Below are 121,896 nucleotides of genomic sequence, written 5' to 3'. Positions count from 1 at the left end.
TACCTGCCGGCATACCTCAGCGTACACAGACAACCAGCAGTGCCCAGGCATGATGTACGAGCTCCCGGTTCCGCAGGCGCTCCAGTGCCATGGCGACCTCCGCGAAAACTGGCGGCGATTCCGGCAAATGTTCGAATTGTTCCTGGTGGCAGCTGAACTCAAAGACCTGGATGATAGGGAAAAAATTGAATTTCTCCTCACCATCGCCGGTGCAAGGGCAAGAGAAATATTCACAAGGTTCAGGTTCTTCAGGAGGCAGCAAAGGTACGATTACCAGGCAGTCCTGGGCAAATTCTCCAAGTACTGTGAAGAAAACGCAATCCAATCGGCAAGTAAAGGTAAGAAAAGCTGCAGTACTCACCTCGTGGCTGGGATCCCGGAGCCCGAATTCCCAGAGGCCGAAATCCCGGGCCTGAGAGAAGGCTGGGTCGAGGTCGGCGGCCATCTTGCTAAAGGTATAACGCTAGCACAGTTGCGCGAGCAGTGCGCAGAACCGGAAGTTTCGTTTGCGCATGCGCGAGATGCTGCGCATGCGCAGTCAAGAAAACGGCCATCGGTAAAGGAACAGCGATCTGAGCATGCGCAGTCGCTTCCTACGTGCTACATACCGAGCGTCAGGATGTCAGAGGCCCCAGACTGCACCAATTTAAAAGGGAAATGTCCCAAATCCAATTTAAAAGGGAAACGTCCCAAATCAAAAAAACAAAAATCTGTTAAAGCTGTAAAACAACCTTCCCTCACCTGGAATGACAGCACAGTGCCGCAAATTGACCCAGGAGATGAATTTGACCTCCGAAGAACCCTCCGACAAGCAGTTACCTACGCACAAGCCGATGATTCCGACCTTGAATACTTCGATGACGATTTTTACAGTGTTTCCGGACCTCGCGAGCCCAATGATAGCTCCGTGGTCCTATATGACTATGACTCGGACGAACCTTTCGTGTTGCACATTGGCGGCCCCCACATTGAATCCGACGCAGATGCGGATTCATTTTTCGGATTTGAGGATCTTCAATCCAGCAGACATGACGTTCCAACTTATCAGTACCGGATGATGCTGCAGCCTGACATTAACAGACAGGGAGCGGTGCAAGCACACGGAGAGTGCCCTGCTGCCACACAGAGCGTGGTCCACGTCCCGCTCAACGTTCCCGACTCTATGAAAGAAGACATGCAAGACTCCAGAGTGCAGTCCTCGCATGAACCAGAAGTGACTCCAGTGTCACAAGCTTCCACAGCAAGCTCGTGGACAGACTCCACAATTGCAGAAATGCAAGACTCCAGAGCGCAGTCCTTGCACGGACAAGAAGTGACTCCAGTGTCACAAGCCTCCACAGAGAGCTCGTGGACAGCCTCCACGATAGAAGCAACGCAAGACTCCAGAGCGCAGTCCTTGCACGAACAAGAAGTGACTCCAGTGTCACAAGCCTCCACAGAGAGCTCGTGGACAGCCTCCACGATAGAAGCAACGCAAGACTCCAGAGCGCAGTCCTTGCACGAACAAGAAGTGACTCCAGTGTCACAAGCCTCCACAGAGAGCTCGTGGACGGACTCCACGATGGAAGGAACGCAAGACTCCAGAGCGCAGTCCTTGCAGGAACAAGACCATGAGGGTCTAGCAACCTCTCCTGACCAACCAGCGGCAGACGATGCAAGTCTGCCATGCTCACGTGAACAGCAAGAAGGCTATAACAGCCTACCATGCTCCACTACACAGCAGCATGACCATGACGGTCTTTCATGCTACAATGAAGGGCACAGCGCTGAAGACTGTTCAAGCCCAACTGAAGACAAGCCAAAGGAATCGCCTCGTCCAAGCCCGAAGAAAAAAGGTTTATGCGCTGACCTTCAGGATCATTGTAGCCGAACAGAGATTAATAATGCTGCACGGCCACAGAAGGATGCTGAGGATTTGCTAACGAAATTAATTGAATGTTTAACTTGCAAGGAGCAGACTGAGAATTGCCAGTGTTTTAGTACGGATCGAAAAAATGGACAAGACATTGATCCTCAGGTAATGGAAATAACACAACCTGAATCATATCTACAGCAGGGACAAATGTCTCCCTTCAACACAATGCCGCAAAATCCCAACTTCGGAGACCAGCAGTTAGTCAGTAATGACTCTTCAAACCTTGAGGGGAACATTAATTGCATTGAACCTATACACACTCCACTGATTATTGAGCAGAACATTGGAGCAAGAATCCTGAGGACACCGACATCGAGTAGCCAGATAACGAATTTAAAACCCACAGCAGTTTCAAGTGAACCAAGTGTGCTTTCCACTAATGGTGAAGATGCAGATAAGGTCGACCCGATTATCCATTGTACCACACTAACCCCAGTGATTAAGCAGTTATGTATGGGGAGTATAATGTGGGCAATTGAGAACAGTAAAAGAGAGACTGTGACAATGCCAGTCCCAGCAAAATCAGACCCAGAGACCATGAAGGCATGTACATTAAACAAAGTTACATATGAGGTACCTGAGAAGAAAAGTGAAACGGAATGTTCTTTGGAAAATGGTACAATGTCGATAGAAACATTGGATCCTATATTCGAGACCATACATATGGGAGAATTTGGGGGTAATAAACAAGGTTCTGCAATGTCTGGGGGAAGATTTAAAGTTCCAAAGAAGAAAAGCCCAAATGAAGGACAACGGCAAGACAATGACAGTCCACCGACATGGTGTGCACCACCAGATGAAAACTCTGACAATTTACCCAACCCTAGTGAACAGCAAGCTGCTAATGACGATCTATCCACGGGATGTGAGACGAGTGACGACAGCATCCCACTTCCCATGCAAAAGGTGCAAGGTGACAGACCTCGCCTAGTGCGTACCGAGGCACTCGACGATCACGGTGGGACCACTGACGACTGCGGTGGCGGCGCACCGCTTCCACCCTCGATGGCTCGAGCCTCTCCACTGGTTGGTGCATTCCTGCATGTTCCGACTCCAGAAGTGCAGCTTCAGGGAATCTCGGCTGCCTCCAGTGAACCTGTTGGGACTCCGGACGGGGGGCATCGACGGAAGGCAGACCGGACTCCAGATGGGGAGCAGCCAAGCGCCGACTCTGATTTGCGCACGCCAGACCTTGCTCCGGACGGGCGGTGTCGCGGCCTCGGTGATGGCACGCTCAGGGTGACGGCAGATGCCACGGCGACAGGGAATGGATCGCGTGGCAGTCCCACTGGGTCGGCAGTGGCAACCAGCACCGGCGGTCCAAGATGGACACACCAATTCGCGCCATCGCCAGACGTTGATGCGAGCAACAATTCTCTCTCCAAGGCGACATGCTTCGACGTTTCTCTGCGGAGTCGCCCTTCCGGCACAGCAGGTGGCCGGAACCAGCGTACACGGTCTCGGCCAACTTCCACATCTGGCACAGTCATCGCCTTGCATGATATTAGTGATGGTGCTACTTCGATGGCAACGACCCATCGGCTACAAGATGCCGTCCACCACAAACATAAAAAGAAAACAGACTCCACCTTGTTCCTGGCATGCAGGGCGGATGGATTGGTGCGTAGGCGCAATCAGCGGGCTTTGTGCCGCCTTCCACGCTCGCAACTGAACCGTACGCACACGCCGGATCCTCCACTGGTTCCCAAGGATGACTTCGTGGAGATGCCACGGATCATGCCCCTTCCATCGCCACCAGAACCAAACCACAGCCAGGGCACCACTAACAAAGATGTTGAATGTTATATTTGCACGAATGAAAAAACCAAGCACTGCACGAAGTACAACAAATGGTAAAGCAGAGACTTCGGCAACAGCATCACCTCCAACAGTCCAAGGTGAACCAGTGTGACCCCAAATCTCCACAGCTGAACCGGCTTGAGGACCAGCCCATTCTTGAGGCGGTCACCCATTAGACTGGACTTATAACGCTGTTAATACGTTCAAAAAGTCAAACACTTCTGTATTATAACCTGTTGTTGTTTATTGTTCCAGATATCGTCTGACCAGACCAATGTTCAAGTTTTTTTTTTCTCTCGCATCCAAGTTTTGTTATGGTACAACCTTGTTAGTGTGACGCACCCGACATCGCCCCATGTAAATAGTTACGTCATATACACACGCTGTACATAACACACACACACACTCTTCGATGCACTCACGACACAATTATATTTATAACCACGTAGGCACATATCTTTGTAAAAAGGGGGGATGTCATGATATTCAAACACACACATCATGATAGACACACCAACAGACAAATCAGAACACACAACACCACAACCAATGACAGAAAGATATAAAAGCACAGACACGACCCCCGGTGGTCAGTATTAGCTGCAGAGGAGAACCAGGACACATCTATTGCCAAACACACTCAGGGAGACAGCACGTGCAGAGTATCCAGAACGAACTGTATTATAAGAGTTATAATAAAATAGAGTTGTACCACATACAACTGTGTTGGCTCATCTGTGCACCAGAGCACCCAACACCACACCCGCCACCAACTTAGCCAGCACTTTCACGTCTGTATTTAACAATGATATGGACCTATACGACCCACATTCCAACGGGTCCTTCCCCTTTTTTGGTATTAATGTGATTGGTGCCTGTGTTATAGTGCGGCAGCACCCCGTTCTCCAACGCCTCATTAAACCCCCCCCCGCCCCCCCAAAAGATGTGGTGCCAGGTCCATCGCAAGCTCCTTATAAAATTCCGCCGGGTAGTCATCGGGCCCCGGGGCCTTCCCCGACTTCATACCCCTTATACTGTCCATAACTCCCTCAGCCCCAGAGGCTCCTCTAGCACCTGCCTCTTCTCTTCCTCCAACTGTAGAAACTCCAGTCCGTCTAACGCTCTTTGTAATAATCCCTAAATGCCTTGTTATTCTTCCCCGGCTACGACACCACATCCCTTGTCCCAGTCCGTATCTTCAATATTTCCCTAGACGTTGTCTGCCTCCACAGCTGATGCACCAGCATGCGGCTCTCAGTATTCGTACTGCATCCCTCGTGCCCTACGGAGCTGTCCTACCTCCTTCTCCATTGTCAGCCTATCAAATTGCCCCTGTAAATTTTTTCCTCCTCGCCAATCCCTTCGTGGTGCGCACCCTCGAGTGCTCCCTATTAATCTCCAATTTCTCATTCATTAGCCGTTCATATTCCTCCCTCCTTTTCCTATCCAAAAGAGCCTTGAACAAGATAATCTCCCCTTGAACCACCGCTTTTAGCCCTTCCCAAAAAGTGGCCGCCGACACCATCCCGTTTTGGTTCAATTCTGCATAATCATTAATCACAGCCCGCACTTTGTTACAAAACCCTCTATCTGTTAGCAACCCCAAATCGAACCTCCACCCCGGCCTCTGCTCCCATCCTGATCTAAACCGAATATCCAGCCAATGGGGCACGTGGTCCGAGATTACTATCCCCGCGTACTCTGCCCCCTCCACCCCGACTAAAATCTCATAGGCTCACCACAAAAAAGTTGAGTCTGGAATTTACCCTGTACACATGCGAATAAAGAAATACTCCCTTCCACCAGGTTCTTGAAGCACCACGGGTCCACCATACCCATCTTTTCCCAGCTCCTTTGCCATTCATATCCTACCCACTGACCTGGGGCTCGATCTATCTACCCTCGGCTCTAGGACACAATTAAAATCTCCTCCCATACCTGGTTCACTGTCCGTGTGGAGTTTGCACATTCTCTCCCATGTCTGCGTGGGTTTCACCCCCACAACCCAAAGATGTGCAGGTTAGGTGGATTGGCCACGTTAAATTGCCCCTTAATTGGAAAAAAATTAATAATTAAGTACTCTAAATTTATTTTAAAAAAAGATCTCCTCCCATAATCAACCGGTGCGTGGCCAAGTCCGGGATTGCTGCCAGAAATCCCCTCAAAACCGACATCATCCCACTTCGGTGCATACACATTCACCAACACCACCAGCGTCCCTTCCAATACCCCGCTCGCAATCACATATCTCCCACCCGGGTCCCTCACTTCCTTCATACTCACGAACCCCGTTTACTTGCTCATCAAAATTGCCACTCTCTGCGACTTTGAATCAAACCCCGAGTGGAAAACCTGACCCACCCACCCCTTCCTTAGCGTAACCCGGTCCTTCACGCGGAGGTGTGTCTCTAAATTTGGAGAAAGACCACCTCCATCACCACAAAACATCACACCCCTAGTCTTAATTTGATCTGTTTTTAAAATATACATTACGAAAATATATTTAAGTCTTTAAAGCAAACAATCAAGCCAAATATAAATTAGTCTTCACATCGGTTAGTTGGAAGAAAGTTATTTTTGTTACTATTATTAAACTAATCTAGGTAGCAGAGGCCAGGTGACTATCCGGTACTTGTGGAAATAACACTAAAGTATTAAAAACACGGATACAAAAGCAGCAAGCATTGTCAGCAAGGAAATGCTGCCGTTATAACATTAATTGCTGAGTGGTCTTTAAATTAGCAATAAGCAGCATTGCTCAGTAACAATTAACAACAGAATTGTTAGAATTTTGTTGAAATCAGGACTTGTAATATCAGTTTAATCAGTTAAACACATTTGCAATCGCTGTTATTCCAATAAGATATGGATCACATTTCTTTAAATAGTAATTTTCTTGATCATTTCCATTAGGAGTCTTTGGACAGTTATTGGCACTATTCCCTTGGCACTTTGTATGTCAACCACAAGCCGAAGGATATTAATATGATCAATAGTACTCCTGGGGTCACAAAATGTGGCACACATCTTCCACCTGTGAAAATATAACAAACAACCAGTTACTCAAACTACTGAAAAAATACATCTCCAAAATCCTTCCTGTTACAAACAATGGGAATTTTCCATTGAGCGTTTAGTGTGCAATATTCAGCTCCTTTTTTGAAGTTGTGTTGTCCAGCTCCGCTCATGCTGCAGCCTATTCTCGACTGCCACAGCACAGTCAGCTCATTCCCAACCCATTCCCAACTGCCATTGTGCACAGTCAGCCCATTCCCAACTGCCATTGTTCACAGTCAGCCCATTCCCAACTGTCATTGTGCACAGTCAGCCCATTCCCAACTGTCATGGTGTACAGTCAGCCCATTCCCAACTGTCATGGTGCACAGTCAGCCCATTCCCAACTGTCATTGTGCACAGTCAGCCCATTCCCAACTGTCATTGTGCACAGTCAGCCCATTCCCAACTGTCATTGTGCACAGTCAGCCCATTCCCAACTGTCATGGTGTACAGTCAGCCCATTCCCAACTGTCATGGTGCACAGTCAGCCCATTCCCAACTGTCATTGTGCACAGTCAGCCCATTCCCAACTGTCATTGTGCACAGTCAGCCCATTCCCAACTGTCATTGTGCACAGTCAGCCCATTCCCAACTCTCATGGTGCACAGTCAGCCCATTCCCAACTCTCATGGTGCACAGTCAGCCCATTCCCAACTGTCATTGTGCACAGTCAGCCCATTCCCAACTGTCATGGTGTACAGTCAGCCCATTCCCAACTGTCATTGTGCACAGTCAGCCCATTCCCAACTGTCATTGTGCACAGTCAGCCCATTCCCAACTGTCATTGTGCACAGTCAGCCCATTCCCAACTGTCATGGTGTACAGTCAGCCCATTCCCAACTGTCATTGTGCACAGTCAGCCCATTCCCAACTGTCATTGTGCACAGTCAGCCCATTCCCAACTCTCATGGTGCACAGTCAGCCCATTCCCAACTGTCATGGTGCACAGTCAGCCCATTCCCAACTGTCATTGTGCACAGTCAGCCCATTCCCAACTGTCATTGTGCACAGTCAGCCCATTCCCAACTGTCATGGTGTACAGTCAGCCCATTCCCAACTGTCATTGTGCACAGTCAGCCCATTCCCAACTGTCATTGTGCACAGTCAGCCCATTCCCAACTGTCATTGTGCACAGTCAGCCCATTCCCAACTGTCATGGTGCACAGTCAGCCCATTCCGAAATATGCAATTTTCGGGAACCTTGGATAACGAGAGATATTGTAGGCCTCGTCAAAAAGAAAAAGGAGGCATTTGTCAGGGCTAAAAGGCTGGGAACAGACGAAGCCTGTGTGGAATATAAGGAAAGTAGGAAGGAACTTAAGCAAGGAGTCAGGAGGGCTAGAAGGGGGTCACGAAATGTCATTGGCAAATAGGGTTAAGGAAAATCCCAAGGCTTTTTACACGTACATAAAAAGCAAGATGGTAGCCAGGGAAATGGTTGGCCCACTGAAGGATAGGCAAAGGAATCTATGTGTGGAGCCAGAGGAAATGGGCGAGGTACTAAATGAATACTTTGCATCAGTATTCTCCAAAGAGAAGGAATTGGTGGATGTTGAATCTGGAGAAGGGTGTGTAGATAGCCTGGGTCACATTGAGATCCAAAAAGACGAGGTGTTGGGCGTCTGGAAAAATATTACGGTAGATAAGTCCCCAGGACCTGATGGGATCTACCCCAGAATACTGAAGGAGGCTAGAGAGGAAATTGCTGAGGCCTTGACAGAAATCTTTGGATCCTCACTGTCTTCAGGTGATGTCCCGGAGGACTGGAGAATAGCCAATGTTGTTCCTCTGTTTAAGAAGGGTAGCAAGGATAATCCAGGGAACTACAGGCCGGTGAGCCTTACGTCAGTGGTCAGGAAATTACTGGGAAGAATTCTTCGAGACAGGATCTACTCCCATTTGGAAGCAAATGGACGTATTAGTGAGAGGCAGCATGGTTTTGTGAAGGGGAGGTCGTGTCTCACTAACTTGATAGTGTTTCGAGGAGGTCACTAAGATGATTGATGCAGGTAGGGCAGAAGATGTTGTCTATATGGACTTCAGTAGGGCCTTTGACAAGGTCCCTCATGGTAGACTAGTACAAAAGGTGAAGTCACACGGGATCAGGGGTGAACTGGCAAGGTGGATACAGAACTGGCTAGGCCATAGAAGGCAGAGGGTAGCAATGGAGGGATGCTTTTCTAATTGGAGGGCTGTGACCAGTGGTGTTCCGCAGGGATCAGTGCTGGGACCTTTGCTGTTTGTAGTATATATAAATGATTTGGAGGAAAATGTAACTGGTCTGATTAGTAAGTTTGCAGATACCAGCCTCCCGAAACAGGTGCTAGAATGTGGCGACTAGGGGCTTTTCACAGTAACTGCATTGAAACCTACTTGTGACAATAAGCGATTTTCATTTTTTTTTTCATTTTTCTAGATGGGTAGATGAATAGGGAGGAAATAGATGGATACGGACCGAGTAAGGGCAGAAAGTTTTTTTTAGTTAGGGCATCATGATTGGCACAGGCTTGGAGGGCCGAAGGGCCTGTTCCTGTGCTGTACATTTCTTTGTTCTTTGTTCCATTCCCAACTGTCATGGTGAACTGTCAGCCCATTCATTTTAAAAATATATATATTTTATTCCATACTTAAACAAATAAGATAACATAGAACATCTTCAAATACACAAGTTATACATAGTTTTGAAAATCTTTCCCCTTCTAAACCCCTATCCCCCTCCCCATCTCTCCACTGGTGTCAAACAGGTTATTGAACATGGATAGGAACGGACACCATAAAATATAAAACCCATCTTCTGACCCTCTTAGGGCAAACTTGATCTTTTCCAGTCTCAGAAATACGTGCAGGTCCCCCACTCACATGCAAGCCCAGCAGCGTAGCAGGCTGCCAGTTCAGGAAAATCCTTCACCAAGTTATCAGGGAGGCAAAGACCTTCCCCTCCTGTAGCCCCAGCAGCTCCGATTCTCCAAAAGTGCCACCAGGGGGCAGGAAGTTACCTCCCCACTATCCCCGACAGAGCCTTGAACAACACTTCCCAAAAACCCTCCAGCTTCACGCCACCCCCACCCCCCCCCCGCCCCCCCCAGAACATATGGGCATGGTTTGCTGGCCCACGCCCACGCCTCTCTCAAAGATCTTCCACCCCAAGGAAAAATCCCTCATCCAGGTCCATGTCCATGTGTTACGTTCTGGTGCTTGGCTGGTTGGAATAAATGCACTAAAGAATGTCTTGTTCTAGACTAGTTAAAGTTTTATTGTTGAACAAATGCGCGAGTAAGATAACAATGAGAATATTATTAAAAATGACTAACTATAATAAATTAACTACGAGCTACTACAAATTGTGACTATTCACTACGAAGACCCTCTACCAACTCCCTGAGGTAAGAGTCACGTGGTTGTTCTCCACTGAAAATGAAATGTAAATCACTTATTGTCACAAGTAGGCTTCAAATGAAGTTACTGTGAAAAGTCACCTTCCAGCACCTGTTCGGGGAGGCTGGTACAGGAAATGAACCGTGCTGCTGGCCTGCTTTAAAAGCCAGCAATTTAGCCCAGTGTGCTAAACTGCCACCTGCTGGTTGGCGATCTTGTCTATCACTACATACATGACTGCTTATGCATATCATCACAATGTGTAACCTGTGCACGACTTTAAACTGAATGAGGCTCATCCTCGCACACGAGGAAGGCAAGTTCTCCCGACGCAGTACTTCACTCCATATCCTCCACCCTAATTCGGTTCCCAACTCTTCCTCTCACCTGCCCTTAATCCTTTCCGCTAACACTGTCTCTTTCTTTCCCAACCATCCATAGATGTCTCTGATATTCACTTCTCCCCATTGTCTGGAGCTCACTGCTTTTCCAGTAATGTATACTCCGGTCATTGGGGGAAAGAAGGCAGCTCCTTCTGTACATAGTCCCGCATCTGTAGGTACCTGAACCCAGTCCACTTTGGTAACTCGTATTTCTCCTGAAATTCCCCTAACTCTGCAAACTGTTCTTCTAGAAAAAGATCCCTCACTCGCTCTACCCCTGCCCTCTGCCACCTTCCATACATCACGTCCATCCGTCCAGGCATAAACCTATGCTTCCTACATAGCGGGGCCAGTACTGACGCCAACCCAAACTTAAATTGCTTCCTCAGCTGATTCAAAATCTTTATCGATTACACCACCACAGGGCTATTAGTGTATTTCCCCGGGGTAAACGGGAGCGAGGCCATTACCAAAGACTGGGCTGACTGTGCACAATGACAGTTGGGAATGGGCTGACTGTGCACAATGACAGTTGGGACTGGGCTGACTGTGCACAATGACAGTTGGGAATGGGCTGACTGTGCACAATGACAGTTGGGACTGGGCTGACTGTGCACAATGACAGTTGGGAATGGGCTGACTGTACACCATGACAGTTGGGAATGGGCTGACTGTACACCATGATCGTTGGGAATGGGCTGACTGTGCACAATGACAGTTGGGAATGGGCTGACTGTGCACAATGACAGTTGGGACTGGGCTGCCTGTGCACCATGAAAGTTGGGAATGGGCTGACTGTGCACAATGACAGTTGGGAATGGGCTGACTGTGCACAATGACAGTTGGGAATGGGCTGACTGTGCACAATGACAGTTGGGAATGGGCTGACTGTGCACAATGACAGTTGGGAATGGGCTGACTGTGCACAACGACAGTTGGGGATGGGCTGACTGTGCATAATGAGACTTGGGAAAGGGCTGACTGTGCACCATGGCAGTTGGGAATGGGCTGACTGTGCACCATGACAGTTGAGAATGGGCTGCCTGTACACCATGACAGTTGGGAATGGGCTGACTGTGCACAATGACAGTTGGGAATGGGCTGACTGTGCACAATGACAGTTGGGAATGGGCTGACTGTGCACAATGACAGTTGGGAATGGGCTGACTGTGCACAATGACAGTTGGGAATGTGCACCATGACAGTTGGGAATGGGCTGTCTGTGCACCATGACAGTTGGGAATGGGCTGTCTGTGCACAATGACAGTTGGGAATGGGCCGACTGTGCACAGTAACAGTTGGGAATGGGCTGGCTGTGCACCATGACAGTTGGGAATGGGCTGACTGTGCACAATGACAGTTGGGAATGGGCTGACAGTGCACCATGACAGTTGGGAATGGGCTGACAGTGCACCATGACAGTTGGGAATGGGCTGACTGTGCACCATGACAGTTGGGAATGGGCTGCCTGTGCACAATGACAGTTGGGAATGGGCTGACTACACCATGACAGTTGGGAATGGGCTGACTGTGCACATTGACAGTTGGGAATGGGCTGACTGTGCACAATAACAGTTGGGAATGGGCTGACTGTGCACAATGACAGATCCGAATGGGCTGACTGTGCACAATGACAGTTGGGAATGGGCTGACTGTGCACCATGACAGCTGGGATTGGGCTGACTGTGCCCAATGACAGTTGGGAATGGGCTGACTGTGAACCATGACGGTTGGTAATGGGCTGCCTGTGCACCATGACGGTTGGGAATGGGCTGAATGTGCACAATGACGGTTGGGAATGGGCTGACTGTGCACAATGACAGTTGGGAATGGGCTGACTGTGCAGCATGACGGTTGGGAATGGGCTTACTGTGCACGATGACAGTTGGGAATGGGCTGACTGTGCCCAATGACAGTTGGGAATGGGCTGACTGTGCACAATGACAGTTGGGAATGGGCTGACTGTGCACAATGACAGTTGGGAATGGGCTGACTGTGCACAATGACAGTTGGGAATGTGCACCATGACAGTTGGGAATGGGCTGACTGTGCACAATGACAGTTGGGAATGGGCTGACTGTGCACAATGACAATTGGGAAAGGGCTGACTGTGCACCATGACAGTTGGGAATGGGGTGACTGTGCACCATGACAGTTGAGAATGGGCTGACTGTATACCATGACAGTTGGGAATGAGCTGACTGTGCACAATGACAGTTGGGAATGGGCTGACTGTGCACAATGACAGTTGGGAATGGTCTGACTGTGCACCATGACAGCTGGGATTGGGCTGACTATGCACAATGACAGTTGGGAATGGGCAGACTGTGCACCATGACAGTTGGGAATGGGCTGCCTGTGCACCATGAAAGTTGGGAATGGGCTGGGAGTGCACCATGGCAGTTGGGAATGGGCTGACTGTGCACAATGACAGTTGGGAATGGGCTGACTGTGCACCATTACAGTTGGGAATGGGCTGACTGTCAACAATGACAGTTGGGAATGGGCTGAATGTGAACAATGACAGTTGGAAATGGGCTGACTGTGCACCATGACAGTTGGGAATGGGCTTACTGTGCACAATGACAGTTGGGAATGGGCTGACTGTGCACCATGACAGTTGGGAATGGGCTGACTGTGCACCATGACAGTTGGGAATTGGCTGACTGTGCACCATAACAGTTGGGAATGGGCTGACTGTGCACAATGACTGTTGGGAATGGGCTGACTGGGCACAGTGACAGTTGGGAATGGGCTGACTGTACACCATGACAGTTGGGAATGGGCTGACTGTGCACAACGACAGTTGGGGATGGGCTGACTGTGCATAATGAGACTTGGGAAAGGGCTGACTGTGCATCATGGCAGTTGGGAATGGGCTGACTGTGCACCATGACAGTTGAGAATGGGCTGCCTGTACACCATGACAGTTGGGAATGGGCTGACTGTGCACAATGACAGTTGGAAAGGGCTGACTGTGCACAATTACAGTTGGGAATGGGCTGACTGCACAATGACAGTTGGGAATGGGCTGACTGTGCACAATGACAGTTGGGAATGTGCACCATGACAGTTGGGAATGGGTTGACTGTGCACAATGACAGTTGGGAATGGGCCGACTGTGCACAGTAACAGTTGGAAATGGGCTGGCTGTGCACCATGACAGTTGGGAATGGGCTGACTGTGCACAATGACAGTTGGGAATGGACTGACAGTGCACCATGACAGTTGGGAATGGGCTGACTGTGCACCATGACAGTTGGGAATGGGCTGACTGTGCACAATGACAGTTGGGAATGGGCTGCCTGTGCACAATGACAGTTGGGAATGGGCTGACTGTGCACCATGACAGTTGGGAATGGGCTGCCTGTGCACCATGAAAGTTGGGAATGGGCTGACTGTGCACAATGACAGTTGGGAATGGGCTGACTGTGCACAATGACAGTTAGGAATGGGCTGACTGCACAATGACAGTTGGGAATGGGCTGACTGTGCACAATGACAGTTGGGAATGGGCTGACTGTGCACCATGACAGTTGAGAATGTGCACCATGACAGTTGGGAATGGGCTGACTGTGCACAATGACAGTTGGGAATGGGCTGACTGTGCACAATGACAATTGGGAAAGGGCTGACTGTGCACCATGACAGTTGGGAATGGGGTGACTGTGCACCATGACAGTTGAGAATGGGCTGACTGTACACCATGACAGTTGGGAATGGGCTGACTGTGCACAATGACAGTTGGGAATGGGCTGACTGTGCACAATGACAGTTGGGAATGGTCTGACTGTGCACCATGACAGCTGGGATTGGGCTGACTATGCACAATGACAGTTGGGAATGGGCAGACTGTGCACCATGACAGTTGGGAATGGGCTGCCTGTGCACCATGAAAGTTGGGAATGCACCATGGCAGTTGGGAATGGGCTGACTGTGCACAATGACAGTTGGGAATGGGCTGACTGTGCACCATTACAGTTGGGAATGGGCTGACTGTCAACATTGACAGTTGGGAATGGGCTGAATGTGAACAATGACAGTTGGAAATGGGCTGACTGTGCACCATGACAGTTGGGAATGGGCTTACTGTGCACAATGACAGTTATGAATGGGCTGACTGTGCACCATGACAGTTGAGAATGGGCTGACTGTGCACCATGACAGTTGGGAATGGGCTGACTGTGCACCATAACAGTTGGGAATGGGCTGACTGTGCACAATGACTGTTGGCAATGGGCTGACTGGGCACAGTGACAGTTGGGAATGGGCTGACTGTACACCATGACAGTTGGGAATGGGCTGACTGTGCACAATGACAGTTGGGAATGGGCTGACTGTGCACAATGACAGTTGGGAATGGGCTGACTGTGCACAATGACAGTTGGGAATGTGCACCATGACAGTTGGGAATGGGCTGACTGTGCACAATGACAGTTGGGAATGGGCTGACTGTGCACAATGACAATTGGGAATGGTCTGACTGTGCACCATGACAGCTGGGATTGGGCTGACTATGCACAATGACAGTTGGGAATGGGCAGACTGTGCACCATGACAGTTGGGAATGGGCTGCCTGTGCACCATGAAAGTTGGGAATGGGCTGGGAGTGCACCATGGCAGTTGGGAATGGGCTGACTGTGCACAATGACAGTTGGGAATGGGCTGACTGTGCACCATTACAGTTGGGATGGGCTGACTGTCAACAATGACAGTTGGGAATGGGCTGAATGTGAACAATGACAGTTGGAAATGGGCTGACTGTGCACCATGACAGTTGGGAATGGGCTTACTGTGCACAATGACAGTTGGGAATGGGCTGACTGTGCACCATGACAGTTGGGAATGGGCTGACTGTGCACCATGACAGTTGGGAATGGGCTGACTGTGCGCCATGACATTTGGGAATGGGCTGACTGTGCACAATGACAGTTGGGAATGGGCTGACAGTGCACCATGACAGTTGGGAATGGGCTGACTGTGCACAATGACAGTTGGGAATGGGCTGACTGTACACCATGACAGTTGGGAATGGGCTGACTGTGCACATTGACAGTTGGGAATGGGCTGACTGTGCACAATAACAGTTGGGAATGGGCTGACTGGTGGACAATGACAGTTGGGAATGGGCTGACTGTGCACAATGACAATTGGGAAAGGGCTGACTGTGCTCAATGACAGTTGGGAATGGGCTGACTGTGCACAATGACAGTTGGGAATGGGCTGACTGTGCACAATGACAGTTGGGAATGGGCTGACTGTACACCCTGACAGTTGGGAATGGGCTGACTGTGCACAATGACAGTTGGGAATGGGCTGACTGTGCACAATGACAGTTGGGAATGGGCTGTCTGTGAACAATGACAGTTAGGAATGGGCTGACTGTGAACAATGACAGTTGGGAATGGGCTGACTGCGCACAATGACAGTTAGGAATGGGCTGACTGTGCACAATGACAGTTGGGAATGGGTTGACTGTGCACTATGACAGTTGGGAATGGGCTGACTGTGCACAATGACAGTTGGGAATGGGCTGACTGTGCACAATGACAGTTGGGAATGGGCTGACTGTGCACAATGACAGTTGGGAATGGGCTGACTGTACACCATGACAGTTGGGAATGGGCTGACTGTGCACAATGACAGTTGGGAATGGGCCGACTGTGCACCACGACAGTTGGGAATGGGCCGACTGTGCACAATGACAGTTGGGAATGGGCCGACTGTGCACAGTGAAAGTTGGGAATGGGCTGACTGTGCGCCATGACAGTTGGGAATGGGCTGACAGTGCACCATGACAGTTGGGAATGGGCTGACTGTGCACAATGACAGTTGGGAATGGGCTGACTGTACACCATGACAGTTGGGAATGGGCTGACTGTGCACATTGACAGTTGGGAATGGGCTGACTGTGCACAATAACAGTTGGGAATGGGCTGACTGTGCACCATGACAGTTGGGAATGGGCTGACTGTGAGCAATGACAGTTCGGAATGGGGTGAGTGTGCACCATGATAGCTGGGAATGGGCTGACTGCACAATGACAGTTGGGAATGGGCTGACTGTGCACCATGACAGTTGGGAATGGGCTGACTATGCACAATGACAGTTGGGAATGGGCTGACTGTGCACAATGACAGTTGGGAATGGGCTGACTGTGCACAATGGCAGTTGGGAATGGGCTGACTGTGAACAATAACAGTTGGGAATGGGCTGAATGTGCACATTGACAGTTGGGAATGGGCTGACTGTGCACAATAACAGTTGGGAATGGGCTGACTGTGCACCATGACAGTTGGGAATGGGCTGACTGTGAGCAATGACAGTTCGGAATGGGGTGAGTGTGCACCATGATAGCTGGGAATGGGCTGACTGCACAATGACAGTTGGGAATGGGCTGACTGTGCACCATGACAGTTGGGAATGGGCTGACTATGCACAATGACAGTTGGGAATGGGCTGACTGTGCACAATGACAGTTGGGAATGGGCTGACTGTGCACAATGGCAGTTGGGAATGGGCTGACTGTGAACAATAACAGTTGGGAATGGGCTGAATGTGCACAATGACAGTTGGGAATGGGCTGACTGTGCACAATGACAGTTGGGAATGGGCTGACTGTGCGCAATGACAGTTGCGAATGGGCTGACTGTGCACCATGACAGTTGGGAATGGGCTGACTGTGCACATTGACAGTTGGGAATGGGCTGACTGTGCACATTGACAGTTGGGAATGGGCTGACTGTGCCCCATAACAGTTGGGAATGGGCTGACTGTGCACAATGACAGTTGGGAATGGGCTGGCTGTACACCGTGACAGTTGGGAATGGGCTGACTGTGCACAATGACAGTTGGGAATGGGCTGACTGTGCACAATGACAGTTGGGAATGGGCTGACTGTGAACAATGACAGTTGGGAATGGGCTGACTGTGCACAATGACAGTTAGGAATGGGCTGACTGTGCACAATGACAGTTGGGAATGGGCTGACTGTGCACTATGACAGTTGGGAATGGGCTGACTGTGCACAATGACAGTTGGGAATGGGCTGACTGTGCACAATGACAGTTGGGAATGGGCTGACTGTGCACAATGACAGTTGGGAATGGGCTGACTGTACACCATGACAGTTGGGAATGGGCTGACTGTGCACAATGACAGTTGGGAATGGGCCGACTGTGCACCACGACAGTTGGGAATGGGCCGACTGTGCACAATGACAGTTGGGAATGGGCCGACTGTGCACAGTGAAAGTTGGGAATGGGCTGCCTGTGCGCCATGACATTTGGGAATGGGCTGACTGTGCACAATGACAGTTGGGAATGGGCTGACAGTGCACCATGACAGTTGGGAATGGGCTGACTGTGCACAATGTCAGTTGGGAATGGGCTGACTGTACACCATGACAGTTGGGAATGGGCTGACTGTGCACATTGACAGTTGGGAATGGGCTGACTGTGCACAATAACAGTTGGGAATGGGCTGACTGGTGGACAATGACAGTTGGGAATGGGCTGACTGTGCACAATGACAATTGGGAAAGGGCTGACTGTGCTCAATGACAGTTGGGAATGGGCTGACTGTGCACAATGACAGTTGGGAATGGGCTGACTGTACACCGTGACAGTTGGGAATGGGCTGACTGTGCACAATGACAGTTGGGAATGGGCTGACTGTGAACAATGACAGTTGGGAATGGGCTGACTGTGAACAATGACAGTTGGGAATGGGCTGACTGTGCACCATGACAGTTGGGAATGGGCTGACTGTGCACCATGTGAGTTGGGAATGGGCTGACTGTGCACAATGGCAGTTGGGAATGGGCTGACTGAAAAATGACAGTTGGGAATGGGCTGACTGTGCCCAATGACAGTTGGGAATGGGCTGACTGTGCACAATGACAGTTGGGAATGGGCTGACTGTGCACAATAACACTTGGGAATGGGCTGACTGTGCACCACGACAGTTGGGAATGGTCTGACTGTGCACAATGACAGTTGGGAATGGGCTGACTGCACCATGACAGTTGGGAATGGGCTGACTGTGCACAATGACAGTTGGGAATGGGCTGACTGTGCACCATGACATTTGGGAATGGGCTGACTGTACACAATGACAGTTCGGAATGCACCGACTGTGCACAGTGACAGTTGGGAATGGGCTGACTGTGCACCATGACAGTTGGGAATGGGCTGACTAGTGCACAATGACAGTTGGGAATAGGCTGACTGTGCACAATGACAATTGGGAAAGGGCTGCATGTGCACAATGACAGTTGGGAATGGGCTGACTGTGCACAATGACAGTTGGGAATGGGCTGACTGTACACCGTGACCGTTGGGAATGGGCTGACTGTGCACAATGACAGTTGGGAATGGGCTGACTGTGCACAATGACAGTTGGGAATGGGCTGACTGTACACAATGACAGTTCGGAATGTGCCGACTGTGCACAGTGACAGTTCGGAATGGGTTGACTGTGCACCATGACAGTTGGGAATGGGCTGACTGGTGCACAATGACAGTTGGGAATGGGCTGACTGTGCACAATGACAATTGGGAAAGGGCTGCATGTGCACAATGACAGTTGGGAATGGGCTGACTGTGCACAATGACAGTTGGGAATGGGCTGACTGTACACCGTGACAGTTGGGAATGGGCTGACTGTGCACATTGACAGTTGGGAATGGGCTGACTGTGCACAATGACAGTTGGGAATGGGCTGACTGTGAACAATGACAGTTGGGAATGGGCTGACTGTGAACAATGACAGTTGGGAATGGGCTGACTGTGCACCATGACAGTTGGGAATGGGCTGTCTATGCACCATGACAGTTGGGAATGGGCTGACTGTGCACCATGAGAGTTGGGAATGGGCTGACTGTGCACAATGGCAGTTGGGAATGGGCTGACTGTGAAAAATGACAGTTGGGAATGGGCTGACTGTGCACAATGACAGTTGGGAATGGACTGACTGTGCACAATGACAGTTAGGAATGGGCTGACTGTGCACAATGACAGTTGGGAATGGGCTGACTGGGCACCATGACAGTTGGGAATGTGCTGACTGTGCACATTGACAGTTGGGAATGGGCTGACTGTGAACAATGACAGTTGGGAATGGGCTGACTGTGAACAATGACAGTTGGGAATGGGCTGACTGTGCACCATGACAGTTGGGAATGGGCTGTCTATGCACCATGACAGTTGGGAATGGGCTGACTGTGCACCATGAGAGTTGGGAATGGGCTGACTGTGCACAATGGCAGTTGGGAATGGGCTGACTGTGAAAAATGACAGTTGGGAATGGGCTGACTGTGCACAATGACAGTTGGGAATGGACTGACTGTGCACAATGACAGTTAGGAATGGGCTGACTGTGCACAATGACAGTTGGGAATGGGCTGACTGGGCACCATGACAGTTGGGAATGTGCTGACTGTGCACATTGACAGTTGGGAATGGGCTGACTGTGCCCAATAACAGTTGGGAATGGGCTGACTGTGCACCATGACAGCTGGGATTGGGCTGACTGTGCACAATGACAGTTGGGAATGGGCTGACTGTGCACAATGACAGTTGGGAACGGGCTGACTGTGCACAATGACAGCTGGGATTGTGCTGACTACTCTATTATAGTTGGGAATGGTCTGACTGTCTTTCATTACAGTTGGTGTTATGTGAGTGTCCCTTTAAGAAAGGTTTAGTCTCTTATCATGTGACTTGTAGCACATTGAGCTGTGGCTGTCAGGTGAGGGGGGATTTCAGTTTCAGTTTAACTGATTTGGACCGCAGAAGGTGGAAGACGTGTTTTCCCCCATGTTTTTCTCTGATTTCATTTTAAAAGCTGTTCCAGTAAAAAGCGTGTGGCTAACCGCCTCGTTAACTTTAAATATATAGTTGCTTTCCGGAAGGAATTTGAATCTGCTGATTGGCACTGGATCAGAATTCCAGGGAAAGGACTAGTCCCATTCAAGTGAGAATACAGTGTGCTGGGCCACGCCTTTGAAAAAGGGTATTGGTTTAATTGGACTTTGTTATTGAATTGGAACAGCTAAGGGGGTTTCATTAAGTGTTATACATAGATTACTGTCGCTGTGTGGTGCCTTTATATTTGTAATTGTAAAAAATCTTGCTGTGTTTATATGTTACCTTCTTCTGATTAAAGTGTCCAGGACGTCTGATGAATCACACTTGCCGTGAAGGCTTTTGTGCTTATCCTAGCCAAATGCAACATAAATATTGTAGGTTACATGAACTTCATAATACACTTTGGCGTTTCTAAGCCCTGGCCCATAACAAAATTCGGGGCTCGTCGGGAATAAAGTCTTACGTTTGTGATTGGGTTTGCTTAGTGAACTTATAGATAGTGAGGGGTGAGCATATTTACAAACTGACCTGTGACCCTGATGTCCACTTCCTTCTCTTCAATTCCATATCGATTGGTTGCTCTACATTGATAAATTCCTTGATGTCCTGATGTTGCGTGGGAAATACGGAGGACTCCAGGGGAACCAATCTCAACATTGCTGCTGTTACTGGGATCTTCCCACTTTAATGTAGGTGTGGGATTTCCATTGGAATTGCAGATCATTGTAACCTCATCACCTTTCCTGACGGTTACTGGAAACCCTGACACAGTTTTGTTATTTACTGATATGGTTGTGTCTCCTGGTTTATCTGGAAAAGAAATGTGAAACAATATGAAAATGGGAAGGTGTTTGGAGAATCAGCACAGCAGGGGTGGGACACAAGTTCAGCCCCATTGCCAGTGAGTTCCCAATTCCAGCCGTGTCAGTGTGGGACACATTCCACACTTTGTACAGAAACCAAAGCCGGGAAACTCAATGGTGCTAAACGGCACCTCAGATGCAATATGGTGCTGGGAGTGCACAGCCCATCATATTGGATCGAGCTGCTCCTTCGGCATCCAGAACAGCGACTGGAGCTATTTAAAACAATACATTTAATATTCTAAATAGGATTTTATTGTCTCTGTATAAACCTTTTGTGACATTGCAGTGTCCCAGTGTTGGAGTGATAAACTCACGCAGCAACTCCTGGTGCTACCAGGCAGCACTGGGCTTTTCACCAGCACTATTTAAAGGGCTTATCCAGTACTTACAGGTTAGATGCTAGTTGGTCATTGAAGCTGATGATTAACATGTGAACATTCTGCAGCTCTTTTTCTGTCTGTGGAAACTATATTCTGATTGCTGAGAAGGAGATTTTGGTGCTGGTGTTGCACCAACTTTGATTGTTTCCAAACTGTTAAAACCATAACACATTGTGACTGGCCCTGGTCTGGCCTCCTCACTATTAGAATTGAAGCAGCATGTAGTGGCAGATAGCTAATGCTGTGGCTAGAATGGAGATGTGGCACCAAAAACGGCAGGGGTGAGCATCAGATATTCCTGGATGCTCGGTGTTCTGGAAAGGTAGGGCAGGAGGGATGAATAGACCAAATATTTGATGGTACAAAGTGCAAGGAAGTGATGATAGGACAATTAAAGAATAAAGATGTGTCTAGAGCAGGATTTCCAAACATTTTTGGCCAGGGAAGCCTTTTGTCCTCCCAAGATATAACATATAATAATATTCGCTTATTGTCACAAGTAGCCTTCAATGAAGTTACTGTGAAAAGCCGCTGGTCGCCACATTCCGGCGCCTGTTCGGGGAGGCTGGTACAGGAATTGAACCCGCGCTGCTGCTTTGTTCTGCATTACAAGCTAGCTCTTTAGCCCAGTGTGCTAAACCAGCCCCAGGGATTGCTCAATCCCTAAGATACATTAGTATGTTGAACGACAAAAACATTGATTCCGTTTGCTCAATAGGTACAAACTTATAACTGTGGGGAGCCGAGGAGGTGATTAGGTATCTTTGCTCACAGGCAAAGAGCACGGAGGCACTGGACTTGCCACACCAGTGCTCGGTGGTGGGTGGCGGAGACAGCCCTAGCTGGTGTGGGCCGCCATGAGAGGGGGCAGTGAAGATGCTGAGGGAGCAACCGGGGGGCAAACGCTCGTGGCACCACCATGCCAAGCCCTGAATTGTGCTTATTCATACCAGGGGCAATCCTTGTTCCTGCCCATCTGGTCCACCGACCACCCATAACCTGCACCGACTGCCGAGCCCTCTGGCCATGTGAGTGAAGGCTATCGCTAATAGAAATTGGTAATCATGCTGAGGAACACCACAGGATAGGCGGCTGTCTCTGGGGGGATAAGAGGTATCCTCTGAGGACCTGGCTAAAGATGCCAGTACGGAGGCTGGAGACCGAAGGGGAGACCGAATTCAACGAGGCCCATGCACCTGGGCATTCATTGAACGGTGCATCGGACTCCTCAAGATGCGGTTCCGATGCCTCGACCACTCTGGTGGTGTCCACCAGTATAACGCCCGGTAGGCCGTCCGCTTTGTGGTGGTCTTCTGGGCCCTCCACAAACTCGCACAGCAACGGAGCGACGTGTTGGAGGTTGGTGATGAGGAACACGTGGCCATCAGTGACTTTTAATCTCACAGGGCAGCACGATAGCATAGTGGTTAGCACAATTGTTTCACAGCTCCAGGGTCCCAGGTTTGAATCCCGGCTTGGGTCACTGTCTGTGCGGAGTCTGCACGTTCTCCCCGTGTCTGCGTGGGTTTCCTCCGGGTGCTCTGGTTTCCCCCCCATAGCCTAAAGGTGTGCAGTTTAGGTGGATTGGCCATGATAAATTGCCCTTAGTGTCCAAAAAAGGGTAGATAGAGTTACGGGGATAGGGTGGAGGAGTGGGCTTAGGTAGAGTGCCCTTTCCAAGGGCTGGTGCAGACTCGATGGGCCGAATGGCATCCTTCAGCACTGTAAATTCTACGATTCTATGATCTCCGAGGAGGAGGATGAGGACGATGAGGTGGCGCTGGACCAGCAGGGGCTGGGGGACGAGGCCAGGGAGGAAACTGAGGACCAGCCAGAGGCTGCAGGGCAGGCAGCAGCATTGAGGGTCCGGCCAGGGAGGCCCACCTACTCATCCAATTCACTTCAGACGTGGCCTTGTCCATCACCCCTCACTCCATTTCCCATCCTCCCAGGGTATGTGTCAAATCACTCCAGTTTGCTGGGAATTTGTCGTCACCGTCAGCGGGTCACTGGTGATGATAACCTGCAAAAAGCTAAGTGCCAGTGCTCCTCAATCTGTGCCATAGTTTGACCCCTGCCCGTCTGCTGAGTGCTTACTCACACCCATCACCTGCCTGGGGAGGGGTGGGGGTGGTGGATGCCTGGAGAGATGGGCCAAGGGTTCAGAGGTTGGGTCGCATTGCGGATGAAAGTGACAGAGGCGTCATACTGGTTGTACACTAGAGTATTTATTGTGTTTTACAATTCCCCGCTCTCCCCAAGTGTGCTGCCAACCCCCCCTCCCCCCCCCACTCCTCTCCCCATCTCCCGCTCACCCCTACCTACACTCGGGTGGAGAGCAATTTGTTAGGTGTGTCCAGGAGGACTTTTTGATGCTGTACGTTGACAATCCAATCAGGGAGGGGGCCATAACCGACTTGGGGAATGAGCCAGGCCGGGTGATTGATGTTTCAGTGGGGGAGATGTTGGCCTTCGTCACCATAATTCCATAAGACTTTGGATAAACGTGGATAAAGACAAGAGTGGCCCGCAGGTGAGGGTGTTTAATTGAGTGAGCGACAATTACATCCAAATTAGACAGGAACTGGGGAATGTGGATTGGGAGCAGTTATTTGAGGGAAAATCCACGTCTGACATGTAGGAGGGTTATAAAGGCCAGTTTATTGAAGTGCAGGAAAGGCATGTCCCCGCAAAAAAGGATAGAAATGGCAGGATTCGGGAACCATGGATGACAAGGGAAATTGTAAACTTAGTCAAAAGGAAAAAGGAAGCATACGGTAAGTCGAGGCATCTAAAAACTGACAAAGCCCTTGAGGAGTACAGTGAAAGAAAGAAGGAACTTAAACAAAAAATAATACAGCACAGGAACAGGCCCTTCGGCCCTCCAAACCTGTACCGGTCTTGATACCACCCTTGGCCAAAACCCTCAGCACTTCCTAGTGCCGTATCCCTCTATATCCATCCTATCCATGTGTTTGTCAAGATGCCTTTTGAACGCCATTAATGTATCTGCTTCCACATCCTCCCATGGCAATGCGTTCCAGGCACTCACCACCCTCTGTGTAAAATAACCTGCCTCGCACATCTCCTCTAAAACTTTGCCCCATGGACCTTAAATCTATGCCCCCTGGTGACTGACCTCTCCACCCTGGGAAAGAGTGCCTGCCCATCCACTCTATCCATGCCCTCATAATCTTGTAGACCTCTATCAGATCGCCCCTCAACCTCCGTCATTCTAATGAAAACAGTCCGAGTCTATTCAGCCTCTCCGCATAGCTAACACCTTCCAGACCAGGCAACATCCTGGTCAACCTCCTCTGCACCCTCTCCAAAGCCTCCATATCCTTCTGGTAGTATGGGGACCAGAATTGTGCGCAATATTCCAAGTGCAGCCTTACCACCAAGGTTCTATACAACTGTAGCTTGATTTGCCAGTTTTTATACTCGATGCCCCATCCAATGAAATGAAATGAAAATCGCGTATTGTCACAAGTAGGCTTCAATGAAGTTACTGTGAAAAGCCCCTAGTCGCCACATTCCGGCGCCTGTTCGGGGAGGCTGTTACGGGAATTGAACCGTGCTGCTGGCCTGCCTTGGTCTGCTTTCAAAGCCAGCGATTTAGCCCTGTGCTAAATGAAGGCAAGCATTCCATATGCTTTCTTGGCTACCTTGTCCACTTGTGTTGCCACCTTCAAATGGGTATAAATCCTGTCCCTGAGAATTATCTCCAATAATTTACCGACTACCGACATGAGGCTCACTGGCCTATAGTTTCTTGGATTATCCGTGCTACCTTTCTTAAACAGCGGTACCACATTAGCTATTTTCCAGTCCTCTGGGATCTCACCTGTAGCCAATGAGGTTATAAAGGTATCAGTCAAGGCCCCAGCAATTTCCTCCCTTGCTCCAAATGTAGTGTTCTGGGGGAATCCCATCGGCCCAGGAGACTTATCTATCTTAATATCTTATAAAACACCCAATACCTCCTTCTTTTTGATGTCAACATGACCCAGACTATACATGCACCCTACCCAAGAATCATCTTCCACAAATTCCTTTTCTTTGGTGAACACTGATGCAAAGTACTAATTTAGTACCTCGCCCATTTCCTCTGCCTCAACACATAGATTCCCCCTACTGTCCTTAAGTGGTCAATCCTTTCGCTGGCCACCCTCTTGCTTTTTACATATGAATAAAAAGCTTTGGGATTCACCATAATCCTACTTGCCAAGAACTTTTCATGACCCCTCCTAGCCTTCCTAATTTCCCGATAAAGTACCTTCCTACTTTCTTTATATTTCTCAAGCATTTTGACTGTTCCCACCCTTCTAGACCTTACAAAAGCCTTCTTTTTCTTTTTGACGAGGTTCACAATATCCCTCGTTATCCAAGGCTTCTTAAACTTCCCAGACTTATCCTTCATTCTCTCAGATACGTGACTTTCCTGAATCCTAATCAACTGTCGCTTGAACGACTCCCACATGTTCGATGTTGATTTACCATCCAACAGCCGCACCCGATCCAAATTCTTCAATTCCTGCATGGAATTAGGAGGGCTAAAAGGGGCCATGAAATGTCTACAGCGAACATGGTGAAGGAGAATCCTAACATTTTTTATGCATATATTGGGAGCAAGAGGGTAGCAAGAGAAAGAGTAGGCCCACTCAAGGATAATCGAAGGAAGTTATGCGTGGAACCACAGGAAGTGGTTCCTTAATGGGTACTTTGTATCGGCATTCTCCAATGAGAAGGACATAGAACATAGAACATTACAGCGCAGTACAGGCCCTTCGGCCCTCGATGTTGCGCCGACCTGTGAAACCACTCTAAAGCCCATCTACACTATTCCCTTATCGTCCATATGTCTATCCAATGACCATTTGAATACCCTTAGTGTTGGCGAGTCCACTACTGTTGCAGGCAGGGCATTCCACACCCTTACTACTCTCTGAGTAAAGAACCTACCTCTGACATCTGTCTTATATCTATCTCCCCTCAATTTAAAGCTATGTCTCCTCGTGCTAGACATCACCATCCAAGGAAAAAGGCTCTCACTGTCCACGCTATCCAATCCTCTGATCATCTTGTATGCCTCAATTAAGTCACCTCTTAACCTTCTTCTCTCTAACGAAAACAGCCTCAAGTCCCTCAGCCTTTCCTCATAAGACCTTCCCTCCATACCAGGCAACATTCTGGTAAATCTCCTCTGCATCCTTTCCAATGCTTCCACATCCTTCCTATAATGCGGCGACCAGAATTGCACGCAATACTCCAAATGCGGCTGCACCAGAGTTTTGTACAGCTGCAACATGACCTCATGGCTCCGAAACTCAATCCCTCTACCAATAAAAGCTAACACACCGTACGCCTTCTTAACAACCCTCTCAACCTGAGTGGCAACTTTCAGGGATCTATGTACATGGACACCGAGATCTCTCTGCTCATCCACACTGCCAAGAATCTTACCATTAGCCCAGTATTCTGTCTTCCTGTTATTCCTTCCAAAATGAATCACTTCACACTTTTCTGCATTAAACTCCATTTGCCACCTCTCAGCCCAGCGCTGCAGCTTATCTATGTCCCTCTGTAACTTGTAACATCCTTCCGCACTGTCCACACACCGACTTTAGTGTCATCTGCAAATTTACTCACCCATCCTTCTACGCCCTCCTCCAGGTCATTTATAAAAATGACAAACAGCAGTGGTCCCAAAACAAATCCCTGTGGTACACCACAAGTAACTGGACTCCAGTCTGAACACTTCCCATCAACCACCACCCTTTGTCTTCTTCCAGCTAGCCAATTTCTGATCCAAACTGCTAAATCACCCTGAATCCCATGCCTCCGTATTTTCTGTAGTAGCCTACCGTGGGGAACCTTATCAAACGCTTTACTGAAATCCATATACACCACATCAACTGCTTTACCCTCATCCACCTGTTTGGTCACCTTCTCAAAGAACTCAATAAGGTTTGTGAGGCACGACCTACCCTTCACAAAACCGTGTTGACTATCTCTAATCAAATTATTCCTTTCCAGATGATTATACATCCTATCTCTTATAAACCTTTCCAAGATTTTGCCCACAACAGAAGTAAGGCTCACTGGTCTATAGTTACCGGGGTTGTTTCTACTCCCCTTCTTGAACAAGGGGACATTTGCTATCCTCCAGTCTTCTGGCACTATTCCTGTCGACAAAGATGACTTAAAGATCAAAGCCAAAGGCTCAGCAATCTCCTCTCTAGCTTCCCAGAGAATCCTAGGATAAATCCCATCCAGCCCAGGGGACTTATCCATTTTCACACTTTCCAGAATTGCTAACACCGCCCCCTTATGAACCTCAAGCCCTTCTAGTCTAGTCGCCTGAATCTCAGTATTCTCCTCGACAACATTGTCTTTTTCATGTGTGAATACTGGTGAAAAATATTCATTTAACACCTCTCCTATCTCCTCGGACTCCAAGCACAACTTCCCACTACTGTCCTTGACTGGCCCGACTCTTACCCTAGTCATTCTTTTCTTCCTGGCATATCTATAGAAAGCTTTAGGGTTATCCTTGATCCTACCTGCCAAAGACTTCTCATGTCCCCTCCTGGCTCTTCTTAGCTCTCTCTTTCGGTCCTTCCTAGCTAACTTGTAACTCTCGAGCGCCCTTACTGAACCTTCATGTCTCATCTTTACATAAGCAACATGATGGATGTTGAGGTCAGGGATAGGCGTGAGACCACTCTTGAGAACGTCAATGTGTCAAAGGAGGAAGTGTTGAGTATCCTAAATTGCATTAAGATAAACAAGTTCCCGGGGCCGGATGGGATCTATCCCAGGCTGCTGAGGAGGCAAGGGGAGAAATAGCTGGGGCCTTAACAGATATCTTCACATCCTCTTTGACCACAGGCAAGGTTCCAGAGGACTGGAGAATAGAGAATGGTATTCTTTTGTTTAAGAAAGGGAACAGGAATCATCCAGCAAATTTAGAGTGGTAAGCCTGACACGGTGGTGGGAAAACCTTTGGAAACGATACTGAGGGACAGGATATATGCACATTTGGAGGAAAATGGATTAATTAGTGACAGGCAGCATGGTTTTGTACGGGGAAAGTCATGTCTCACCAACTTGATTGAGTTTTTTTGAAGAGGTGACAAAGAAAATTGATGAGGGAAGGACTGTAGATGTACTTTATATGGACTTTGGTAAGGCATTTGACAAGGTTCCACATGGCAGACTGGTACAAAAACTAAAATCACATGGGATTCGGGGCGGGCTGGCTAGATGGATACAGAACTGGCTTGGTTACAGAAGGCTAGAGAAGTGGTGGAAGGGTGCGCGGGATTCTCTGATCCTGAGGCTAAGTGTTGACGCCATCGTCAATGCCGTCGTGTTTCTCAACAGTGTCAAAATGGCCTCAGGAACAGTGATTCTGACCCCTACAGAGGGCCAGCACGGCACTGGGACGACCCACTCCGCCCCAGGGTCGATCCCCGGTGCCAGGTGGGTGTCGTGAGTCTGCACATGTGCAGTGGGACCGGTGCGATTGCTGCGCATGTGCAGTGGCTCCCTTCTCCGCGCCGGCACGGACGCAACATAGCGTAGGGCCGGAGCGGAACAAAAGAGGCCCCCAGCCCGAGAGGCTGGTTCACTGATCACCAGACCACAGCGGAGGCCCCCCTCAGGGTTGGACCCCCCCCCCCCCCCCCCCCCCCCACCACCAGACCGCCTCCGGATTGATCCACGCTGAGGTCCCGCCGAGTAAGTTTGGACTTGGCTTTTTTTGCGTGGCCGCTTGGCCCATCCCGGGCGGAGAATCGGCGGGGGCCCCATAGAGTGGCCCCCGACCGGCGCCAATGGCGCCGATTCTCCGCTCTCTGGAGAACCGGTGGGCTGGAGTCGGGGCGGCGTCCCGCGATTCACGCCCGTCCCAGCGAATCTCTGGTCCGGCCTTGGGGTGAGAGAATCCCGCCCGGTGTTTTTCAGAAAGGAGATCTGTAACTAGTGGTGTTCCACAGAGACCAATGCTGGGACCTCTGTTGTTTGTAGTATATTTAAATGATCTGGAGGAAAATGTGGGGGGGTCTGATTAATAAGTTTGAGGATGACACAAAGATTGGCTGAGTTGCTGATAGTGCCAAGGATTGTCAGAGGATACAGCAGAATATAGATAGAATAGAGACATGGGCATAGAAATGGCAGATGGAGTTTAATCCAGACAAATGCGAGGTGATGCATTTTGGAGAATCAAATCTCGGTACGAATTATACTGTAAATGACAAACCCGTCGACGAACGCAATTTAGGTGTCGGGGAGCAGAGATACCCACTCACTGTCTCAGGAATGGAGAATTCCACCACACAATCCTGAAACGTTAACTCTCTACACAGCTACCCTGCTTAGCGTTTACAGAATTCTCTGTTTTTATTTCAGATTTCCAATATTATCAGGATTTTGCTTTTGCTTTCAATATGTGTGCTTCCTGCAGGCCAGCATTTCCCCTGTGGTCCAGTGCCCAGCACAATGCCCAGGAGGCTTTTACTACTTTTTACAAGCTGCCTCGCTAGTTCCTCGGAGTGGTGCACGGTGCCTTCAGCTCCCCAACCTGTGACGACATTGGACTGTCCATCATTGCACTTTGTTCTGATGTTTTATGGAGTTTGGCAATATCGGGATCTTCCGGTTTGCCGGCAGCGTATTCACGCCCCCGGATTTCCCGACAGCATGGGGGTGCCCACAATGGAAAACCTCATTGGCCGGCTGTCAGGACTGAGGTTCCCACTGCCGGCAGGGGCGCGCTGCACCAGAAAACGGGTGTGGTGGGACGGAGAATCCCACACCCAGTCTTTGTTTCCCTCACTCAGGTTCTAGAATTTGCATTCTTCTAATTAAAACATATCTCTCACTTGGTGGTTCAATCGCCCAGTTTATCGACCTCCCTGACCAGAACAAACGCAGACCTCGAGCGTGTTCTGATTTCTTTATCTACAAATGTGAACATTTCGCTCATTCTCAGACAGAGAAAACAAACAAATTAGTACACACTCGAGAGGAACTTACAGTGAGCTCGCAGAGTCACAGAGCAGTTTGCGATTGGTTTTGTGCTGTTAGAGCCCAGGTCCACTTCTGCCAAGCAGGTGTACTCCTGTCCGTCATCTGACACACTGGCAGTGAAACTGAAGACATTCCTCAATCTTATATCTTCATCCGGGAAACCTTGTTCTCCTGTGGAATTAATCTGAAGAGTCTGATTCCCTCTCAGCCATGTGAGGATGAGTTTATTGTTTGGATAGACCCTCGGACCAATGCACTCCAGACTATACGTTCTGTTAACTTCCAGCACTTCCGGAGGTGAAGTAATGTTTATCTCTCGATCTGTTAAAGGAGAATGATTAAAATAAAAGATGGAATTCTACCCATTGGTGAAATTTACTGTTCCGGCCAAATTCAATGCAGTTTTGAACGGCTCGTCCCATTTTACAGCCCCGCAGTTACTGCCATTTGTCTGTAAAACTCTGCCCACAGAATCAGTCACATCTGCCTTCCCTTTCTCAAGTAATACATTCCCATCCATTCTGCACCTATCAAATATCAAACCAAGCTAGAGTCACAGACAGACTCTCGGCGGTTGTGGTAAGGACTAAACAACATAACGGGCTACAAAGCGAAGCCGAACAGTATCTCTGGCAGCAGCGCACCCCTCCCCGATGAACTCAATGCATTCTATGCTCAGTTCGAGCAGGTAACCAACAATCTGCTGTCGAGTGCCCCAGCAGCCCATAACTCACCCATCCCCACCACCACAGCTTCCGAAGTCAGATAGGCCTTCCTGAAAGTGAACCCTCGGAAGGCGACGGGCCCGGACAGGATCCCTGGTCATGCACTCAGGGCCTGCGCGGACCAGCTGGCAGAGGTGTTCACGGACATCTTTAACCTGTCCCTACTCCATTCAGAGGTCCCCACCTGCTTTAAGAAAACCACCATTATACCGGTGCCAAAGAAGAACCAGGCAACGTGCCTCAATGACTACCGTCCGGTGGCCCTGGGTTCAGTGGTAATGAAGTGCTTCGGGAGGTTGATCATGAAGCGCATCACCTCCATACTCCCAGCACGCCTTGATCCTCTGCAATTCGCATACCGCTGCAACCGGTCCACATCAGACGCTATTTCCCAGGCCCTACACTCATCCCTAGAGCATCTCGAAAACAAGGACTCCTACATTAGACTCCTATTTATTAATTACAGCTCCGCCTTCACAACCATAATCCCAGCAAAGCTCATATCAAAACTCCAAAACCTAGGACTTGGCTCCCCACTCTGCAACTGGATCCTCGATTTTCTGACCCACAGGCCACAATCAGTAAGAATGAACAACAACACCTCCTCCACAATAGTCCTCAACACCGGCGCCCCGCAAGGCTGCGTACTTAGCCCCCTACTCTACTCCCTGTACACACACGACTGCGTGGCAAAATTTGATTCCAACTCCATCTACAAGTTTGCTGACGATACGACCATAGTGGGCCTGATCTCGAATAACGATGAGTCCGAATACAGGAGGGAGATAGAGAACCTAGTGGAGCGGTGCAGCGACAACAATCTCTCCCTCAATGCCAGCAAAACTAAGAAAATACTGTACACACCCCTGTCAGCATCAACAGGGCCGAGGTGGAGATGGTTAGCAGTTTCAAATTCCTAGGGGTGCACATCTCCAAAAATCTGTCCTGGTCCACCCACGTCGACGCTACCACCAAGAAAGCACAACAGCGCCTATACTTCCTCAGGAAACTAAGGAAATTCAGCATGTCCACATGAACCCTGACCAACTTTTACAGATGCACCATAGAAAGCATCCTATCGGGCAGCATCACAGCCTGGGTATGGCAACTGCTCAGCCCAGGACCGCAAGAAACTTCAGAGAGTCGTGAACACCGCCCAGTCCATCCACGAACCTGCCTCCCATCCATTTTGACTCCATCTACACCTCCCGCTGCCTGGGGAAAGCGGGCAGCATAATCAAAGACCCCTCCCACCCGGCTTACTCACTCTTCCAACTTCTTCCATCGGGTAGGAGTTACAGAAGTTTGAGAACATGCATAAACAGACTCAAAAACAGCTTCTTCCCCGCTGTCACCAGACTCCTAAATGACCCTCTTGTGGACTGACCTCATTAACACTACACCCTGTCTGCTACATCCGATGCCAGTACTTATGTAGTTACATTGTATATGTTGTGTTGACCTATTATGTATTTTCTTTTATTCCCATTTCTTCCCATGTACTTAATGATCTGTTGAGCTGCTCGCAGAAAAATACTTTTCACTGTACCTCGGTATTGTGGTGATACACCACTGTACTTCCCTAGCATTGTACATAGTTATATAATAGTTGTGTGTAACGTGGCCCTGTAATCCTGTGTATTGTACTGTGTATTGTACTGTAGCTCTGTAGAGGTTCGGTCACCTGTATGTAACCTGACCTGGCCACGGAGAGCTCCGCCTTGGCCACTCCCCCGGGAGTTAGGTATAAGACCCCGCTTCTGAGACCTGACCCATTTTGTCTGGGGTCGTCTGTGTCGGGTAAGCTTCCTGTGTAGTGTATTAAAGCCTTGGTTAAAGTCTCACATGTCTTTGTGGTTCTTGACGCTTAGTGCATCAATTTAATACACTACAGTTATAATGGAGGCTGCTCTGAAACCCGACAAGCTCTCGCTCGACCCCCACGGTCCACGCGCGAATCACCTTTTCAACTGCTGGCTCCGGTGTTTCGAGGCCTACCTGGAAGCATCCTCTGCCTTCGCCAAAACGGACGCTGACCGACTCAACTTCCTGTGCTCACGGCTCGACTACGGGCTTTTCGACCTCATCACGGGAACTACGACCTACGCCGATGCCATCGTGAAGCTCAAAAGCCGGTATGCACGAACTGTTAATTCTATTTACGCCCGCCACCACCTCGCCTCCCGGCACCAGCAGCCGGGTGAACCCCTATCCGTGTTCGTTCGGGACCTCCGTGCCCTCGTGCTCACCTGCAACGCGCCAGCAGTCTCCGCTGAGCAGAACACTGAGGCCCTGGCGCTCGATGCCTTTGTAGCCGGCATCGCTTCCACCCCAATTCGCCAACTCCTACTGGTACAAACTACCCTGACTCTGGACACGGCAGTCACTATGGCAGAGGCCCAACAGGCAGCCTATGACAATAATGCGTCCTACACGCCTGCCCAAACTTCCTATGCACCTGCCCACGTTCCCTACGTGGCCGCTACCTCCCTGCCGCCCACCCAGCAACAACCCCTGCAAGTCACGGCCCACCCAGCCACACCAGCAGTAAAAATAATGCCTGGGCCCCAGTGTTACTTTTGTGGCCAGGCAAAACACCCCAGGAAACGCTGCCCTGCTAGAGATGCTACCTGTTCAGCCTGTGGCAAGAAAGGCCATTTTGCAAACGTCTGCCGCTCCACCGCTGCCTCGGGGTCCAACACTGCTACTCCTGGGTGCCGCCATCCTCCGTTCCCGGCTCGCTATTCGACACGTGCGACGCATGGGCGCCGCCATCTTTGATTATCCCCGGCCTGGCTTCCTTCACTTCCGGTCCGCCGCCATTCGTCGCTTCCGGGTCCGCCCCGCCGCCGATCGTCACTTCCGGGTCTGCCCCGCCGCCGATCGTCACTTTCGGACCTGCGCACTCGACCGAAATGCTGCAAACAACTGTGATGCAGCCAACGACAGCAACCTGGCCTCCAACAGCAGCCTGGGCGCCGCCACCTTGGGCAGCACGGTAGCATTGTGGATAGCACAATTGCTTCACAGCTCCAGGGTCCCAGGTTCGATTCCCGGCTTGGGTCACTGTCTGTGCGGAGTCTGCATGTTCTCCCCGTGTGTGCGTGGGTTTCCTCCGGGTGCTCCGGTTTCCTCCCACAGTCCAAAGATGTGCAGGTTAGGTGGATTGGCCATGATATATTGCCCTTAGTGTCCAAAATTGCCCTTAGTGTTGGGTGGGGTTACTGGGTTATGGGGATAGGGTGGAGGTGTTGACCTTGGGTAGGGTGCTCTTTCCAGGAGCCGGTGCAGACTCGATGGTCCGAATGGCCTCCTCCTGCACTGTAAATTCTATGATAATCACTTTCTTCCGCAGGCCGCTCCCTGGATCCGGCTCCCTTCTCCAACAGCTCCACCATCGCATCCATCGTCCTCGACCAGGACCGACCGCATCAGCTCGCCAGATCCACCATGGAGGTTCAGGTAAATTGTTTCACTGTTACCTGCCTCTTCGACAGCGGCAGCACGGAGAGCTTCCTCCACCCGGACACCATGCGCCGCTGCTCCCTCAAAGGTACTACCCACGCGCAGGCATATTTCCATGGCCTCCAACTCCCAGTCGGCCGAGGTTTCGGGCTACTGCGTCGTCACCCTCTCAGTGAACGGCGCGGTGTTCCAGGATTTCAAATTCATGGTCCTCCCTCACCTCTGCGCCGCCGCGATCCTCGGCCTGGACTTCAAATGCCACCTGCGCAGCCTCACCTTGCATTTTAACGGCCCCCTCCCCCCGCTCACGGTCTCCAACCCAAAGTTCTTCCCTGATCCCCCCGGGGTCCCACCTGTAGTCTCTCCACGCTCAGGATCCCCCCCCCCCTTCACTGTTTGCTAATCTCACCCCCGACTGCAAGCCCGTGGCTACTAAAAGACGGCGTTACAGTTTCGGGGACCGCCAATTAATTCGAGCGGAGATTAAGCGCCTTCTCTCGGAAAAGATCATTGCTCACAGCACCAGCCCCTGGCGAGCCCAAGTGGTGGTAGTCAAGTCTAGCGAGAAACACCGCATGGTCATTGACTACAGTCAGACCATCAACCGGTACACGCTGCTTGATGCGTATCCCCTCCCCCGCATATCTGACATGGTCACCCGGATTGCACAGTACCGGGTGTTCTCCACCATAGACTTGAAATCCGCCTACCACCAGCTCCCTGTCCGCCTGGAGGACCGTAACTTCACGGCCTTCGAGGCGGACGGCCGCCTCTACCACTTTCTTAGGGTACCCTTTGGCGTCACCAATGGAATCTCGGTCTTCCAACGGGAGATGGACCGAATGGTGGACCAGAACAGACTGCGGGCTGCCTTCCCGTATCTGGACAACGTCACCATCTGCGGCCACAACCAGCAGGACCATGACATCAACCTCACGAAATTCCTCCAAACTGCCAAACGCCTCAATTTGACGTACAACGAGGCAAAATGTGTTTTCGGCACCACCCGCCTCGCCATACTCGGCTACGTGGTGGAGAACGGTGTCCTCGGCCCCGATCCCGACCGTCTCCGCCCCCTTCTCGAACTCCCCATTCCCACCTGCCCCAAAGAACTGAGGCGATGCCTCGGGTTCTTTGCCTACTATGCCCAGTGGGTGCCCGAGTACGCTGACAAGGCCCGGCCCCTCCTCCGTTCCCCCTCATTCCCCCTCCCGCCCGAGGCCTGCCAGGCCTTCCACCTCCTAAAAACCGCTATCGCCAAAGACGCCATGCATGCGGTAGACGGGTCTGCACCATTCCAAGTCGAGAGCGATGCCTCCGACTTTGCCCTGGGTGCCACCCTCAACCAGGCGGGCAGGCCCATCGCCTTCTTTTCCCGCACACTCCAAGGCCCCGAGATCAGCCACTCCTCTGTTGAGAAGGAGGCACAAGCCATAGTGGAAGCCGTCCGGCACTGGAGGCACTACCTGGCCGGAAAACCATTTACCCTCGTTACTGACCAACGACCAGTTGCGTTCATGTTCGACAACAAACAACGAGGTCAAATCAAAAATGATAAGATATTACGGGGGAGGATCGAACTCTCCACCTACAATTATAGTATCTTATACCGGCCAGGTAAGCTCAATGATCCTCCTGATGTCCTGTCCCGTAGTACTTGTGCCAACGCACAGGATGACCGACTGCGGGCACTAAATAATGACCTCTGTCACCCGGGCGTCAGGCGGCTCTACCACTACACCAAGGGCCACAACCTACCCTTCTCAGTCGAGGAGGTCAAGGCCATGACTAGGGACTGCCAAGTCTGTGCGGAGTGCAAGCCGCAATTCTACAAGCCAGACAAGGCGCACTTAATCAAGGCTACCCGCCCCTTTGAACGTCTCAGCATTGACTTCAAAGGGCCCCTCCCCACCCACAACCGCAACACGTACTTCCTCAATGTCATCGACGAGTACCCGCGGTTCCCCTTCGCCATTCCCTGCCCCGACACGACCTCCGCCACCGTCATCAAAGCGTTGCACGACCTCTTCATGCTGTTCGGTTATCCCAATTACATTCACAGTAACCGGGGCACCTCCTTCATGAGCGAGGAGCTGCGTCGGTACCTGCTCGCCAGGGGCGTGGCCTTGAGCAGGACGACCAGTTACAACCCCCGGGGGAACGGACAGGTGGAGAGGGAGAACGCGACAGTTTGGAAGGCCGTGCTGCTAGCCCTCAAGTCCAAAGGCCTACCAGTCTCCCGTTGGCAGGAGGCCCTCCCTGCCGCACTCCACTCCATCCGGTCCCTTTTGTGTACTGCAACGAATGCTACCCCTCATGAGCGGATGTTTCTCTTCTCCAGGAGATCGGCATCCATGACATCGCTTCCATCCTGGCTCCTGTCCCCGGGAGACGTCCTGCTCCGCAAGCACGTGCGGACCTCTAAGGCGGAGCCCCTGGTGGAGAGAGTCCGTCTCCTCCATGCCAACCCACAGTACGCGTACATAGCGTACCCCGACGGGCGTGAGGAGACCGTCTCCATCAAGGATCTGGCCCCCTCTGGGGCCCCTGCCGCCCCCGCCCCGCAACCTCCACCCCACTCCCTCTCTGCTCCCGTCGATCCCTCGGCCTGTTACTACTCCGTGCCAGCCGCTGCCATCCTGCAGTTTTGCCTCGAGCCAGCCGAAGCGGTGGGGGACGTCATGCCGCCTCGCGACCCAGCACCACCGACCGCACGGATACCGCCGGACACTACCTCAGCGCCGCAGCTCCGACGATCAAAGAGATCGACCAAACCCATCGTTCGTCTCGACCTCCGACGACACGGAACCTCCTGATGGACTCTGTTCGTTACTCCCTGTTTGTTTACTGTGTTTGCTACTCCATATTTTCACCCCGGACTTCCTTCTAAACAAGGGGTGAATGTGGTGATACACCACTGTACTTCCCGAGCATTGTACATAGTTATATAATAGTTGTGTGTAACGTGGCCCTGTAATCCTGTGTATTGTACTGTGTATTGTACTGTAGCTCTGTAGAGGTTCGGTCACCTGTATGTAACCTGACCTGGCCACGGAGAGATCCGCCTTGGCCACTCCCCCGGGAGTTAGGTATAAGACCCAGCTTCTGAGACCGGACCCATTTTGTCTGGGGTCGTCTGTGTCGGGTAAGCTTCCTATGTAGTGTATTAAAGCCTTGGTTAAAGTCTCACATGTCTTTGTGGTTCTTGACGCTTAGTGCATCAGGTATACGTGACAATAAACAAATCCAATCCAATGTTAGAATAAGCGTTCTCACTTACTGTATACTGTGACCACCTTTTTCTGCTCATCTGCGCGATTATTCTGTGATTTACAGATCACATTACATGGTGCTGTAAAATCCCATGCCTGCACACTCGGGAAATAGTCTGTGATCCAATTACTGCCAGTTGTTCTGTTGGGATGTATCCCTGGTTTATATTCCACGTTGATTATTGGGTCTGGACATGTCGTAGTGCAGTTCATCTCTAAAGAAGCTCCAAATTCCACAGCTGGGGGGTTTGTGTTGAGCCTGATCTCAAATCCAGTTACAATTGCTGCCAAGGAAACAAATCACAATAGATGAAGGAAAAGGAAATACATTTAATGACAGCACTCACCAGTTAACTCCCCACAGTAACTACAGTTTCATTTTGAAACCGTGCACTTTTACAGTGGTGCGATTCTCGTTCCTGAGACCTTCGCCGGGGGGGGGCGGCGTAATTCCCGCCCTGCCACCCCGCGTTATTCTCCGGCCCCCCAATAATCCCGTTATTGTGAATCGTGCCACACACCTTGCAGGGGGGGGGGGGGGTTGGGTGGGGGGGAGTGGGGGGAGGGTGCGTGGCGGGGAGGGGGCCAGGGAGGGCGAGTGATGGAGAGGGTACCTGCCGGGGAAGAGAGGAGGGGGTTTGGGGAGGATGCGTGCCGGGGGGGGGGTCCGCCTGGCCATATGCCAGCTGGCAACAGTCACGACCATGCAGCCCATGGCACCTGGCTGCGGTGCCGGGGGGAGGGGGGTATGGGCAATGATGACATGTCGTCTATCTCCCACCCCCATGTATATAGGGCGTCTGTCACTGCCCGGATGCACCAGTGCACCGATGCCTGCGAGATGCCGGACAGGTCCCCACTCGGTGCCTGGAATGACCCCGTGGCATAGAAGATCATGGCCACCGTAACCTTGACGGCAACGAGGAGAGGGTATCCTCCCCCAGTGCCATGCGTGCCATCAGGTGGCAGATATGTGCCACGGTTTCCCGGCTCATCCGGTGTCTCCTCCTGCATGCCTGGTCCGCGAGGTCCTCGTACGACAAGCAGGTCTGGTACACACGGGGCCTCATCGGGCGTCTCCGTCGCCGTTGCACCACCACCACCTCCTCGTCCTGTCCTGCGGGCGGCCCTCCAGCCTGGGCAGCTGCCGCCTGCCTCCCTGCGGCACGCTCCTCTGCGGCAGCCTCCGCCGCCTCCCTGGCTCCTGCTCCCCCAGGGCAACATGTAGAAGTGTGGCTCACACCAAACATAACACCCCCTGGACCGCTCTGGAGGGGCCCTCCAGTACCCGTCAAATAGGGTCGGCCGCATCGTTGTGGTGTGCTGCGTCCTGCACAACATAGCCCAGCAGAGGGGCGATGTGCCGCAGGCAGAGGAGGGGGAAGTGGAGGAGCAGCAAGACGATGCGCAGACCTCCCCAGATGAGGAGGATGGGGGCAATGGTCAGGACAGACGGGCTGGACATGGTCGGGAGGCTGTCCACCGTTACCGGCTGGACCAGTGGGCATGGAACAGGCTGATAGCCGCCTGGTTCATGGACTAGGGGGGCGTAGAAATCGCCGAGTATGGGCACAGACTACACACGTCACCAGCCTACCATCCTCACCCCATCCGCATGCACACCACCCCTTCATTGCACATCCACAACGGGCCTGGCTCACACTGTCGCCGGTGGAAGCATGTCTATTGCAGGCCATGCAGGATGATGACAACCCGCTATAATGAGCTCTGGGCTCCACATCATTGAACAATGTCTGACTCTCAGTACCACCCTCCATTCGGACCGTCCCTGCATGCGGCCATGACACTGCAGCGCATGGTACCGTCGTCAGCCCGGGGGGATTGCGAGGGCGATCCGGGGGAATGGGGGGCACACTCACCTGAGGCCGACGTTCTATCACCCCTCACATACTCACTGGCGCTCACCTCACACCACATCCCTGCGCGCATCGGACAGAACACAAAGACAGCTTCTGCAGGTGTGAAAGTGATTTTAATAACAAAACAGTTCATTCACGTGCCCTAGCCCCAATAACTAATCTGTGCCCTGCACCCGTACCAACTTACTCAGTGTCTAATGTTTTGGTCTGAAGGGCTCTTTGACTATGTCTAGGTGGTTTCCCAGACGGTACAGCAGAACTGGAGGTGGACTCCTGTGATTCCTGCCCTGTGACTAGGGACCCCTTTGGCGGCCGTTTCCTGGGGCGCCACGGCCTAGATGGGCCAGGCTGTGGCTCGGACGACTGGGATGGTGAGCTGCCAGCCTGTTCTGCCCGTTGCCCACCAGATACACCTGGGACGGAAGGGGGGGAGTCCAAGGTGTCGCGGTGTTCCGGCACCTCCCCTACTGGGGGACCCGGAACGGGTCTCAGCACCTCATCCTCCCTCCAGGTGCCCGATGGCCCGCGGGCCTCTACATGGGTCGGGGATGCGAACGGACCGAGCATCCGACGCCCCCCCCCCGACACCTGGCACTACCAGTCCTGCAGGCCCGCCCTGTTATCAACAAGGGTCTGCAAGTTTGCAGCCATGGAGCTGAGGGAGTTGGCCATTCCTGTCTGTGTCTGGGCGACGCCGGTCAGCACCTGGGCAATTGCGCCAATGCCCTCAGCCATGGCCTGCTGACACTGGGTCACGGCCTGCAGAGACTGGACCATGACCTACAGAGACTGGGCCATTGCCTGCTGGGACTGCGCCATGGCCTGCTGGGACTGCGCCATGGCCTGCTGGGATTGCGTCATGGCCTGCTGAGACTGGGCCATGACGTTGAGCGCCTCTGTGATCTGCTGCTGGCTCTGGCTCATGGCTGCCTGTGAGAGGGCAGCCACGTCCTGGGCCACGAATGTCGGCCTCAGGTGAGTGTGCCCCCCACTCCCCCCGGGTCGCCCCAGGCCTTGCATACTGCGACCCATGTCTGACACCGTCGCACCCATTGCCTCCACCGCGGACGCCACCCATGCGGTTTTGTCCTGGGTTCACACATGACCAGCACCACTCACTGCTCCTGCACCCGGGTGGACTCCTTGACCTGCGTCCGCAGCTACCGCAAGCCGGCCGTCACCCCTTTTGGTCGTCCCTTGGTCCGTGACTGCATCGGGTCTATGGGTGGGTGTGGTAACTCCAGGAACCCGGGACCCGTCTGGGCAGCAGATAATTGCTTGCGCTGGGCTGCCCTCCGATCGCCCAGTCTCTCGGCTGCTCCTTCCTCCACCTGCTATACCGGGGCGGCTGTGTCGTGCGCACCAGTTAGTGCCCCAAATGCCTCATCGCTAAAATACCCTACCGAGGTGAGTGTCTCTGCGATGGTGGAGGGTGTAGGAGATAACAGTGGCGTAGTGTTGTGCTTCTCATCCGACCCGAAGTCCAGGGTCCCCTGGAGTGGTGATTCTTGTCCATCCATCCCCTGTGTGTGGGTGTCGTGTGCGTCAGTGTCCTGGGTGTCAGTGTCCTGGGCGTCAGTGTCCTGGGCGTCAATGTCCTGGGCGTCAGTGTCCTGGGCGTCAGTGTCCTGGGCGTCAGTGTCCTGGGCGTCAGTGTCCTGGGCGTCAGTGTCCTGGGCGTCAGTGTCCTGGGCGTCAGTGTCCTGGGTGTCAGTGTCCAGGGCGTCAGTGTCCTGGGCGTCAGTGTCCTGGGCGTCAGTGTCCTGGGTGTCAGTGTCCTGGGCGTCAGTGTCCTGGGCGTCAGTGTCCTGGGCGTCAGTGTCCTGGGGGTCAGTGTCCTGGGCGTCAGTGTCCTGGGTGTCATTGTCCTGGGCCTCAGTGTCCTGGGCGTCAATGTCCTGGGCGTCAGTGTCCTGGGCGTCAGTGTCCTGGGCTTCAGTGTCCTGGGCGTCAGTGTCCTGGGCGTCAGTGTCCTGGGCGTCAGTGTCCTGGGCGTCAGTGTCCAGGGCGTCAGTGTCCTGGGCGTCAGTGTCCTGGGCGTCAGTGTCCTGGGCGTCAGTGTCCTGGGCGTCAGTGTCCTGGGCGTCAGTGTCCTGGGAGTCAGTGTCCTGGGGGTCAGTGTCCTGGGCGTCAGTGTCCTGGGGGTCAGTGTCCTGGGCGTCAGTGTCCTGGGTGTCAGTGTCCTGGGCGTCAGTGTCCTCGGCGTCAGTGTCCTGGGTCTCAGTGTCCTGGGCGTCAGTGTCCTGTGCGTCAGTGTCCTGGGTGTCAGTGTCCTGGGTGTCATTGTCCTGGGCATCAGTGTCCTGGGTGACAGTGTCCTGGGCGTCATTGTCCTGGGCATCAGTGTCCTGGGCGTCAGTGTCCTGGGTGTCATTGTCCTGGGCGTCAGTGTCCTGGGCGTCAGTGTCCTGGGTGTCATTGTCCTGGGCGTCAGTGTCCTGGGCGTCAGTGTCCTGGGCGTCAGTGTCCTGGGCGTCAGTGTCCTGGGGGTCAGTGTCCTGTGCGTCAGTGTCCTGTGCGTCAGTGTCCTGGGCGTCGGTGTCCTGGGCATCAGTGTCCTGTGCGTCATTGTCCTGGGCGTCAGTGTCCTGGGCGTCAATGTCCTGGGCGTCAGTGTCCTGTGCGTCAGTGTCCTGGGCGTCAGTGTCCTGGGCGTCAGTGCCCTGGGCGTAAATGTCCTGGGCGTCAGTGTCCTGGGCGTCAGTGTCCTGGGCGTCAGTGTCCTGGGCGTCAGTGTCCTGGGCATCAGTGTCCTGGGTGTCATTTTCCTGGGTGTCAGTGTCCTGGGCGTCAGTGTCCTGGGCATCAGTGTCCTGGGTGTCATTTTCCTTGGCGTCAGTGTCCTGGGTGTCATTTTCCTGGGCGTCAATGTCCTGTGCGTCGGTGTCCTGTGCGTCAGTGTCCTGGGCGTCAGTGTCCTGGGCGTCAGTGTCCTGTGTGTCAGTGTCCTGTGCATCAGTGTCCTGGGCGTCAGTGTCCTGGGCGTCAGTGTCCTGGGCGTCAGTGTCCTGGGCGTCAGTGTCCTGGGCGTCAGTGTCCTGGGCGTCACTGTGCTGAGCGTCGGTGTCCTGGGCTTCAGTGTCCTGTGCGTCTGTGTCCTGGGCGTCAGTGTCCTGGGTGTCAGTGTCCTGTGCGTCAGTGTCCTGGGCGTCAGTGTCTTGTGCGTCAGTGTCCTGGGCGTCAGTGTCCTGGGCGTCAGTGTCCTGGGCGTCAGTGTCCTGGGCGTCAATGTCCTGTGCGTCTGTGTCCTGTGCGTCAGTGTCCTGGGCGTCAGTGTCCTGGGCGTCAGTGTCCTGGGCGTCAGTGTCCTGGGCGTCAGTGTCCTGGGCGTCAGTGTCCTGTGCGTCAATGTCCTGTGCGTCAGTGTCCTGTGCGTCAGTGTCCTGTGCGTCAGTGTCCTGGGCGTCAGTGTCCTGGGCGTCAGTGTCCTGTGCGTCAGTGTCCTGGGTGTCAGTGTCCTGGGCGTCAGTGTCCTGAGCGTCAGTGTCCTGGGCGTCAATGTCCTGGGCGTCAGTGTCCTGGGCGTCAGTGTCGTGGGCGTCAGTGTCCTGGGCGTCAGTGCCCTGTGCGTCATTGTCCTGGGCGTCAGTGTCCTGGGCGTCAGTGTCCTGAGCGTCAGTGTCCTGGGCGTCAGTGTCCTGAGCGTCAGTGTCCTGGGCGTCAGTGTCCTGGGCGTCAGTGTCCTGAGCGTCAGTGTCCTGAGCGTCAGTGTCCTGGGCGTCAGTGTCCTGGGCGTCAGTGTCCTGGGCGTCAGTGTCCTGAGCGTCAGTGTCCTGGGCGTCAGTGTCCTGGGCGTCAGTGTCCTGGGTGTCAGTGTCCTGGGCGTCAGTGTCCTGCGCGTCAGTGTCCTGGGCGTCAGTGTCCTGAGCGTCAGTGTCCTGGGCGTCAATGTCCTGGGCGTCAGTGTCCTGGGCGTCAGTGTCCTGGGCGTCAGTGTCCTGGGCGTCAATGTCCTGTGCGTCAGTGTCCTGTGCGTCAGTGTCCTGTGCGTCAGTGTCCTGGGCGTCAGTGTCCTGGGCGTCAGTGTCCTGTGCGTCAGTGTCCTGTGCGTCAGTGTCCTGTGCGTCAGTGTCCTGTGCGTCAGTGTCCTGGGTGTCAGTGTCCTGTGCGTCGGGGTCCTGTGAATCAGTGTCCTGTGCGTCAGTGTCCTGGGCGTCAGTGTCCTGGGCGTCACTGTCCTGTGCGTCAGTGTCCTGTGCGTCAATATCCTGGGCATCAATGTCCTGGGCGTCAGTGACCTGGGCGTCAGTGTCGTGGGCGTCAGTGTCCTGGGCGTCAGTGTCCTGGGCGTCGGTGTCCTGGGCGTCGTTGTCCTGGGCGTCAGTGTCCTGGGCGTCAGTGTCCTGGGCGTCAGTGTCCTGGGCGTCCGTGTCCTCGGCGTCAGTGTCCTGGGCGTCAGTGTCCTGGGTGTCATTGTCCTGAGCGTCAGTGTCCTGGGCGTCAGTGTCCAGGGCGTCAGTGTCCTGGGCGTCAGTGTCCTGGGCGTCAGTGTCCTGGGCGTCAGTGTCGTGGGCGTCAGTGTCCTGGGCGTCAGTGTCCTGGGCGTCAGTGTCCTGGGCGTCAGTGTCCTGAGCGTCAGTGTCCTGGGAGTCAGTGTCCTGGGCGTCAATGTCCTGGGCGTCAGTGTCCTGGGCGTCAGTGTCCTGGGCGTCAGTGTCCTGGGCGACAGTGTCCTGGGCGTCAATGTCCTGGGCGTCAGTGTCCTGGGCGTCAGTGTCCTGGGCGTCAGTGTCCTGTGCGTCAGTGTCCTGGGCGTCAGTGTCCTGTGCGTCAGTGTCCCAGGCGTCAGTGTCCCGGGAGGTCAGTGTCCTGGGCGTCAGTGTCCTGGGCGTCAGTGTCCTGGGCGTCAGTGTCCTGGGCGTCAGTGTCCTGGGCGTCAGTGTCCTGGGCGTCAGTGTCCTGTGCGTCAGTGTCCTGGGCGTCAGTGTCCTATGCGTCAGTGTCCTGGGCGTCAGTGTCCTATGCGTCAGTGTCCTGGGCGTCAGTGTCCTGGGCGTCAGTGTCCTGGGCGTCAGTGTCCTGGGCGTCAGTGTCCTGGGCTTCAGTGTCCTGTGCGTCAGTGTCCTGGGCGTCAGTGTCCTATGCGTCAGTGTCCTGGGCGTCAGTGTCCTGTGCGTCAGTGTCCTGGGCGTCAGTGTCCTGGGCGTCGGTGTCCTGGGCGTCGGTGTCCTGGGCGTCAGTGTCCTGGGCGTCAGTGTCCTGGGCGTCAGTGTCCAGGGCGTCAGTGTCCTGGGCGTCAGTGTCCTGGGCGTCAGTGTCCTGGGCGTCATTGTCCTGGGCGTCAGTGTCCTGGGCGTCGGTGTCCTGGGTGTCATTGTCCTGGGCATCAGTGTCCTGGGTGTCAGTGTCCTGGGTGTCAGTGTCCTGTGCGTCAGTGTCCTGGGCGTCAGTGTCCTGGGCGTCAGTGTCCTGTGCATCAGTGTCCTGGGCGTCAGTGTCCTGGGCGTCAGTGTCCTGAGCGTCAGTGTCCTGGGCGTCAGTGTCCTGGGCGTCAGTGTCATGAGCGTCAGTGTCCTGGGCGTCAGTGTCCTGGGCGTCAGTGTCCTGAGCGTCAGTGTCCTGGGCGTCAGTGTCCTGGGCGTCAGTGTCCTGGGCGTCAGTGTCCTGAGCGTCAGTGTCCTGGGCATCAATGTCCTGGGCGTCAGTGACCTGGGCGTCAGTGTCGTGGGCGTCAGTGTCCTGGGCGTCAGTGTCCTGGGCGTCGGTGTCCTGGGCGTCGTTGTCCTGGGCGTCAGTGTCCTGGGCGTCAGTGTCCTGGGCGTCAGTGTCCTGGGCGTCCGTGTCCTCGGCGTCAGTGTCCTGGGCGTCAGTGTCCTGGGTGTCATTGTCCTGAGCGTCAGTGTCCTGGGCGTCAGTGTCCAGGGCGTCAGTGTCCTGGGCGTCAGTGTCCTGGGCGTCAGTGTCCTGGGCGTCATTGTCCTGGGCGTCAGTGTCCTGGGCCTCGGTGTCCTGGGTGTCATTGTCCTGGGCATCAGTGTCCTGGGTGTCAGTGTCCTGGGCGTCAGTGTCCTGGGCGTCAGTGTCCTGGGTGTCATTGTCCTGGGCGTCAGTGTCCTGGGCGTCAGTGTCCTGGGCGTCAGTGTCCTGGGCGTCAGTGTCCTGGGAGTCAGTGTCTTGTGCCTCAGTGTCCTGGGCTTCAGTGTCCTGGACGTCAGTGTCCTGGGCGTCAGCGTCCTGGGGGTCAGTGTCCTGGGCGTCGGTGTCCTGGGCATCAGTGTCCTGTGCGTCATTGGCCTGGGCGTCAGTATCCGGGGCGTCAATGTCCTGGGCGTCAGTTTCCTGGGCGTCAGTGTCCTGTGCGTCAGTGTCCTGGGCGTCAGTGTCCTGGGCATCAGTGTCCTGGGTGTCAGTGTCCTGGGTGTCAGTGTCCTGGGCATCAGTGTCCTGGGCGTCAGTGTCCTGGGTGTCAGTGTCCTGGGTGTCAGTGTCCTGGGCGTCAGTGTCCTGGGGGTCAGTGTCCTGGGTGTCAGTGTCCTGGGTGTCAGTGTCCTGGGCGTCAGTGTCTTGGGTGTCAGTGTCCTGGGTGTCAGTGTCCTGGGCGTCAGTGTCCTGGGCGTCAGTGTCCTGGGCGTCAGCGTCCTGGGCGTCAGTGTCCTGGGCGTCGGTGTCCTGGGCATCAGTGTCCTGTGCGTCATTGTCCTGGGCGTCAGTATCCTGGGCGTCAATGTCCTGGGCGTTACTGTCATGGGCATCAGTGTCCTGGGCGTCAGTGTCCTGGACGTCAGTGTCCTGGGCGTCAGTGTCCTGGGCATCAGTGTCCTGTGTGTCAGTGTCCTGGGCGTCAGTGTCCTGTGTGTCAGTGTCCTGTGCGTCAGTGTCTTGTGCGTCAGTGTCCTGGGCGTCGGTGTCCTGTGCCTCAGTGTCCTGGGCGTCAGTGTACTGTGTGTCAGTGTCCTGTGCATCAGTGTCCTGTGCGTCAGTGTCCTGGGCGTCAGTGTCCTGGGCGTCAGTGTCCTGTGCGTCAGTGTCCTGGGCGTCCGTGTCCTGGGCGCCAGTGTCCTGGGCGTCAGTGTTCTGGGCGTCAGTATCCTGGGCGTCAGTGTCCTGGGCGTCAGTGTACTGGGCGTCAGTGTCCTGGTTGTCAGTGTCCTGGGCGTCAGTGTCCTGGGCGTCAGTGTCCTGGGCATCAGTGTCCTGTGCGTCAGTGTCCTGGGCATCAGTGTCCTGGGTGTCAGTGTCCTGGGCGTCAGTGTCCTGGGCGTCAGTGTCCTGGGCGTCAGTGTCCTGGGCATCAGTGTCCTGGGTGTCAGTGTCCTGGGCGTCAGTGTCCTGGGCATCAGTGTCGTGGGTGTCATTATCCTGGGCGTCAGTGTCCTGGGTGTCATTTTCCTGGGCGTCAATGTCCTGTGCGTCCGTGTCCTGTGCATCAGTGTCCTGGGCGTCAGTGTCCTGTGTGTCAGTGTCCTGTGCATCAGTGTCCTGGGCGTCAGTGTCCTGGGCGTCAGTGTCCTGGGCGTCAGTGTCCTGGGCGTCAATGTCCTGTGCGTCAGTGTCCTGTGCGTCAGTGTCCTGGGCGTCAGTGTCCTGGGCGTCAGTGTCCTGTGCGTCAGTGTCCTGTGCGTCAGTGTCCTGGGTGTCAGTGTCCTGTGCGTCGGTGTCCTGTGCGTCAGTGTCCTGGGCGTCAGTGTCCTGGGCGTCAATGTCCTGTGCGTCAGTGTCCTGTGCGTCAGTGTCCTGTGCGTCAGTGTCCTGGGCGTCAGTGTCCTGGGCGTCAGTGTCCTGTGCGTCAGTGTCCTGTGCGTCAGTGTCCTGTGCGTCAGTGTCCTGTGCGTCAGTGTCCTGGGTGTCAGTGTCCTGTGCGTCGGGGTCCTGTGAATCAGTGTCCTGTGCGTCAGTGTCCTGGGCGTCAGTGTCCTGGGCGTCACTGTCCTGTGCGTCAGTGTCCTGTGCGTCAATATCCTGTGCGTCAGTGTCCTGTGCGTCCGTGTCCTGGGGGTCAGTGTCCTGGGCGTCAGTGTCCTGGGCGTCAGTGTCCTGGGCGTCAGTGTCCTGGGTATCAGTGTCCTGGGCGTCAGTGTCCTGGGGGTCAGTGTCCTGGGCGTCAGTGTCCTGAGCGTCGGTGTCCTGGGCGTCGGTGTCCTGGGCGTCAGTGTCCTGAGCGTCAGTGGCCTAGGCGTCAGTGTCCTGGGGGTCAGTGTCCTGGGCGTCAGTGTCCTGAGCGTCGGTGTCCTGGGCTACGGTGTCCTGGGCGTCAGTGTCCTGAGCGTCAGTGGCCTAGGCGTCAGTGTCCTGTGCCTCAGTGTCCTGGACATCAGTGTCCTGTGCGTCATTGTCCTTGGCGTCAGTATCCCGGGCGTCAATGTCCTGGGCGTCAGTGTCCTGGGCGTCAGTTTCCTGTGCGTCAGTGTCCTGGGCGTCAGTGTCCTGGGTGTCAGTGTCCTGGGCGTCAGTGTCCTGGGCGTCAGTGTCCTGTGCGTCGGTGTCCTGGGCGTCGGTGTCCTGTGCGTCAGTGTCCTGGGCGTCAGTGTCCTGGGCGTCAGTGTCCTGGGCGTCGGTGTCCTGGGCGTCGGTGTCCTGTGCGTCAGTGTCCTGGGCGTCAGTGTCCTGGGCGTCAGTGTCCTGGGCGTCAGTGTCCTGGGCGTCAGTGTCCTGAGCGTCAGTGTCCTGGGCGTCAATGTCCTGGGCGTCAGTGTCCTGGGCGTCAGTGTCCTGGGCGTCAGTGTCCTGGGCGTCAGTGTCCTGGGTGTCAGTGTCCTGGGCGTCAGTGTCCCGGGCGTCAGTGTCCCGGGCGTCAGTGTCCCGGGAGGTCAGTGTCCTGGGCGTCAGTGTCCTGGGCGTCAGTGTCCTGGGCGTCAGTGTCCCGGGCGTCAGTGTCCCGGGAGGTCAGTGTCCTGGGCGTCAGTGTCCTGGGCGTCAGTGTCCCGGGCGTCAGTGTCCTGGGCGTCAGTGTCCTGGGCGTCAGTGTCCTGGGCGTCAGTGTCCTGGGCTTCAGTGTCCTGGGCGTCAGTGTCCTGGGCGTCAGTGTCCTGGGCGTCAGTGTCCTGGGCGTCAGTGTCCTGGGCGTCAGTGTCCTGGGCATCAGTGTCCTGTGCGTCAGTGTCCTGGGCGTCAGTGTCCTATGCGTCAGTGTCCTGGGCGTCAGTGTCCTGGGCGTCAGTGTCCTGGGCGTCAGTGTCCTGTGCGTCAGTGTCCTGGGCGTCGGTGTCCTGGGCGTCGGTGTCCTGGGCGTCGGTGTCCTGGGCTTCGGTGTCCTGGGCGTCGGAGTCCTCGGCATCAGTGTCCTGGGCGTCAGTGTCCTGGGCGTCAGTGTCCTGGGCGTCAGTGTCCTGGGCGTCAGTGTCCTGGACGTCAGTGTCCTGGGCGTCATTGTCCTGGGCGTCAGTGTCCTGGGTGTCATTTTCTTGGGTGTCAGTGTCCTGGGCGTCAGTGTCCTGGGTGTCATTTTCTTGGGTGTCAGTGTCCTGTGCGTCGGTGTCCTGGGCATCAGTGTCCTGGGTGTCATTATCCTGGGCGGCAGTGTCCTGGGTGTCATTTTCCTGGGCGTCAATGTCCTGTGCGTCCGTGTCCTGTGCATCAGTGTCCTGGGCGTCAGTGTCCTGGGCGTCAGTGTCCTGGGCGTCAGTGTCCTGGGCGTAAATGTCCTGTGCGTCAGTGCCCTGTGCGTCAGTGTCCTGGGCGTCAGTGTCCTGGGCGTCAGTGTCCTGTGCGTCAGTGTCCTGTGCGTCAGTGTCCTGGGTGTCAGTGTCCTGTGCATCAGTGTCCTGTGCGTCAGTGTCCTGGGTGTCAGTGTCCTGGGCGTCACTGTCCTGTGCGTCAGTGTCCTGTGCGTCAGTGTCCTGGGTGTCAGTGTCCTGTGCATCAGTGTCGTGGGCGTCAATGTCCTGTGCATCAGTGTCCTGTGCGTCAGTGTCCTGGGGGTCAGTGTCCTGGGCGTCAGTGTCCTGGGCGTCAGTGTCCTGGGCGTCAGTGTCCTGGGCATCAGTGTCCTGGGCGTCACTGTCCTGAGCGTCGGTGTCCTGGGCGTCGGTGTCCTGGGCGTCAGTCTCCTGAGCGTCAGTGGCCTAGGCGTCAGTGTCTTGTGCCTCAGTGTCCTGGACATCAGTGTCCTGGGCGTCAGTGTCCTGGGGGTCAGTGTCCTGTGCGTCATTGTCCTTGGCGTCAGTATCCTAGGCGTCAATGTCCTGTGCGTCAGTGTCCTGGGCGTCAGTGTCCTGGGTGTCAGTGTCCTGGGCGTCAGTGTCCTGGGCGTCAGTGTCCTGGGCGTCGGTGTCCTGGGCGTCGGTTTCCTGTGCGTCAGTGTCCTGGGCGTCAGTGTCCTGGGCGTCAGTGTCCTGGGCGTCAGTGTCCTGGGCGTCAGTGTCCTGAGCGTCAGTGTCCTGGGCGTCAATGTCCTGGGCGTCAGTGTCCTGGGCGTCAGTGTCCTGGGCGTCAGTGTCCTGGGCGTCAGTGTCCTGGGCGTCAGTGTCCTGGGTGTCAGTGTCCTGGGCGTCAGTGTCCTGGGCGTCAGTGTCCTGGGCGTCAGTGTCCCGGGCGTCAGTGTCCCGGGAGGTCAGTGTCCTGGGCGTCAGTGTCCTGGGCGTCAGTGTCCTGGGCTTCAGTGTCCTGGGCGTCAGTGTCCTGGGCGTCAGTGTCCTGGGCGTCAGTGTCCTGTGTGTCAGTGTCCTGGGCGTCAGTGTCCTGGGCGTCAGTGTCCTGGGCGTCAGTGTCCTGTGCGTCAGTGTCCTGGACGTCAGTGTCCTGGGCGTCAGTGTCCTGGGCGTCAGTGTCCTGGGCGTCAGTGTCCTGGGCGTCAGTGTCCTGGGCGTCAGTGTCCTGTGCGTCAGTGTCCTGGGCGTCAGTGTCCTGGGCGTCAGTGTCCTATGCGTCAGTGTCCTGGGCGTCAGTGTCCTGGGCGTCAGTGTCCTGGGCGTCAGTGTCCTGGGCGTCGGTGTCCTGGGCATCAGTGTCCTGGGCGTCGGTGTCCTGGGCGTCGGTGTCCTGGGCGTCGGTGTCCTGGGCGTCGGTGTCCTGGGCGTCGGAGTCCTGGGCGTCAGTGTCCTGGGCGTCAGTGTCCTGGGCGTCAGTGTCCTGGGCGTCAGTGTCCTGGGCGTCAGTGTCCTGGACGTCAGTGTCCTAGGCGTCATTGTCCTGGGCATCAGTGTCCTGGGCGTCAGTGTCCTGGGCGTCAGTGTCCTGGGCGTCAGTGTCCTGTGCGTCAGTGTCCTGGGCGTCAGTGTCCTGGGCGTCAGTGCCCTGGGCGTAAATGTCCTGGGCGTCAGTGTCCTGGGCGTCAGTGTCCTGGGCGTCAGTGTCCTGGGTGTCATTTTCCTGGGCGTCAATGTCCTGTGCGTCGGTGTCCTGTGCGTCAGTGTCCTGGGCGTCAGTGTCCTGTGTGTCAGTGTCCTGTGCATCAGTGTCCTGGGCGTCAGTGTCCTGGGCGTCAGTGTCCTGTGCGTCAGTGTCCTGGGCGTCAGTGTCCTGGGCGTCAGTGTCCTGGGCGTCAGTGTCCTGAGCGTCAGTGTCCTGGGAGTCAGTGTCTTGTGCCTCAGTGTCCTGGACGTCAGTGTCCTGGGCGTCAGTGTCCTGAGGGTCAGTGTCCTGGGCGTCGGTGTCCTGGGCATCAGTGTCCTGTGCGTCATTGTCCTGGGCGTCAGTATCCGGGGCGTCAATGTCCTGGGCGTCAGTTTCCTGGGCGTCAGTGTCCTGTGCGTCAGTGTCCTGGGCGTCAGTGTCCTGGGCATCAGTGTCCTGGGTGTCAGTGTCCTGGGTGTCAGTGTCCTGGGCATCAGTGCTCTGGGCGTCAGTGTCCTGGGTGTCAGTGTCCTGGGTGTCAGTGTCCTGGGCGTCAGTGTCCTGGGGGTCAGTGTCCTGGGCGTCGGTGTCCTGGGCATCAGTGTCCTGTGCGTCATTGTCCTGGGCGTCAGTATCCTGAGCGTCAATGTCCTGGGCGTCACTGTCCTGGGCGTCAGTGTCTTGGGCGTCAGTGTCCTGGGCATCAGTGTCCTGGGTGTCATTTTCCTGGGTGTCAGTGTCCTGGGCGTCAGTGTCCTGGGCATCAGTGTCCTGGGTGTCATTTTCCTGGGCGTCAATGTCCTGTGCGTCGGTGTCCTGTGCGTCAGTGTCCTGGGCGTCAGTGTCCTGTGTGTCAGTGTCCTGTGCATCAGTGTCCTGGGCGTCAGTGTCCTGGGCGTCAGTGTCCTGTGCGTCAGTGTCCTGGGCGTCAGTGTCCTGGGCGTCAGTGTCCTGGGCGTCAGTGTCCTGTGTGTCAGTTTTCGGGGCGTCAGTGTCCTGGGCGTCAGTGTCCTGGGCGTCAGTGTCCTGGGCGTCAGTGTCCTGGGCGTCAGTGTCCTGGGCGTCAGTGTACTGGGCGTCAGTGTCCTGGTCGTCAGTGTCCTGGGCGTCAGTGTCCTGGGCATCAGTGTCCTGGGTGTCAGTGTCCTGGGTGTCATTGTCCTGGGCGTCAGTGTCCTGGGCGTCAGTGTCCTGGGCGTCAGTGTCCTGGGCATCAGTGTCCTGGGTATCATTTTCCTGGGTGTCAGTGTCCTGGGCGTCAGTGTCCTGGGCATCAGTGTCCTGGGTGTCATTATCCTGGGCGTCAGTGTCCTGGGTGTCATTTTCCTGGGCGTCAATGTCCTGTGCGTCGGTGTCCTGTGCGTCAGTGTCCTGGGCGTCAGTGTCCTGTGTGTCAGTGTCCTGTGCATCAGTGTCCTGGGCGTCAGTGTCCTGGGCGTCAGTGTCCTGTGTGTCAGTGTCCTGTGCATCAGTGTCCTGTGCGTCAGTTTCCTGGGCGTCAGTGTCCTGGGCGTCAGTGTCCTGGGCGTCAGTGTCCTGGGCGTCAGTGTCCTGGGCGTCAGTGTCCTGGGCGTCAATGTCCTGTGCGTCAGTGTCCTGGGCGTCAATGTCCTGTGCGTCAGTGTCCTGTGCGTCAGTGTCCTGGGCGTCAGTGTCCAGTGTGTCATTGTCCTGGGCATCAGTGTCCTGGGCGTCAGTGTCCTGGGCATCAGTGTCCTGGGTGTCAGTGTCCTGGGTGTCAGTGTCCTGGGTGTCATTGTCCTGGGCATCAGTGTCCTGGGCGTCAGTGTCCTGGGTGTCATTGTCTTGGGCGTCAGTGTCCTGGGCGTCAGTGTCCTGGGTGTCATTTGTCCTGGGCGTCAGTGTCCTGGGCGTCAGTGTCCTGGGCGTCGGTGTCCTGGGCATCAGTGTCCTGTGCGTCATTGTCCTGGGCGTCAGTATTCTGGGCGTCAATGTCCTGGGCGTCAGTGTCCTGGGCGTCCGTGTCCTGTGCGTCAGTGTCCTGGGCGTCAGTGTCCTGGGCGTCAGTGTCCTGGGCATCAGTGTCCTGGGTGTCAGTGTCCTGGGTGTCATTGTCCTTGGCATCAGTGTCCTGGGCGTCAGTGTCCTGGGTGTCAGTGTCCTGGGTGTCAGTGTCCTGGGCGTCAGTGTCCTGGGCGTCAGTGTCCTGGGCATCAGTGTCCTGGGTGTCAGTGTCCTGGGTGTCATTGTCCTGGGCATCAGTGTCCTTGGCGTCAGTGTCCTGGGTGTCATTGTCCTGGGCGTCAGTGTCCAGGGCGTCCGTGTCCTGGGCATCAGTGTCCTGGGTGTCAGTGTCCTGGGTGTCATTGTCCTGGGCATCAGTGTCCTGGGTGTCATTGTCCTGGGCATCAGTGTCCTGTGCGTCATTGTCCTGGGCGTCAGTGTCCTGGGCGTCAATGTCCTGGGAGTCAGTGTCCTGGGCATCAGTGTCCTGGGCGTCAGTGTCCTGGGCCTCAGTGTCCTGGGCATCAGTGTCCTGGGTGTCATTTTCCTCGGTGTCAGTGTCCTGGGCATCAGTGTCCTCGGTGTCATTTTCCTGGGCGTCAGTGTCCTGGGCATCAGTGTCCTGGGTGTCATTTTCCTGGGCGTCAGTGTCCTGGGTGTCATTTTCCTGGGCGTCAATGTCCTGTGCGTCGGTGTCCTGTGCATCAATGTCCTGGGCGTCAGTGTCCTGGGCGTCAGTGTCCTGGGCGTCAGTGTCCTGTGCATCAATGTCCTGGGCGTCAGTGTCCTGGGCGTCAGTGTCCTGGGCGTCAGTGTCCTGGGCGTCAGTGTCCTGGGCGTCAATGTCCTTTGCGTCAGTGTCCTGGGCGTCAGTGTCCTGAGCGTCAGTGTCCTGGGCGTCAGTGTCCTGGGCGTCAGTGTGCTGGGTGTCAGTGCCCTGTGCGTCAGTGTCCTGGGCGTCAGTGTCCTGGGCGTCAGTGTCCTGAGCGTCAGTGTCCTGGGCGTCAGTGTCCTGGGCGCCAGTGTCTTGAGCGTCAGTGTCCTGGGCATCAGTGTCCTGGGCGTCAGTGTACTGGGCGTCAGTGTCCTGGGCGTCAGTGTCCTGAGCGTCAGTGTCCTGGGCGTCAATGTCCTGGCCGTCAGTATCCTGGGCGCCAGTGTCGTGTGCGTCAGTGTCCTGGGCATCAGTGTCCTGGGCGTCAGTGTCCTGAGCGTCAGTGTCCTGGGCGTCAATGTCCTGGGCGTCAGTGTCCTGGGCGTCAGTGTCCTGGGCGTCAGTGTCCTGTGCGTCAGTGTCCCGGGCGTCAGTGTCCTGGGCGTCAGTGTCCTAGGCGTCAGTGACCTGTGCGTCAGTGTCCTGGGCTTCAGTGTCCTGGGTGTCAGTGTCCTGTGCGTCAGTGCCCTGTGCGTCAGTGTCCTGTGCGTCAATGTCCTGGGCGTCAGTGTCCTGGGCGTCAGTGTCCTGGGCGTCAGTGTCCTGGGCGTCAGTGTCCTGGGCGTCTGTGTCCTGTGCGTCAGTGTCCCGGGCGTCAGTGTCCCGGGCGTCAGTGTCCTGGGCGTCAGTGTCCTGGGCGTCAGTGTCCTGTGCGTCAGTGTCCTGTGCGTCAGTGTCCTGGGCGTCAGTGTCCTGTGGTCAGTGTCCTGGGCGTCAGTGTCCTGGGCGTCAGTGTCCTGGGCGTCGCTGTCCTGGGCGTCGGTGTCCTGGGCGTCGGTGTCCTGTGCGTCAGTGTCCTGGGCGTCAGTGTCCTGGGCGTCAGTGTCCTGGGCGTCAGTGTCCTGTGCGTCAGTGTCCTGGGCGTCAGTGTCCTGGGCGTCAGTGTCCTGGGCATCAGTGTCCTGGGCGTCAGTGTCCTGGGTAGGTGTGTCCTGGGTAGGTGCGACCTGGGTAGATGCGTCCTGGTTTGGTGCGTCCTGGTGTGCTGCGTCCTGGGTAGGTGTGTCCTGGGTAGGTGCATCCTGGGTAGATGCGGCCTAGATAGGTGTGTCCTGGGTAGGTGAGTCCTGGGTAGTTGTGTCCTGGGTAGTGCTGGGTAGGTGCATCCTGGGTAGGTGTGTCCTGGGTAGGTGTGTCCTGGGTAGGTGTGTCCTGGGTAGTCCTGAGTAGGTGTGTCCTGGGTAGGTGCGTCATGGGTAGGTGCAACATGGGTAGGTGTGTCCTGGGAGGTGCGTCCTCGGTAGTCCTGGGTAGGTGTGGCCTGGGTAGGTGCGTCCTGGGTAGGTGCATCCTGGGTAGCTGTGTCCTGGGTTGGTGCGTCCTGGGTAGGTGCATCCTGGGTAGCTGTGTCCTGGGTTGGTGCGTCCTGGGTAGGTGCATCCTGGGTAGCTGTGTCCTGGGTTGGTGCGTCCTGGGTAGGTGCGTCCTGGGTTGGTGCGTCCTGGGTAGGTGCGTCCTGGGTAGTCCTGGGTAGGTGTGTCCTGGGTAGGTGTGGCCTGGGTAGGTGCGTCCTCGGTGGTCCTGGGTAGCTGTGTCCTGGGTAGGTGCGACCTGGGTAGGTGCGTCCTCGGTGGTCCTGGGTAGCTGTGTCCTGGGTAGGTGTGTCCTGGGTAGGTGCGACCTGGGTAGCTGTGTCCTGGGTAGGTGCGACCTGGGTAGGTGCGTCCTGGGTAGTGGTGTCCTGGGTAGGTGCGTCCTGGGTAGGTGCGTCCTGGGTAGGTGCGTCCTGGGTAGGTGCGGCCTGGGTAGGGGTGTCCTGGGTAGGGGTGTCCTGGGTAGGTGCGGCCTGGGTAGGGGTGTCCTGGGTAGGGGTGTCCTGGGTAGGTGCGTCCTGGGTAGGTGCGTCCTGGGTAGGTGCGTCCTGGGTAGGTGCGTCCTGGGTAGGTGCGTCCTGGGTAGGTGCGGCCTGGGTAGGTGCGGCCTGGGTAGGTGCGGCCTGGGCAGGTGCGGCCTGGGCAGGTGCGGCCTGGGTAGGGGTGTCCTGGGTAGGTGTGGCCTGGGTAGGGGTGTCCTGGGTAGGTGCGGCCTGGGTAGGTGCGGCCTGGGTAGGTGCGGCCTGGGTAGGTGCGGCCTGGGCAGGTGCGGCCTGGGTAGGTGCGGCCTGGGTAGGGGTGTCCTGGGTAGGTGCGGCCTGGGTAGGTGCGGCCTGGGTAGGGGTGTCCTGGGTGTGCGTGTCCTGGGTAGGTGCGGCCTGGGTAGGTGCGGCCTGGGTAGGGGTGTCCTGGGTAGGTGCGGCCTGGGTAGGTGCGGCCTGGGTAGGGGTGTCCTGGGTGTGTGTGTCCTGGGTCGGCTGCGACGGGGGCCTGTTCTTGTGGCTGCCCCCTCGTCGCTGGGTCTGGCCCGCCGGCAACGCCGCACTCGCACTCGATGGGGGCGTCGTCTCCCTGGTGCTCCGAGTCTGTCCCTGGCTCCTCGCCGCCCTGGATCGTCCTGGGGGCTTCGTATCCCTGATGGGCCGGGTCTGTCCATGGCTCGTCGCCGCCCTGGATCGTCCTAGGGGCGGTCGCCATCTGCAGGGACGGGTGGGTCGATGTTTGGTCCTGCAATACATAATACAGCATGCATGGTTAGACACGCAGACAGGGATAGGGGGCATGGGGGATATGGGGGAAGGGCATGTGGGGGATATGGGTGAAGGAAGATATGGTTGAAGGGCGATATGGGGAATGGGGGATATGGGGAAGGGGATTATGGGGGAACGTGATACGGGGAAGGGGGTTATGGGAGATATGGGGATTTGGGGGAAGGGGGTTATGGGGAGGGGGATATGGGGGAAGGGGGATATGGGGGAGGGGGATATGGGGGAGGGGGATATGGGGGAAGGGGGATTTGGGGGAAGGGGGATATTTGGGGGAAGAGTGATATGGAGGAAGGGGATATGGGGGAAGGGGGATATGGGTGAAGGGCAATATGGGGGAAGGGGGATATGGGGGAATAGGGATATGGGGGAAGGGGGATATGGGGAGGGGGATGTGGGGGAGGGGGATATGGGGGAAGGGGGATTTGGGGGAAGGGGGATATTTGGGGGAAGAGTGATATGGGGGAAGGGGATTGGGGGAAGGGGATATGGGGGAAGGGCAATATGGGGGAAGGGGGATATGGGGGAATAGGGATATGGGGGAAGGGATATGGGGGAAGGCGATATGGGGGAAGGGGGATGTGGGGGAAGGGGGATATGGGGGAAGGGGATATGGGGGAGGGGGATGTGGGGGAGGGGGATATGGGGGAAGGGGGATTTGGGGGAAGGGGGATATTTGGGGGAAGAGTGATATGGGGGAAGGGGATATGGGGGAAGGGGGATATGGGGGAAGGGCAATATGGGGAAGGGGGATATGGGGGAATAGGGATATGGGGGAAGGGATATGGGGGAAGGCGATATGGGGGAAGGGGGATGTGGGGGAAGGGGGATATGGGGGAAGGGGGATATGGGTGATATGGGGGAAGAGGGATATGGGGGAAGGGGGACATTTGGGAAGGGGGGCAGGCAGTGGGGCGTCCCACTTGGTTGTGCGCCCCCGACCTCTGCATCCGCAACCTCCCGGTCCTCGGGCCCGCCTGCAAGTTCCAGGGCCCTCTCCTCATTGATAGTGAGTGGTCGCAGTTCAGGTGGACCCCATCCGGCCCTCTCATGCTCTGGGTTGTTGTGAGCGCGCTTCTCCTGTGGGGGACGGGAGGGTGGCAGGGATAAAGGGCAGCACGGTAACACAGTGGTTAGCACTGTGGCTACACAGCGCCAGGGTCCCAGGTTCAATTCCCCGCTGGGTCACTGTCTGTGCGGAGTCTGCACGTTCTCCCCGTGTCTGCGTGGGTTTCCTCCGGGTGCTCCGGTTTCCTCCCACAAGTCCAAAGATGTGCAGGTTAGGTGGATTGGCCATGATAAATTGCCCTTAGTGTCCAAAAAGGTTAGGAGGGGTTATTAGGTTACGGGGATAGGGTGTAAGTGAGGGATAAGTGGGTCGGTGCAGACTCGATGGGCCGAATGGCCTCCTTCTGCACTGTGTGTTCTATGTTCATGTTCTAACAGTGTTAGGCAGACATATCCATGTGGACCAGCGGTTGTGTGTATGTTGGCAGAGGTTCACAATCCATCCTGCAACTGCAGCCTGCGTGGGTGGGTGCAGCCATATCGGTTGCACCGAGGGCTGTGCCGCCGATCGGAGCTGGGGGGGATACTCACCCTGGCTGCCCTGACAAGGTCATTGACCTTCTTGTGATACTGGACGCCACAGGCGCCAGCTGAGGCGTGGTGCGACCCTGCGGCCGTGTCCGGGGTACAGGGCCTCCCTCCTCTTTTTTATCATAGCATTTACAGGGCAGAAGAAGGCCATTCGGCCCATCAGGTCTGCACTGGCTCTTGGAAAGAGCACCCTACCCAAGGTCAACACCTCCACCCTATCCCCATAACCCAGTAACCCCACCCAACACTAAGGGCAATTTTGGACACTAAGGGCAATTTAGCATGGCCAATCCACCTAACCTGTACATCTTTGGACTGTGGGAGGAAACCGGAGCACCCGGAGGAAACCCACGCATACACGGGGAGGATGTGCAGACTCCGCACAGACAGTGACCCAGCGGGGAATCGAACCTGGGACCCTGGAGCTGTGAAGCAATTGTGCTAACCACTGTGCTACCGTGCTGCCCTCTGCTCCAATGCGTCCAGGAGCGTCTCTATGTCCCGCTACTGGAACCTCGGCGCTGCGCGGCAAGTGGCCATTTTGACGCGTCTTTTGTGCTGCGACGCGGAGGGGGGCCGTCCTTTGTGCTGCGACGCGGAGGGGGGCCGTCCTTTGTGCTGCGACGCGGAGGGGGGCCGTCCTTTGTGCTGTGACGCGGAGGGGGGCCGTCCTTTGTGCTGCGACGCGGAGGGGGGCCGTCCTTTGTGCTGCGACGCGGAGGGGGGCTGTCCTTTGTGCTGCGACGCCACGCGGCGTCACTGACGGCGCACACATCCGTGACGGGTGACGTCATCGCGAATGGCATCACGCCGCTGCTAACCCATTCCGGGCCGGAAATTCCGCGATGTTTCGGGGGGCCGGACGCCGGAGTGATTTGCCCCGTATTTGGCACCGGGTTCGGGCCATCGCGCCGATTTAGGGATTCATGGGCGGGATTCTCCCATTTTGAGACTGAGTGCTGCTGTGGAAACTGGCGTTTTACGACAGCGACAGCGGCACCGATTTAGCTACTTTAAATGGGCTAGCTGCATCGCCATGTGGAACACAATCAATTCCATGCAAAACAGTGCCGGATTCGCTGGGTCCGTGATTGGCACACATGACGCTCACACACCGCAGCCATACTTCAACGGTCCATCCCCCCCACACGCACCGTCCCAGTCAACAAGGTGGCTGGAAGGAGAGCAACGCCACGGTACAGGGATGCTGAACTGGACACCCTCATGGACGCCGTGGAGGAGAGGCAGGTGACCCAGTGCTCAGGCCCAGGAGGAAAGCTGCAAGGCGCCATCGTTCGCCCTGCCTGGGTGCAGGTGGCAGAGGCGGTCAGTGCGGTGGGCAACATTGCCCGGACTAGCATGCAGTGCCGGAGGATACTGCACAACCTCCTCAAGGTGGCCAGGGTGAGTTGATTGCTCTGCGCCCTGGCATTAACCCTGTCCCCCCCAAACACTCGTAGCCACCCCCCCCCGGGTTGGCCGAACTCCCACCCTACCTCACATGCCAGCCGCCATGGCCACTGAGGCCCCCATCTACCCAACCCCTGGACTGCATGCGTCGGAGACATCTAAAGATCGTCTGTTTGTGTTTGCCCCCTCCTCATGAGAAGGCCGCGACAACCGCCAGGAATGGGAGAAGACGTGAGGGGGACTATCAGAACTGCAGACCCTCATCATGCCCGAGCAGAGGGCACTGGACGTGGTCGGCGGCCCGGAGGAAAGGGAGGTCACCAAGGCAGAGTTCAGCGGCGGACTAGGAAGTGAGACCTTGCTTAGTTGCAGATCCCCGAGACTCGGGATACCCCAGAGCTCGGGTTGCAGGAGGACACGGACTTTCCGTCACAGCTGTCTCCTACACCCTCCACCATCCCAGAGACTATCACCTCGATGGGCACATTAGTGAAGATGCTCCTGGGACACTATCTGGCGTGCACCACACATCGCATCCAGTGCAGCAGGTGGAGTTAGGAGCAGCCGAGGGGCCGGACGGTCGGAGGGCAGGCCAGCCCCTGGAACCAGCTGCCTTCCAGATGGGTCCTGGGCTTCTGGAACATCCAGCCCCAGCCACAGTGCAGCTGCAGTCAGACACCCAGGGACTACAGGAGAGGATGACGGCAGGCATCCAGCACCTGCAGGTGCAGGTGGAGGAGTCCATCTGTGTGAGGAGCAGGGGTGGTGCCGGTTATGCGTACCCCCCAGGCCGACACCACGTGGGAGGCATTGGGGGCGACCTATGGATCAGTGTGTCATGGCCTGGGACATTCTGTGCAGACCATGGCCGAGGCCTTGGATAGGGCTGCCCTCTCACAGGCAGTCATGTGCCAGAGCCACTTGGACATTTCAGCTGTGCTCCTCAGCATGGCCCATTCACAGGCCATGGCTGGAAACGTCGGCGGCATTGCCCAGGCGCTTGCCTGCGTTGCGCAGACAATGGCCCAGTCCCAGAGGGAGGTGGCCCAGTCCCAGAGGGAAGTGGCCCAGACCCAGAGGGAGGTGGCCCAGACCCAGAGGGTGGTGGCATAGTTGCAGAGTGATGTGGTGCAGTCCCAGAAGGAGATGGCCAACTCCCTGTGCTCCATGGCCATGAACCTTCAGACCCTTGTTGAGGCCAGAGCGGGCCTCCAGGACTGGCAATGGTGGGGAGGGGGTGTGTGGCCTCAGGGGATGGCTCCGCTCGCACCCCTGTCCCATGGAGAAGCCCAGGGGCATCGGACACCCCGAGGGAGGAGGAGGTGATGGGGCCCGTGCCGGTCACTCCCTCAGGAGAGGTGCCCGAACAGCACAGCACCTCGGAGTCCACCCTCTCCCCCCCCTTCCTGTCCCTGGTGTGTATCTGGTGGGAAGTGGGCAGAACAGGGTGGCACCGCGCCAACCGGGACACCCGAGGAGCAGCCGAGCCCATCTAGGCCGGGTCGCCCCAGGGGACGCACGCCAGCAGGGACCCTTGTCGCAGGGCAGGAGTCATAGCAGGCCACCTCCACTCCTGTTGTACCATCTGGGGGACCACCTAGGCGTAGTGTTAGGGTCCGTAAGGCCAGAAGGTTAGACATCAGTTAGGTTGGCACGGGTGCAGGGCACAGATCAGTCATAGGGGTTAGGGCACAGACTGTATATGTCTCCACAATAAACACATGTTAAATCCTGTTAAATCCTGCCTCGGTGCTCTGTCTGATGGGTGTGGGGGTGGGCTAGTCCGGGTTGGCCGGGGGGGGGGGGGGGGGGGGGGGGGGGGGGGGGGGGGCGGGGAACCAGTGCTGGCCCTGTGGGAGGACCGTGCTCCAACCGTCGCTAGCACCCCCAGCCCAGGGATGCGGCGGGGCCGTACCAGCTCGCATGCAGGGATCACCCAGGTGAAAGATGCTACTGTGGCCATGAGTCAGACATTGTCAAACGATGCAGAGCACCACAGCTCCGCAGAACTGATGGACATCATCCTCCATCACATGGACCAGACCCGCTGTCACTGCCGACCCAGAGCCCCCAGCTCGTAGTGCTGCAGGTGTGTGTAACAGAGGGGTGTGCAAGCGGGCGGGTTAGCGGTGTGGGAAGTGAGAGGGTGTGGAGACATGGATAGAGCAGGGACAGGAATGGTTGTTGCAGGTGCTGGGGTTTAGATATTTCAGTAAGCTCAGGGAAGGTGGTAAAAGAGGGGGAGGGGTGGCATTGTTAGTCAAGGACAGTATTACGGTGGCAGAAAGGACGTTTGATGAGGATTCGTCTACTGAGGTAGTATGGGATGAGGTTAGAAACAGGAAAGGAGAGGTCACCGTGTTAGGGGTTTTCTATAGGCCTCCAAAAAGTTCCAGAGATGTAGAGGACAGGATTGCAAAGATGATTCTGGATAGGAGCGAAAGCAACAGGGTAGTTGTTATGGGGGACTTTAACTTTCCAGATATTGATTGGAAACGCTATAGTTCAAGTACTTTAGATGGGTCCGTTTTTGTCCAATGTGTGCAGGAGGGTTTCCTGACACAGTATGTAGATAGGCCAACGAGAGGAGAGGCCATATTGGATTTGGTACTGGGTAATGAACCAGGACAGGTGTTGGATTTGGAGGTAGGTGAGCACTTTGGTGATAGTGACCACAATTCGATTACGTTTACTTTTGTGATGGAAGGGGATAGGTATATACCGCAGGGCAAGAGTTATATCTGGGGGAAAGGCAATTATGATGCGATGAGGCAAAACTTAGGATGCATCGGATGGAGAGGAAAACTGCAGGGGATGGGCACAATGGAAATGTGGAGCTTGTTCAAGGAACAGCTACTCCGTGTCCTTGATAAGTATGTACCTGTCAGGCAGGGAGGAAGTGGTCGAGCGAGGGAACCGTGGTTTACTAAAGCAGTCGAAACACTGGTCAAGAGGAAGAAGGAGGCTTATGTAAAGATGAGACATGAAGGTTCAGTTAGGGCGATGGATAGTTACAAGGTAGCGAGGAAGGATCTAAAGAGAGAGCTAAGACGAGCAAGGAGGGGACATGAGAAATATTTGGCAGGTAGGATCAAGGAAAACCCAAAAGCTTTCTATAGGTATGTCAGGAATAAGCGAATGACTAGGGAAAGAGTAGGACCAGTCAAGGACAGGGATGTGAAGTTGTGCGTGGAGTCGGAAGAGATAGGAGAGATACTAAATGAATATTTTTCGTCAGTATTCACTCTGGAAAAAGATAATGTTGTGGAGGAGAATGCTGAGCCCCAGGCTATTAGAATAGATGGCATTGAGGTACGTAGGGAAGAGGTGTTGGCAATTCTGGACAGGCTGAAAATAGATAAGTCCCCGGGACCTGATGGGATTCATCCTAGGATTCTCTGGGAGGCCAGGGAAGAGATTGCTGGACCTTTGGCTTTGATTTTTATGCCATCATTGGCTACAGGAATAGTGCCAGAGGACTGGAGGATAGCAAATGTGGTCCCTTTGTTCAAAAAGGGGAGCAGAGACAACCCCGGCAACTATAGACCGGTGAGCCTCACGTCTGTGGTGGGTAAAGTCTTGGAGGGGATTATAAGAGACAAGATTTATAATCATCTAGATAGGAATAATATGATCAGGGATAGTCAGCATGGCTTTGTGAAGGGTAGGTCATGCCTCACAAACCTTATCGAGTTCTTTGAGAAGGTGACTGAACAGGTAGACGAGGATAGAGCAGTTGATGTGGTGTATATGGATTTCAGTAAAGCGTTTGATAAGGTTCCCCACGGTAGGCTATTGCAGAAAATACGGAGGCTGGGGATTGAGGGTGATTTAGAGATGTGGATCAGAAATTGGCTAGCTGAAAGAAGACAGAGGGTGGTGGTTGATGGGAAATGTTCAGAATGGAGTTCAGTTACAAGTGGCGTACCGCAAGGATCTGTTCTGGGGCCTTTGGTGTTTGTCATTTTTATCAATGACAGCCCCGAACGTCACCCAAGCACAACGCAATGCCATCCGCGCTCTCAAGATCAACCACAGCATCGTCATCAAACCAGCAGACAAAGGGAGGGCCACTGTCGTACTGAACAGAACGGACTACTGCAAAGAAGTATACCGACAACTGAACAACCAAGAACACTACAGACAGTTACCCGCAGATCCGACCAAGGAACACATCCGCCAACTTAACAGACTGATCAAGACCTTGGATCCAGATCTTCAGAGCACCCTACGTGCTCTCATCCCACGTACTCCCCGCATTGGAGATCTCTACTGCCTCCCGAAAATACATAAGGCCAACACACCAGGCCGCCCTATCGTTTCAGGCAATGGGACCCTGTGTGAGAACCTCTCTGGCTACATCGAGGGCATCTTGAAACCCATCGTACAAGGTACACCCAGCTTCTGTCGCGACACGACGGACTTCCTACAGAAACTCAGCACCCATGGACCAGTTGAACCAGGAACATTCCTCGTCACAATGGACGTCACGGCACTCTACACCAGCATCCCCCATGACGACGGCATTGCTGCAACAGCCTCAGTACTCAACACCGACAACTGCCAATCTCCAGACGCAATTCTGCAACTCATCCGCTTCATTCTGGATCACAACGTCTTCACCTTCGACAACAAGTTCGTCATCCAGACGCACGGAACAGCCATGGGGACCAAATTCGCACCCCAATTCGCCAACATCTTCATGCACAAGTTTCAACAGGACCTACTCACCGCACAGGACCTTCAACCGATGTTATACACCAGATACATCGATGACATTTTTTTCCTTTGGACCCACGGCGAAGAATCACTGAAACGACTACACGATGACATTAATAAGTTCCATCCAACCATCAGACTCACCATGGACTACTCTCCAAAATCAGTTGCATTCTTGGACACACTCGTCTCCATCAAGGACAGTCACCTCAGCACTTCGCTTTACCACAAACCTACGGATAACCTCATGATGCTCCACTTCGCCAGCTTCCACCCTAAACACATTAAAGAAGCCATCCCCTATGGACAAGCGCTCCGTATACACAGGATCTGCTCAGACGACGAGGAGCGTAACAGACATCTACAGACATTGAAAGATGCCCTCGTACGAACGGGATATGGCACTCGACTCATCGATCGACAGTTCCAACGCGCCACAGCGAAAAACCGGACCGACCTCCTCAGAAGACAAACATGGGACACAACCGACAGAATACCCTTCGTCGTCCAGTACTTCCCCGGAGCGGAGAAACTACGTCATCTTCTTCACAGCCTTCAACACGTCATTGATGACGATGAACATCTTGCCAAGGTCATCCCCACACCCCCACTACTTGCCTTCAAACAACCGCGCAACCTCAAACGAACCATTGTTTGCAGCAAACTACCCAGTCTTCAGAATAGCGACCACGACACCACACAACCCTGTCATGGCAATCACTGCAAGACGTGCCAGATCATCGACATGGATACCACCATTACACGTGAGAACACCACCCACCAGGTACGCGGTACATACTCGTGCGACTCGGCCAACGTTGTCTACCTCATACGCTGCAGGAAAGGATGTCCCGAAGCGTGGTACATTGGCGAGACCATGCAGACGCTGCGACAACGAATGAACGGACATCGCGCAACAATCACCAGGCAGGAATGTTCCCTTCCAGTCGGGGAACACTTCAGCAGTCAAGGGCATTCAGCCTCTGATCTCCGGGTAAGCGTTCTCCAAGGCGGCCTTCAGGACCCGCGACAACGCAGAATCGCCGAGCAGAAACTTATAGCCAAGTTCCGCACACATGAGTGCGGCCTCAACCGGGACCTGGGATTCATGTCGCATTACATTCATCCCCCACCATCTGGCCTGCGAAATCCTACCAACTGTCCTGGCTTGGTACAATTCACACCTCTTTAACCTGGGGTTACCCCATCTCTGGATCTGTAAAGATTTAATCACCTGCTAATGCTCGCATTCCAAGCATTGTCTGGCATCTTTGAATTTGTCTATATATGTGTTTCTGGAACAGACCTCTTCATTCACCTGAGGAAGGAGCAGCGCTCCGAAAGCTAGTGACATCGAAACAAACCTGTTGGATTTTAACCTGGTGTTGTAAGACTTCGTACTGTGCTCACCCCAGTCCAATGCCGGCATCTCCACATCATTTTTATCAATGACCTAGAGGAAGGCGCAGAAGGGTGGGTGAGTAAATTTGCAGACGATACTAAAGTCGGTGGTGTTGTCGACAGTGTGGAAGGATGTAGCAGGTTACAGAGGTATATAGATAAGCTGCAGAGCTGGGCTGAGAGGTGGCAAATGGAGTTTAATGTAGAGAAGTGTGAGGTGATTCACTTTGGAAGGAATAACAGGAATGCGGAATATTTGGCTAATGGTAAAGTTCTTGGAAGTGTGGATGAGCAGAGGGATCTAGGTGTCCATGTACATAGATCCCTGAAAGTTGCCACCCAGGTTGATAGGGTTGTGAAGAAGGCCTATGGAGTGTTGGCCTTTATTGGTAGAGGGATTGAGTTCCGGAGTCAGGAGGTCATGTTGCAGCTGTACAAAACTCTGGTACGCCCGCATTTGGAGTATTGCGTACAGTTCTGGTCACCGCATTATAGGAAGGACGTGGAGGCTTTGGAGCGGGTGCAGAGGAGATTTACCAGGATGTTGCCTGGTATGGAGAGAAAATCTTATGAGGAAAGGCTGATGGACTTGAGGTTGTTTTCGTTGGAGAGAAGAAGGTTAAGAGGAGACTTAATAGAGGCATACAAAATGATCAGGGGGTTAGATAGGGTGGACAGTGAGAGCCTTCTCCCGCGGATGGAAATGGCTGGCACGAGGGGACATAGCTTTAAACTGAGGGGTAATAGATATAGGACAGAGGTCAGAGGTAGGTTCTTTACGCAAAGAGTGGTGAGGCCGTGGAATGCCCTACCTGCAACAGTAGTGAACTCGCCAACATTGAGGGCATTTAAAAGTTTATTGGATAAACATATGGATGATAATGGCATAGTGTAGGTTAGATGGCTTTTGTTTCGGTGCAACATCGTGGGCCGAAGGGCCTGTACTGCGCTGTATAGTTCTATGTTCTATGTTCTAAAAGAATGACTAGGATAAGAGTAGGGCCAGTCAAGGTCAGTAGCGGGAAGTTGTGCGTGGAGTCCGAGGAGATAGGAGAGGTGTAAATGAATATTTTTCATCAGTATTCACACAGGAAAAAGACAATGTTGTCGAGGAGAATACTGAGATTCAGGCTACTAGACTAGAAGGGCTTGAGGTTCATAAGGAGGCGGTGTTAGCAATTCTGGAAAGTGTGAAAATAGATATGTCCCCTGGGCCGGATGGGATTTATCCTAGGACTCTCTGGGAAGCCAGGGAGGAGATTGCTGAGCCTTTGGCTTTGATCTTTAAGTCATCTTTGTCTACAGGAATAGTGCCAGAAGACTGGAGGTTAGCAAGTGTTGTCCCCTTGTTCAAGAAGGGGAGTAGAGACAACCCCGGTAACTATAGACCAGTGAGCCTTACTTCTGTTGTGGGCAAAGTCTTGGAAAGGTTTATAAGAGATATAGGGGCTGTTTAGCACAGGGCTAATTCGCTAGCTTTGAAAGCAGACCGAGGCAGGCCAGCAGAACGGTTCAATTCCCGTACCAGCCTCCCCGAACAGGCGCCGGAATGTGGCGACTAGGGGCTTTTCACAGGAACTTGTTTTCCGGGTCCTTAAGGGGGAGGGGGAGCAGCCCCAAGTCGTGGTCCACATTGGCACTAACGACATAGGTAGGAACGGGGACAAGGATGTCTGGCAGGCTTTCAGGGAGCTAGGATGGAAGCTCAGAACTAGAACAAACAGAGTTGTTATCTCTGGGTTGTTGCCCGTGCCACGTGATAATGAGATGAGGATTAGGGAGAGAGAGCAATTAAACACGTGGCTACAGGGATGGTGCAGGTGGGAGGGATTCAGATTTCTGGATAACTGGGGCTCTTTCTGGGGAAGGTGAGACCTCTACAGACAGGATGGTCTACATCTGAACCTGAGGGGCACAAATATCCTGGGGGGGAGATTTGTTAGTGCTCTTTAGGGGGGTTTAAACTAATGCAGCAGGGGCATGGGAACCTGGATTGTAGTTTTAGGGTATGGGAGAATGAGAGAATAGAGGTCAGGAGCACAGATTTGATGTTGCAGGAGGGGGCCAGTGTTCAGGTAGGTGGTTTGAAGTGTGTCTACTTCAATGCCAGGAGTATACGAAATAAGGTAGGGGAACTGGCAGCATGGGTTGGTACCTGGGACTTCGATGTTGTGGCCATTTCGGAGACATGGATAGAGCAGGGACAGGAATGAATGTTGCAGGTTCAGGAGTTTAGGTGTTTTAGTAAGCTCAGAGAAGGAGGCAAAAGAGGGGGAGGTGTGGCGCTGCTAGTCAAGAGCAGTATTACGGTGGCGGAGAGGATGCTAGATGGGGACTCATCTTCCGAGGGAGTATGGGCTGAGGTTAGAAACAGGAAAGGAGAGGTCACCCTGTTGGGAGTTTTCTCGGCCTCCAAATAGTTCGAGGGATGTAGAGGAAAGGATGGCGAAGATGATCCTGGATAAGAGCGAAAGTAACAGGGTAGTTATTATGGGAGACTTTAACTTTCCAAATATTGACTGGAAAAGATATAGTTCGAGTACATTAGATGGGGCGTTTTTTGTACAGTGTGTGCAGGAGGGTTTCCTGACACAATATGTTGACAGGCCAACAAGAGGCGAGGCCATGTTGGATTTGGTTTTGGGTAATGAACCAGGCCAGGTGTTGGATTTGGAGGTAGGAGAGCACTTTGGGGACAGTGACCACAATTCGGTGACGTTTACGTTAGTGATGGAAAGGGATAAGTATACACCGCAGGGCAAGAGTGATAGCTGGGGGAAGGGCAATTATGATGCCATTAGACGTGACTTGGGGGGGATAGGTTGGAGAAGTAGGCTGCAAGTGTTAGGCACACTGGATAAGTGGAGCTTGTTCAAGGATCAGCTACTGCGTGTTCTTGATAAGTACGTACCGGTCAGGCAGGGAGGAAGGAGTAGAGCGAGGGAACCGTGGTTTACCAAAGAAGTGGAATCTCTTGTTAAGAGGAAGAAGGAGGCCTATGTGAAGATGAGGTGTGAAGTTTCAGTTGGGGCGATGGATAGTTACAAGGTACCGAGGAAGGATCTAAAGAGAGAGCGAAGACGAGCAAGGAGGGGACATGAGAAGTATTTGGCAGGTAGGATCAAGGAAAACCCAAAAGCTTTCTATAGGTATGTCAGGAATAAGCAAATGACTAGGGTAAGAGTAGGGCCAGTCAAGGACAGGGATGGGAAGTTGTGCGTGGAGTCTGAAGAGATAGGCGAGATACTAAATGAATATTTTTCGTCAGTATTCACTCAGGAAAAAGATAATGTTGTGGAGGAGAATGCTGAGACCCAGGCTATTAGAATAGATGGCATCGAGGTACGTAGGGAAGAGGTGTTGGCAATTCTGGACAGGCTGAAAATAGATAAGTCCCCGGGTCCTGATGGGATTTATTCTAGGATTCTCTGGGAGGCCAGGGAAGAGATTGCTGGACCATTGGCTTTGATTTTTATGTCATCATTGGCTACAGGAATAGTGCCAGAGGACTGGAGGATAGCAAATGTGGTCCCTTTGTTCAAAAAGGGGAGCAGAGACAACCCCGGCAGGGGAGCAGAGACAACCCCGGCAACTACAGACCGGTGAGTCTCACGTCTGTAGTGGGTAAAGTCTTGGAGGGGATTATAAGAGACAAGATTTATAATCATCTAGATAGGAATAATATGATCAGGGATAGTCAGCATGGCTTTGTGAAGGGTAGGTCATGCCTCACAAACCTTATCGAGTTCTTTGAGAAGGTGACTGAACAGGTAGACAAGGGTAGAGTAGTTGATGTGGTGTATATGGATTTCAGTAAAGCGTTTGATAAGGTTCCCCACGGTAGGCTATTGCAGAAAATACGGAGGCTGGGGATTGAGGGTGATTTAGAGATGTGGATCAGAAATTGGCTAGCTGAAAGAAGACAGAGGGTGGTGGTTGATGGGAAATGTTCAGAATGGAGTTCAGTTACAAGTGGCGTACCGCAAGGATCTGTTCTGGGGCCGTTGGTGTTTGTCATTTTTATCAATGACCTAGAGGAAGGTGCAGAAGGGTGGGTGAGTAAATTTGCAGACGACACTAAAGTCGGTGGTGTTGTCGACAGTGTGGAAGGATGTAGCAGGTTACAGAGGGACATAGATAAGCTGCAGAGCTGGGCTGAGAGGTGGCAAATGGAGTTTAATGTAGAGAAGTGTGAGGTGATTCACTTTGGAAGGAATAACGAATGCGGAATATTTGGCTAATGGTAAAGTTCTTGGAAGTGTGGATGAGCAGAGGGATCTAGGTGTCCATGTACATAGATCCCTGAAAGTTGCCACTCAGGTTGATAGGGTTGTGAAGAAGGCCTATGGAGTGTTGGCCTTTATTGGTAGAGGGATTGAGTTCCGGAGTCAGGAGGTCATGTTGCAGCTGTACAGAACTCTGGTACGGCCGCATTTGGAGTATTGCGTACAGTTCTGGTCACCGCATTATAGGAAGGACGTGGAGGCTTTGGAGCGGGTGCAGAGGAGATTTACCAGGATGTTGCCTGGTATGGAGAGAAAATCTTATGAGGAAAGGCTGATGGACTTGAGGTTGTTTTCGTTGGAGAGAAGAAGGTTAAGAGGAGACTTAATAGAGGCATACAAAATGATCAGGGGGTTAGGTAGGGTGGACAGTGAGAGCCTTCTCCCGCGGATGGAAATGGCTGGCACGAGGGGACATAGCTTTAAACTGAGGGGTAATAGATATAGGACAGAGGTCAGAGGTAGGTTCTTTACGCAAAGAGTGGTGAGGCCGTGGAATGCCCTACCTGCAACAGTAGTGAACTCACCAACATTGAGGGCATTTAAAAGTTTATTGGATAAGCATATGGATGATAATGGCATAGTGTAGGTTAGATGGCTTTTGTTTCGGTGCTGAGGGACTTGAGGCTGTTTTCGTTAGAGAGAAGAAGGTTAAGAGGTGACTTAATTGAGGCATACAAGATGATCAGAGGATTGGATAGGGTGGACAGTGAGAGCCTTTTTCCTCGGATGCTGATGTCTAGCACGAGGGGACATAGCTTTAAATTGAGGGGATATAGATATAGGACAGATGTCAGAGGTAGGTTCTTTACTCAGAGAGTAGTAAGGGCATGGAATGCCCTGCCTGCAACAATAGTGGACTCGCCAACACTAAGGACATTCAAATGGTCATTGGATAGACATATGGACGATAAGGAAATGGTGGAGATGGGCTTTCGAGTGGTTTCACAGGTCAGAGCAACATTGAGGGCCGAAGGGCCTGTACTGCGCTGTAATGTTCTATGTTCTATGGCTACCCCAGTACCAAATCTGAACCGCAACTAGAGGTGTTGTACCGTGAAGACCCCGACGATGAGTTCTTCGGATTGGGGAATCTTCAGCCCAGCAGATATGACATCGCAACTCGTGAGTGCAGGATCATGCTGCGGCCTGACGCCACGAAACAGAGAGTGGTCCAATCACCACGAAGGGTCCCAGCCTCCACACAAGAAAATGATTTGTTCATTGAACATGAACAGAACGATCACAACTCAGACTGATCAAGACCTTGGATCCAGATCTTCAGAGCACCCTACGTGCTCTCATCCCACGTACTCTCCGCATTGGAGATCTCTACTGCCTCCCGAAAATACATAAGGCCAACACACCAGGCCGCCCTATCGTTTCAGGCAATGGGACCCTGTGTGAGAACCTCTCTGGCTACATCGAGGGCATCTTGAAACCTATCGTACAAGGTACACCCAGCTTCTGTCGCGACACGACGGACTTCCTACAGAAACTCAGCACCCATGGACAAGTTGAACCAGGAACATTCCTCGTCACAATGGACGTCTCGGCACTCTACACCAGCATCCCCCATGACGACGGTATTGCTGCAACAGCCTCAGTACTCAACACCGACAACTGCCAATCTCCAGACGCAATTCTGCAACTCATCCGCTTCATTCTGGATCACAACGTCTTCACCTTCGACAACAAGTTCTTCATCCAGACGCATGGAACAGCCATGGGGACCAAATTCGCACCCCAATACGCCAACATCTTCATGCACAAGTTTGAACAGGACCTACTCACCGCACAGGACCTTCAACCGACGTTATACACCAGATACATCGATGACATTTTTTTCCTTTGGACCCACGGCGAAGAATCACTGAAACGACTACACGATGACATTAATAAGTTCCATCCAACCATCAGACTCACCATGGACTATTCTCCAAAATCAGTTGCATTCTTGGACACACTCGTCTCCATCAAGGACGGTCACCTCAGCACTTCGCTTTACCGCAAACCCACGGATAACCTCACGATGCTCCACTTCTCCAGCTTCCACCCTAAACACATTAAAGAAGCCATCCCCTATGGACAAGCGCTCCGTATACACAGGATCTGCTCAGACGAGGAAGAGCGTAACAGACATCTACAGACGTTGAAAGATGCCCTCGTACGAATGGGATATGGCACTCGACTCATCGATAGACAGTTCCAACGTGCCACAGCGAAAAACCGGACCGACCTCCTCAGAAGACAAACATGGGACACAATCGACAGAATACCCTTCGTCGTCCAGTACTTCCCCGGAGCGGAGAAACTACGTCATCTTCTTCACAGCCTTCAACACGTCATTGATGACGATGAACATCTTGCCAAGGTCATCCCCACACCCCCACTACTTGCCTTCAAACAACCGCGCAACCTCAAACGAACCATTGTTTGCAGCAAACTACCCAGTCTTCAGAACAGTGACCACGACACCACACAACCCTGCCATGGCAATCTCTGCAAGACGTGCCAGATCATCGACATGGATACCACTATTACACGTGAGAACACCACCCACCAGGTACGCGGTACATACTCGTGCGACTCGGCCAACGTTGTCTACCTCATACGCTGCAGGAAAGGATGTCCCGAAACGTGGTACATTGGCGAGACCATGCAGACGCTGCGACAATGAATGAACGGACATCGCGCAACAATCACCAGGCAGGAATGTTCCCTTCCAGTCGGGGAACACTTCAGCAGTCAAGGGCATTCAGCCTCTGATCTCCGGGTAAGCGTTCTCCAAGGCGGCCTTCAGGACCCGCGACAACGCAGAATCGCCGAGCAGAAACTTATAGCCAAGTTCCGCACACATGAGTGCGGCCTCAACCGGGACCTGGGATTCATGTCGCATTACATTCATCCCCCACCACCTGGCCTGCGAAATCCTACCAACTGTCCTGGCTTGACACAATTCACACCTCTTTAACCTGGGGTTACCCCATCTCTGGATCTGTAAAGATTTAATCACCTGCTAATGCTCACATTCCAAGCATTGTTTGGCATCTTTGAATTTGTCTATATATGTGTTTCTGGAACAGACCTCTTCATTCACCTGAGGAAGGAGCAGCGCTCCGAAAGCTAGTGACATCGAAACAAACCTGTTGGACTTTAACCTGGTGTTGTAAGACTTCGTACTGTGCTCACCCCAGTCCAACGCCGGCATCTCCACATCATGTCTTTAAGACAGAGAGAGATAGGTTCTTGATTAATGTGGAGATCAGGGGTCATGGGGAGAAGGCAGGAGAATGGGGATGCAAAACATATCAGTCAAGTTTGAATGGCGGAGCAGACTTGATGGCCGAGTGGCCTAATTCTGCTCCTATGTCTTACGGTCTTGTATTATGAAGCAGTAGAACATTTGCACCTGATCTCCACCACACATGTATTGATGCAATAATTAACTCCCTGGATGTTTAATGCAGACACTGAGTACAAAAACATTGCTCGTTTTGATGAACAGACAAAAACATAAATTTAGTTTAGGAATACTTCTGATATGATCATTCAAAATTTATATTTTTAGTTGGCATAAATGTTCAACTACTGCTGTTTGAAATGAGCTGCAGTGCCCTTGCAGGAAATTGAGCTGCCTGGCTCTGGTCTCTGCAGGGGATGACTGAGACAACAGGGTATGTTCGAAGCTCATCAGCACAGCAAGGCAGGAGAATGGAGATGAGAAAAATATAGAACAAAGAACAAAGAAAAGTACAGCACAGGAACAGGCCCTTCGGCCCTCCAAGCCCGTGCCGACCATGCTGCCCGACTAAACTACAATCTTCTGCACTTCCTGGGACCATATCCCTCTATTCCCATCCTATTCATGTATTTGTCAAGATGCCCCTTAAATGTCACTATCAACCATGATTGAATGGCGGAGCAGACTCGATGGGCCGAGTGGCCTAATTCTGCTCCTATATCTTAGGGTCTTGTATGGACCTGAGGCTTGCATAGGGAGATGATGTTGTCTGTATACTTTGAAGAAATCTCAGTTTGGAAACAACAGGTACTTAAATTATTTATTTGCCTGCCATGAAAAATGTCACAAAGTGACAGGAGTTTACTAAGCAGAATTGGACACTGAATAATAATCCCATTACACAGAAGGGACAGGAAGGCTTGTGAGGATAGCAGAGGCACTGGTCTGTTTTGAGGCGCCAGGAAACAGTTATTCTTTGTGTGACAACATGGGCACTGTACTCGATGCTTCACACAGCTTTCCAAGTCCCTCCTTGCACAAATGTGCAGTACTGCTGGTTTCAATACGATGACAGCAGAAACAAGCACTAACTGCCAGCACAACAACGTCCACTTGGAAGCTGTGAGGAATTTTAGAGAATATTCTGGGAACCGTTTCATTTGGTAATGGTCGACAGGAACCAAATGTCCGGCCGGATGTCAGTGAGCTGCTCAGAGTTGGGGATGGGTGTGGGAACTCCACTCAGGGGATCTGCCCCGAGTTTCCCCACTGCAATGGACCCAGCACCGACATTGCTGCCTTCAAATCTATCGCTTGTCTTTAACTAGAAACTTACAGAGAAATGCCCTCTGCTCTGCGTGTTTTACACACAACAGGAAGTGTCAAAGTCACAAAGTGAGGCTTTTAGACGGCGTTGAGCCCCGCCCCCGGTCTCCTTTGTAGAACTTTATCGCTGAATGTTTTTAGAAAGAAGCCAGACATCCCCAAAGTCATATTTGCTACAATAGGAGAGTGTAAAATATCCACCAGATTAACTATCAGGCAAAGATGGAACTGGAGTCACTCTGAATAAAATATCAACAGCAATTGACTTTGTTTATTTTAGCCTACCTGTTATACAGAAAGTTAGCAGGGAAATGGGAATATATCCGACCGGTGAATTCGGTGTAAAATCCATAACTCGGGAGTTTGGAGAGAGTGGTTCCTCACCCTTCCCCAGGATCCAGTGTGAAAGTGAAACAACTTTTCCGTTAGAGATCATCACCGTCATCAGCCTCCTTTCCGGGACATTATTTTCAAATGAAAACTTCATAGATCAGCAATTTCACTTCTGAAAATAGATTGGGGAAGTTAAGACTGTTTTCACTGGAGATTTGGTCGCGATAATCAAAACCATGTGGGGTCTGAGGGAAAGTTGCCACTCATGAAAGGATTGAGGAGGGCACAGATTTAGAGTGATTGGTCAAAGACAGTCTGACATATATGTGAAAAACCAATCTATATCTTCAGTATCTGATCTACTATCTTCAGACCTGAGTCAGCATGTCACACCTTAAACCCTAACGGCTGCATTCTCTGTTCCTGAGACACAGGGTTGGCGCGCGCGGGGCAGCATCCGTGGAGATACACAACAGCAGAACCGGCACCGCGCCTGTTAAGGGGCTGACACCAACACCACGTGGAACACAGTCGATTCCAATGAGAAGCGGTGAGGGATTTCCCGGGTTCGCTATTGACACTCAGAAGACTGACAATCTGCAGCAGCGTATACACACTTCACTCCCTACACGCACCATCCCAGCCAACAAGATGCAGCTACGGTTCAGCGACACCAAGCTCGAGACCCTCCAGGACGCGGTGGAGGAACAAAGAACAATACAGCACAGGAACAGGCCCTTCGGCCCTCCAAGCCTGTACTGATCATGATACCAATCTTGGCCAAAACCCTCAGCACTTTCTTGTGCCGTTTCCCTCTATACCCATCCTATCCATGTGTTTGTCAAGATGCCTTTTGAAAGCCAGTAATGTATCTGCTTCCACAACCTCCCCTGGCAACGTGTTCTAGGCACCCACATCCCTCTGTGTAAAAGACCTGCCTCACACATCTCTAACCTTTGCTCCACGGACCTTAAATCTAAGCCCCCTGGTGACTGACCCCTCCACCCTGGGAAAGAGTGACTGCCCATCCACTCTACCCATGCCCCCCATAATCTTGTAGACCTCCATCAGGTCCCCTCTCAACCTCCGTCGTTCTAATGAAAACAGTCCGAGTCAATTCAACCACTCCGCATAGCTACCCCCGCAAGATCAGACAACATCCTGGTAAACCTCCTCTCCACCCTCTCCAAAGCTTCCACATCCTTCTGGTAGTATGGGGACCAGAATTGTGCGCAATATTCTAAGTGCAGCCGTACTAAGGTTCTATATAATTGTAGCATGACTTAAGTTTTTATCCTCGATGCCCTGTCCAATGATTCAAGCATTCAATATGCTTTCTTGATTACCTTGGCAACTTGTGTTGCCACTTTCAAAAATCTGTGCATCAGTACGCCCAGATCTCTCTGACTTTCTATATTCCTAAGAGTTTTGCATTTACTGTATATTTCCCCTCTATGTTAGACCTACCAAAATGCATTACCTTACATTGGATTAAACTCCATTTGCCATTTTCTGCCCAAGTCTCCAACCTATCTATGACCCGCTGTATCTTCTGACAATCCTCAACACTATCTGCCACTCCACCAATCTGGGTGTCATCCGCGAACTTACTAATAGACCAGCTCCATTGTGCGCAATATTCTAAGTGCAGCCGTACTAAGGTTCTATACAATTGTAGCATGGCTTAAGTTTTTATCCAAGACGTCGGCCTCTCTCGCCTCCTGCACTCCCGGCTCTTCTGCAACCCCAAATATAGCCAACCCCCAGCTTGGTTTGACCCGGACCCCCACCACCTTTGAGATCACTCTTGCCACACCCTCCCAGAACTCATGTAGTGCCGGACACGACCAGAACATGTGAGTGTGGTTCGCCGAGCTTCCCGAGCACCTCCCACACCTGTCCTCCATCCCAAAAAATCTGCTCAGTCTTGCTCCCATCATATGCGCTCTGTGTAGAACCTTAAATTGAATCAGGCTAAGCCTGGCACACGAGGACGAGGAATTTACCCTACTTAGGGCATCAGCCCATAGCCCCAACTCAATCTCTTCTCCCAGCTCCTCTTCCCATTTTCCCTTCAGCTCCTCTACCATCGCCTCCCCCTCGTCTCGCATCTCCCTGTATATTTCGGACACTTTACCTTCTCCAACCCATGCCCCCGAAATCACTCTATCCTGGATCCCCTGCGTCGGGAGCCGCGGAAATTCCCTCACCTGTTGCCTCGTAAATGCCCTCACTTGCATGTATCGGAAAGCATTCCTTGGTGGCAATTTATATTTTTCTTCCAATGCTCCCAAACGTGCAAACTTCCCGTCCACAAACAGGTCCTTCAGCTTCCTAATTCCTGCTCGCTGCCAACATTGAAATCCCCCATCTATCCTCCCCGGGACGAACCTGTGGTTATTCCTTATCGGGGACCACACCGAGGCACTCGTCACTCCTCTATGTCGTCTCCACTGCCCCCAGATCTTCAAGGTTGCCACCACCACTGGGTTTGTGGTGTACCTTTTCGGGGAGAACGGTAGTGGCGCCGTCACCAGCGCTTTTAGGCTCGTTCCCTTACAGGACGCCGTCTCCAACCTTTTCCACGCCGCCCCCTCTCCCTCCCTCGTCCACTTACAGACCATCGACACATTGGCGGCCCAATAGTAGTCACTCAGACTCGGCAGTGCCAATCCCCCTCTGTCCCTACTGCGCTGCAGGAACCCCCTCTTTACCCTCGGGGTCTTTCCCGCCCACACAAAGCTCATAATGCTCCTGTCTATTTTTTTAAAGAAGGCCTTTGTAATCAGGATGGGGAGGCACTGAAACACAAAAAGAAACCTCGGGAGGACCACCATTTTAACCGCCTGTACTCTGCCCACCAATGACAGGGGCACCATATCCCACCTCCTGAAGTCCTCCACCGTCTGCTCTACCAATTGCGTCAGGTTAAGTTTATGCAGGGTTCCCCAGTTCCTGGCCACCTGAATCCCCAGGTATCGAAAATTTCCTTGCTACTCTCCTCAGCGGCAGAGCATCTATCCCCCTGCCCTGTTCCCCGGGGTGCATCACAAAAAGTTTGCTCTTTCCCATGTTTAATTTGTATCCCGAGAACTCTCCAAACTCCCTAAGTATCTGCATTACCTCTGGCATCCCGGCAGCAGGGGCAGCACGGTAGCCTTGTGGGTAGCACAATTGCTTCACAGCTCCAGGGTCCCAGGTTCGATTCCGGCTTGGGTCACTGTCTGTGCGGAGTCTGCACGTCCTCCCCGTGTGTGCGTGGGTTTCCTCCAGGTGCTCCGGTTTCCTCCCACAGTCCAAAGATGAGCAGGTTAGGTGGATTGGCCATGATAAATTGCCTTTAGTGTCCAAAATTGCCCTTCGTGTTGGGTGGGGTTACTGGGTTATGGGGATAGGGTGGAGGTGTTGACTTTGGGTAGGGTGCTCTTTCCAAGAGCCGGTGCAGACTCGATGGGCCGAATGGCCTCCTTCTGCACTGTAAATTCTATGATAATCTATGATAATCCCCTCTACCGGGTCCGCCACATGTAGCAGCAAATCGTCTGCATATAGTGACACTCGATGTTCCTCTCCCCCTCTAAGCACCCCCCTCCACTTAGAGTCCCTCAGCGCTATGGCCAATGGTTCAATTGCCAACGCAAACAGTAACGGAGACAGGGGCCACCCTTGTCTTGTACCCCTATGTAATCGAAAGTATCCCAATCTTTGCCTGTTTGTAACGACGCTTGCCACCGGGGCCGCGTACAAGAGTCTAACCCATCTGATGAACCCCTCCCCGAACCCAAATCTCTTCAGCACCTCCCACAAATAGTCCCACTCCATCCTATCGAATGCCTTCTCTGCATCCATCGCCACCACTATCTCTGCCTCCCCCTCCAGTGGGGGCATCATCACCACCCCCAGCAACCTTCGTACATTGGCATTCAATTGTCTCCCCTTAACAAACCCTATTTGGTCGTCATGTACCACCCCTGGGACACAATCCTCTATCCTTGTCGCCATCACTTTGGCCAGCAGTTTGGCATCTACGTTTAGGAGGGAGATGGGCCTGTATGACCCGCACTGCAGCGGGTCTTTGTTCCATTTCAGGATTAGCGATATCGTCGCCTCCGACATTGTCGGGGGTAATGTCCCCCTTTCCTTAGCCTCATTAAAGGTTCTCGCCAAAAGCGGGGCCAACAGGTCCATATATTTCCTATAAAATTCCACCGGGAACCCATCTCGTCCCGGGGCCTTCCCTGCTTGCATGTTCCCAATTCCTTTGATCACCTCATCCACCTCAATCTGCGCCCCCAGACTTGCCACCTCCTGCCCCTCCACCCTCGGGAACTCTAGCTGGTCCAAAAAGTGTCTCATTCCCTCGTTCCCCTCCGGGGGTTGGGACTTGTACAGCCTCTCATAGAATGTCTTGAACACCTCGTTCACTTTCCCTGCTCTCTGCTCCATCTTTCCCGTTTCGTCCCTAACTCCCCCGATCTCTCTCGCCGCTATCCTCTTCCGAAGTTGTTGGGCCAGCAGCCGGCTCGCCTTTTCCCCATATTCATATTGCCTCCCCTGTGCCTTCCTCCACTGTGTCTCTGCCTTTCCCGTGGTCAGCAGGTCAAACTCCGTCTGTAATCTTCGTCTTTCCCTGTGTAGCCCTTCGTCTGGTGTCTCCGCATACTTCCTATCCACCCTCAAAATTTCCCCTACTAATCTCTCTCTTTCTTTACCCTCTTGTTTTCCCTTGTGGGCTCTGATGGAAATCAGCTCTCCTCTAACCACCGCCTTCATACTACTCCCACCTGGACCTCCCCATCGTCATTGACCTCCAGGTATCTTTCGATACATCCCCTCACCCTTCCGCATACCCCCTCGTCCGCCAGTAGTCCCATGTCTAATCGCCAGAGTGGGCGCTGGTCCCTTTCCTCTCCTAGTTCCAGATCCACCAATGCGGGGCGTGATCTGAAATGGCTATGGCCGAGTACTCCGTTCCTGCCACTTTCGGGATCAGTGCCCTTCCCAAAACAAAAAAGTCTATCCGGGAGTATACCTTGTGGACGTGGGAGAAAAAGGAAAACTCTTTACCCATCGGTCTGGCGAATCTCCACGGATCTACTCCCCCCATTTGCTCCATGAACCCCTTAAGCACCTTGGCCGCTGCCGGCCTTCTCCCGGTCCTGGATCTGGATCGGTCCAGCCCTGGGTCAAGCACTGTGTTAAAGTCCCCCCCCCATTACCAAATTTCCCACCTCCAGGTCCGGGATACGTCCCAGCATTCGCTTCATGAATCCCGCGTCATCCCAGTTCGGGGCGTATACATTCACCAGCACAACCGCCTCTCCCTGCAATCTGCCACTCACCATCACATACCTGCCCCCACTATCCACCACTATGGTCTTAGCCTCGAACGATACACGTTTCCCCACCAGTATTGCCACCCCTCTGTTTTTCGCGTCCAACCCTGAGTGGAATACCTGTCCCACCCATCCTTTTCTTAGTCTAACCTGAGCCGCCAACTTCAGGTGCGTCTCCTGGAGCATGACTACGTCCGCCTTCAGTCTCTTTAAGTGCGCAAACACCCGTGCCCTCTTAATCGGCCCATTTAAACCTCTCACATTCCACGTGATCAGCCGGGTTGGGGGGCCATTTACCCCCCCCGCCCCGTCGACTAGCCATCCCCTTTTTTAAACCATCTCCTCACCCAGGTCTCACGCACCCGTCTGTCCCCCAGATGGCGCCCTCCCGTCCCGACCACCTCGTCTCGTATCAGCTCCCCGTTACTCTCAGCAGCAGCAACCCAGTTAATCCCCCCCTCCCCCCCTCACCCCCCCTAGATCCCCCTCTAGCTTGATTACTCCCCCCATATTGCTTCCGGAAGTCAGCTAACTCTGACTGACCTCGGCTTTCCCCGTTCATCCTTTGACCTCCCTGCGTGTGGGGCTCCCTTCCTTCCTGCGCCCTTTTTCCCGCCATAGTTTCCATAGCGCGGGAAAATACCTGCGCCTTCCTCTCGGCCCCGCTCCTAATGGCGCAGTTCCCTCATTCCCCTTCCCTGTCCCCTTTTCCACCAGTGCCCACATTTCTTCATGTCCCCCACATCGGGGGGAGAAAAATTCCCCGTCCAACATTATTATACATTAGTCCTCCCCTCTCCCCACTTTATATTTATGTGCCACCACCTCGCTACCCCTCTCCGGGCATCAATTTCTCAAGTCTAGTCCAATTTCTCATCCTGAGTAAATGTCCATGCCTCCTCCGCCGTCTCGAAGTAGTGGTGTTTGCCCTGATGCGTGACCCACAGTCTCGCCGGCTGCAGCATCCCGAATTTGACTTTCTTCCTATGGAGTCCCGCCTTGGCCCGGTTAAAGCTCGCCCTCCTTCTCGCCACCTCCGCACTCCAGTCTTGATACACGCGTATCACCGCGTTCTCCCATCTGCTGCTCCGTGTCTTCTTAGCCCAGCTCAGGACCATCTCCCTGTCCCTATAGCGATGGAACTTCACCACTATTGCTCTTGGTGTTTCCCCTGCCTTTGGTCTTCTCACGAGGACCCGGTACGCTCCCTCCACTTCCAGGGGGCCCATTGGGGCCTCAGCTCCCATTAGAGTATGGAGCATCGTACTCACATAAGCCCCAACATCAGCTCCCTCTGCTCCTTCGGGGAGACCTAGAATCCGTAGGTTTTTCCTCCTCGAGCTGTTCTCCAGGGCTTCCAGCCTTTCTGTGCACCTCTTGTGTAGTGCCTCATGCATCTCCGTTTTTACCACCAGGCCCTGTATCTCATCTTCATTCTCGGCTGCCTTTGCCTTCACTCCACGGAGCTCCATCGCCTGGACCTTCTGTGTTTCCTTTAGTCCCTCGATTGCCAGTAGCATCGGCGCCAGCACCTCTTTCTTGAGCTCCTCCACACATCGTCGGAGGAACTCCTGCTGTTCCGGGCCCCATACCATCTGGGGTCCCTCGGCCGCCATCTTGCTTCTCCCTTCTCTTCTCTGCCGCTGCTCCAAAGGATCCTCCGCAATCTGGCCACTACTGTCGCTCCTTTCCATCCACACCCAGGGGGGGACTCCTTCCTTTGTCACCCCACACTGGGTTTGGCCGCAAAAAAATTCCGTTGGGGCTCCCGATAAGAGCCCAAAAGTCAGTTGAAACGGGAGGTGCCGAAACGTGCGGCTTAGCTGGTCATCGCCGCAACCGGAAGTCCTGCCTCTTGATCCTTAATGTGCCTGGCCCTCCTAGCTCTCCCACTGCGTCTAGGTGTCTCACCAGGATGCACATTTGAGGTGGAGGCAGTCATCTGCTTATCTCATCCTGTCGTCTTCGGTGCACCTGGCAGGCATCCTCTGGGGGCTCTGGGACCAGTGGGCCCCAGCTCACTTGCCAATGGCACTTGCACACCCGTGCCGCCCTGCTCCGTGTGTTCACCCCGAGACATGGCCTCATCAGAGGGGTGGAACGTGGAGGAGCAGGTGGCCACCCTCGCCGCCCCATGGAATGGATACAGGTTGGCACTCAGCACCCCCTCCTCCAGGTCAGTGCCATAGGGCCCTGGGGTTCACCTTGGGACGGAGGGGCAGCTAGTCCGAGCCCCGGCTGCCCCTTAAAAATAATAATCCTAATCTTTATTGTCACAAGGCTTCCATTAACACTGCAATGAAGTTACTGTGAAAAGCCCCTAGTCGCCACATTCCGGCGCCTGTTCAGGTACACAGAGGGAGAATTCAGAATGTCCAGTTCACCTAACAGCGCGTCTTTCGGGACTTGTGGGCGTTGTTAGGTCCGGCATTCCACTGCCATTCCCACACTTGGAAATGTTTCCGGAGAATTCCGCCCAATCTCTGTAAATCTGGGTTTAATTGCAGGAGCAAGAAATTGAAAGAAGGAACAGATTTTATTTCTCATCCTTTTGTGAAGTGTTTTGGAACATTTTATCACATTAAAAACATCAAACAAGTTGCTGCTCTAATTTGATTTTGTATTATAAAGAATATGGTTAGTAGTAATCAGATGTGACATTGAATGCTTGCCAAATACCATTACCAGCACGTGGATAGCTCTCTGCACGTGTCAAAGGTCATCCAAAAACCTCGAATAATGAACTAACCGTGAGAAATTATGGTTTCTCTGCTTCTACTTTTGTCAGCTCTTTGAAAGATTTGGGATAGACTTGATGGGTCTCCCTCTGTGCCATACGAATCTATCGTTCTAAGACCTTTATGCTCACTCCTAGCATCTGTTTGTAAAATATACATTATAAAACAATATTCATGCAATGACAGGAACAGATTATTATGAAGTATAAACCTGAATTCATAAAGCACCTATAATGTAGTGAAAGGTCTTTGCAGGAGGGTTACAAAACAAAATTTGATATATAGCCACACACTTAGCCACATGAGGAGAGATTAAGACAGAAAAGAAAAACATGCATTTATATTGGGTCTTTAGTGACTGCAGCATGTTTCAAAGTGCTTTACAGCTAACTGAGTATATTTGAATTACACTGTAAGAAATGTGGCAGCTACAATTGTGCACAGCAAGCTCCCACAAACACAATGACCAGTTAATCTGTTTCTGTGATGCTGATTGAAGGTGACTATTGTCTGAAACATTGGGGAGAAATCCCTGGCTCTCCTTCAAAATGCAGCCGCAGCTGCATCCACCTAAAAAGGAGACAGAGCCTCGATTTAATACCTCATCTGAAAGTGGTAACAACAGTGCAGCCCCCCCTCAGTACTGCACTGGAGTACCAGCTTTGATCTTTGTACTCAACATCTGGAATGGGACTTGAATGCACAGCCTTCTGATTCAGAGACAAGAGCCAGCTGACACCAGTGACCACCAGCTTGATCAAAATGTATAGGTTTTAAAGGAGAATCTAAAAGGAGGAGAGTGGGGCAGATAGACTAAGGAAGGGAATTTCAGAATTCGCGGTCCCCCAGCCATGTGTTTGTCGGTGGCGCACTGTGCACTGGTAGCAGGATTCTCTACACCCGTCGCTTGTCAATGGGATTTCCCATTGAAGCCACCTCACACTGTGAAACCCACGGTCAGGGGCGTGCTGCCGGCAGGAAGAAATCCCAACGACTGGAGAATTCCGGCCCAGAATTAGAGATGCAGAGTTGCTGGAATGTCACAGGGCAGAGCTGGCATACAGAGATGGAGAGGCAAGGCCATGGAGACGTTGCAACATATGGATGAGAATTTTAAAATTCAAGTGTTATTTCACATCTAGTTTTCACTTTACACATTTGGAAAATAGTACATTACAAAAACAATATTTATCCTATTAAAGCAGTCACAACAGAAATCGATTATATTTTGCCTTCATGTCAGTTGGTGGGAAAGGAAGTTGTTTTCATAGAGCTTCGTTGTTAGTAGTGCTGAATCTAGATATCAGAGTTCAGGTGACTACCTAGTGTTTGTGGAAATTAAAATAAAATGCTAAAGTGTTTCAAAATTATTCCAAAATACCTAGCATTGTCAGCAACAGGCTATCCTCATAGTTAGTACATTGTTAATGCAAGTAGACTTTAACACTGCAATGAGTGACATTCCTCAGTAACAGTAACAACAATTGGATCATTGAATTTTCTCCTCAGGACATATATATCATTTTTATTGTTGTTATCCCACCAGGCTGTAACAAAGATTTTTTAAAGGAATATTTCCCTGGTGTTCATTTTCATTGGGGATTTGTGAATTGTTGTTGGGTTTTGCTTTGTATAATTTATACAGTCCTCTTTTGTGGGCAGTACGAATGCAGATGCAGCCCCCGGCAAGAGCTGCAATTATGATCATTGCAAGTATTCCTATCACCAGTCGTATCCAACTGTGACCTATTAAAACATGTAAATCAAACAATTACACAAATCATTGGCAGTCCTATGGCAATATATTTATTACAAAACACCTGGGCATCTCCACAATCCTGGCACCATGGATTGGTCTGTGTGCCCACTGCTGCCAGAGGTACCATCGGCTGGCACTGCCATGCCAGCAGTACTTTTAACAGGATTTTACATCAACCCCTTTAGGAATTCTTTATTTTGACTGCTGTACAAACTGCTCACCTTTGCTTTAACACTTCATTCCCAGACTGTATTAAAATGCCATCAGATGTTTTATTTACCTTTGAAGGCTACTGACCCACTTAAACCTGGTTACTGCAATTGTTTCTTCAACTCAGGACACTTTGTATAGTCTTCCTTGAATTCTTCTGAACAATACCTTGGTCTCTGTTCACTTAACTCCAGTCATCTCCAACATTCATTCTGTCCCAATTCCCTGGTTATCTGCACTGTAACCTCCACTTTAGGAAGCCTGCCCCTTTGCAGCTCCTGTCCTGTCCAGTCTTTCTTCTGGCAGAGTTGAGAGATGTTCACTCACCAAGATTCTGTCTCCAGCCGCAATCAAATTAGCTAACCTAAAACGTAAATGCGTTCCTACCTTACAAGGTCCCATTTGCTAAGCAACACCCACCTACCTCTGCTGGCCTATTTATTGTCCATGTCACAGCCCTCTCCAAGCACAATAGAAACACAGTTGGAACTTAATCAATCCCCACACACACAAACACCTTTGTCCAGCATGAATCTAACCATAGATTTTACTCTTCCAGCCACAAAAACATTAAATTAAACCCACTTAAAACTAAACCTTATTTCTAATGTTTACCAATGCAAATATTGTATTCAAACTTCCTTCCCTTAAAACTACCTTTGTTTTCCGAACTCTATTACCTTCACAACAGGAATTAGGGATGGGCAATGAAAATTCTGACCTATCCAGAGATGCTCACTTCCCATGAAAGAATTTTAAAAATCATCTGTGCATTTTAAATAATGGGAATTTTTCATGGAATAACTAACATTATATATTCATCTCTTTCCTTTTTTCAACTTTACCTTCTTTCATCCTTCAAATATTACAACAAACTTCTGATTTTTATGGAGGACAGACAACATGTACTCAGGTCCCTGTCTTTTCCCATTTACGCACCGAAGGAAATATGGGCGTGCTTCACCCAAAACATGACTATGTGGGTACGGCAGATTCATTTCTCTCTGTGAAACTTAAACTTTAGTGAGTCAGTCTGCCAGGATTGGCTCTGTCTTTGCATGGGGGAGAAGAGTTTATGTTTATGGCAGAGAGCCCTTGTTAGAACACAGAATGATGGGGAAAGGAGGAGGCGGGTATCTGTAGTCATGGCATTGACGATCCTTTTCTCTGTTTAGAATTAGCACCTGTGTTTTGTGAGGCTTTTTTTCAATCTCAGATCTGATCTCCAGGTGGTCTATCTTTTTAATCTCTCGCATGGCTGCATTTATTCACAAACTCCACGTCCTTGTGTTACCATCAATTAATTTAATGCAGCTTTTCATTCTCTTATTAAAAAAAACACCCACCATGAAATAATTTCATATTTTTATTTTAAACTGGTTCCAGGATTTCATGTTCATTTTTCAGTCATCAGCCCAAAACTTTCACTGATATTTTCTCCGCAGTTTCTGAGTGATCTTTGCAGTATCTCCTGGTTTTATTTTCCAACCGCCTCCCCGTCACTATGAGAATTGATGCCCAGCCATGTACTGCAGTTCACTGAGCTGCCAACACCTCGCACCATGGACCGGCACTGTGTGGATTCACAGCTGTACCTCTCCTCCTGCAGTGTTATTGCTCGGACAGTCTGGGCAAACAGAGTGGGAGGAAGGTGCTTCTACACACAAAGAGGAACAAGAGGAAGAGAGTGTCACTCTGGATCACTCGTACTCATGTCCCAGAGGCTAGTTACAGAGCAGCATTGTTAGAGGCTGGGAGTGGTTTATCCATTTGTCCCTTCATCAGCAAGGATGGAGTGGAACAGGAAACTTAATCAAAATAAATAAATAACAGAATGTTGTAACACAATGTGACCCTCTGGATCAAAATGGAGTGACTGAAATGCTGTTTCAATCCTCAAAAGATTAATTATTTATTCATTGAATTCTGACCAAGAAACAAACTGACCTGTGACCCTGATGTCCACTTCCTTCTCTTCAATTCCATATCGATTGGTTGCTCTACATTTATAAACTCCTTGATGTCCTGATGTTGCGTGGGAAATACGGAGGACTCCAGGGGAACCAATCTCAACATTGCTGCTGTTACTGGGATCTTCCCACTTTAATGTAGGTGTGGGATTTCCATTGGAATTGCAGATCATTGTAACCTCATCACCTTTCCTGACGGTTACTGGAAACCCTGACACAGTTTTGTTATTTACTGATATGGTTGTGTCTCCTGGTTTATCTGGAAAAGAAATGTGAAACAATATGAAAATGGGAAGGTGTTTGGAGAATCAGCATAGTAGGGGTGGGACTCAAACTCACCTTTGTCTCCCACACACACTCACCTCTCTCACACAAACAGACACTCACCTCTCTCACACACTCACCTCTCTCACACACACAATACACACACACTCATGTCTCTCACACACTCACCTCACACACATACTCACCTCACACACTCACTTCTCTTTCATACACACTCACCTCTCTCATACACATTGACCTCTCTCACACACACTCACCTCTCACACACACACACCTCTCTCACACACACACACCTCTCTCACACACACACACCTCTCTCACACACACACACACCTCTCTCACACACACACTCACCTCTCACACACACACACACACACCTCTCTCACACACACTCACCTCTCACACACACACTCACCTCTCTTGCACACACACATTCACCTCTCGCACACACACTCACCTCTCTCGCACACACACACTCACCTCTCTCGCACACACACACTCACCTCTCGCACACACACACACTCACCTCTCGCACACACACACACTCACCTCTCTCTCATACACACACTCATTTCTCCCACAGACACACACACTCACACCCCTCGCACACACACACACTCACCTCCCTCTCATACACTCATTTCTCCCAGACACACACACTCACACCCCTCGCACACACACACTCACCTCTCTCTCATACACACACTCATTTCTCCCACAGACACACACACTCACACCCCTCGCACACACACACACACACACACACCTCCCTCGCACACACACTCAACTCTCTCTCACAGACAAAACAAACACACACACTTACCTCTCTCTCATACACCGTCTCCACAGCTCCATGGTCACCTCACACGCACCTCTCTCTCTCATACACACACTCGCCTCTGTCTCACAAACGTACACATATACACACAATCACCTCTCTCTCACACACACATACACACACACTCACTTCTCACTCAGACACACACCTTCCCCACACACACACATAAATGCATAAACAAACACTCTCTGCCCCTTCACACGCTGGTGACCCCTATTCTCTCACAACAACCCTTGGCCCGTTCACTCCCTTGCCCAGCTTTCAATCCTGCTCCAAGGATCCCTCACCCTCATTCCTTCTCTACGGTCTGCTGTCTCCATATCTCCACCACTACCCTTCTGTTCTGCTATCTCCTTCACTCCAGGGCCGCTTGTGCTCTGACCCCATGGCCACTTTCCCTGCTGTCTCCACAGCTCCACGGTCACCTCCCTCCCCTGCGCCATGGTTGCCTCCCTGCGCAAGGCCTGCCTTTTCCCTCACTTCATGTCTGCTACCACTCTGCCTCATGGTCGCTTCCTTTCCCGCTAATTGCTGCTTTCTCTCCCGTAACGTCGCCTACTATCCCCATCACTCCATCATCCGCTATAGCTCCCACCGCCATCCGTTCCACCTCACTCTGCCGTCCGCTCTCTCCCTCACTTTGGCCTTGATATGAGACTTTGAAAACTTACTTTCCACTGTTTCCAACTCAACTGATCAGAGGCTGGCTTCCCACTGCATTGGCTCAGCCTATCAGCAGTCCATGCAGTGAGAAGCCAGCCTCTGATTGGACGAGCAGCTTTACAACATTTTTCAATTTTAGACATCAGGCTGGCCCATTGCGGAGCCCCTGCATGTCGCCAATGGAAGCCCAGGCTTCTGTGCAACCCAGTTTGGGAAGCTCTGGTATAGAGGAGATGTGAATGGCAGGGTAGAAGGCATCTTCATACTAAGTAATGGAATTAAGGAACAATAAACTAAACCAGCAAAAAACACAAAACAGAATGACAACAGTGATTATGATCTAAAATTGTTCAAGTTGATCTTGAGGTCAGAAGGCTGCAAAGTGGCCAGTCCAAAGGTGAAGGGCCATTCTTCAATCTTGCATTGAGCTTCGTCAAACACTGCACTAGGCCAAGGACAGAGCAGGAGCAAGGTAGAGAATTGGATTGACATGCTTGTGGACTAAACCTGGACATTCTGCAAAGGAGTCACCCAGTCTGTGTTCAGCCTGCTCAATGCAGTGAAGTCCCATTAGGGGCAACAAAGAACAAAGAACAAAGAAATGTACAGCACAGGAACAGGCCCTTCGGCCCTCCAAGCCCGTACCGACCATACTGCCCGACTAAACTGCAATCTTCTACACTTCCTGGGTCCGTATCCTTCTATTCCCATCCTATTCATATATTTGTCAAGATGCCCCTTAAATGTCCCTATCGTCCCTGCTTCCACTACCTCCTCCGGTAGCGAGTTCCAGGTACCCACTACCCTCTGCGTAAAAAACTTGCCTCGTACATCTACTCTAAACCTTGCCCCTCTCACCTTAAACCTATGCCCCCTAGTAATTGACCCCTCTACCCTGGGGAAAAGCCTCTGACTATCCACTCTGTCTATGCCCCTCATAATTTTGTATACCTCTATCAGGTCGCCCCTCAACCTCCTTCGTTCCAGTGAGAACAAACCGAGTTTATTCAACCGCTCCTCATAGCTTATGCCCTCCATACCAGGCAACATTCTGGTAAATCTCTTCTGCACCCTTTCTAAAGCCTCCACATCCTTCTGGTAGTGTGGCGACCAGAATTGAACACTATACTCCAAGTGTGGCCTAACTAAGGTTCTATACAGCTGCAACATGACTTGCCAATTCTTATACTCAATGCCCCGGCCAATGAAGGCAAGCATGCCGTATGCCTTCTTGACTACCTTCTCCACCTGTGTTGCCCCTTTCAATGACCTGTGGACCTGTACTCTTAGATCTCTTTGACTTTCAATACTCTTGAGGGTTCTACCATTCACTGTATATTCCCTACCTGCATTAGACCTTCCAAAATGCATGACCTCACATTTGTCCGGATTAAACTCCATCTGCCATCTCTCCACTCAAGTCTCCAGACAATCTAAATCCTGCTGTATCCTCAGACAGTCCTCATCGCTATCCGCAATTCCACCAACCTTTGTGTCGTCTGCAAACTTACTAATCAGACCAGTTACATTTTCCTCCAAATCATTTATATATACTACAAACAGCAAAGGTCCTAGCACTGATCCCTGTGGAACACCACTGGTCACAGCCCTCCAATTAGAAAAGCATCCTTCCATTGCTACTCTCTGCCTTCTATGACCTAGCCAGTTCTGTATCCACCTTGCCAGCTCACCCCTGATCCCGTGTGACTTCACCTTTTGTACTAGTCTACCATGAGGGACCTTGTCAAAGGCCTTACTGAAGTCCATATAGACAACATCTACTGCCCTACCTGCATCAATCATCTTAGTGACCTCCTCGAAAAACTCTATCAAGTTAGTGAGACACGACCTCCCCTTCACAAAACCGTGCTGCCTCTCACTAATACGTCCATTTGCTTCCAAATGGGAGTAGATCCTGTCTCTAAGAATTCTCTCCAGTAATTTCCCTACCACTGACGTAAGGCTCACCGGCCTGTAGTTCCCGGGATTATCCTTGCTACCCTTCTTAAACAGAGGAACAACATTGGCTATTCTCCAGTCCTCCGGGACATCCCCTGAAGACAGCGAGGATCCAAAGATTTCTGTCAAGGCCTCAGCAATTTCCTCTCCAGCCTCCTTCAGTATTCTGGGGTAGATCCCATCAGGCCCTGGGGACTTATCTACCTTAATATTTTTTAAGACACCCAACACCTCGTCTTTTTGGATCACAATGTGACCCAGGCTATCTACACACCCTTCTCCAGACTCAACATCTACCAATTCCTTCTCTTTGGTGAATACTGATGCAAAGTATTCATTTAGTACCTCGCCCATTTCCTCTGGCTCCACACATAGATTCCCTTGCCTATCCTTCAGTGGGCCAACCCTTTCCCTGGCTACCCTCTTGCTTTTTATGTACGTGTAAAAAGCCTTGGGATTTTCCTTAACCCTATTTGCTAATGACTTTTCGTGACCCCTTCTAGCCCTCCTGACTCCTTGCTTAAGTTCCTTCCTACTTTCCTTATATGCCACACAGGCTTCGTCTGTTCCCAGCCTTTTAGCCCTGACAAATGCCTCCTTTTTCTTTTTGACGAGGCCTACAATATCACTCGTCATCCAAGGTTCCCGAAAATTGCCGTATTTATCTTTCTTCCTCACAGGAACATGCCGGTCCTGTATTCCTTTCAACTGACACTTGAAAGCCTCCCACATGTCAGATGTTGATTTGCCCTCAAACATCCGCCCCCAATCTATGTTCTTCAGTTCCCGCCTAATATTGTTATAATTAGCCTTCCCCCAATTTAGCACATTCATCCTCGGACCACTCTTACCCTTGTCCACCAGTACTTTAAAACTTACTGAATTGTGGTCACTGTTACCGAAATGCTCCCCTACTGAAACATCTACCACCTGGCCGGGCTCATTCCCCAATACCAGGTCCAGTACCGCCCCTTCCCTAGTTGGACTGTTTACATATTGTTTTAAGAAGCCCTCCTGGATGCTCCTTACAAACTCCGCCCCGTCTAAGCCCCTGGCACTAAGTGAGTCCCAGTCAATATTGGGGAAGTTGAAGTCCCCCATCACCACAACCCTGTTGTTTTTACTCTTTTCCAAAATCTGTCTACCTATCTGCTCCTCTATCTCCCGCTGGCTGTTGGGAGGCCTGTAGTATACCCCCAACATTGTGACTGCACCCTTCTTATTCCTGATCTCTACCCATATAGCCTCACTGCCCTCTGAGGTGTCTTCTCGCAGTACAGCTGTGATATTCTCCCGAACAAGTAGCGCAACTCCACCTCCCCTTTTACATCCCCCTCTATCCCGCCTGAAACATCTAAATCCTGGAACGTTTAGCTGCCAATCCTGCCCTTCCCTCAACCAGGTCTCTGTAATGGCAACAACATCATAGTTCCAAGTAGTAATCCAAGCTCTAAGTTCATCTGCCTTACCCGTAATGCTCCTTGCATTAAAACATATGCACTTCAGGCCACCAGACCCGCTGTGTTCAGCAACTTCTCCCCGTCTGCTCTGCCTCAGAGCCACACTGTCCCTATTCCCTAGTTCTCCCTCAATGCTCTCACCTTCTGACCTATTGCTCCCGTGCCCACCCCCCTGCTATACTAGTTTAAACCCTCCCATGTGACACTAGCAAACCTCGCGGCCAGGATATTTATGCCTCTCCGGTTTAGATGCAACCCGTCCTTCTTATACAGGTCACACCTGCCCCGGAAGAGCTCCCAGTGGTCCAGATAATGGAAACCCTCCCTCCTACACCAGCTGTTTAGCCACGTGTTTATCTGCTCTATCTTCCTATTTCTAGCCTCACTGGCACGTGGCACAGGGAGTAATCCCGAGATTACAACCCTCGAGGTCCTGTCTTTTAACTTTCTGCCCAGCTCCCTGAACTCCTGCTGCAGGACCTCATGCCCCTTCCTGCCTATGTCGTTAGTACCAATATGTACAACGACCTCTGCCTGTTTGCCCTCCCCCTTGAGGATTCCCTCTACCCGTTCGGAGACATCCTGGACCCTGGCACCAGGGAGGCAACATACCATCCTGGAGTCTCTTTCACGTCCACAGAAGCGCCTATCTGTGCCCCTGACTATAGAGTCCCCTATTACTATTACTCTTCTGCGCTTTGACCCTCCCTTCTGAACATCAGAGCCAGCCGTGGTGCCACTGCTCTGGCTGCTGCTGTTTTCCCCTGATAGGCTATCCCCCCCGACAGTATCCAAAGGGGTATACCTGTTCGAGAGGGGGACAACCACAGGGGATTCCTGCACTGACTGCCTGCCCTTTCTGGTGGTCACCCATTTCTCTGCCTGCACCTTGGGTGTGACCACATTTACATAACTGCGATCTATGACGCTTTCCGCCACCTGCATGCTCCTAAGTGCATCCAATTGCTGCTCCAGCCGAACCATGCGGTCTGTGAGGAGCTCCAGTTGGGTGCACTTTCTGCAGATGAAGCCATCCGGGACGCTGGAAGCCTCCCGGACCTGCCACATCTCACAGTCAGAGCACAGCACCCCTCTAACTGACATTGCGTCAATTAATTAAAATTTGTCTTTTTTTTTTTTAATACTTTTTTTTAAATTTCAAAGTTACTGTCAACTATCTGTTTCCTAGCACTAGATTTCTAATAGAAATGCGATAACTAACGATAATACTCTCCGATCTCTGGCTTAGATATCCTCTAAATTATAATTAAGTTATTATGTTTAATTAGTTCCCAAATACTCAAATTTTTTTTAAATTTAGGTGAGAATCCCAACCAGCCACTCTGGCCACAGCTTTTCTGTGATGTCACTTTAGTTTCCCCCCAACACACACAATTTGAAAAAAGGTATAAAAGTAAAAATAACTTACTTACCTTCTTACCTTCTGAGTGTCTGAGATGTTCTCAGGTTCTCTCGCTGACAGAGACTGCTCCTCCACCTCCGAACCTTGACCTGCACAATGCTAATAATATAATAATAATATAATATGGCACTTACCTTACACCAATGGGTCTTATTATTAGGTTAGAGGAGGAGGGCGGGTGGGAGACACTACACGTGTAGTGTCTCGGGTTTCCTCTCCACCAGAATTTATTAGTTGGGGGGGGGGGGGGACTTCCCAGAGGTCCGCGGGTCGAACTTCCGGTTCCCGCCTTATATAAAAACAAATAAAACAGAAAAGAAGAACAGACACGGGACCAGGCAAGGCTTTTTAAATACACTACTCACCTCCCAGAAGGCCCCTGCGCACCGCTGCCGCCGAAATCCAAAGGGCTGCTCCTGTAAAGGCAAGGCTTTTTAAAGTAAGTACTCACCTCCCAGAAGGCCCCTGCGCACCGCTGCCGCCGAAATCCAAAGGGCTGCCCCTGTAAAGGTAAGGCTTTTTAAATACACTACTCACCTCCAAGAAGGCCCCTGCGCACCGCTGCCGCCGAAATCCGAAGGGCTGCTCCTGTAAAGGTAAGGCTTTTTAAAGTAAGTACTCACCTCCCAGAAGGCCCCTGCGCACCGCTGCTGCCGAAATCCGAAGCGAAGAGAGAGCGTGATTCTTCCTCGCATCAGCAGCCGGCGCTGATCCCACGATTCTCGGAGAATAGCGGGAGAGCCCCTGAGCAGGTTTCACGCCAGGTGCCGACTGAATTGTCATGCTGCCATCCCACAGCGCCCAACACGATCTGGATCACTCCCTCACTGGGCAGGAACCAGAGGCTCATATTTAAAAGAGTCATTAAATCGATTTCAAAATGTGGAGCCCATTTGAGGCCGGAGTCTACTGGATTCTGGGATTCACCAGCCCCACCGGCGCAGCGCGAGGCTGACCCCACCGGCGCGGCGTGAGGTCGCTCCCACCGGCGCAGCGTGTGGCTGCTCCCACCGGCGCAGCGTGAGGTTGCTCACACCGGCAAGGGAAGGCTGCTCCCACCGGTGCAGCATGAGGCTGCTCCCACAGGCGCAGCATGAGCAGCTACCACCGGCGCAGCGTGAGGCTGACCCGAATCAGTCTGGTTTCCAAAAATGGAAGGCAAATGAGCGGACCATGCCGGGGGGCTCGGAATCCATTGAAGCCCGCGGGTGGTTGGTGACAGGGCAACTGGCACCCTGGCTACAGTTGACTGTTCTGTTTATTTTACACCCAGTCTTTGTTTCCCTCACTCAGGTTCTAGAATTTGCATTCTTCTAATTAAAACATATCTCTCACTTGGTGGTTCAATCTCCCAGTTTATCGACCTCCCTGACCAGAACAAACAGCAGACCTCGAGCTTGTTCTGATTTCTTTATCTACAAATGTGAACATTTAACTCATTCTCAGACTGTATTAAAATGGCATCAGATGTTTTATTTACCTTTGAAGGCTACTGTCCCACTTAAATCTGGTTACTGCATTGTTTCTTCAACTCAGAACACTTCGTACAGTCTTCCTAGAATTCTTCTGAACTATACCTTGGTCTCTGTTCACTTATCTCCAGTCATCTCCAACATTCATTCTGTCCCAATTCCCTGGTTATCTGCACTGTAACCTCCACTTTAGGAAGCCTGCCCCTTTGCAGCTCCTGTCCTGTCCAGTCTTTCTTCTGGCAGAGTTGAGAGATGTTCACTCACCAAGATTCTGTCTCCAGCTGCATTCAAATTAATTAACCTAAAACGTAAATGCTTTCCTATCTTACAAGGTCCCATTTGCTAAGCAACACCCACCTACCTCTGCTGGACTATTTATTGTTCATGTCGCAGCCCTCTCCAAGCACAATAGAAACACAGTTGGAACTTAATCAATCCCCACACATACAAACACCTTTGTCCAGCATGAACCTAACCATAGATTTTACTCTTCCAGCCACAAAAACATTAAATTAAACCCACTTAAAACTAAACCTTATTTCCTTTTGTTCATTTTTCAGTTAACAGCTCAAAACTTTCACTGATATTTTCTCCGCAGTTTCTGAGTGATCTTTGCAGTATCTCCTGGTTTTATTTTCCAACCGCCTCCCCCACTATGAGAATTGATGCCCAGCCATGTACTGCAGTTCACTGAGCTGTGCAAACTGCTCACCTTTGCTTTAACACTTCATTCCCAGATTCTGATTTCTTTATCTACAAATGTGAGCATTTGGCTCATTCTCTGACAGAGAAAACAAACAAATTAGTACACACTCGAGAGGAACTTACAGTGAGCTCGCAGAGTCACAGAGCAGTTTGCGATTGGTTTTGTGCTGTTAGAGCCCAGGTCCACTTCTGCCAAGCAGGTGTACTCCTGTCCATCATCTGACACACTGGCAGTGAAACTAAAGACATTCCTCAATCTTATATCTTCACCCGGGAAACCTTGTTCTCCTGTGGAATTAATCTGAAGAGTCTCACTCCCTCTCAGCCATGTGAGGATGAGTTTATTGTTTGGATAGACCCTCGGACCAATGCACTCCAGACTATACGTTCTGTTAACTTCCAGCACTTCCGGAGGTGAAGTAATGTTTATCTCTCGATCTGTTAAAGGAGAATGATTAAAATAAAGGATGGAATTCTACCCATTGGTGAAATTTTCTGTTCCGGCCAAATTCAATGCAGTTTTGAACGGCTCGTCCCATTTTACAGCCCCGCAGTTACTGCCATTTGTCTGTAAAACTCTGCCCACAGAATCAGTCACATCTGCCTTCCCTTTCTCAAGTAATACATTCCCATCCATTCTGCACCTATAAACAATTAGCAGCAAGAATGTCAACCTTTATCAACCGAGATTTTCCTCGATTCCCATCCTCTAATCTATATCAACAAACTGTGTGCTAGCTCCACCATGTTCATCGTATGGAGAACAACAGTTTACTCCAAGACCTCTGTAGTTGGCCACTGAGTCACAACTCCTGGGCATCCATATCTCCGCTACAAGGAGCCCTGCAAGTGAGATATAGAAATGGTGGAACTGACCCAAAGTCAGACACAATCTGATTTTCATTAAAGACTTTTCCCTGGCACCACCTTCCTTTATTGTCAGGTAAGCCAATATGTTAGAGCAAGCCTTTTCACTTACTGTATACTGTGACCACCACTTTCTGCTCAGCTGCGCGATTATTCTGTGATTTACAGATCACATTACATGGTGCTGTAAAATCCCATGCCTGCACACTCGGGAAATAGTCTGTGATCCAATTACTGCCAGTTGTTCTGTTGGGATGTATCCCTGGTTTATATTCCACGTTGATTATTGGGTTTGAACATGTCGTAGTGCAGTTCATCTCTAAAGAAGCTCCAAATTCCACAGCTGGGGGGTTTGTGTTGAGCCTGATCTCAAATCCAGTTACAATTGCTGCCAAGGAAACAAATCACAATAGATGAAGGAAAAGGAAATACATTTAATGACAGCACTCACCAGTTAACTCCCCAAAGTAACTACAGTTTCATTTTGAAACCGTGCACTTTTGCAGTGGGAAAGACATGGAAATTAAAACTGGATCTGCAAAGAAAATAACAGGCGGTGGCTAAGAATTCAAATCCACGAAATGCTTTAAAAAACTGAGACTAATAAATGTGTGTTTGCCTATTGATTAGAGTTTAAACTTCCTGTAAAAGTGTAAGGAGCTGTAAATGGTAGAAGTCTTCATTCAGCCTTGTGTTCAATAAGCAGCATTAGAAAAATACCAAATAATGAGCCAACCATGACTGCAACATGGAAGGCAAACAATAAAATTGTGAAGTTCCTTAGATAGGTTCAAATGAAAAGAAACCTTTAGTTAGACAAATTATTTCTTACATTTTTATACCTGACAATCTCCACAACACGATCAAAATACAACCAATTTCAATATTGTAAATACTTTATCGACTATCTTATTAAAAATGGTACAGGAAACATCGCGGACACGGCAGTTACAACTCTGGCCGCTGTCAGATATCAGAGGTATTTAAGGGAATCCAGTAACTACAGGGTTGGCTTCTCGGGGACACGGGCAGCAAGGGGGCACAGTGGTTAGCACTGCTGCCTCACAGCGCCACGGACCCAGGGTTCAATTTGACCTTGGGTCTCTGTTTGTGTGGAGTTTTCACTTTCTCCCCGTGTCTGCGTGGGTTTCCTCCGGGTGCTCCGGTTTCCTCCCACAGTCCAAAGAACTGCAGGTTAGGTGGATTGGCCATGATAAATTGCCCCTTAGTGTCCAGGGGTGTGCGGGCTAGGTGGGGTTATGGGGATCTGGCAGGGGTGTGGGCCTAGGTCGGGTGCTCTTTGAGGGTCAGTGCAGACTTGATGGGCCAAATGGCCTCCTTCTGCAATGTAACAATCCCATGGTTCAATGGTACTCCCTCAGGGCCTGGCTGATGACTTCTGTGCTGAGGTCACAGAGTGGAGCAGAGACGCCGTGACTCATGCTGTGACTCGTGCTTTGGTAGAGCAGACAATTGGCATCTTGAAGATGTGGTCCTGATGCCTGACACAGTTTTGTTATTTACTGATATAGTTGTGTCTCCTGGTTTATCTGGAAAAGAAATGTGAAACAATATGAAAATGGGAAGGTGTTTGGAGAATCAGCAGAGCAGGGGTGGGATGGACACACATTCACCACTCACACACACACACATTCACCTCTCACACACACACCTCTCTCACACACACACATTCACCTCTCACATACACACACATTCACCTCACACACACACACACACACATTCACCTCTCACACACACACACACACACATTCACCTCTCACACACACACATTCACCTCTCACAAACACACACATTCACCTCTCACACACACACACATTCACCTCTCTCACACACACACATTCACCTCTCTCACACACACACACATTCACCTCTCACACACACACATTCACCTCTCACACACACACATTCACCTCTCACACACACACACATTCACCTCTCACACACACACACATTCACCTCTCACACACACACATTCACCCCTCTCTCACACACACATTCACCTCTCACTCACACACACATTCACCTCTCTCTCTCACACACACATACACACATTCACCTCTCACTCACACACACATCCACCTCTCTCTCACACACACATTCACCTCTCACACACACACACGCACACATTCGCCTCTCACACACACACACATTCACCTCTCACACACACACATTCACCTCTCTCACACACACACACACATTCACCCCTCTCTCACACACACATTCACCTCTCACTCACACACACACACACATTCACCTCTCTCACACACACACACACATTCACCCCTCTCTCACACACACACATTCACCTCTCACACACACACACACATTCACCTCTCACACACACACACATTCACCTCTCACACACACACACATTCACCTCTCACACACACATTCACCCCTCTCTCACACACACATTCACCTCTCACTCACACACACATTCACCTCTCTCTCTCACACACACATACACACATTCACCTCTCACTCACACACACATCCACCTCTCTCTCACACACACACATTCACCTCTCACACACACACACATTCACCTCTCACACACACACACATTCACCTCTCACACACACACACACACACATTCACCCCTCTCACACACACATTCACCTCTCACTCACACACACACACACATTCACCTCTCTCACACACACACACACATTCACCCCTCTCTCACACACACATTCACCTCTCAATCACACACACACACACATTCACCTCTCACACACACACATTCACCCCTCTCACACACACATTCACCTCTCACTCACACACACACATTCACCTCTCACACACACACACACACACATTCACCCCTCTCACACACACATTCACCTCTCACTCACACACACACACACATTCACCTCTCTCACACACACACACTCACCCCTCTCACACACACATTCACCTCTCACTCACACACACACACACATTCACCTCTCTCACACACACACACACATTCACCCCTCTCTCACACACACATTCACCTCTCTCACACACACACACGCATTCACCTCACACACACACATTCACCCCTCTCACACACACATTCACCTCTCACTCACACACACACACATTCACCTCTCTCACACACACACACACATTCACCCCTCTCTCACACACACATTCACCTCTCACTCACACACACACACACACACATTCACCTCTCACACACACACACACATTCACCCCTCTCACACACACATTTACCTCTCACTCACACACACACACACATTCACCTCTCTCACACACACACACACATTCACCCCTCTCTCACACACACATTCACCTCTCACTCACACACACATTCACCTCTCTCTCTCACACACACATTCACCTCTCACTCACACACACATTCACCTCTCTCTCACACACACATTCACCTCTCACTCACACACACATTCACCTCTCACACACACACACATTCACCTCTCACACACACACACACATTCACCCCTCTCTCACACACACATTCACCTCTCACTCACACACATATTCACCTCTCTCTCTCACACACACATACACACATTCACCTCTCACTCACACACACATCCACCTCTCTCTCACACACACACATTCACCTCTCACACACACACACGCACACATTCGCCTCTCTCACACACACACACACACACACATTCACCTCTCTCACACACACACACACATTCACCCCTCTCTCACACACACATTCACCTCTCACTCACACACACACACACATTCACCTCTCTCACACACACACACACATTCACCCCTCTCTCACACACACACATTTACCTCTCACACACACACACACATTCACCTCTCACACACACACACATTCACCTCTCACACACACACACACATTCACCTCTCACACACACATTCACCCCTCTCTCACACACACATTCACCTCTCACTCACACACACATTCACCTCTCTCTCTCACACACACATACACACATTCACCTCTCACTCACACACACATCCACCTCTCTCTCACACACACATTCACCTCTCACACACACACACATTCACCTCTCTCTCACACACACACACATTCACCCCTCTCACACACACATTCACCTCTCACTCACACACACACACATTCACCTCTCTCACACACACACACACATTCACCCATCTCTCACACACACATTCACCTCTCACTCTCACACACACACACACATTCACCTCTCACACACACACATTCACCCCTCTCACACACACATTCACCTCTCACTCACACACACACACACATTCACCTCTCTCACACACACACACACATTCACCCCTCTCTCACACACACATTCACCTCTCTCACACACACACACACATTCAACTCTCACACACACACACACATTCACCCCTCTCTCACACACACTTTCACCTCTCTCACACACACACACACATTCACCTCTCACACACACACACACATTCACCCCTCTCACACACACATTCACCTCTCACTCACACACACACACATTCACCTCTCTCACACACACACACACATTCACCCCTCTCTCACACACACATTCACCTCTCACTCACACACACATTCACCTCTCTCTCTCACACACACATACACACATTCACCTCTCACTCACACACACATTCACCTCTCTCTCACACGCACATTCACCTCTCTCTCACACACATTCACCTCTCACACACACACATACACATTCACCTCTCTCACACACACACACACACATTCACCTCTCACACACACACACATTCACCTCTCACACACACACACATTCACCTCTCACACACACACACACATTCACCCCTCTCTCACACACCCATTCACCTCTCACTCACACACACATTCACCTCTCTCTCTCACACACACATACACACATTCACCTCTCACTCACACACACATCCACCTCTCTCTCACACACACATTCACCTCTCACACACACACACGCACACATTCGCCTCTCTCACACACACACACATTCACCTCTCACTCACACACACACACACATTCACCTCTCTCACACACACACACACATTCACCCCTCTCTCACACACACACATTCACCTCACACACACACACATATTCACCTCTCACACACACACACATTCACCTCTCACACACACACACACATTCACCTCTCACACACACATTCACCCCTCTCTCACACACACATTCACCTCTCACTCACACACACATTCACCTCTCTCTCTCACACACACATACACACATTCACCTCTCACTCACACACACATCTACCTCTCTCTCACACACACATTCACCTCTCACACACACATTCACCTCTCACTCACACACACACACACATTCACCTCTCTCACACACACACACACATTCACCCCTCTCTCACACACACATTCACCTCTCACTCACACACACACACACACACATTCACCTCTCACACACACACATTCACCCCTCTCACACACACATTCACCTCTCACTCACACACACACACACATTCACCTCTCTCACACACACACCACATTCACCCCTCTCTCACACACACACACACACATTCACCCCCCTCACACACACATTCACCTCTCACTCACACACACACACACATTCACCTCTCTCACACACACACACACATTCACCCCTCTCTCACACACACATACACACATTCACCTCTCACTCACACACACATCCACCTCTTTCTCACACACACATTCACCTCTCACACACACACACATTCACCTCTCTCACACACACACACACACACATTCACCCCTCTCACACACACATTCACCTCTCACTCACACACACACACACATTCACCTCTCACACACACACATTCACCCCTCTCACACACACATTCACCTCTCACTCACACACACACACACATTCACCTCTCTCACACACACACACACTTTCACCCCTCTCTCACACACACATTCACCTCTCTCACACACACACACACACATTCACCTCACACACACACACACATTCACCCCTCTCACACACACATTCACCTCTCACTCACACACACACACATTCACCTCTCTCACACACACACACACATTCACCCCTCTCTCACACACACATTCACCTCTCACTCACACACACATTCACCTCTCTCTCTCACACACACATGCACCTCTCACTCACACACACATTCACCTCTCTCTCACACACACATTCACCTCTCTCTCACACACACACACACACATTTACCTCTCACACACACACAGACACATTCACCTCTCTCACACACACATTCACCCCTCTCACACACACATTCACCTCTCACTCACACACACACACACATTCACCTCTCTCACACACACACATTCACCCCTCTCTCACACACACATTCACCTCTCACACACACACATTCACCTCTCTCTCTCACACACACTTACACACATTCACCTCTCACTCACACACACATTCACCTCTCACTCACACACACACATTCACCTCTCTCACACACACACACACATTCACCCCTCTCACACACACACATTCACCTCTCACACACACACACACACATTCACCTCTTACACACACACACATTCACCTCTCACACACACACACACATTCACCCCTCTCTCACACACATTCACCTCTCACTCACACACACATTCACCTCTCTCTCTCACACACACATACACACATTCACCTCTCACTCACACACACATCCACCTCTCTCTCACACACACATTCACCTCTCACACACACACGCACACATTCGCCTCTCTCACACACACGCACACACACACATTCACCTCTCACACACACACATTCACCTCTCACACACACACACACACACATTCACCCCTCTCTCACACACACATTCACCTCTCACTCACACACACACACACACATTCACCTCTCTCACACACACACACACATTCACCCCTCTCTCACACACACACATTTACCTCTCACACACACACACACATTCACCTCTCACACACACACACATTCACCTCTCACACACACACACACATTCACCTCTCACACACACATTCACCCCTCTCTCACACACACATTCACCTCTCACTCACACACACATTCACCTCTCTCTCTCACACACACATACACACATTCACCTCTCACTCACACACACATCCACCTCTCTCTCACACACACATTCACCTCTCACACACACACACATTCACCTCTCTCTCACACACACACACACATTCACCCCTCTCACACACACATTCACCTCTCACTCACACACACACACACATTCACCTCTCTCACACACACACACACACATTCACCCCTCTCTCACACACACATTCACCTCACACTCTCACACACACACACACATTCACCTCTCACACACACACATTCACCCCTCTCACACACACATTCACCTCTCACTCACACACACACACACACATTCACCTCTCCCACCCACACACACACATTCACCCCTCTCTCACACACACATTCACCTCTCTCACACACACACATTCACCTCTCACACACACACACACATTCACCCCTCTCACACACACATTCACCTCTCACTCACACACACACACATTCACCTCTCTCACACACACACACACATTCACCCCTCTCTCACACACACATTCACCTCTCACTCACACACACATTCACCTCTCTCTCTCACACACACATACACACATTCACCTCTCACTCACACACACATTCACCTCTCTCTCACACGCACATTCACCTCTCTCTCACACACATTCACCTCTCACACACACACATACACATTCACCTCTCTCACACACACACACACATTCACCCCTCTCACACACACATTCACCTCTCACTCACACACACACACACACATTCACCTCTCTCACACACACACATTCACCCCTCTCACACACACACATTTACCTCTCACACACACACACACACATTCACCTCTCACACACACACACATTCACCTCTCACACACACACACACATTCACCCCTCTCTCACACACACATTCACCTCTCACTCACACACACATTCACCTCTCTCTCTCACACACACATACACACATTCACCTCTCACTCACACACACATCCACCTCTCTCTCACACACACATTCACCTCTCACACACACACACGCACACATTCGCCTCTCTCACACACACACACATTCACCTCTCACACACACACATTCACCTCTCTCACACACACACACATTCACCCCTCTCTCACACACACATTCACCTCTCACTCACACACACACACACATTCACCTCTCTCACACACACACACACATTCACCCCTCTCTCACACACACACATTCACCTCTCACACACACACACACATTCACCTCTCACACACACACACATTCACCTCTCACACACACACACACATTCACCTCTCACACACACATTCACCCCTCTCTCACACACACATTCACCTCTCACTCACACACACATTCACCTCTCTCTCTCACACACACATACACACATTCACCTCTCACTCACACACACATCCACCTCTCTCTCACACACACATTCACCTCTCACACACACACACATTCACCTCTCTCATACACACACACACACACACACACATTCACCCCTCTCACACACACATTCACCTCTCACTCACACACACACACACACATTCACCTCTCACACACACACATTCACCCCTCTCACACACACATTCACCTCTCACTCACACACACACACACACATTCACCTCTCTCATACACACACACACATTCACCCCTCTCTCACACACACATTCACCTCTCTCTCACACACACACACATTCACCTCTCACACACACACACACATTCACCCCTCTCACACACACATTCACCTCTCACTCACACACACACACACATTCACCTCTCTCACACACACACACACATTCGCCCCTCTCTCACACACACATTCACCTCTCACTCACACACACATTCACCTCTCTCTCACACACACACACACATTCACCTCTCACACACACACATACACATTCACCTCTCTCACACACACACACACATTCACCCCTCTCACACACACATTCACCTCTCACTCACACACACACACACACATTCACCTCTCTCACACACACACATTCACCCCTCTCTCACACACACATTCACTTCTCACACACACATTCACCTCTCTCTCTCACACACACATACACACATTCACCTCTCACTCACACACACATTCACCTCTCACTTACACACACACATTCACCTCTCTCACACACACACACATTCACCTCTCACACACATTCACCTCTCACACACACACACACATTCACCCCTCTCTCACACACACATTCACCTCTCACTCACACACACATTCATCTCTCTCTCTCACACACACATACACACATTCACCTCTCACTCACACACACATCCACCTCTCTCTCACACACACATTCACCTCTCACACACACACACGCACACATACACACACATTCACCTCTCACACACACACATTCGCCTCTCTCACACACACACACATTCACCCCTCTCTCACACACACATTCACCTCTCACACACACACATTCGCCTCTCTCACACACACACACATTCACCCCTCTCTCACACACACATTCACCTCTCACACACACACACATTCACCTCTCACACACACACACACATTCACCTCTCACACACACATTCACCCCTCTCTCACACACACATTCACCTCTCACTCACACACACATTCACCTCTCTCTCTCACACACACATACACACATTCACCTCTCACTCACACACACATCCACCTCTCTCTCACACACACATTCACCTCTCACACACACACACATTCACCTCTCTCACACACACACACACACACATTCACCCCTCTCACACACACATTCACCTCTCACTCACACACACACACACATTCACCCCTCTCTCACACACACATTCACCTCTCACTCACACACACACACATTCACCTCTCACACACACACACACATTCACCCCTCTCACACACACATTCACCTCTCACTCACACACACACACACATTCACCTCTCTCACACACACACACACATTCACCCCTCTCTCACACACACATTCACCTATCTCACACACACACACACACATTCACCTCTCACACACACACACACATTCACCCCTCTCACACACACATTCACCTCTCACTCACACACACACACATTCACCTCTCTCACACACACACACACATTCACCCCTCTCTCACACACACATTCACCTCTCACTCACACACACATTCACCTCTCACTCTCACACACACATACACACATTTACCTCTCACTCACACACACATTCACCTCTCTCTCACACACACATTCACCTCTCTCTCACACACATTCACCTCTCACACACACACATACACATTCACCTCTCTCACACACACACACACATTCACCCCTCTCACACACACATTCACCTCTCACTCACACACACACACACACATTCACCTCTCTCACACACACACATTCACCCCTCTCTCACACACACATTCACCCCTCACACACACATTCACCTCTCTCTCTCACACACACATACACACATTCACCTCTCACTCACACACACATCCACCTCTCTCTCACACACACATTCTCCTCTCTCACACACACAAGCACACACACCTCTCTCACACACACATTCACCTCTCTCACACACACACATTCACCTCTCTCCCACACACAAGCACACACACCTCTCACTCACACACACATCCACCTCTCTCTCACACACACATTCTCCTCTCTCACACACACAAGCACACACACCTCTCTCACACACACATTCACCTCTCTCACACACACACATTCACCTCTCTCACACACACAAGCACACACACCTCTCTCACACACACATTCACCTCTCTCACACACACACATTCACCTCTCTCCCACACACAAGCACACACACCTCTCTCACACACACATTCACTTCTCTCACACACACACACACATTCACCTCTCACACACACCCTGACACATTCACCTCGCTCTCACACACAGTATACACACACTCACCTCTCTCTCTCACACACAGTACACACACACTCACCTCTCTCTCACACACACTCAGTATACACACACCTCCCTCTCTCACACACAATACACACACACTCACCTCTCTCTCTCTCTCACACACACAGTACACACACACTCGCCTCTCACAATCACATAGTACACACACACTCACCTCTCTCACACATGCACACACAGTACACACACTCACCTCTCTCACACACACAGACACAGTACACACACACGCACGTCTCACACACACAGATGCACTCACCTCTCTGTTGCTAATTTTGCCTTAGTTTAATTGCTCTGTTTTATCACCTTTGCTCTTGAGTCGCCAGGTATATTTATAATACCGCCACGTGGTTCAAGTCCGAGTAATGATGAATAATCCAATACACCGATTAGTAAGATTTAAATCAAAGCACATTTATTATACACAGTAATCGCTACTCATGCACAAATTCTACGTCTAAGCTACTTCCTACAACTAACAGGCCTCTACTTAACTTCGGACTGGCCCACCGGGTCAGGGAAACAAATGGCCTTTTGGTCGGGTCCTGAGCCTGCGGGATTCGAAGTTGGTACAGATTGATAGCTAGGAGCGCCTATCTTGTAGCGAGCGTTGAAGTAAGACTTACAGGTTCGGTCGGCTGCTGAAGAGTGACGAGAGCTGGAAGAGCTGGAAGCGAGCCGAAGAAGAAGAGCTGGAAGAGAGCTGGAAGAGAGAGCGCCTTGAACTTGGGGCTCAATTCTTATAGTCCCCAGGGGCTTCCCGCCTTTCGGGGCAGACCCTGTACCTGGTCCCAAGTGATTGGACTTTGTCCCAATCGCTTGGTTCGATTTTCTCCAATGCTGGAGCGGTTCCCTGATCGATGGGCTGTCCTGAGGTGGTCGTTCACCACCTTTTGTGTCGGCTTCTGCTGGCGCCGAAGAGTCTGGTTTTGCTTTGTGTGTCTAAATGTTGCTTATTGTTCCCGGGGATTGCTCATTAGTATGCAGATGGCTGGTGTTTTGTTATGCTGATGGTTGCTGGTATCGATCTTGTCTGGCCTTTCCAGAGGTAAATACACAGCCAACCTGCAGCTGCTCGTTTTTGTCCTGTTGGCTGACTTTCCCATCAGCCTTTGCCGTTCGCCATTTTGAATCGGGAGTCAGCCATTTTAAGTGGCTACATCTCTCACACCTGCACACACACAGGACACACACACTCACCTCTCTCTTAAACACACACACTCACCTCTCTCACACATGCACACACACAGTGCACCCACACTCACCTCTCTCATGCACGCACACAGTGCACACATACCTCTCTTGCACACAGACATCTCTCACCACACACACAGTACACACACACCTCTCTCTCACATGCACACACACTGTACACACACACTCACCTCTCTCTCACACACACACAGTACATACACACACACACAGACCTGTCTCTCACACACCCAGACAAATACATAAACAAACACTCGCTACCCTCTCCTTCACATGAGGCCCCTATTGTCTCCCAGCAACCCTTGCCCCATTTGTTAAGGAATGGGTGAAGAGACATTCCAATTAGATGTCTCATTGATGTTAAGTATCCAATAATTGACACTGATATGTAAAGAGGTTGCAGGTGGCACATGTTTGGTGTGGTGATAGAGTTTTGATAAGAGTGTGTTCAAGGAAAATAAAGGTGTCTTGGAAAGGAGCAGAACTCTTGACTCTACTGAAAAGCAGCCAGAAGCGAACACATTCACCTCTTTGACCCGCTCTCAATCCTGCTCCGAGGACCATTCGCCCCCTAACTCCTCTAACTCTGCTGTCTCCATATCTCAACAACAGGCTGCCCTTTAGTTCTGCTATCTCCTTCACACCAGGGCCGCTTGTGCTCTGACCCCATGGCCACTTTCCCCGTTATCTTCATAGCTCCATGGTCACCTCCTCCCCTGCGCCATGGGGGTCAGAGGATGACCCCCACTGGCGCAGCGTGAGGCCGCTCCCATTGGCGCAGCGCGAGGCTGACCCCACCGGCGCAGCGTGAGATCGCTCGCAACGGCAAGGGTGAGGCTGCTCCCACCGGCGCAGCGTGAGGCTGCTCCCACCGGCGCAGCGTGAGGCTGCTCCCACCGGCGCAGCATGAGGCTGCTCCCACCGGCGCAGCATGAGGCTGCTCCCACCGGCGCAGCATGAGGCTGCTCCCACCGGCACAGCGTGAGGCTGACGCGAATCAGTCTGGTTTCCAAAAACGGAAGGCAAATGAGAGGACCACACCAGGGGGCTCGGAATCCATTGAAGCCCGCGGGTGGTTGGTGACAGGGCAGCTGGCACCCTGGCTACAGTTGACTGTTCTGTTTATTTTGCACCCAGTCTTTGTTTCCCTCACTCAGGTTCTAGAATTTGCATTCTTCTAATTAAAATATATCTCTCACTTGGTGGTTCAATCTCCCAGTTTATCGACCTCCCTGACCAGAACAAACGCAGACCTCGAGCGTGTTCTGATTTCTTTATCTACAAATGTGATCATTTGGCTCATTCTCTGACAGAGAAAACAAACAAATTAGTACACACTCGAGAGGAACTTACAGTGAGCTCGCAGAGTCACAGAGCAGTTTGCGATTGGTTTTGTGCTGTTAGAGCCCAGGTCCACTTCTGCCAAGCAGGTGTACTCCTGTCCATCATCTGACACACTTGCAGTGAAACTGAAGACATTCCTCAATCTTATATCTTCATCCGGGAAACCTTGTTCTCCTGTGGAATTAATCTGAAGAGTCTGATTCCCTCTCAGCCATGTGAGGATGAGTTTATTGTTTGGATAGACCCTCGGACCAATGCACTCCAGACTATACGTTCTGTTAACTTCCAGCACTTCCGGAGGTGAAGTAATGTTTATCTCTTGATCTGTTAAAGGAGAATGATTAAAATAAAGGATGGAATTCTACCCATTGGTGAAATTTTCTGTTCCGGCCAAATTCAATGCAGTTTTGAACGGCTCGTCCCATTTTACAGCCCCGCAGTTACTGCCATTTGTCTGTAAAATTCTGCCCACAGAATCAGTCACATCTGCCTTCCCTTTCTCAAGTAATACATTCCCATCCATTCTGCACCTATAAACAATTAGCAGCAAGAATGTCAGCCTTTATCAACCGAGATTTTCCTCGATTCCCATCCTCTAATCTATGTCAACAAACTGTGTGCTAGCTCCACCATGTTCATCGTATGGAGAACAACAGTTTACTCCAAGACCTCTGTAGTTGGCCACTGAGTCACAACTCCTGGGCATCCATATCTCCGCTACAAGGAGCCCTGCAAGTGAGATATAGAAATGGTGGAACTGACCCAAAGTCAGACACAATCTGATTTTCTTTAAAGACTTTTCCCTGGCACCACCTTCCTTTATTGTCAGGTAAGCCAATATGTTAGAGCAAGCCTTTTCACTTACTGTATACTGTGACCACCACTTTCTGCTCATCTGTACGATTATTCTGTGATTTACAGATCACATTACATGGTGCAGTAAAATCCCATGCCTGCACACTCGGGAAATAGTCTGTGATCCAATTACTGCCAGTTGTTCTGTTAGGATGTATCCCTGGTTTATATTCCACGTTGATTATTGGGTTTGAACATGTCGTAGTGCAGTTCATCTCTAAAGAAGCTCCAAATTCCACAGCTGGGGGGTTTGTGTTGAGCCTGATCTCAAATCCAGTTACAATTGCTGCTAAGGAAACAAATCACAAAAGATGAAGGAAAAGGAAATACATTTAATGACAGCACTCACCAGTTAACTCCCCACAGTAACTACAGTTTCATTTTGAAACCGTGCACTTTTACAGTGGGAAAGACATGGAAATTAAAACTGGATCTGCAAAGAAAATAACAGGCGGTGGCTAAGAATTCAAATCCACAAAATGCTTTAAAAAACTGAGACTAATAAATGGGTGTTTGCCTATTGATTAGAGTTTAAACTTCCTGTAAAAGTGTAAGGAGCTGTAAATGGTAGAAGTCTTCATTCAGCCTTGTGTTCAATAAGCAGCATTAGAAAAATACCAAATAATGAGCCAACCATGACTGCAACATGGAAGGCAAACAATAAAATTGTGAAGTTCCTTAGATAGGTTCAAATGAAAAGAAACCTTTAGTTAGACAAATTATTTCTTACATTTTTATACCTGACAATCTCCACAACACGATCAAAATACAACCAATTTCAATATTGTAAATACTTTATCGACTCTCTTATTAAAAATGGTACAGGAAACATCGTGGACACGGCAGTTACAACTCTGGCCGCTGTCAGATATCAGAGGTATTTAAGGGAATCCAGTAACTACAGGGTTGGCTTCTCGGGGACTAGGGCAGCAAGGGGGCACAGTGGTTAGCACTGCTGCCTCACAGTGCCACGGACCCAGGGTTCAATTTGACCTTGCGTCCCTGTTTGTGTGGAGTTTGCACTTTCTCCCCGTGTCTGCGTGGGTTTCCTCCGGGTGCTCCGGTTTCCTCCCACAGTCCAAAGAACTGCAGGTTAGGTGGATTGGCCATGATAAATTGCCCCTTAGTGTCCAGGGATATGCGGGCTAAATGGGGTTATGGGGATCTGGCAGGGGTGTGGGCCTAGGTCGGGTGCTCTTTGAGGGTCGGTGCAGACTTGATGGGCCAAATGGCCTCCTTCTGCAATGTAACAATCCCATGGTTCAATGGTACTCCCTCAGGGCCTGGCTGATGACTTCTGTGCTGAGGTCACAGAGTGGAGCAGAGACGCCGTGGCTCATGCTGTGACTCGTGCTTTGGTAGAGCAGACAATTGGCAGCTTGAAGATGTGGTCCTGATGCCTGACACAGTTTTGTTATTTACTGATATGGTTGTGTCTCCTGGTTTATCTGGAAAAGAAATGTGAAACAATATGAAAATGGGAAGGTGTTTGGAGAATCAGCAGAGCAGGGGTGGGATGGACACACATTCACCTCTCACACACACACACACACATTCACCTCTCACACACACACACACACCACTCTCACACACACACACACACACATTCACCTCTCACACACACACACACACACACACACACACACATTCACCTCTCACACACACACACACACACACACATTCACCTCTCACACACACACACATTCACCTCTCACACACACACACACCACTCTCACACACACGCCTCTCTCACACACACACACACACACACACATTCACCTCTCACACACACACACATTCACCTCTCACACACACACACACATTCACCTCTCACACACACACACATTCACCTCTCACACACACACACATTCACCTCTCACACACACACACACACACACATTCACCTCTCACACACACACACACACACCTCTCTCGCACACACACACACACATTCACCTCTCACACACACACACACATTCACCTCTCACACACACACACATTCACCTCTCTCACACACACACACACATTCACCTCTCACACACACACACACATTCACCTCCCTCTATCACGCACACACACACCTCTCTCACACACACACATTCACCTCCCTCTATCACACACACCTCTCTCTCACACACACATTCACCTCTCACACACACACTTTCACCTCACACACACACACACATTCACCTCTCACACACACATTCACCTCTCTCTCTCACACACACACACACACACATTCACCTCTAACACACACACATTCACCTCTCACACACACACACATTCACCTCTCACACACACACACATTCACCTCTCACACACACACATTCACCTCTCACACACACACACACACATTCACCTCTCACACACACACATTCACCTCTCACACACATTCACCTCTCACACACACACACACACACACATTCACCTCTCACACACACACACACATTCACCTCTCACACACACACATTCACCTCTCACACACACACATTCACCTCTCACACACACACACACATTCACCTCTCTCACACACACACATTCACCTCTCACACACACACACATTCACCTCACACACACACATTCACCTCTCACACGCACACATTCACCTCTCACACACACACACACATTCACTTCACACACACACACATTCACCTCTCACACACACACACATTCACCTCTCACACACACACATTCACCTCTCTCACACACACACACACTCACCTCTCACACACACACACACACCTCTCTCACACACACACATTCACCTCATACACACACATTCACCTCTCACACACACACATTCACCTCTCTCACACACACACATTCACCTCTCACACACACACACATTCACCTCTCACACACACACACATTCACCTCTCACACACACATTCACCTCTCACACACACACACATTCACCTCTCTCACACACACACATTCACCTCTCACACACACACACATTCACCTCTCACACACTCACACATTCACCTCTCACACACATACACACACATTCACCTCTCACACACACACGTTCACCTCTCACACACACACACATTCACCTCTCACACACACACATTCACCTCTCACGCACACACACACATACACCTCTCACACACACACACATTCACCTTTCTCACACACAGACATTCACCTCTCACACACACACACATTCACCTCTCACACACACACACATTCACCTCTCACACACACAAATTCACCTCTCACACACACACACATTCACCTCTCACACACATTCACCTCTCACACACACACACATTCGCCTCTCACACACACACACATTCACCTCTCACACACACATTCACCTCTCTCACACACACACACACACATTCACCTCTCACACACACACACATTCACCTCTCACACACACACATTCACCTCTCTCACACACACACACACACATTCACCTCTCTCTCACACACACATTCACCTCTCTCACACACACACCTCTCTCACACACATTCACCTCTCTCTCACACATACACACATTCACCTCTCTCACACACAAACACACATTCACCTCTCTCTCTCACACATTCACCTCTTTCTCACACACATTCACCTCTCTCTCACACACACATCTCTCTCACACACAAACACACATTCACCTCTCTCTCACACACATTCACCTCTCTCTCTCACACACACACATACCTCTCTCTCTTACACATACTCACCTCTCTCACACCTACTGTACACACACACAACTCTCTCTCACACACACAGTGCACCCACATTCACCTCCCTCGCACACACAGACATCTCTCTCATCACACACACTCCTCTCAAGCACACACCTCTCTCTCACACGCGCATACCTCTCTCTCTCACACACTACACTGTACACACACACTCACCTCTCTCACACGCACACAGTACACACACATGCACCTCTCTCTTACACACACATTCACCTCTCTCTCACACTGTTATAACCTGCCTACTTACCATTGGCTGGGGACTAATGACTATCCCACAATCCTGTGGGTGTATGAGCTTCCCCAATGAGGGGGGCGGAGAAACCACTAGTAAACTCCTACAAACAAAGACAAAGAAATGTACAGCACAGGAACAGGCTCTTCGGCCCTCCAAGCCCGTGCCGACCATGCTGCCCGACTAAACTACAATCTTCTACACTTCCTGGGTCCGTATCCCTCTATTCCATCCTATTCATGTATTTGTCAAGATGCCCCTTAAATGTCACTATCGTCCCTGCTTCCACCACCTCCTCCGGTAGCGAGTTCCAGGCACCCACTACCCTCTGCGTAAAAAACTTGCCTCGTACATCTACTCTAAACCTTGCCCCTCTCACCTTAAACCTATGCCCCCTAGTAATTAACCCCTCTACCCTGGGGAAAAGCCTCTGACTATCCACTCTGTCTATGCCCCTCATAATTTTGTATACCTCTATCAGGTCTCCCCTCAACCTCCTTCGTTCCAGTGAGAACAAACCGAGTTTATTCAACCGCTCCTCATAGCTAATGCCCTCCATACCAGGCAACATTCTGGTAAATCTCTTCTGCACCCTCTCTAAAGCATCCACATCCTTCTGGTAGTGTGGCGACCAGAATTGAACACTATACTCCAAGTGTGGCCTAACTAAGGTTCTATACAGCTGCAACATGACTTGCCAATTCTTATACTCAATGCCCCGGCCAATGAAGGCAAGCATGCCGTATGCCTTCTTGACTACCTTCTCCACATGTGTTGCCCCTTTCAATGACCTGTGGACCTGTACTCCTAGATTTCTTTGACTTTCAATACTCTTGAGGGTTCTACCATTCACTGTATATTCCCTACCTGCATTAGACCTTCCAAAATGCATGACCTCACATTTGTCCGGATTAAACTCCATCTGCCATCTCTCCGCCCAAGTCTCCAAACAATCTAAATCCTGCTGTATCCTCCGACAGTCCTCATCGCTATCCGCAATTCCACCAACCTTTGTGTCGTCTGCAAACTTACTAATCAGACCAGTTACATTTTCCTCCGAATCATTTATATATACTACAAAGAGCAAAGGTCCCAGCACTGATCCCTGTGGAACACCACTGATCACAGCCCTCCAATTAGAAAAGCATCCTTCCATTGCTACTCTCTGCCTTCTATGACCTAGCCAGTTCTGTATCCACCTTGCCAGCTCACCCCTGATCCCGTGTGACTTCACCTTTTGTACTAGTCTACCATGAGGGACCTTGTCAAAGGCCCTACTGAAGTCCATATAGACAACATCCTCTGCCCTACCTGCATCAATCATCTTAGTGACCTCCTCGAAAAACTCTATCAAGTTAGTGAGACACGACCTTCCCTTCACAAAACCGTGCTGCCTCTCACTAATACGTCCATTTTCTTCCAAATGGGAGTAGATCCTGTCTCGAAGAATTCTCTTCAATAATTTCCCTACCACTGAAGTAAGGCTCACCGGCCTGTAGTTCCCGGGATTATCCTTGCTACCCTTCTTAAACAGAGGAACAACATTGGCTATTCTCCAGTCCTCCGGGACATCCCCTGAAGACAGCGAGGATCCAAAGATTTCTGTCAAGGCCTCAGCAATTTCCTCTCCAGCCTCCTTCAGTATTCTGGGGTAGATCCCATCAGGCCCTGGGGACTTATCTACCTTAATATTTTTTAAGACACCCAACACCTCGTCTTTTTGGATCTCAATGTGACCCAGGCTATCTACACACCCTTCTCCAGACTCAACATCTACCAATTTCTTCTCTTTGGTGAATACTGATGCAAAGTATTCATTTAGTATCTCGCCTATTTCCTCTGGCTCCACACATAGATTCCCTTGCCTATCCTTCAGTGGGCCAACCCTTTCCCTGGCTACCCTCTTGCTTTTTATGTACGTGTAAAAAGCCTTGGGATTTTCCTTAACCCTATTTGCCAATGACTTTTCGTGACCCCTTCTAGCCCTCCTGACTCCTTGCTTAAGTTCCTTCCTACTTTCCTTATATTCCATGCAGGCATCGTCTGTTCCCAGCCTTTTAGCCCTGACAAATGCCTCCTTTTTCTTTTTGACGAGGCCTACAATATCTCTCGTCATCCAAGATTCCCGAAAATTGCCGTATTTATCCTTCTTCCTCACAGAAACATGCCGGTCCTGAATTCCTTTCAACTGCCACTTGAAAGCCTCCCACATGTCAGATGTTGATTTGCCCTCAAACATCCGCCCCCAATCTATGTTCTTCAGTTCCTGCCTAATATTGTTATAATTAGCCTTCCCCCAATTTAGCACATTCATCCTAGAACCACTCTTATCCTTGCCCACCAGTACTTTAAAACTTACTGAATTGTGGCCACTGTTACCGAAATGCTCCCCTACTGAAACATCTACCACCTGGCCGGGCTCATACCCCAATACCAGGTCCAGTACCGCCCCTTCCCTAGTTGGACTGTCTACATATTGTTTTAAGAAGCCCTCCTGGATGCTCCTTACAAACTCCGCCCCGTCTAAGCCCCTGGCACTAAGTGAGTCCCAGTCAATATTGGGGAAGTTGAAGTCTCCCATCACCACAACCCTGTTGTTTTTACTCTTTTCCAAAATCTGTCTACCTATCTGCTCCTCTATCTCCCGCTGGCTGTTGGGAGGCCTGTAGTAAACCCCCAACATTGTGACTGCATCCTTCTTATTCCTGATCTCTACCCATATAGCCTCACTACCCTCTGAGGTGTCCTCCCGCAGTACAGCTGTGATATTCTCCCGAACCAGTAGCGCAACTCCGCCTCCCCTTTTACATCCCCCTCTATCCCGCCTGAAACATCTAAATCCTGGAACATTTAGCTGCCAATCCTGCCCTTCCCTCAACCAGGTCTCTGTAATGGCAACAACATCATAGTTCCAAGTACTAATCCAAGCTCTAAGTTCATCTGCCTTACCCGTAATACTTCTTGCATTAAAACATATGCACTTCAGGCCACCAGACCCACTGTGTTCAGCAACTTCTCCCTGTCTGCTCTGCCTCAGAGCCACACTGTCCCTATTCCCTAGTTCTCCCTCAATGCTCTCACCTTCTGACCTATTGCTCCCGTGCCCACCCCCCTGCCATACTAGTTTAAACCCTCCCGTGTGACACTAGCAAACCTCGCGGCCAGGATATTTATGCCTCTCCGGTTTAGATGCAACCCGTCCTTCTTATACAGGTCACACCTACCCCGGAAGAGCTCCCAGTGGTCCAGATAACGGAAACCCTCCCTCCTACACCAGCTGTTTAGCCACGTGTTTAGCTGCTCTATCTTCCTATTTCTAGCCTCACTGGCACGTGGCACAGGGAGTAATCCCGAGATTACAACCCTCGAGGTCCTGTCTTTTAACTTTCTGCCCAGCTCCCTGAACTCCTGCTGCAGGACCTCATGCCCCTTCCTGCCTATGTCGTTAGTACCAATATGTACAACGACCTCTGCCTGTTTGCCCTCCCCCTTCAGGATGCCCTCTACCCGTTCGGAGACATCCTGGACCCTGGCACCAGGGAGGCAACATACCATCCTGGAGTCTCTTTCACGTCCACAGAAGCGCCTATCTGTGCCCCTGACTATAGAGTCCCCTATTACTATTACTCTTCTGCGCTTTGACCCTCCCTTCAGAACATCAGAGCCAGCCGTGGTGCCACTGCTCTGGCTGCTGCTGTTTTCCCCTGATAGGCTATCCCCCCCGACAGTATCCAAAGGGGTATACCTGTTCGAGAGGGGGATAACCACAGGGGATTCCTGCACTGACTGCCTGCCCTTTCTGGTGGTCACCCATTTCTCTGCCTGCACTTTGGGTGTGACCACATTTACATAACTGCGATCTATGACGCTTTCCGCCACCTGCATGCTCCTAAGTGCATCCAATTGCTGCTCCAGCCGAACCATGCGGTCTGTGAGGAGCTCCAGTTGGGTGCACTTTCTGCAGATGAAGCCATCCGGGACGCTGGAAGCCTCCCGGACCTGCCACATCTCACAGTCAGAGCACTGCACCCTTCTAACTGACATTGCATCAATTAATTAAAATTAAAATTTAAATTTAAAAAAAATATATATATTTTTTTAAATTTCAAAGTTACTGTTAACTATCTGTTTCCTAGCACTAGATTTCTAATAGAAATGCGAAAGCTAAATATAGTACTCTCCGATCTCTGGCTTAGATATCCCTCTAAATTATAATTAAGTAATTATGTTTAATTAGTTACCAATGCTTATTTTTTTAAATTTAGTGTAGATTCCCAACCAGCCACTCAGGCCGCAGCTTTTCTGTGATGTCACTTCAGTTTCCACCCCACCGACACACACAATTTGAAAAAGGTATAAAAGTAAAAATGAGTAAAAATCACTTACTTACCTTCTTACCCTCTGAGTGTCTTAGATGTTCTCAGGTTCTCTCCCTGACAGAGACTGCTCCTCCTCCTCCGAACGGCTCCCGAAACTAGGCCGCGATCTTTTAAAATCTCCGCTCCGACTCGCAGCTCCCGCGCTTTTTAAATCTCCCGCGCTGTTTTCACTGTCCCGGCTCACTCAGCTCCCGCGCTGTTTTCAGAGTCCTGGCTCACTCTCCTCTCGCGCTGTTTACAGAGTCCCGGCTCCCTCAGCTCCAGCGCTGTTTACAGAGTCCTGGCTCACTCTCCTCTCGCGCTGTTTTCACTGTCTGTCTAGTATAAATAAGCTGGCCAGTTCAGGAACCAGGAGGAAGGAGTGTGTAGCAAGGGAAGTTACTGCTACTGTTATGTATATATGTTATAGTAAATAAATGTTATTACTTTGTATCCTTAAAACTCGTGCTGGATTCTTCGGGGCCCTTACAAAACTGGCGACGAGGGTTAAAGTGAATAGCTGTCTACACTGCTGAAGCCACCTCCCTGGATTTTTGTTGGATACAGGTTGGAAGTTGTTTTCTATTATACCATGCCTCTGTACGGACGTTTGGATGTTTTTGATGCTGCGCTGGAAAGCTGGAACCAGTACACACAACGGATGCGTTACTATTTCCGGGCAAACAATATCACCGAAAACGAGCGCCAGGTGGTCATATTGCTCACCGCCTGCGGCCCGCATACGTTTGGGGTGATTAGGAGCCTTACGTACCCAGCTGCGCCGGACACCAAAACGTTTGATGAACTTGTGAATATAGTGGGACAACATTTTAACCCAACCCCGTCCACGATAGTCCAGCATTACCGGTTTAATACCGCTGAGAGGACCCCTGGAGAATCCCTTGCCGATTTTCTATCCAGGCTACGCAGGATTGCGGAGTACTGTGATTATGGTGAGACCTTGTCAGAAATGTTACGCGACCGTTTGGTTTGCTGTATTAACAATGCGGCCACCCAGAGAAAGTTGTTAGCGGAGCCAACATTGACTTTTCAACAGGCCATTCAAATAGTCTTGTCCCGAGAGAGCACAGAGCGAGGAGTACAGGAGCTACAGGGAATGGAAGTGCATGCCTTGGGGCGCAACCCTTTCCGTCCGAAAACGTCCCCCTGCACTCCTGCGGTACCTTGGGTGAGGCAACGTCCAGACCGACGCCAGTGGCCATCGGACATTCCTCCCTGAAGGGAGCCTTCTCCAGAGCCAATGGATGAGGAGCCATGTCCGTGTCAGACTTGTAGGCGCCGAACCCGTCGCGGACGGCGGTCCTGGGGACGCCAGAGGCGCCGTCGTTCCGACCAAAACTGGGACCAGTCCAGGGGCCGTAACTGGGACCAGCCCAGAGGCCGTACCTCCCATGTGGATGAACCTGCGGCGACTACTCCTGAGGACGTGGAGACGGAGGACGACTGCCTGCAGCTGCATTGTGTGGCAGCTCCCCGTGTGGCCCCCATTAAGGTGACAGTACGGGTCAATGGTCACCCGCTTGAGATGGAGTTGGATACTGGCGCAGCGGTCTCCGTGATCGCCCAGAGGACATTCGACCGCATCAAGCAGGGTATACAGACCCTTACATTAACCGATTCACAGGCCAGGTTGGCCACCTATACGGGGGAACCACTGGACATTGCAGGAACTACAATGACCCCTGTTGTCTATGGACTCCAGGAGGGGCGTTTCCCACTTATCGTGGCGCGCGGCCATGGGCCCAGCCTGTTGGGTCGGGACTGGTTGCGCCATTTGCGGTTGCAATGGCAGCACATCCTCCAAACAGTTTCTGAAGGGTTGACTGAGGTGCTAGGATGATACCCAGATGTATTCCAGCCTGGTTTGGGGAAAATAAAAGGGGCCGTAGCCCGTATCCAAGTTGAACCAGGAGCCACGCCGCGCTATTTCCGGGCGCGCCCAGTGCCTTACGCCTTGCTCGAGAAGGTAGAAGGGGAGCTCACTCGTTTGGAGAGTTTGGGTATTATCAGGCCCGTCCATTTTGCTGACTGGGCAGCACCAATTGTACCTGTAATGAAGCCAGATGCCACAGTTCGCTTGTGTGTCGACTATAAACTTACAGTGAATACAGTTTCCCGACTCGACCGATATCCAATGCCTCGCATAGAGGATCTCTACGCGAAACTTGCAGGTGGACTCTCATTCACAAAATTAGATATGAGTCACGCCTACCTGCAGTTGGAGCTGGACCCTGCCTCCCGACCATATGTAACGATTAATACACACCGGGGCCTGTATGAATATACACGGTTGCCCTTTGGAGTATCCTCTGCCTGCGCAATTTTTCAACGTGTTATGGAGGGCATTTTGAGAGGTTTACCGCGTGTGGCTGTCTACCTAGATGACGTTTTGATTACAGGGACGTCGGAGCAAGAACATTTGGAAAATCTGGAGGCTGTCCTTGGACGCCTTTCGGAGGCTGGAGTCCGTTTATGTCGCACAAAGTGCATATTTC

At 51.7% G+C, this 121,896-nt stretch overlaps 2 protein-coding genes across 4 annotated transcripts in view; both read right to left on the bottom strand.

Moving 5' to 3' along the window:
• Positions 1-6,522: 6,522 nt before the first annotated feature.
• LOC140403141 (intercellular adhesion molecule 4-like) lies at positions 6,523-75,156 on the bottom strand. Its single transcript, XM_072490808.1, has 5 exons — positions 74,982-75,156; positions 38,155-38,430; positions 30,691-31,005; positions 20,928-21,209; positions 6,523-6,749 (listed from the first exon to the last, which is right to left on the bottom strand). Exons 1-5 carry the CDS (start codon positions 75,139-75,141, stop codon positions 6,652-6,654), a joined length of 1,131 nt encoding a protein of 376 aa, XP_072346909.1. The 5' UTR covers positions 75,142-75,156; the 3' UTR covers positions 6,523-6,651.
• Positions 75,157-82,882: 7,726 nt separating this feature from the next.
• The window catches only part of LOC140403140 (intercellular adhesion molecule 1-like), a 185,187-nt gene continuing 146,173 nt past the window's right edge, over positions 82,883-121,896 (bottom strand). For all 3 annotated transcript variants that reach the window (XM_072490804.1, XM_072490806.1, XM_072490805.1), the window contains 6 exons: positions 111,085-111,363; positions 110,229-110,543; positions 96,827-97,102; positions 95,971-96,285; positions 87,020-87,301; positions 82,883-84,849 (listed from right to left, as the gene is read on the bottom strand). In XM_072490804.1, coding sequence (XP_072346905.1) covers positions 84,638-84,849; positions 87,020-87,301; positions 95,971-96,285; positions 96,827-97,102; positions 110,229-110,543; positions 111,085-111,363 — 1,679 coding nt within the window. In that variant the 3' untranslated portion in view covers positions 82,883-84,637. The remainder of the gene's footprint in view (positions 84,850-87,019; positions 87,302-95,970; positions 96,286-96,826; positions 97,103-110,228; positions 110,544-111,084; positions 111,364-121,896) is intronic.

This window comes from Scyliorhinus torazame, chromosome 27 (genome assembly GCF_047496885.1).
Source record: "Scyliorhinus torazame isolate Kashiwa2021f chromosome 27, sScyTor2.1, whole genome shotgun sequence".
Classification (NCBI taxonomy): Eukaryota; Metazoa; Chordata; class Chondrichthyes; order Carcharhiniformes; family Scyliorhinidae; genus Scyliorhinus; species Scyliorhinus torazame.
This window is presented reverse-complemented; position numbering and strand designations above follow the sequence as displayed.

Coding starts and splice junctions, on each gene's coding strand:
- LOC140403141 (XM_072490808.1), bottom strand. CDS start 75,141: ATGACGGTGATGATCTCTAACGGAAAAGTTGTTTCACTTTCACACTGG. Junction 38,431..74,981: donor GCTAACTTTCTGTATAACAG/GTAGGCTAAAAT, acceptor TTTCCTTGGCAG/CAATTGTAACTGGATTTGAG. Junction 6,750..20,927: donor AGTGGACATCAGGGTCACAG/GTCAGTTTGTAA, acceptor ATATTTTCACAG/GTGGAAGATGTGTGCCACAT.